Source organism: Atractosteus spatula, chromosome 13, assembly GCF_055471065.1.
Source record: "Atractosteus spatula isolate fAtrSpa1 chromosome 13, fAtrSpa1.hap1, whole genome shotgun sequence".
Lineage (NCBI taxonomy): Eukaryota > Metazoa > Chordata > Actinopteri > Semionotiformes > Lepisosteidae > Atractosteus > Atractosteus spatula.
This window is the reverse complement of record NC_142718.1, coordinates 25334198-25456093: the sequence shown is the minus strand read 5'-3', so window position 1 is coordinate 25456093 and position 121896 is coordinate 25334198. Positions and strand designations below refer to the sequence as shown.

Genomic DNA, 121896 nt, shown 5'->3' with positions numbered 1-121896 from the left:
CAATCAATGAGTCTCTATAAGACTCAATGAGGCCTCTCTAAGGGACATACAGTAACATATAGCACTGACTTTCAGAAAACTATGCCCTTTGCTTTTAAGCTGTCCTGGTCACAAATCACTGTTGATCAGCTTTTGCTGTTATTCATTTTCCAAATTGCTTTCAGTTAAATACCAGTCTTATATAATCTTTTATAAAATAATAGAACAGCTTCACCAACATTAAGAATGTGTTATGTTGTTAAAACTGTACTGGTATACTTTAAATGACAACAATTAGTTGTAACAAGTATTTTTGTATTATTTTATACATCCTTATATTTCTACTTTAGACCATTTTTAAGCATAGTTAGAATATAGAAATCATACTCCAGATGTCAGACTAACACCACTGTCAGAATAAATACGCTCCAAGACTAGAAATATTTTGTAATGTGGTTTTGTTTGAATGTTTTTTAAATGTTAAAGTTATTACTATTACTATCTTTAAAGAAGTTTGCTGAAACTCATTTTTCAAAAATGCCTGGAAATACTATCGGCCCACAAGTCTATTTTTTGACAGGAGTCATCAAAAGACCAGTCATACAATCTGTAATTCAATGACAGCTGAATCAATAAAGGAATCTAAGGGGACTATGAACACAACTTGAAACCACAGACATAAAAGCAATCTGTGGAACAGCTGTGGCATGGCAATTCAACTATATCATAAGATATTGAGAAGAATAAAAGAATGTTAAGAGTCTCTGACCCATACGATTTTTTTTCATGAAATAAATGGCAGTCAACTGGAAAGCAGTCAATGTCAGTAAGGCTTTTACACCTATTTGTAAAAAGCAATGCTATACTGAACATGGCTGTAATATGTATCAGACTTACAAAGTTTTAGGTTTTCAATTTAAAGGCTTGTATCACGTTTGAATTTTCTTATTTGACAGATTTGGATATAATGGAGGCAAGGCAAATTTGTAGGTTATTAAATCCTACTAATATGAAAAGTAGTAGTAAAAGTAGAACCTTAGAATACCAATGATAGCAGTGAATGGTAATAAGGGACCTATAATTTTTAGATAAATTCTAACTTCCAGTGTTCCCACCTCTGTGATTATGGAAGAGTAAATAGGAGCTGCACTGAAGGCTCCATTCCAATGATTATAAAAAAGCATTTTCAAAGATCATTGTGGAATCTATTCCCACAATATGTATGTACAGTAATTAAAGAGTTAGTGTAATACACAATACCTAAAATACTACTAAACTGTGGATTCATAAAACCAGCAAAGAACTGGGTGGCTGGGTGAGCTGTAGTATAATACATTCACTATTCAGTTTATTCAGCAGTACAACAAAGTTGGTAAAATTAGTTGTAGTTCATGATTTCACTATATTTGCTAAATGGAATTCCAGCTATTGAACATACTGAATACTGGTACAATTTCAGGATTATTTATGTAGAAATACTACAGTGTGTTATTTAAACATGGGTTTTAATACTTTTTCAAGGCTTATACTGTATAATAATGTTTTCCAATCCAAATCAGGAATAAGGACAAATTATAAGAGTTTGAGCCCCTGGGAAGCTTTCTGCAGAATCATATTGCAGCAGTCACAGCTGCTATTTTATTTGTTTTTTGCTTATTTGTATGTGTTATCAAAGATCCCAGAGAAAGGCTTCAGTTTTTTAGAATGAGGTTAAAATGGAAGAATTTTCGTTAACATGAAACAGATATCTAGTCAGAATTAGAATCACTAATTAGGCAAAACTGCTTACTTCTGAAAAGAGTGGGCACTATTTGTAGTTGAGGAAAAAAGAAAATCACTTGTTTTAACCTAGTCCAATCCCACAGGGTGTTTATGAACACCTGAACTGTTTGCCTTACTAAACTGTTAAACGTTTTTTAGTATCTTCTGCCCCCTCTCTCCAATCATTTGTTTTCCATGTATACATTTTCAGTCATTCTGTTGCATTTGTTAAGGTTCATTAAGACAGTCTAAATAACTACTGAAAATACAATTTTCCAAGACTGTACGTAAGAGAATGAGGTACATGAGCAGTGTACATCAGTGTTATGACTTTATCAAAATACTACAGTTTCATAATGGGCTTAAGCATAATAATGTTCTCAGAAGGTATGTTGGGTGAAAATTAAGAATATAACATTATTGTTTCTTACCTTACTGTTTTGACATACTGTACATTCATTTAACATTATTTTTATTACATATTATCAGAGATCAATTCCCTTTTTATGGTGTTTAGAAAAAATAAAAATAAAAAAATATTTAAAATTCAAGTAAATATTGGGGCTCAATTCAGTAGTTTCCTGTAGTTCCTTAATAAATAATTGCATTATGTAATAATGGTAATACCTGCAAAATTGTTAATATTTTGATTACAAAAATTGAATAACTTGATATCACAGCCCATATTTTAAAAGCACAGGGTTAGAAATTTGATATGTAATATCTCAGGTCTTGCTTGTTATAATATAATTCATGTATAGTATTCTAATTCTTCACAGCATCCTTAATTTTATGCTTCTGTGTTTGGAAAGCAATACATGGCTGTGGACATTTGGAACTTCTAAATTTATGACTGAATATGAGACTACTCACAGTTTCAAGTGACATCCAACACTAACAAATTTACTTAGTTCTTGTGATAATAGAGTATGAACAATCAAGTGAAGCGATGATACATGTACAGTAGGAAACATGCTTTTTTCCTCTGACATACAACACAAAAAGTTAAAGCACATACAGATCCAGCCACTCAGAATGTGTGCCAGATAATGCATCAATTCATGGTGCGCACACCTCAGCACATCATACCACACTGCACTTTTTTGTAAAATATTCTGTTGTCTTCCTGTACTCTTTTGTAAAACCACCAGGTGGCACAGTGCATGCTTAATGTGGTGTGTGGGAGAATTTGGGCTGTTGCCAGAAAATGCCTGGTTTCAAATCCCAGTATACTGAGCCCTCTGAGACAATCTTTTTCATTATGTTGTATACTTTTTAGACTTTTAATAATTTACAAAGATTTAATTAATTTACAAAGAAAGTAAAGCTATTTTACAACAACAAAATCAGTCAGTTGGATATATAAAAATAGTTTATCATTATACTTTAGCTTGTTGTGAACGCAATGTGCTTCTTTCAGGTTTACATCCACATTGAGATTATCTATATTTTGTCTTAATGCAAATTTTAGCAATGAGTAATCAGGAAACAATTTAACTTTAAATTTTCATCATGAAAAATATATTTTACATAATTGGCTTAAAGTCATATGTAATATACTGTATACCTAATGTACATACAGTAGATGGTAGTGGTAGCTAAATATAAAAAAGTACACAACAGAATTCCACTTTCTTCATAAACATTTTATGCATCAAAGTAACTTTCCAACATTTTTAATAACAATTATTATATCTATTTTTATTTTCTTTGTGATTCTACTTTGAAGGTAAATTGAAACCAATTGTAAATAAAATGACTCGTAGATCAGCTAAATTTATTTAAATTATTAAATTTAACGTTCTTTTTACTTGAAAGTGTCTAATACAGTATATTTTATAATCAAATCTTAAATACACTCATAACTCTAAATTATAGTTATTATGATATTTACATTGACATTGTTAGTAATTTTATATATCACAGTACATTAAATATTCACCTTACATTCATAATCATTTAAGCCAACAGTGGTAATGAGGAGTATTAGATATCAGGGAGATGACTCCATAACGTTTATTACGTTATACTTCTGTTGTTTTTATTTTCACTAAAATTTCTCTTTAGTTGCTAAATTCCATATTAATATTCCATATTAAGCAGATTTAAACATGCATAGTAGAGAAACAGATTAAATGAAGCAATCATTTCACTATCCTACCTATTGATTGTCTTTGGCCAGTGAATAACTAAAGCAGTGTGCTGCATTAGAGGTAACGCGTTTGGAAGAAATACCATGTGTTCTGAGTGGCTGCATGTGTACATACATTCAGTTCACTTTTCATTTTTGACATATACTGTACGATCACACTGCCAGATAAGTAACTTGGAAATATTTCATAAATAAACACATTATGATGAGAAGTGCAGTGTATATTAATTAAACTCCCTGCTAGCCTCCATGTAATTTTTTACCTGGATCCAATTAAGGGGCATGTCGGCATTTTGCCTCCTGCCAATGGATTGCTAGTGGATTGCTGTGTATTAAACATCAAGCTGTGAGGGTGAAGCTGCCTTGAGTAGCAGGGCAGGCCCAAAGTCCAGGAATGTAAGATTTAACAAACAACTATTGTATGACTTATCCTGCCTGAATAATATCTTTGTTGTTATGTTGCCCTGCAACTATTTGATGTATCATAATATTAAAGCACAAATGCCATCATTTTGTCTTTTTAATGTTTTCTGTGCCCTGCTAATACAAAATGACACCATACCAGTAGTCAGTAAATGTGTTCTCCAATTCTCTTTTTTTGCATTTGTGTGTTTATGAACTGAGATGACTTCTACAAAGCCTCTTAGAATGTATATGCTGCTATTTATTTTAGTTTTACTCAGGACAACATCCATTGACAATCCAATTTTTTTATTATCATGTTGATAAATTTGAGTATAAAACATAATTATTCTGTTTTATCTAAATATTCAGTACATACAAGGTACCCTACACAATAAAAACAGTAACATATTTTACAATAAATTTTACAGGGAGATTAAAAATACATCAGATGTACAACATGTACAACTTTTCATGTTACAGCAATTTCAGTTGAGTACATACATACATTAATGCTGAGTGTCTTTCAGTCTTTTATATCAAGTACATGGTCATGAATCCATAAACAGGGCTGGTAATTAATGTACAGTGTTGTTTTGAGGATTTATATTATAAAGCCACTTGGTCACTTCATGCTGTTTTTATAAAAATATCCTCCTTGTATATAGCAATGGAATTAGCACCCTGAGGTGCCAATCAGTGGGCAAACAACATTCCAAGAATACGAATATTTTGGCATATAGGCCTAATACATTGCAGTATCATTGCATAAAGCGCATAACTGCATTGAGCATTCCACAAACAACATAATCAGGAACAGAGCAGATCTGATTCTTAAACTATTGTCAGATAATATCCTGCAGTTTGGCATTTTGTTTTAACATTTCCAAAATAAAAAGCTGCCAGGTGACTGTACTGTTTAACAAGCAAGTTTTCAGATAGATGCATTTACAGAATTTGAAAATACGTGTCCATGTAATAAGGCAATATATTGTGTATGACTACATGTTTTTGTGAACTTAAAAACAGTAAAGTTAACAACCACTTACAAATGAAAACACCCTGTAAAATAACTGTGCACAGGTGGAAAATATTGATTTTTTCTGCCCTAAAAACATTTTATTGTAGATAAAGACAGAAATCATAGTATTCTAAAATTCACTTTTATTTACAAATACTCTAATATGACAATGTAACACTGTAATGGAGGACAATACCATACCACTATGTATGATAGAAACACGTCTGTTACTTGCTATTTTCATTGCACTTCATTCACCTCCAATTTCTATTTTAGTTCTTCATTAGTAAAAATATAATAATATAATGTCATTGTGCATAATGAAATCTGGTTACAAAAGAAACATTTTTTTAAATTATAGACCGTTTTAAAACATCTTTCTCTTTTGTTGCCCTAGTATTACCTCCATTAACTGCAGCAAAACAAAAACACATTAAATGTGACTAATACTTTAGGGCTTGGGATTAATCTGTAATACTAAATAGCATAGCAACTATTAAATCAATTTAAAAGAAAACAAATGTTAATACATTTTGAATAAGCTGAAACAATCTAGTAATGGTGTAGACAAACATTTCTAAAATCTAATATTAGAACAGAGATTGCAATGGAATGACAGCCGGGTGTGAAGGAAGCATTGGTGAAAACACTGCGGAGCGTGGTAAAGCGTGGATGGTCAGGGAGGTCGGATGCAGTGCAGCTGGTGCCACCACTGGCAGCTGAGAAGCTGGTATGAAGGGATGGTGGCTACCTGGGCACATTTCTGCTCCTAAAGGCAAATGAGGCAGAGGTGGTCGAGGCAACGGAAAGACCTGTCGAACGATCTGGGGTTGGGGCTGGAGGAAGGAACATGTCGCCGCTGCCATGGCAGCAGTGTGATGCTGGAAGATGGTGTGCTGGATCGTGATGGAGGCAGAGGACATGGGCTGGGGCAGGTGCACAGGATGTAGAACAGGAGGTGACACAGGAAGGGGGGGAGCTGCAAGGATTGGTTTCAACATGGCAGGAAACCTCTGTGCATGGAACGCTTGCCTGTGGGCTTGGACGTGCAGGGTTTTGTGTTTCTCCATGTCCTCCGAAGAAAGCAGTAAACTTTGGCAAGAATCTGGGAAAGACCCAGTCATCTGTGCTGACCTCACACTCTCATAGTTGATTTTTGCATCTTGACACTGAAAAGTCTGATGACATTTCTGATGGTGGCTGTTAGGCCTGAACTGACATGAATGGCTGCGAGCGACGGTTTCTAAATCTTGTCCTCTAAACTGCATCACTTCTTTGCACGACTGCTTTTCAAAACATGTTTTTTCAGAACCCTTCTCATTTCTCATTTCTGGTCTTATGTTTTGATTATAATTTGGACTTGTGTTTTTACTCTCAGTTACAAAGCTAGAGCTCTCTGTTTGATCAGCTTGCTTCACAAGCAACGATTCGCGTGAAGTGCTATCGTTGTTGGAGGAGCTCACAACCTGAGACGGTGTGGAATTACTAACACACTCAGTGTACATAACCACTTCTTGGATCACATTTTTTTCAAAATGATCAGTTAAGAGATTGCAGGAACTTTCAGAGCTTCCATTAACCTCTGGAAAAACAGTTGTCAATCCATTTTCAGACTCAGTTGTTTCCATTCCAGAATTTCTAGAAAGACTTTCCATACATACACTCTGATTCCCTGCATTAATTTTTCTCCTTCTTTTCCTTCTCCTACTCTGTTTATAAACACCAGGTCTCTTTAGAGCACAGGAACTTTTACCCAACGAAGTACATGTCATGCACAACCTTCGTTTCAAACATGGCTCTTCTAATTCATTTTGACACCCATGTCTTCTTTTTAAGAATTGGGTATGTTGTATGTTGTTTTCTTCTCCACATCTCAGAGGCACTTCATCTGACCTTCCATGGATAATGCATGTGTTTTCTTTGCAAGGCATATCACAGCAATATGTGCAGCGTCCCGTTGTGTTCATCTGCTCTGTTGATGGATTATATAGATTTTTTTCACTGCTCCTGAGTACCACTTCATGATCAGTGCAGCTTTCATTAAAAAATGTTTCAGTGCCTGCTGTGCTGTTTATGCTACCTGCTGCTTTCGTCTTCATTCTTGCTGTATCCATCGCTTTGTTACTGCCACTGCCATTTTGCTCTTGATTTTGATGTGATTGCTTTGACTCTTCTAATGGCTCAACTTCTGCTGAACTGTCACTTCCAAATTGGTCATTAAATCCGTCTATACTCTTTCCCTGTTTGGGGAAATGCTTATATTTCTCTGTATCAATCTCATTTTTGTTTCTTGCCTTTTGTGTTTCATTAAGATGATACATTGCTTTCCTCCTTCTCCTCCTTTGGCAAGTTCGGTAGTCTTGCCTGTCCCGTTTCCAAGATTTGTCTGAAATTTTTTTCCAATTTTTTGAAAACTTACTAGAGTGTTTGTGCTTTTTCTGTCTAGTATCTATGCTTGAGTGTCGTTCATGTGACTGATTGTTATTTCTTTGCAAAGATTCACCTGGCTCCTGAAAATTGATATTTTGCTTTGCAAAATCAATATCTTTTTGCATAGGATTGTAGCCACAGCCATCTGAAGGCTTTGTGCTGTGCTTATCACAATGTGAGAGCTTTTCTGTACCCCTAAGAGCTGTGCTAACGCAAGAATTATCATCTGTCAGGGGATCTTTTACTGCTGGCTTAACAGCATGTGATTCAGTTGCTTTTCCCTTGTTACTCTCTGATTCAGCTTTATACCTTGAAGATTTAAAGTCAAAATGAAGAGGATTACAGCTGTAGGATAAAGGGGGCTCTGTTTTTGTAAAAGTCAACATTTCTGAGGGCCACTGAAGTATAGTTGTCCCATCTTTACTCAAGACTGAGGAAAAAGGTTTATTTGGCTTCACAAATATACATGGGTTTTTATCTGTGGGGTTTGTAACTTTTTCAGTGGACTCTGAGCTATGCAGCTCTATGCTAGGAATCTTAGTACCATTCAGATGTGAAACACTCAGAACCCCAGTCCCATTTTCCTCTGAAATGTTTATGCCCATTTTTGATCTCTCTGCCAACTGTTCACTAGTTTCTGATTGAAATTCCCTGACACTGCTTTCAATAGAATCTGGTAAAGTTTCTGTATCTAGTTCAATCTCTTTGTTGCTTATATTTTCAAGAAAGGTGGGCAATTCAGATGAAGAGGAGATTTCTGTGTCCTCGGGATAAATCAGAAAGGTACATAAACTTGAATTGGGGTCTGTGCTGTTTGGTGTCACAGACACATCACATGGCCTTTGGACCTGTGAAGTGGCACTTTTGTTGCTGAAATTTTCTTGTTGATCGTCAGCGATGTGAATTTCTTCCCTGTAATTTTGTCCTTTTTCTGCTGTAGGGGTACTGGCTATATTGCAGTCACTCAGAACTACCCTGTTTTTCTGTCTAAAGCTTAGTTTCATTGATCCTTCCTCAGCGTTCTCACAGAAGACTGCTGCAGATGATTCAAGTTTGACAGGCGCTTTCTTTGGAAATGAAAAGGAAAACCCAATTTTTTGTCCATAGCCTTGTTTCTTTGTTGTGCTGTCATGTGGTCCTTCAAATTGTTCACTCTGGCAGGCAAGCTGGACAGGGGGTACGTCCTTAACTTCTCCTGCACCACATGGAGGAATCACTTTGATGTGTTCTGTTTTCCCATCACCAAATGAATGGGTTCCATTGTACATTTCCTTAAAGCTATCTTCCACGGCCACAGTAGTAGACTTAAACATTGGTCCACTTCCTGGAGCGCTGAGATACAGACAAAAAAGGCTTAATGTTAACATAAAACAGAAACATCCAGAAGAAAATGTCAAAACATTCATAAACCACAAGTTTTACTTTCTTAAAATTAGACAAATTTAATATTGCTTAAACACTAACGTAAAAAGTTTCCTATTTAAAAACTATACATTGACAAGTCTCTATTCATTAAAAAAGTCATTCTAAAGTATTTTCAGTAATCATCATAAAAGATCTGCACCCACCATCGAACCTCTTTCCGTTGTTCTGCCAGTTCATGTAAACGTTTAAGAGCTTTTTCCTGCTTCTTTTCGTCTTTTCTTGATTTAGAAGCAACATTTCTGGCAAACTCTCTGTGTTTCAGTTCTTTAAGTCGCTGTTGAAAAAAAAAAGAGATAATTTTTTTAGATCTCCAAATGTATAAAGAATTGTTAGTTTGTGTGCTTATTTTCCTTAAAATGTGTTTTAAAAGTCACTTTACAGAGAATCTTTTTTCAGAACCATCCATTATTCAGAGTAGTTATCTAGTTTTATGAGACATTCAGAAACACACCAGCTGCGATTCAGAATGTCTTCAGTATTAAAGAAGGTAATAAAGGTGTTTACATGCTAATGTTATGCTTCATCAAACCCATTTTCTACATAAATGAAAAGTAGTTTCAAATGAGATTGCTCAATTGCATGAAATTGCCCAATTTATTTAAAATAATACCATTAGATGAGCATTTACACTTGGCTTCCCAGTTCTATTTCTTATCTGTTTTGAATCTCAAAGTGGTATTATATGTCTTTTCCCTGTCATCTGTAAAGAAGTTGTTCATAAGTGGTACCCTCTGCATAACTCGTGTGAATTATACCATGTTTCCATGGATTATTTTTCTACACCTTACCAGCATGGTATGCAAACCATAGAGTGATAAAAGCATGCTAGGATTTCCCCACAAAAGCTGTATAATCACGTACTGTAGATAGCTGAAATGATGCAACATATCAAACTGTAACCGTGGCAACAGCTACAGTTACTTTTAGTGACCATTTCCACTTTCTGTTATTTTACACGAGACATCTAAAAGAGAAAACAAAGCAGCGGAAACCCCAACAGTATTTTTTTGTCTTGTGAGAAGCCTCATGGGTACAGAGGACACATGTATGGAAGGATGCTGACCATCACATATCTAATACACAAGAACTATCATTGAGCCCTGGAAAAAAAAAAACCTTGACACATTAAGACATACTGAGCTACTACATCACATAATGTCTTCTTTTTATAGGTATTTTCATACTGTATGTATCAACTCATTGTGGAATTGTTTAACTTGCTTTCTGTACTTCTGAATGAAACAATTAATATTTATATTTGTGTGAAAACTTACAGGTCCAGTATTTCTACTTATTTGACAGGTACAATATTTCTACTCATTATTTCCTGTAAAGGCGTGCTGGAATAACAGACATACTGTACTAACAGTTTTCTGTGTGATGACATCATACTAAACCTATCAAAAATTATCACAAAGTGCTTTAACAATAAAGATAATGGTTACATAAATACAAAAGTATATTCATTTATCTCTCTGCTGCTTGAAGTTGCCATTGACTCTATTTGCACTCAGTGTGCTGATGTTGCTTGTGTATTTTCATGTCTCAGGTTACAGCTGTGAGCCCTACAGACCCATGTGGGGTGAAATAAGAAGTGTAAGCAGACAATTTAGACTCACCCACCTTTGGACCACATTCAATTATTAAGATGTTGCAGACCACTCAAGCTCCTACAGGCATCTTGACACTGACTGGAAAAGAGGGGCATCCCTTGCTTATGGCACCACAATCTTGCAAGCATCCAGCAGGTCACAAGAGGTAATCTGGGGCTGGAGCTGACAGGACTCTGGTCAAATAATTCATCCCTACCCTTGATGAAACTTGGTAAAACCTGAAACCAGAATCCTGGATCACAGAACCCAATGACCACTCAAACGAGTGCCTTTAACGATTGAGTCACTTCGCAGACCCCCACTCCCCCCCATCCTGCACTAAGTTTGACCCATGATATCACAGCCATGTGATTTGTCTGCTGTTGTGCAGCTCCTACAGGGCTATCAATCAATGCCTTTTCCCATACCATTTCTCTGCATGCCACCAATTAACGGCTACTGCTGTGTCATTGGATTTTTCTCACTGGATATCAGAAACTCAAATAAGCAGTTTTATTGTCATGGTCACCAAAGAGTAAAAACGTTTAATCTTAAACATGTATTGGTCCCTAATAATGCAACAGTTTTATAATGATCTACAAAAAAATATAGATACAATATTAATACCAAAGGACAGCTAAAATACTATGACTCTGCCATTTAACTGTATTGGGATATGAAATTATAATTATGAAAAGATAGCCTTAGCTCCTTGCAAAAAACCTCTAAATAAACACCTAATAATCCTAAAAAAGAAACAAGAAAAAACAACGATTTGGGAAACTGAAAACAGTAATTTTGTATTTCATAGCAAGCAAAAACAATCATGAAATATTTTTAAAGATCAAATTTAAAAAACAACTAGTCAAGTTTAATTTAATAATCACAACTAGGCAACAGCTCAAAGTGTGAGTCACTAGCAACAGCCCAGAGACTGCAGCCCATGACATATTTCAGCTGTGATGTGGGGTACAATTTGGCATCAGAGTAAAATAGTGATTTTCTGAGAGGATAAGAACATCATAGAGGACACAAATAGAAGGAAGCCAAATAGCCCGTTTTGCCGATTTGGTTTCATGTTTCCTGCTTCTCCCAAGGCATGAAATCCCCTTGAGACTAGCCCAAGAAAAGGAACTATAGAGTGTAGCCAATCAAATATAATGTGCATCCCTTTACTTGTACTGTACCTGTAATGTACATATTGTACAGTGCCTTACATGCCTGTAAGAGGTCCTCAGAATACCTCAAAAACCAGGCAAACAAACGGGGTTGACATGCAAACTCTACAGACCCATGTGCCTCAAACTAAAATTGAATTCAGGCTCCAGTAGAGCTAAACAGTATGTCACTGTGGATGCATGATGAAATGTGTTTGTCCCAGTCTTTGCTGGAAAAAACATACCTTATCTTCACATTCTGGAATATTTGGGCTTGTGAGAATGCTCTTAAAATAGTCTTATTTCCATTCTTCTTGACAAATGTTTTCCAACTCTAAATTGTCATCATTATTGCTCAAGCTGTAGCATGCAGCACAAATTCGTGTAACAATAACAATTGAATATTTTCACCATGAGTGAAATGTGTAAACATTTAAAACATCTGGGATAGTTATACTATACTGTTTTAGACAAATATTATTTCTATGTATTAAGAGTAATAATTTGAATATTGAAACTGTTGGTTATTCCTGGCATAGAGTACTAGACCATCCCAGAATCTTATAGTTCCAAGTACACAGAGGTGGAGTGTGGGTTTTAAAGACAATTTGTGTTAATATTCTTCCTTACAGTCATTCTCGTTTTACTAAGCCTTCCTAATCTGTATATTGACAAATATTATAGGATTGTTCAAGACTCCTCTGACTATTCAGGAGTGGAACAAGGAATAGAGTGAAGAAAAATGAACAAAATCTCTCTCGGTTTCAGTTGCACTTTGCATCGCCTAGTGTTTTAAAAGTTTTCACCTGTGCTATATTTGTAAGCAGCCAAGGGAATTTCATGACCATTAAACATTCTGCTCAGGCAACCAGATGTTATATATAGTTCAGTGCTGCTGTAACCTTTCTTATTTGAAGCAGCTTCAATGATTGCATTTATAGTCATTTGGATTCATAGCTGAGAAAGTCATCCGGTCACATCAGATATAATTTTGTCATGTTAACTGGCTTCCGTTCTTACAATAGGCTCACAGGGGTAACCGATTTGATCCCTTCTGGATAACATTTACACACTGCTGATTTTGTGTGGGTTGTACAGATCAGAGTTTAATGTGCTTGTCTGAGAGAAACTGCCTTGCAGAAAATAGAAGCTGTTGGCTAATGCTAAAATTATGTTCCTATTGAGGTCTAGAAAGGGCACTTGTCCATCTTTCCTAATTGAATAATAATTGGAAAAAATATATAAGAAGTATAAAAGTTTTAAAATGAAATATAACTTTATTTAATACATTTATGAATATGTAACCTGTAATCTTTGCTGAAATGGTTATACAGTATTGGAAATACAGTACAGAAGAAATTATCACATACTGTACTCTACTGCTTGCTGTATTATTATAGGTTTGTCAAAGGGGAAGTTTGATGCTGTTTAATTCCATTTTCACATGATTGATAAACCAGTGTTTAATATTGCCATTAATACCTATTGACTGGAAAATTCCTTATGTAGCATTCATCCATGCAAAGGGTGACAAAACTTAATCTAGTAATTATAAACCTATAAGACTTGCTTCTATCACATGCAAGGCTGTAGAATCAATAATTAGAAATAAACTAGAGGATTATCTGTATGGAAATGGAATTCTAGGGAATAGTTAACACATGTTCAGAACATATGCAGCAGGTCTTGCCTGTTACAGTTTTTTGAACAGGTAACAGCAGTAAACAATGCAAACCAAGGATATGATATATGTTTGGACTTCAGAAGGTGCTTGTTCCTCATAAAATATTAAAGAACTGGATAAGAGCAGGAAACAGAGAGTACAGATAAAAAGTGATTGCTTAAAGCGGGGTGATGTAATTGTTGTTGTACCACAGGGATCCGTGTTAGGACCACTTCTTGATTTATACTTTATCTATGATTTGGATTCAGGCATAGTGAATTCAATTCATATCAATGATGTGGATTCAAGCATAGTTTACACTGGTTAGGTCTGCAGATAATACTAAATTAGTAGGATTAACAAACATTATAGAAATTGGAAAATTAATAAAGAAATTAGAAAAATGTTTAGATAAAATTAAAGACTGGGCACAGTTGGCAGATGATATACAGTAAGTTAACAGATGCAGAGTATTATGTACAGGTAGAAATAATAAACCTACAGTACAAATATGAAATGTGATACTTAAAATAAAACACAACATACAAGCAATTATTACTTTACTTTATAAAGTGCATAATTTAAATCAAAGAATGTAATACTTAAATTGTAAAATACACTTGTTGGAACACTGTGTGTAATCTTGATCAACACATTATACTGCATTATCCATGTTCAAAATAATCTTTTACTTTACTATATATTTGTCAAGCTAAAAGTCTTGAATGTTTTTAGTTTTGAACAGAGAGGACTATGAGGGGACTTGATTCAAGTATTCAGAATTCTGAGTCATTGGTAAAGCAAACTATGGTGAATTCTTCAAATTCAGCAGAGAAATACAACCCAGTCAAAACAAAATGAATCTGAATGCTTTTAAAAACTAAGAACACCTCTTCACATAAAGCTTTGTGGATGTCTAGAATAAGTTACCCAGCCATATCGTTGAAGCTGATACTACCATTTCTTTGAAAAAAATGGGTGGATGAAATCCTTGTTATCAATTTGTTTCCAGCAATCAAACAAGCAAGACATGTCAAATGACCTTCACTTATTTGTAAAGCATCTTGCGTTGTTTTAAACAATACATTAGGATTGTCCCTCGAGTGAACAAAAATAATATTAATTCCCATTTTCACTTATATTTTCCAAATCATATGAAGATGGCCATTACTATTTGGGTAAATATATTTTCTCTATTATTCAAATGATTTATGTCTTTTCTTCAAACCCTTCACTTGAGTAGAGAATTTTGTCTCTTTGTCTTTCTGTGATATTAATTTGAATTCCTCATCTGTGATCATAGCTCACTATATAGTAAGATTTAGACACTCATTGACAGTGGTTTTATAAATATGGTTAAAAGGTTAAAAAAAAGCTGTTAGTATCTTAATAGTGTGATTTGGACACAGTGTTCATTTTTCTGAATAATATCCAAAGTGTATTCTGTTATTCCTCGTAAAACACAATGTCGATTATTAAAATAAACAAAATGTGCAAACAATTTGTAGACAATTTGGCTAACATTTTTTAATGAACCCACTGGCATAATTGACGGTATTGTTATGTTTCATCCAAAATTATACAGTATATTATATAATGAGTAATATAGAAAAAACAAATTATTCTGCTATAATAAGTGTATTACATTGGCATATCCTATTTTTCATTTTTATAACTATGTACAAATTCTAATTAGGGTTTCCGAAACCTAATTATGAAGCTAAATGCATTCTACATTGAAAAGGACATTTAGTTCATTAAATTGTAATGGAGAATTAATATTTAATAAATTATAACCCACATAATGGCTGTAACTTTTAACTTTTAAGACTAACACAATTTACCATGGAAATTAAATAATTACAAATGTAACTTCAATTTTGTAAAACTCAGTGGTCATATTAATCCTTTTCACTAACTGAACTTTTCATAATTATTTTAATGGCTTTTTTCAAATTTCCCAGTAAAACTATGAAGAGGAACATGTTTCAGCCAAGAACACGGAACTGAGAGCAAAATTTCAAAGGGGGCAAAAGAACAGAATATTTGTCATAAGGAGAGAAGCAGCAAAAATATTGTTGCAAAAAAATTGCCTCTCAGTGTCCCATAAAAGAAAAAGAATCAAGAGGTGTGAATTTGTTTCCAACCCTTAGACTACTTATACATTAGGAAATTAAAAAATAAAAAAATGATTCTGTAATGAACTCTTATGTAACTTATGATCAGGTCTCACATGAGAATAAAGAACAGTAGGAAAAAGTCTTACTGTATGTTCCTCACACTTTTCGTTAACCCCTTTCAAATATCTAGCATTGTAATGAGAACTAACACTATTATTACTGATGTGACTAAGAGTTTATCAAAATCAAAAATTTAAGCTAAAGGCATTTTTCTGGATAACTAACACAGTAGCACTTAACATATCGGCAGCATCTGTCAGTACTAAGTAACCAATAAGCGGTGTTCGTGTATTTCTAGTAACTAGTGAAGAAATCCTTCTCTGGCACACAGCAACCTGTGTTTCAGTAATTTAGTGTGGTAACAATACATTCACTTATTAGTGATTCTAAGCTGAAGAGTCACCAGGCAGACAATTTTAATAAAGAAACCATGCACCTCGTTTTGGGAGATACAATCCACAGAATTAATGATATGGGACTACTTGAACATTAACTTATTTTTATCCCTCCAAATGTCCAAACACAAATGTATTGATACAAAGAATACAGTATGCAAACACAAAGATCATAGACATTTTTGTTTTCTTAATTGCTTTTTTCACCTAAGGAATATATACAGACTCCAAAAGAAAGTCAATTAAAGTAAGTAAAAGTAAGGAAGTAAGTAAAACAAAGTGATACGTTTTTGACACTTTTTGATAAAATAATTTTATATCGAAAACAGAGTATCTGATGCGAAAAGCTTCCTTTTCTGTATCAAAATATTCTCTAAACACAATAGATTATTTTGTAGTCAAAGAAGGTTCACAAATCATAAAGGGGCATTACCTGCTTGTGTGCATGATCATATGAATTAATGTGATTGTCGAACTCCTGGTGTTTGTAGTACTGCTTGTCGCACAGTTTGCAATAGAAGTTGGCCTTTAGGTCTTCTAAAGCTTTTGCCATAGTCTTTTCCTTCTCAGCATAATCCTAGGAAAAGTAAATAAAGATGTAATCTCCAAAAAATATAGTTACAAATTCAGGTCTTTTCTATAGAAGAGTAAAATATTGAACAAAATATAGCAACCCTTCGGAAAGCTTTTCAAATTGTATTGAATCAGTATATAACTTTATTCAAGCTTCAATTATAAGATGATAAAGAAACATAACAAAATACATTGAAAAAGAAAAAGCTACGTAAGAAAAGAACAACTGTGATTTGTTTTAAATATAATCATGTAAGCTTTTGTGGTTCACTTTTATTTTACATTCCTTACTCATATTTGGCAAACTTTTGTTTTTTGCTACCAACATTTTTACAATAGGAGTAGTTATTTGATAGCATGACTCTTATACTTGTGTACTTATATTATAAAATTACTACTAATAATTCAGTTCTATTAATGAGCACATTTCAAAACACTTTAAGTGCTGTAAAATAGCAAATATGTAATACACAACAGAAACAAAATGAAAAACCACCTTACAAATTCACATAGTAAAACCAAGAACAAAACTAAATGATGCATTAAAAGCTTTAGTAAAATTATGGGTCTTTAAGTCATTTGAAATTGTCGACACTAATGGAATTAGGGAGTAAATTCCACAGTGTTTTGGTGCTGCACATTGAAGGCTCTATTGCAATTGTGTGTAAGCTGGTCTTTGACAAAGTTAGAAAGTCTCATCGGATCTCAGATGCAAAGCTGTTTACAATACAAATACAACAACCCCCTAAAATAAAATGAAGCCAAAACAGTAAGATCAATCCACTCATTTTCTAACTGTTCTATCTAATACAGGGTCATTGGGGAGCTGGAGCCTATCACTGTGAGAAACGGACACAAGGTAGAATACATCCTGGATGGGATGCAAGTCCATTGCAGGGCACCACCATACATACACAGCTACTGTATGCACATACACCTGGGCTAATTATCTCAGAAGCCAATTAGCCTACCAGTACGTCCTTAGGCTGTGCGAGGAAACTACAGCACCTGGAGAAAACCCACTTGAACACAAGGAGAATATACAGTACATACTCCACGCAGACAGAACCCAGGGCCAGGTTTTGCTGTTCGTAGGACCTAGAACTTTCACTCCGAAATGTGCAAAAAGAATTACGTCAATTGACGTGATGCACTTTAAACTATTCTAATGCTAAACCACGTGATTGATGGAGCGAGTCGAGCGACCATCACTTTGATACTTCTAGTTTCTAGAACAGCCGCTAGATAGCTTTTGATTATTAATTTGGAGCACCTAGAGTCGATCGCAAGCATGTTGTTTCAGCTTGTTTTTCGTTAGTCCCTGGTGTTTCCCTCCTTCGTAGGCCCTACAAATTCTGTAGGCCCTAGGCACTGTGCCTAAGGTGACTAATGGGAAATCTGGCACTGACAGCATATCAAGAATTGAATCCAGGGCAAGAAATCAAATATCTTTCTTATATGTGACCAGGAGGGCTTTAATGCTATATAATTCTGGATAAACTGAAGTTTATTTAGTGCCCTAAGAGAGCAAGGTTACACAGGTGGAAGAAAGATACCGTTGTCTGTCTTCTGTCCTATTTAAATTTGTACTGTATATGTTGTATGTATGTCTCCTGTGTGTTTCTGCTGTACTGACTGTTGCGTGGCAATAAAGAATAATCTAATCTAATCTAATCTTGTGACATTTCTAACATTTGCTTCAGATGCTAGCAAAGTGTGAAAAGTAATGCCAGGGCTTCTTATTTGTGAATATTTCTAACTTGACTTGCTTTTCACATAAGCCTTAAAATATATGCAATATCATATACTGTACTGTAAATATTTAGAATATTTATTTAGAATTCTAGAAAATTCTGAAAAGCTCAAGTAGACAAAAATAGCAAGTACTATGGAAATATATTGAGACTCAGATTTTCCAATTATACTATTTAAGTTTTATAAAGCATTTGGTTAATACGTAAATTCCTCTTACAGTACAAACACAAATTGTATGGATGATGTTTTAAAATAAAGCAGGTTACATGTAGAAAAAAAAGCATAGTAGCAGGGCAGTGGTAGGGGGTTCCATCTACTAGAAAATGTAATTTTCATTTTCAAGAGGTGAAAAAAGTATTTGATCAGCAGAAAAAAAATGTATAAAATAAGTAGAAGTACAAAATTTGTAGGCTAAATTTTGTGTGATTTGTAGGTGAATAATAGGGATGGTGGAATTTTGGTGTTTTTCTTTTGTTGTTAGCTTTGGGATCAAAGCTATCAAAGTGATTACAAATGTTTCATAAAAACTACAATAAATATAGGACTGGTGCCTATGGCCTTTCTATCAATTTGGTTTGTTTCAGATTTAATAGTGGGCACATAATATTAATGTCATTTTGATTTATGTTTATAATCTGCTAGGAAAAAAAATCCTCTAGGATCTTTGGTGCAGAATGTGTGCTTTGACAGAACAGTCCCCTTCAGTCCATTCACTGGGCCTCTCATTTTCTCGTTTATTAAATATTGATTTACAACAAAATGTGTATGGGAGTTTTTCTACCAGGGGCAGAACATATTTCAAGTGTAATTTATTTCGTTCTTAAAAGGTATCAAATTAAAGATGTAGGGATTCATGCAGGTTTAAAAAACTGCATATTTACTCAAAGGGCTTACTCAAAATAGGCTCTTCCATGTTAGTGGGTTTATGTAAAGAGCAGCAGTTGCTCTGAGTTATGAGTATGAATCCTCTATTAGCTCATCATCCAGTCATCCAATCACAATACTAAAAGAGACAGAACAATCTAAAAATATAAATATAAAAAAAGGGCGGAGCGGTGGCTTTGTGGCTAAGGATCTGCGCCTGTGGTTGGAAAGTTGCCGGTTCAAATCCCGTGGCTAGTAGAGAAATCCTACTCCGTTGGGCCCCTGAGCAAGGCCCTTAACACCAACTGCTCCAGGGGCGCTGTACAATGGCTGACCCTGCACTCTGACCCCAAGCGACTCTCCCTGTCTATGTGTCTGTGTCTCATGGAGAACAAGCTGAGGTATGCGAAAAGACAAATTCCTAATGCAAGAAATTGTTTATAATAACGTGATCTTATCTTGCAGCCTCCCATTTCAAATTTTTGCACAAATACATTCTTACATGCATTATACATGGAAAAGACAGAATTAGAAATCATATGACCATTCTATCTCTTGTAGTGTTGTTTGTATGAAGAATTAATTAATATTCATATGGATAATTCATGGCACCTGCTGCTCTTAACTATTACTATAACCTGGAAAGGTGTTACTTCTGATAGATGAATTCATATTTATACAAGATCATTTCAGGTTAGGCAACTAATACTGCTAAACAATTCATTGTGATTGGCAAGCATGATGAAGAATTTTCTGCTGTGTATCAAGAAGTGGGAAATTAATACAGTGTGATTTTGCTTAATAAATGGATTTATCATGAATGGAGCAAACAATGTAAATCTTCTCCATATTATATCAAGCTATTTTAAAATTTGGCTAGCAGAAGAGCAACTTAAAAAGAGGTTTTAATGCACTGATATTACTCTCATTATGTGGATAAGCATCTTGTAGCATATAACATAATAGGCTACAGAAATTGCTAAAAAATGATATTGCTTTCTAAAGCCAGGAAGTAACAATGCTACACAAAACAACACTTATCTGTGAAGCAATATTTTTTCAGTATGGTTTTATCATTTTACCATGAAATAAAAAAATCTAAAAGCAAACGTAAAAGTCAAAGAAGAAATCTTGAAAGCAAAATAAGCAGCAAGACATGAAAACATGTAAAATAAAAATAAAAACATAAAAGATAACAGGAAATAGGTGGTTACAAAATATTGCACTTAAATCTTTTCAGCTCGAGCAGATCATCGACTGTGTACAAAAAAAAGTACAATTTTAACAGCCTTTTGAAACACCTGTATCCTATTTTGATTAACCTACAGTATCAATGTTAAGGGGGTTAGAATAAAAAAGGTGTCTGAAAAAAGAACCAGAAGATTTAAACAGAAGGCATTAATCTCTGATTACCAAGAAAAGTGGAAGAGTGACTCAATTATATCTTATCTAAGCTCTATTACAGCAATGAAAACACACAAGGAAACAACTAACATAGAGCTATTAAAATTACAAGACAAAATTAAGCTGTAGAAACTGTAAAGTCATTTTAGTGTATAAACACATCTTTAAATTCTGTGTATTAATGTATGTTTTGTATGAGACATAGTGGATATTTACATTTTTTTCTGTGTTGAAAATGTATTTCTTACTGTAACCTTATCCAGGTATCAGTACTCAAAAAGCCATTTGTTTTTGCCTGATTAAAAATCATAGTCATTTTTGTTGCTTTACCATCGCCAGTCATTCTGTCATGATAATTATACAGAAGTCACATTGCAGTGCTGTCGGAGTTCACTCCTGCATAGTCCTACCCTAAAGGACAGTGACTGGAGGCAATTGTAGAGAAATATATTAATCAACATAATTGCATCATTCCCATGCTAATAAAAAGTCTCTGTCACAGACTGAAGTACAATTAGGAAAACGTTCTAGTGGTATTTAACCCAGTCTCATTGATTATGAAAATAAGAGACAAAGAAAACCATTACTCATATGTGGTCAATGAAACATTTGTCTTTTGTTAATTTTATTAATACATTTGCAATATAGAATTATATTATTTCAGCTAAGTATTTTCAGGAAATGCATCCATTTTCAAGCTGAAATGGACCCTACTGACATCTGTGAATATATCCCAAGTGAAATCATGTTAGCGGTTGTAGTGCAGAATTTCAGAAATATTCCTTTAAAGAGACCTGGGGTGACTTTTAAGCCGAGGAACACCGAATAATTGAGTTTCCCAATACTTGAAACAGAAGTGGATTGTATCTGAACCTGTAAATCTTGTGTGCCATTGTATCCAGAGTAATAACTAAGACACAGAAATATATCTGAACAGATGTCTAGTGACATACTGTAGCTATCAGCTGCAAATAAAGAAAAAGCTGAAAATAACTGCAGTTCAAGGATAAAATATCATATACAGTAAAATAATAGTTGAATTTCAATAATAGTAGATTTTGACGCCCACTTTCCTTTTACAATTTTGAAGGAATTTAGACATTATATATTGTACAGTATATTCAGGTGATGGTTACAAACATTTTTCCACTTACTGTAGTTTTAAGTCTCATAGAATGATTCCACATTATGTAAAGCGAATACATACAGTACATACAGGGTATACCTCTACAGTATGTTTTATGGTATAAGCTATAAGTTCGTGAGTATTAAATTGCTCAATTTTCTGGATAAAGCTCAAAATGCATACAAACACAATTGTGGTAACAAAATATTATAAATATATAAATAACTTATAATTATTAAAATGTAATAATTGAGGGTGAAAATAAAGTGTTGTGATTATAAATCATTTAGTGTATTATATATACAGTACTCACAATGAAACCAAAAAACAAAACATATTTGCAATTATAAAAAAATGTAACAATATATTTGGACTATGTGAAATAAAAAAAACTCAATGATAATAATTGTTTTTTTCAATATGATGCATAACCTGCTTATCACATCTCTGTTCAACTCTTCGTATGAGGATTTATGTCATGTGTGTAATTACATTATTCCAACATTATTACAGTGTAATTACATTATTCCAAATTGCTGATGCAGCTTTCTTCCATTCTTGTCATAATTTTGTTCAGAAATAATGATATACATCACAAATAAAACATGCAATATGTTATATTTTTGCTGTTTTTTCTGCTTTCTATTAAATGTATAATTTTGATTTTTTTAATTCCACCTCCCAATTTGAAATCTTCAGCAAATCATCAGTGTGGCTTTACCTACTGTACATCAAATAACCCTCATATCATCATAGGGCATTGAGGACTCTGCACCATGTTCTCTATAACCTGCATTTGTCAGGGACATCTGTAACGTTAATGCTTTGAGACCCACATTACTTACAGAAGAATTAATAGCTGCTGGAAAGGGATGTGTCTTTGATTTCATGGGGATTTTAAAGGCCCAATTTTTGCATCATATCTTTTCCACTTTCAACCAATCATTTTTATACAGTAGCTTCTCCGGGTAAGCTTCAAAGAAAAATAACAGCTGTGTGTCACTGAGGTTGGTCTTGCAGGTTAGTGGTGAATTGAATATAAAGTAAATTGGAATCCTTTGGTATGAAAATAGCAACATAAATGCAGTTCATTAATATTGATTATAGGATGGTATTTTTCTTATTCTTATGATTTATTTTTGCTTGTTCTGAAATAAAAAACAAAAATCATGAGGTAGTATTAAACAACTAAAATCTATTTTTTTAATTTAAACTATAATTCATATGCCACAATGCTTATCATGAATGGTATTGTTCCCTCTTTACCTGAATTCAGGGTAACGAATACTGTACATAAAGTAAAGTTCAGGTAAAAATGTAGAAATCAACAAAAGATAAATGTATAAAAAAAAACCCAGGTAACACTTTAAATCTCGTTGAGGAAATAAAACAGGAACAAACGTCCCTCTTTACTCTTTACACAAAAACTTCCTAACATTGAAAATTGATTTATTTTCCTTAGTTTCAACAGCTTTCAGTCACTACTCAGCAAACAGATATCAAAAATATTTTTTATTGTACCCATTGCATGTTTGAGAGGATGTTCATAATTTACACAATGCAGTGTGACTGCAGGAATAATCTCTTGTAGAATAAAAAAAAAATGTTATGAAGATGCTAATCACACCATAAAGCCTTTCTTCCAGGAAAAGCCCTTGATGTTCCAATATTGGTCAGGATTTATTCAGTTCAACATACTGTAGTAATAAACAGGAAGCTGCGTAAGCAAGCAACTTTTGCTGCCTTGAATTCCCAGAATGAGCTTATTTACCCACTCACTTGCTTTTATTCATTAGAGCATTTCCAAATAGAGGTGCATTTTTAAACAGCTGCATGGTCCACTTTTTTAATATGGTGGTTTGTTCCTTCTGTGTATTTTCAGTAAATGTGAAGGCAGCACAGTTTATATTAATATTTCGAGACAATCTATGCAATGTAGTATTAAAACTACATGTGTGAGAGGTCACTCCATCCTATTGGATTAATCCACTGTGACATTGCCCATTTTGTTTTATTGGAAATATCCATTTATATATAAAATAGTCAGTTAAAGTGTCTTTAAAGCTTTTTGTGCAAGTCTAACTGTTGCAAAGAGTTCTGACAAAAAACAAAGAATATTTTAAAATAAAATATGCAAAAGGTAGCCATGAATTCAAAATGTAGTGACACAATTTAAAGATATTAGAATTTATTAGATTATGGACCACAGCTGGGATAAAAAACTAAGGTGCCCTGACAATAATACAACACTAAAATATTTTTTTTCTCCTCTATAGGTATGGGTTGCCATTCTGGATGTTGATGGCAGAAATAAAAGCTAATTTATATATATTGGAAAATAAAGAAACTCTTAGGATATGGAATAAATAAAAATATACATTGTTCTATAAAAAAAACCTATTTTTAAAATTAAAAATAACAAAAATAACAACGTGTATTAAAGATATTTAAACCTAAACTACTGCTACCGATGAAATGTTCTAATTTGAGAAACAACAAATATACCATTACGCTTTTTCTCATTACAAGCCTGTACAGCTTTTGATGAAAAAAATTGTGTCTCAGTAAACGGGAAGAGAATGTCTTCTGGCTCTAATGCTGCACACTGATGTCCTGGATGTTTTTAATGTTAATTGCCCATCTACTGTGAGAATTTCTTTTTTTCTGTTTTTAACTTGTTGACAAATGTGTAATACATTTTCTTTATATTGACTTTTGGAAGAGTTTCTATTGGGGAATCACTATTGTGAGCAGCATAGTATGTAATTCCTCTAGTTGACATATTACTGGTCTAAGGTGAATTGTTTAAATGCTTTAAGGCAATGTACATAGTACAGCTGGGCTACATACAGTATGTGCAGCTTGAAATGAAGTGAAGGCTTTATAAACAACTTACTTTCCCTCTAGGCAGACATGCTGAACAGAATTGCTTCTCTGATTCTATCATTCATCATTTTTTCTCAAATCCTTTTTCCCTAACAGCAAACTAAAATGCTTTCTCTTAATATGACCTCTCAATCTCACCAACAATTAAAAGCAATACAATATTATATATTTTATTGAACTAGTTTTATTAAAGCTATTGCATGTGGCATCAGTCAAGTCCAAATCACTCCACAGAAAACACAATGTTTTGTTATGTATTTTATTCAGGCTTCTTTTAATGTGACATTAGCTAAGCTTAACCAGTTATTATAAATGAAAAGCCAATAATTTTCTTATATGTGGTTTACTGCACACCAATTACCCTGAATATCAATGGAAAAATTATTTCTAGATTAGATTTTACAGGTCTGCCTGACTGATTACAATAAAATATTATCTGAAATACAAATGTGCAGGATTTGATATGAAAAGGCTTACCTTTTCAAAATACATACACGTACAGTAAGTAAACATAATGTTTCTAGAGTTAGTTACAGCTATTTAATAAAGAGCAATGAACCATACTCTGTCATTATGAATCAATGTAATCATTTATATTATCCATCAATTTTCTAACCACTTTATCAAATACACGAGGAAACTGGAGCCCATGCCAACAAACAATTGATGCAAGGTAGCATATACACTGGATGGAACATCAGTCCATCGGAGGGCACACAAAGACACAAACACACACTCACACTCACACCAGGGCCGGTTTTCTCAGAAGCCAAATGAGCTACTAGTACAGTATGTCTTTGGACTGTGAGAGGAAATGCTAACCACTGCACCACTGTGATGTCCAACCCTTGTATTATCAAAATCATAAATTCCTATACAAACAGTTCTTATTATATTATATATCCCTGATATATCCTCTACATTTCACCAAAAATTAAAAGGAATGCAATATTATATAATGCATCTGATATATAATATTGCATCTGACATCTGATGATAAGAGAGGCAGGAAAATGATGACATTCAAAACCATTACCAAATCAACAAGTGAATGTGGCAAACAACTTATCATCAGGTTTAGTCTCTTACTCTTTGAAGCAGATATTAATGACCTGGTGGTATAAGTGCTATGAGGGTTTTATGTGAATGGCTCTGGACTGTATACTCCTTGGCACCAAAGTCTGTAGGTTTGAGGATCAAAAGCAATGGTTTTCACCAAAACCAAACGATAAGCCGTTAATTAAAATGGTTGAGCTGATTGTACTCAAGAAAATATAAAATGTCCTGGTGATTTCCAGAGAGGATTATTTTGATCAATAATATAGCCTGGATATAAAGCGATCACATACTGCTGAACCTCTTAGGAGTGTCTCCCTTTATATGGTCCTCCACTTTGAACCATCATCCTGCAGTATCCTGCATTTTTTTTAATTAAAGGAGACTTCACTCATATACTTTGGACAAAAAGAAACAAATGTCAGTAGCATTTTCAACCTAAAAAAATTAAGTTAAATTAATTATTATGTAAATCAGTAAAGAATGCCAAGGTGACGTTAGGATGTTGAACATGTACAGTCGGTTAACATAAAAGGTATCGTTATTTTTTGAGCAATGCTATGAGTGTCACGATCCGGTTCTTTCCGGGCCCTATGCGGACGACACAATCCAGAATTGTGAAGACACAAGGGGAAAAATGGTCATGCAGGAAAAGGGTCTGGAGACAGGGGGCGTGTCCGGGGAGTGCTGGTGATCTGGGGAGGTGTGGCCGAGGCAAACAATCCATGTAAAGTCCAAACGGGGAATCCAACACAAAAGCAAGAGTCCTTAACCAGGCAATCCATCCGGGGGTTAAAACCATGAACCGGGTCGGGACCGGCAAAGAGAGGGGAATCAGGAACTGAAGGTTAAAAACATAACGGAGCCAGACGCAGCAGGACCCGGGCTCTCACGATGCGGAAATCAATGAGAAGCCCCGGATGACGTCTGCATCTGGCTTATAGAACAGAAGAGGGGCAGAACAGGTGTGGGTAATGGGACAGAACGAGGAAGGGCTTGAGCACCCTTAAGAGGAGGAGTAACGATCGTGACATGAGTCTTTAATATTTGGGGAGGGATGAATGAAGCTTGTTTGTATGCATCAAATGGAATGCATAGCAAATCTAATGATAGTACCTAAATGTGACAACAAGAGCTCTGTGTTGACTTTTATAAATGTGACATTTATATGACATGTAAATGTTCATTACATGCGTTGACAGTGCACAGTACAGTAATTTTGTGTTTTGTCTTTTAACATGGGCATACTGTTGGTTCCTTTCTGGCCTTTTCAAAGTATCCATCCATAAATGCTGTGTATGACCTAGTCTGACTGTTATCTGCAAATTTTTATGTCAGTATGCTCTAAAGCATCTTATTAGATTGTAATAAAAATAAGTGTATTTCCCATTGTGTATGTATTGATTTCTCTATGAGGCAGTGAGAAGTGGCTTTGTGAGAGAGCCACCTGGAAAATAAACTGTAGAAAATAAACTGTAGAATGAGGCACACCTGGTCAGACTGAGTAATTAGCACTCAGAAGGAATGAGATACCACATGATGGAAAGGAGCTGTCAGGATAGGCTCTGCATGGAATTTGCCACACTCTGGGCTAATTAAGAGATTTATAAGAACAGTTAGGAGGGAAAGGGTTTAAACTAGATCTAGCCTATAGCCTAGAATAAGAGAAACAGAGTTCCCTGGGAGTTCTCATTAGGAAAGAAGTGGACTTGCTCACAGGCCTGTGGGATTCAGTGAGCTAAGGATGATTAAAAAAATACAGTTTAGGCTGTAGTGTGAGGTGTCACAGGTGCTGGACAGGTGGGCTGTATGGCGGTTTGTCCGCCAAGCTCAGTGGGGTTGACGTGTGCTGCTGTGGAACAAGGTTAGCCAACTGAATCTGGGCTGACTAGAGGCATTGGTACCTGAAGGAGTGTGGCAATGATTGGCAATGTAGTAGCATATCTTCTCCCCACAGCTGAGAGAGAGATGGCCTAGATAGCACATACTGAGTCTCAAGTACTCCCTGAGCCTTACCATCAGCAGACCTACAGGGAGGTACCTGGAGAGTGTAAAGTGAGCAAAAAAAGAACAGCAAACCAGCTGCTGCTGTGTCAGGGACACAAGTGTTGATTACAGAGAGGTGTCCGTAACCAAACAGGATCACAGGGATAGTGATGAGAAGTTAGTTGCTGTTAGTGCAGATCTGGAGCTTGGTGAAGGGTTCAGTTGAAGTGAATATTAAATGTTCTAGTGCTTGGTGATTAATGAAGCTGGAAGGTGGAGAATTGATGAGTGTTCAATATGTGTGATAAGCATGACTAATGAAGACAGAGTAGAGAGCTGCTGAGGAGAAAATCTAGTGATGTTTTACTGAGTAAAACCATGTGAAAATTTGAGCATTTGAGACGGACACATCTCTGCCAGTGTCTCACCTTAGGACTTACAGTGCTGTAGATATCAGTGGTTGTCACAGTTGCCAACCAATTTAACTTTTGCCAAAGGCATTGAATATGTAAAATGCCCACCAAACATCTTGAAAATCCACATTTAGACTTCACTCACTATGTCCTCTAATCATATCTCTCATGGACTCATGGGAAAAAAAATATGACTATACTGTATGACTAAGACCAACTCCTAAGTGTTTAATTATCTCAATTAAAAAAAAGGATAAAGTATTTAATTTGAAAAACCAAAGTAGTAGAACAAATTGCTGACAGATGTATCTTATTGGTCAGGTGTTGTTGGGAAATCAGGTATGATTATAAAAGATGTGAACATCCTATTCTAACTGTCTCACTTTGACTTCAGTTTGGTGTTTGCAGTCAAAAGTTAGAATGAAAACCAAAGAACTCTGTTAATGAAAAGCATGTAAGCTCGTAGCTGATAGAGATAAGAGTATTAATCAGAACCATAGTAGAGAAATTGGGCATACCAAATTCAACAATCTGGAATATAAGGAAGAAAGAAAACATGGGTATAATTTGGGTATGGGTATAATTACTTATTAGCCAAGAAAAATCATGTGCAGAGGATGACTGCAGAGGATGCTAGAAATATTTTACCAAAGAAAACCCTAAAACAGCTGTCAGTGACATCAGCAACCACCTCCTTCATGAAGGTAACAAAATGCCCATTTAGTGGAAACTGAGACAGCAGAATTGCAGAGGCTACACCACAAAATGAAAACCTCTTGTTGGAACCAAGAATAGAAATTTAATTAAAATTTACTTAGAAGTTCAAATATGAAAAAGGTTCTTGAACAAAGTTTTATGGACAGATGATACCAATATAACCCTTTACCAAAGTGATGGTCTGTGTGTCCTGGTCTGGACATGCATGGTTGTCTCTAGAACTATTTCACTCATTTCTATTGGTGATGTAACCAATGCAGGCAGAAGCAGAATGAGCTTCTGTAAACTTTTGAACTTTTTTTACTTACAGTATGTACTTTAGCATACAGGTCTTCCATAATTAATGGGCAGTGCTCCGCCATGACTCATGACAATGTCCCAACCTGAAGAAGGCTCCACGACCGAAACATTGTTTTTTCTTTCTTCTTTTTTCAGCATGGAATAAACCTATTACTTGTTCCTTTGCAGCCAAAGCTACAAAGGATTTTTATCTGGAAAAAAAATCTTATGGTGGCCATGTCAACCTCCAGTTTTTAATGCAATTAAGTATGAATTTTAAGTACTTAAAAAAATGTTGAAGCCAGAACAACCAGAACACTCCAAGAATAACAAAGAATTCAGGCTAGGCAAAGCATCTCAAATGATTACACAAAGAGGGTGACAAACTCCATATAATTATTACCTAGAAAGAATATAGGCTTTGGTGCAAAATAAAATAAAAATCACCCAAAAAAATATTTTCTTATATTGACTTATATAGACTTATATTGATTTTTACACTCTGAAATGTACTCAAAGTGAATGTCCCAATACTTTTTTTTTTTAAATTACTGGTATCATGTCTGCTTGCACTGTAGGATTGCCGTCCTCACTGAAAACACCAAATGACACACTTGTTAACATAACAAAAAGGTATGGACGGAAATCAATCCCACCTGAAAGTACTGTACTTAATATTTTTCACTTGGTCTTGATGGTTTATCATGAGCTTCTTCTGACTTTTGTACTTGTTTGGTTTTTTCAACTTTCGCTTTTGGATTACCCAATGGCTTTGTCATGATCGCTAACCCCTCTTAAGGGCGCTCCAGCCCTTCCTTGTTCCCTCCCATTGTCTGCACCTGTTCCCTATTCCCGCTCCCCCTTAAAAGCCAGACGCGGACCTCACTCCTGTTTCCTCATTGATTTCCGCATCGTGAGAGCCCGGGGTTCAGCTGCGTCTGGCTCCGCTATGGTTTTAACTTTCTGTTCCTGATCCCCTGCCCCGCCGGTCCCGACCCGGCTCATGGTTTTAACCCTTGGATGGATCTCCTGGCTTTGGATTCTACTCTCCCGTTTGGATTCCCCGTTTGGACTTTGGCTTTGTTTGTTCGCCCGGACTCACTTCCCCAGGGCACCTGCTCACCTCGGACACGCCCCCCTGTATCCTGACCCTTTCCTGCATGACCTACTCCCTCGTGTATCTTCACTATTCCGGATCGCGTCGTCCGCATAGGGCCCGGAAGGAACTGCTACGTGACAGGCTTGTTACTTGTGCTTGCTATGGCATTCAAACTTTCCTTCCAACTCAGTTCTCTGGTGTTTGCATTGTCTTCGGCCTTGATTTTTGAGTTTTTAGAGATGTGATCCTTGCCTTCTTACTTCAACCCTGAACCATTGGATTCATCTTTTTTTGCAAACCACCCCCTTCTTGTAAGTACAGTGCATTACAACTGGATTGAATATAAAGTACGTTTTGAATACTACGGTCAAATGTATGCAAAGAAAAACCCAGAATAAAACAATACATTTATATTTCTTATGACTGCTTACATACTGCTTTTGGTACCACTGGACGTTGCAGGTTGAACATATAGTAAATGCCATTTATAAGGATTTTATAAATTGAATAATTTAATGTACTAATAGAAAATTGTAATTTGAATGACATGAATTACACATTAGTAATGAATCCATAATCATGACCATAGCAAGACCATACCCCTAGGGCTATTTAGAGAAGGTAATTTGTTCAATCTAAAACAATTTAGAAATGCATTAAAAGCTGGCTTATTATTCTTCTACAACAAAATGTAAAATATTACCAAAATGTTTTAGTAATTTATTTTAACTACCAGCCTTATTTTTGACAGCTGTGCTCTTTCACTCTTTTATTTTTACGGTGATTTCTCATTTTCTTGCACCAAAGTTTTATGTTCCTAGGATGAAAACAGCTACTGTAGGTGTATAATTCTATTTAAAGAAAGCAACTTCAATTTTATTTAAGTAATAACTACAGTCATTAAACTGTGTAAGAATTAAATAAATACACAGTACAGGAAAAACTGCTTGGTACTGTTCTGTTTCTCCATTTCACATTTCTGGTTAGTGGTTTTATGTGGATACTTTCATTTTTAACATATCTACACATTTTTCATACCTGCTTCACCTGCATAACACTTCACTGATTTCTCTTTTTTACGCTCCAGGTGTTATGACAGATCATTCTGTGCAGAAGTCAAGGAGGCAATTTAAGCTATAGTGACAAAGAGATAAACTTATCAATCTTTCACGTGCCTACAAACATACCATGCTGGATTGCAACAATTCTTCAAAGCAAATTCATTAACTTGACTTCATCTATCAACTTTCCTGTGGAGGCTGATACTCTTTTAAAGCAAAACTCACAGCTGAATTGTGTATTATTTACTAGCATCTACTGAGCTGCATTTCACAGGCTAAAAAAGTGTAACTCTAACTCTCTAAAGTAGTCCTGGAGAGCCCCAATCCAGAAGGTTTTATCAGTCACTAAATCACCAATTTCTACAGGCTTGAAACATTTTAATTGTAACTATTTAAGCAAGTGATTTGGTAAATTAAGTAATTAAAAGATCATTTGGAATCAAAAGATCATTTGGGACCAAAATCTGAGAACCAGTTTTGCTACTGGAAAATGAGGAAATTACATTTAAAGCTCAGCAGAGTTAGCTCCTCTGCAAATCATTCATGCTGCGAGTGGAGAATTTCATACATGGTAGAGTTTGAGTATGGAGAACGAGAACTCATAGAATTGAAAAATCAAGCAAGGAAGCACATTTATTTTCTTATGGAGAAGCAAGCTGAATTTGAATTGGGAAAATGTGTCCACATATTGAAGTCTGCGGTGATCTAAAAATGTTATTAAAATTGTTCACTGTGTAAGGAGGAATAAATCTCAGTGCTGGGAATTTAAATAGTTCAACCAGTTGCACAAGTTAAGATAAGCTGATTTACTTTATTGCACAAGATAGCCAAAGGGCAATAAAAGCAATTAGTAATATATTCTTACAAAGCTCCAAATTAATAAAAAAAATGTTAATAGAAGAGGCAGGACCTAAGATGTATTTTCTCCATACAATGAGAGATCATCAGTATAGAGTGATATGCAATGAAATCTCTTAAACACTGCCCTGTCCAAAAATTACCATATTTATTTCCTATGATATCTAAAAAACTTCTAAATTTCACATCCTTGTCAATGCTCTCTTATCTTAGTGTTAATCCCGCATCAGCAGGGTCCGCTTGTTGGCACACCAGTCTCCATTTGGTGGTTTGAACCAAATCTTTGAGCTGACGTTGCCATTAAATGCGACCGAGAATACTCCAACCGGCGTTGGAGGGGGATTATTAGGAGGCATGGGAAATTTGGCCAGGATTCCGGGGTTACACCCCTACTCTTTTCGAGAAACACCCTGGGATTTTTGATGACCACAGACAGTCAGGACCTCGGTTTTACGTCTTATCCAAAAGACGACGCTTGTTTTACAGTATAGTGTCCCCGTCACTATACTGGGGCATTAGGACCCACATGGACCGCAGGGTGAGCGCCCCCTGCTGGCCTCACTAACACCTCTTCCAGCAGCAACCTTAGTTTTTCCCAGGAGGTTTCCCATCCAGGTACTGACTAGGTTCACACCTGCTTAGCTTCAGTGGGCTGCCAATTGTAAGTTGCAGGGTGACATGGCTGCTGGCACATCCTTGTCAATGCTACTACAAAGAAATACATTTTCTTTCAATATGGCAGTGGATTTACTACTTTGTAAGTCTTGAGGTTAATGTTTCTTCAGTCTTAAAGTTAAGTAGAAGCAAATGAAGTTATTGCTACAGTTAAAACGAATCCAGGTTTGAAAAGAAAATATGCAAGGCATGCAGTGAACTGGACAATGACAAACTAGACTCAGAATTAGACAATGAGTTATTCAAACCATGCAGTGAAGCCAATCCATTCTCTGGACATCTCATAACAAAGAAGGTTAATTTTCCATTTTCTTGCAGGAAGAAAACTGGTCAGGAGGCATTTTAAAAGACAATAATAATAATGATAATTACTTACACTTATATAGCACTTTTCAGGACACTCCACTCAAAGTGCTTTAAGGTACTATCCTCCACCACCACCAATGTGCAGCTTTGCTGGATGATGCGACGGCAGCCATAGTGTGCCAGAGCACTCACCACACATCAGCTATCAGTGGGGAGGGAACAGAGTGATGAAGCCAATTCATAGATGGGGATTATTAGGAGGCCATGATTGGTAAAGGTTAGGGGGAAATGTGGCCTGGATGCCAGGGTAACACCTCTACTCTTTTCAAGAAACACCCTGGGATTTTTAATGACCACAGAGAGTCAGTACCTCGGTTTTACATCTCACTTGAAGGACGGCACCTTTTTACAGTATACTGTCCCTGTCACTATACTGGGGCACTTGGACCCACACAGACTGCAAAGTGAGCGCTCCCTACTGGCCCCACACCTCTTCCAGCAGCAACCATAGTTTTTCCCAGGATGTATTTCATCCAGGTACTGACCAGGCTCACCACACGCTGAGCTTCAGTGGGCTGCCAGTTGTGAGTTGTAGGGTGATATGGCTGCTGAGGTATCAAGAAGCAGAGGTGTCCAGTTGATGGACACTATCTGCTGTCTTAAGAAGGGAGCAGATCTTCTGAAATATGTTTTATCATAGGAAGATGGATTCAGCCATGGAACGTGTAGCTGTGGTTTTGAAAATTTGTTTTGGAACAGCTTTATTGGAAAGAGTTTTGGAGGGACAATTTGGTCTTAGGGAGACTTTGTGAAGCAATTTATAAGAATATTCCTTATTATTTGAAAGGTTTTTCAGGCACTGTTTCAATTTGCGATTATGGCACTCTACCCATGGGTGTGTCACAATATATATTTAAAAGCATAGACTGTATTTCAAGGAATAATACATCAAAATTGTACAATGCACTAGTAAGTCCTCAGTAACAGTTTTGGTCACCAAAACTGTATTACAGTTGTGTTACAAAAATATATTATGTTACATGTTCAAGTAGGTAGCTGCTTCAGCATGCATAGGCTGCAAAGGAACAAGTTAAAGGTTTATTCCATGCTGAATATATAGCCTTCACACCCGAAGAAGGCTCCACAGCCAAAACGTTGTTTCCTTTCTTCTGTTTTCAGCATGGAATAAACCTTTAACTTATTATGTTACATGTTACAAAAAAGATATTGTAGCTCTTGAATCAATCCAGTGAAAATGTATCTGGTTGCTCAAAAGAATCCTATTGCACTGACAGAATTAAAGACTTGATTTTGTTTTGTCTTGAGCAAGGAAAACTAATGATTATACAACTAGAAACTCTGATTCAAGTATTCAAATGTATTGCTGACAAAATCATAATGAAACACAAATCAGTGCACTGCAATGTAATCTGTACATGGTCTTCCATATACAGTAAATACCTTATACAATTAAGATAAAATAATTATTTTACTTGTACATAGGAAATCCATCCAGGTGGCAACCTTAGCCAGAAGGTTAATCTATATTAACACATTTTGGTCCAGTTTTATTAATTTTAGTCAGAATTTTTTTTAGCACAAAAAGGAAGTATTGTAGTGTGCACAGGATATAAAGTTATTTCAATAATTAAAGTAACAAGTCCCATGTTAATGCATCTTACAGCTACAGGCTGCAGTCAAAATTGAAATCTACACAAAGCAATAAAAGAAAAATATCTATTTACACAAGGATGTTTTTAGAATCATAATTTTGAATATGAAATGTTTTTGGTGTCATTTTGAGTAGTTGATCATCCATGACTGACTATGATATATTCAAGATATTTCGTTGGCATAATCACTAATTCATGTCATTAGCAAGTGGATTGGGCTGAGATGATGAGGTGATTTATGCTGTTGAATGTCAAGTTTGGTGAAAGGGAAGAAAGAAAAGATAGACAGTAACCAACATAACTAATTGCATTTATAATAGAAAGTTATGAATCTAAAGACTGTCTTTTCACTGCTTCAGAAAAGTGTTTTTGGTGTTTTTTTAACACATAATTAAAAATTATTAACCTGTACATTATAATGTAATACAATCTCTGCTACACACCTCAGTGGGTAAACTTGGCCAGTTCTTTTTGATAATCTTTATGATGCATTTTATGTATCTTTGCTGTTGCAAGACAAAACTTACAGTATGTGCATGAAATGTCACATTCCACTAACTGTGTATGTGTTCTTGTTTTCTGACCATGATGGCTTGAAATTGGAAATTGAATGTGTGCATTTAGCAATATTGTTTGACAGATGATGGATGGAATCCAAATACACCAGCTTCTACGAGCTGAAGTAGAAACCGAACTTGTCTGTCCTTAATTAACTCTAATACTAAGTCGATCCTTACAAAGCCCAAAACAGATGTCAACCAAACCTTTAGACCTCTAAAAAATATCGAAGCAATATCAGTTTTACAGGATAACGTATTTTCTGGTAGTCTTGCCATCTGTTCATTTTTATTTTATGTTGGGTTTTTGTACTCAGTCTTATTGTAATAGAATTCACAACCAGCAGGGGAGGTGTTTGAAAGGCTTTAAGATTGCATTATATCACCTTCATTGGTGAAAATATCAACATGGAATAAATAGGAGGTAGAGTCGCAAGCTGGGTGTAATGTATTACACATTTAATATGGTTTTCTATTACATTGAATTGGAATGTGTTTTCCATTAAAGGACGCAGAGACTGAAGTATGTTTCAGAGAAATGAAAGTCATCTGAACAACTGACAGATTTGTTGCTGTTATGCGAAAAGCACAGAGAACCCAGAAAATTATTTTCACCTGCATGAAAAGCAATATATTTTCAGTAGAATGGGTAAACAATACAGAACATTCTACTTCAGAGTATGGTATACTTACACAAGTAGCATTTTTCTGAAAACATTGACTAGTTATTTCAATTTTCTGATGATAATAATGCTTCTGATATTAAAAATAAAAGTAAAATGAAAAAAAGTTATGCGAGGTTTATAAATACAGTTGCTGGAGAATTAATCACCACATTAAAGTTGTCAATTATACTTATAGAATTATCTATCCATCCATTTTCTAAGCTGCTTTATTTAGTACAGTGTTTCAGGGGAGCTGGAGCCTCTCGGAAAACAACATGCTCAAGGTGGATGGGATGCCAGTCCAAAATCCAATTTACTTGCATGTCTTTGGACTGTGGCAGGACACCAAAGCTACATATATTTGTATTTTATATAAACTGAGAGTTGACATGGTTTTAATGATTAAATGCACAGAAAATGTTTGTGTATAAAAATAAAAGTTAGCAACTTCCATTACTACCAGTAGCATGGAAAGTGTAGAATAATAAAAAGAAACACTAATGGTTATACATTTTTTCCATACAAAGGCTTTAAGAAATATTGGAGCACACTAAACTCTTTAAGTTCTTTAAGTGGATTTTACATTCTTTTTCATAATGTTCAAGATACTCTCAGAATGTCATCTGGTCTCTGCAAAGTGAAATGTCCAGAGAGGGATCATGGTCACAGTGGAAATGTTGCCATATCAGAAATTCCCACTACTGTACCATTGGCAGTATCCCCTGAGCAGTCTGGAAACTATTCAAACTCTATTATATAAGTGTGAAAGAAGAGATACTATTGTTGAATTGTGTTAAAAAAAGGTCAGCTTACTGCATAAAAGAGAGATTTTGCTGAATCCCAATAAGGAATTGTAAATATAACTCTGATGAAAGGTGTTCAGAGTACTATTTAATTGGCTGCCTTGTGGATCTTTGACCAGAGGGACTTGAGCAATTGGCTCAGTACTACTTCTTTAGTGTCACAGAGCAAAGGATAAATGATACGAAACAGTGGTAGATGCAGCAAGGGAGAAATTCTGCAATAGGACTGACGACAAATACAGTGTTGTTCTTCAGTTATACGTTAGGGACCTGAACTTTTCTCATGCATTGAAGCATTCCCAAATAGGAATGTAATTCACTTTCTTGTTCTGCTACCTATGTCTTCTATAGCCTGAAGCCTACTTTCTGATAACAGTATGAAGTAGCTGTACTGCAATAGACGTACTATAATAAAGATTAGGATGGAGGTGAAATCACATAAAGGCACGTTTAATACTTGGCTTCACACAATTCAGTTATCGATTTAGGGCAAGGGACATTTTAAAAACGAGTAACATACAGGAATGAAAAATTAAGACTGCAGAATAAGAGGTTGATGGCATGTTGTACGAGCTCTTTTAGCACCATTCTAAGAAGCTTTAGCAAATTTTAACATCAGTTATCTCATCTGATTTAGGTCATACTGTATTTTTTTTTTAGTTTAAGATTCCCTAGCTCAGTTTAAATGAAACCCATGTCATTAACCATATTAATAAGGTGGTGACAGAAAGGAGGGCTGAAATCCGTATTTCATTTAAATATTTTAAGTTCCATTCAAGAAATTCCATTCCATTTCATGATTTGCAGCAAATTCACCTGAAGTTATAGAAATGACCATTTTCTATTTTTTTGCTGTTTCCAAATTAAATAAAAAATCATGCATATACAGTAGGTAGCTGTTCTTCAAGTAAGGGTAATGATGTAATGATGCCTTTTTTCACATGGATACATACAGTACACTCAATTTTTCCACATGGACTTTAGCTGCACTCTTGAGGACAGCCTTATGGGCCTACCTGAGCAGTATTTATATTAATATAATTACTTTTACCCAGTGCTTTTAAATATATTGGTAGAGTGGAAGAAGCAATATAAAAATGTGCATAACAAACTGTCATGGATTATTCAGTAGCTCTTTCTTTAAATTAAGATTAAGAAAACATAGGAAGCTCAGTAAATAATGTAGGAAATAGATAGAAACTATTGACACCCTGTAAATGAAGATTTGTCTTCATCTGACAGCTGGAACATTTTTTAGAAAATTAATTTTTCCTTCCAGCAGCAGCAAAAGCAGCACAGTGTGATAATTATTGTCTGCAATCAGTGGAAGTTGAGAAGTACAGCAGTTCGCTTTTTATTTTAGTCACTGCACAGTAGCTTTGCAAATCACAAATAACAAGCTGCAATTACAGAGGTTGTCTTTCTTTGTGATGAATCAGAGCTGACATTACTCATGCTGAATCTGAGTTTTCCCTGAATAAGAAATAAGGAAATAAAAACAAGGTTACATCTGCATTCTGCCCTGCCACACAGACAACAATATTAATTTTGATAAACAAATCATTACCTGATTCCTGACACTGAAAAATAGACCTCTATTAATGTACAAACTCTTAACACAAAAATACTGACACCAAAGTTCCAAAGCAAACTTTGGTACATTTGCTGTGGTCAATTGAATGTTCTGTAATATATGTCTTTTGTATGCTAATAATAATCTGTCTAAAAAAGAAGGTCTAAAGTTGCACAACACCTTAGCCGTTATGTAAAGTAAAAAAGAAAATTACCGCTGTTCTTGGGCCCAGTGAGTACTCTGAAAACAGTGTGAATGGTATCCTTCAATGATCCCTTTGAATGTCTCCCAGTAAAAACATTGAATAAGGCACCTCCTTCTTGATTATGTGCTAAACAAGCTTCAAAACCATAGACAGACATACTATAGCTTATAACCATATATACGGCTGACATACTATATATGATGTCCATGTATTATGGAAAAATACATGGAATTACATGGTATTACAAAATAAGCAATCATTGCACGTTATCCATGGTTTTAGTAATTGTTTTGTCATTGTAAGTCACTTTATTTTAACCTCGGAAATTCTTCTGAAAAAAAAAAATAATGAAAGAATCTTTACAGTTTGGAAGATTTTGAAGTTCAGGAAAGGATGTTGTTACAAAACCTGTAGGGTCAGGAAATGACCAAGGTGGTATGTAAAATCTGAGGCACATGTGAAATATTGCATGAGCTGTTTTTATTCTCCAGCGCAGCTCTGGTGATAGAGTAATAAATAAGAGTCAGACGTGACAATACAAACACATATTAACAATAACTATAACAATAAAAAGACAACACACAACACAATAACATGTACAAATCTAGGCATTCCAGAAGCCTACATCCTACTGACCCAGATAACCCAGTATTCTAGCCCTGTAACCCACAAAACACTATGCAATGCCTTAACAGGTCAAAAAGTGATAAACGTGTGTCCTAATAAACAAATCCTAAATAGAACTAAATCTCTCTTCCTACAACATATACTGTATGCCCAACAGTAAATGGAACAAAATGTTTTTAGTCAATACAGGAAATTAGAATTTCCAACAATAAATACGACAGCAAGATTTCTGTAATACTGTTCACATTCACGAAGTTTTAGAGATCAAAGGATAGAACTTTGGAGGATGGAGGAGGATATCCTAATATGAATGTTTCACAAAGACTTGTACTGTACATTTGGTAGGATTGTTTCCTGTACATTGTACCCCCAGGGTTGACAAACCTAGTCCCTACTGGGCTAGTTGTATTATTCTGGTTTATTAAGTTGTTAAACTGGTTTGTTTGCTTTCTTGTCTGTTTACACTCAAATCCAAAATGATTTTTTTTTCAACACGGTTAATCTTCACTGAAATTTCTGTAGCCAATACTTTGTCTCTACTATCATCCACATTAATGCACTCTACTATATTGATCTCAATTTCCATAACTGCATTTCTAATAACGCCAGTTATGAAATGATTGATTTCAATAAATGTATTAAGTTGGACTTAAAGCCCTAATTCAGTAGACACTATTTCATTACTTCTTGGCTAAGAGAATCCGTATTTCTTTGTTTCAAAGAGAGTTACAGCACACATGCTTATATAGAGTAATAAATACATTCAAAGGCTGGATAATAAAGTACAGTATGACATTGCAAAAACTTAACTTGTTTTAAAGATAAAATCAACAAGCATAGCATTGTGAATATAACATTTCAAAAACATGAAAATTTAGTTCTTTATTAAAACATCTGTTTGCATAGATGAAGCTAAACCAGCAAAATGACATAAACATGATACAAATTAATTTCTAAGAGTGCAGTTATTACTGCAAAATAGTCTTCCCTTATTGAAGTGTTCACATTTGTGCCTTTCTTTTCAGTCTGTAAATTGCTTGTTCTGTAGTATATGAAACTATTCAGCAATTTACTGATTGTCCACAAGGAAAATTAGTCTATAATTATTAACATACAGTATATAAAAAAGGTTAAAAACCCTGAGAACACTCTCTATATCTTCCTCATAGCTGGTCGATGACAGAATTGGTGAAAAAGAAACTCCACACACCTGTTGTAATCAATTAGGCTAGAGCTGTAAATCAGAGCTTTAGGTATTTAACCTCAGTAAAAGGCGTTATGACTTAAATATTTTATCTTCTGTATGTTTGCAGAAGTACTATTTGTGATATTTACAAAATAATATTTTTTCCACCACTTTCATGAACCCTCACCTTGTCATACATATATTTATATACTGAAAACTAATATAATAATTTAGACATAATAAATATTGTTTCCATTGTGGTACATGCCCCATTGCACAGTTTTGACAAACAGAAACAGTCTACTATGCAGCACCCATGCCACTGTTTCCCAGTCAGTACAAGGAGACTAAACATCTCAATTACAAATCAGACTGATGTGCTTTATCCCTTTGGTTTCAGACTAATAATACTTACAAATTTCCTGCCAAATGGAGCAGATTGTAATTAATCCATAGGATTTAGAGAACCTCTTCTGGCAATTCACAGCTGTCTACATACACCCTTTCTTCTTTTAGCTGACAATTAGGAAGGAAACATCTATCATTCCCTGACATGGAAAAGGGGTCAAAAATACAGATGACTATAGCAAAAGGGTAATTTCCTTGTCTAATATTAGTTGGGCTTTCTCTGGGATATGATGATCAGATGGCTCTAGGGAGGCATTTCTGCTCTGGCAGATTAAATTCAATTCCACTTTAGCAGATACCACAGAGAATCCTACTTCTTTGCACCACCACAGTTAAAAAGATACATATAGAGATTATGGGAAAAAATCTATAATTACGATTATTATCATTTACTGACAATTCAGTTTTATCCCAGAACCTTGATAACGAACTGTGGTAAGGTATTGTTTCTACAACAAAAGACGGCGTGAATACAAGTTATTTAACCTTGTGTTTCAGTGAAGGTCAACATTTGTTTCTCCAGACTCCAGTTCAGGCAGCATTTGTATATAAATTAACATTTATTAAAGTCGAAGTCAAATGGTCATGTCTGCAGTCCCCTACAGACTTCCTGAACAACTCCTCTTATTTGCATACACACATTTCTGAAGAAAAAACTAATTATTTGCTTTCTTAAATTTAAATGGCATGATAACACCATTAGTTTTTCACCTCCCTGAAAGCTGTCTGTGTTGGTGAATCAAAAAAAAGGAAAAACCCATTATTTTAATGACCTTTTTTTCTACCTTTTTCTGTGGTACACTGTTCTTTAGCTGGGAAGCAAATAAAAAAAGGTTTTAACAACAATCTGTTACGTTTTTAAATTGAGCAATTTCACAACTTGGGCTCCAAAATGATACCAAAGGACTCCTACCTTAGAGTCATGAAAAACAGAAAACAGACCTTGGAAAGAATTCTTACGCAAGAGAAATGACAGTATAGACAACCTTGGAAGCATATTTGAAAAGTAACACTCAGCAAAGAGAGAGCTACTGTATCACAAATGACCAAACAATAGCTTGCCATCATTACCACACAAAATTGATTGTAGTTGTGTAAATCATCCCAATAGCATTGTAGCTATTGGGCATAAAGGATGGAATACTTTAGGGTTACCTGAAATCTGATTCACTTAACTTTCTTGGGATTAATGGAGTTTATTTAATGAAAGTTCATGAGGGATAACAACAGCCACGCTCAATCATTCCCAGCTGTCAGTAATTAGCAATCACTCCCTTCATCCTTCCTCCACCGAACGATATAAATACCAAATGCGATATATCTCTTCCTTGCGTGCGACTTTTGCATATTCAGGTGTGTCTTTTCGCATTGCAGAAGCCCGTGCTTTTTCTCTTGCATTTCAATCGCCTTCAGACCTGTAACTTTTATGCTCCGACAAAGAACCTATGGCAGCACGGAGGATTCCCCTACACTCCTTGACCAGCCTGTTCCTCCTGCTTTTCATTCCACCGCCCCGTCGCCTCCATCCCCTGCCTTCCTACCAGCAGCGCCCATCTCTGGCCAGCTCCCTCAAGATTCAACTCCTCGCTGAAGTCCACATTCTACAAATATCGCCCCCGCCTCACCGCGAACCCAGCTCTCCTTCCTCCGTGGCGAATTCCTCAAGCAGCCCTTGCCTCATACATAAACATTATTACCACGGTCATGCATATCCGCTCCTCCATTTTCTCCAGTTTCTCCAACAATAACAGACCTGATGCAGTGATCTGAAGGCTTGCGACAGTCCAGTTAAAATAAACACTTTCAATTTTCTGGTGCCCTCTGCTGACGTAACCCGTGCAACCGTTCTCCAGCCCATGCTAGAACTTGCGCTGCAGTAGCTACAGAGTGGAGACAGCCAGTTGGTTTCTCATCATTTCCTGGACATTAAACAGCTTCATTAACCCAGTTTTCATGGGTTCCTCAACAAAAGGGTTCGCAGCCATTTAAAATGACCGCTTTCCCAAAAAAAAGGACAAAAGAGAATAGAGAACGAAATGTGAATACGCAAGAAAAGAAAAATGAAAAAGAAGATAAGCTACCTATGCCTCCACCCCTCGTCTTCCGTCATCTCGTCCCACTACACATTCGTCTGTGTCTCGCCTTCACCAGGCAGCGGCGGTCAGATCCTGCAAACCTGCTGTCAACGGCGTCCAAGTCCAAGCACACCCTTGGATAGCTATCCTCTTCGGATCCGTCGTCGGAAGCATATGAATCCAGGGAGAGGCGCTCCAGCTCATTGTCTCCCACCTGGCCACTGCCCTTGGCCTCCATCTTACACAGCTTCTCCAGGGTCCTTCCCCAGGACGAACACTGGGAGAGTGCTGATCAGGCCTGCACCCCACTCTATACCCAGCCTCCTCTCTAAACTCTGGCGCCGCCGCGCCATGTCTCCGCCATCTCCTCCGTCACTGCCATCCCTCACAGGCCCCCGCACGCCTTGCAGGCCCCCGCAGGCCTCGCATGCCCTCGCACGCCCTCGCAGGCCCCCGCAGGGCTTTCCCAAGACCAGGACCAGCTGTTCCCGACCCATCCATTCGAAACATCTAGCATCTGAACATCCAGATACTTCTCCTGCTAAAACAAAATGGGCTGCTCTCGACAAATGGATGCTCACTGCCATGTTTGCAAATCCCCGGCATTCAATTCAGCCCCAGGTTCCCATTTCTGCTGCTACTGCAACCACTTCCTCGGCCCTGGGTCTGTCCAGTGTCCTACCTCCGGCCCAGTCAGCAGTCATCTCGTGTCCCCATGCCCAGCGTTCAATTTAACCCCGGGTTCCCCTCTCCGCTGCTACTGCGGCCACCTCCTTGGCACCGTGTCTGTACGGCGTCCCATCTCTGGCCCAGTCAGCAGTCGTCCTGCATCTTGCGTCCCTGTCCTATTCGTGTTTCCATCCAACCCAACCCTTATGTCTTGTGTCCTCGTCTCGTTGTCTTGATCCCCCAGTGTTCCGTTTTATAAAAACAAAACACATTCCAGGCTGCCGCGCAACTGCAGTTCTACCAGGCTCAGATAGAACTGCTCACGGAGTCGGGTCTTTGCCTTTGGAAGCGTGCGTTTTCAAAATCCGCATCCCATTTTCCCTATCCCTGGCCTTTAACTTGGCCCCGGATCTATTCGTTTCTTTTCTGCTGCTACTGCGGCCATCTCCTTGGCCACAGGTCTGTACGGCATCCTACCTCTGGCCCAGTCCGTAGCTGTCACAAGTCTAGTCTGTTCAGCCCCGCCACTACCGGCACCACCTCTTTCATGTCCATACAGGTAAGTCCCACGTCTCGTGTCTCAGTCTCGACTTCGTGTTTTTTCTCTCGCCCTTTCCGCCACAGGTACCACCTCATCAACAGGTAAGTCCTTCATCCCATGTCTCCATTTCATCCCTGTCCTTTACTCCCCACCCCCCCACATGTCCAATCTGCTCCTCCTTCATTTGCTTCCCCATCCCCTGTATCCAGTTTGGGCTCCAAGTTCATTTCTCTTGCCAATCACCCTACGTCTCGTCGCCTCTTTATCCCTCTTCCCCTGTTCAGCCCCAGTCTCATCCCTTCCATCCTCTGTTGCTAGCAAAGCCACCCCCCTCGACCTCTACACAGGTAAGTCCCCCACCTCATTCCCGTCTCATGTGTGTTTTATCCCTGGCATCCGATCCGACCCCAGGCCCATTTCTCTTCCTCTCATCCTTCCCGGCTGCCACCACCGCCTCTCGGCCCTCGGTCCGCCTAGCCTCCTACCTCTGCCTACTCAACAATCGCCCCTCGACTCAAGTCCCTATCCCCGACATCCAATTCAGCACCAGGATCATTTCTCCCACTCTGCACTGCTACCTGTTGGATCCAGTACTGCTCTCACTTCACATAACATCCACACACGTAAATTCCATGAGCTACAGTACCACAGCCGAAGTCCGGAGCTATCCAAAATGCCTAGCTGCCCGGAGGGGGGCATGCGTTGGGCCGGGACCCCCAGAGGTTTATTTTCTCCCAACCGGAGTTTTTGTTTTCCTCTCCACCATGCCCACATGGATCTGTCATAAGGCTATCAATGCTCGCTATCCAGTTCCAAGAGTCCCAGCAGTTAGCTCCTTATACTTAATTTATCATCAGATAGCAAAAGCGTCACTTACCATAAGGTTTACAAGCCTCCACATTTCCTTCAAGCCAACCACTCCGTCCGTCCAGGAAACCCTCATCAAAGCTATAACAGCTATAAAAGGCCAAGTCGCTACTGTCTACCTCCATCTTTCCACCTGATCACCGTGTGAACCAAGTGCAGGAGTCTTCAATTTCCACTGCTGCTTTTGGGGGATACAATCGCAAACACGGCCGATCCAATAATAGCAGCGATATCCTTTCCCATCTACGAAGATCCTACACGGTTTCTCATCATTTAGACCCCGTGTTCGTTCGAATTCCCTTCCGTCAACACCTCAACGCGTACTCATAATAAGCGACTCACCTAGGCCAACAGAAGCCAACTTCCATACAGTAAACCTATACAGAACGCAGACAGGCACTCTGACTGCCCTACTGCCGCAACAACCCATGCGTCACAGATCACACCTTCTCTTCTTCTTCAGGCCCTTCCAAATTCTGCATTGGTGTTTCAAGGTCCCGCTTGGTTCTTTTTGGGGGTCCTGGCCTCCTCGTCCTATGGCCAGGAGGTTGGCCTTCAGCCTAGCAGGTTAAGCCAAATATTCGCTCCACTACAGTTCATTACACTTTGATCTTGAGCGTTGTCATTCCTCGTGAAATGAAGTTTATTTAATGAAAGTTCGGGAGGGATGACAACAACCACGCTCAATCATTCCCAGCTGTCAGTAATTAGTAATCACTCCCTTTATCCTTCCTCCACCGAATGCTGTAAATACCAAATGCGATATCTCTCTTCTTCGCATGTGACTTTTGCGTCCCAACTCCACCTCTGCAGCTACCCCTTGGTTACCTCGCGGGGGGGTCCTGGCCTCCTCATCCTATGGCCAGGAGGTCGGCCCTCAGCCATGCAGGTTAAGCCAAATATTCACTTCACTACAGTTTATTACGCTTTGATCTTTGATACGTTGTCATTCCTCGTAACCTTTAATTTGTCAAAGAAAAGTTGTATTGCAAACTGACCTGGAAAGGAGAAAATTGAGATCACCTTGTGAGAAAAAGATGAATAATTGACTTTTTAATGATCTTGTATTACATGATATTAGAACAGTGGCACACATTCAAATGCATTGGCTCATAAAATGTTATGATCTACTATATACAAACTGGGCTTAATGAAAATATTTAATATAACCTCTAATAATTACTGAAAGCTCCAAGTCACATAGTCATTTCAGTTAGTTTCCCTTTGAGCTATAAACTCAATGCTCCCTTTAAGGAGGCTTTCAAGAATCAAGAAAGCCAGTATTAAATGCAATTATTAGAAAAAAAAATATTCTTTTAAGTGGAGTCTTGACCAGAAAGTTTCAAATGAATGTTACCAGGCCACATTTATAGATTACATTTATAAGTAATGGTTTTGTAGGAATTAACTCTTTATTTGTTATTATATCTTTGTAAAATTTAAATGACTGCTACTCAATCTACAGTATGTATGGGAAGTAAATTTTATGTTATTACTAGAGTCTTATGGTTTAGGCAAACTAGCAAATCAATAAATTGGAAACTCTTCCAGGGACAGAGAGTGCTCTTATCTTTATTCTGCCACTAAATATCATTAAATTTAATTTAACTTCTTATTTGGTCAATGTCTTAATCAGCTATGTATTGAAAAGTGTGTGTAAAATATGCATCACTTTGACACTTTAGGACTGGAGCTGCCCATCTCTGCAATAAATATAAGCACTTTGTTATCACTTCAGCTTTGGATACAGAATGTATTTTCACATTTTCTTACTCTTCTATCAGGAAATGACAATTCATTCTCCTGTACTTATTCCTCAGTCCCAATCTTATAGTAAATATAAAGCAACAATCAAAAAAGACAGGTATGTTGAATGAATCAGCAATCATCATAACCACCTTTTTAAATTATGCTGCATAGCTAGGTAAAGTTTTTATGTTAATTTTGAAACACACTCTTAACTGCAATATTTCTCTGTCCAGCAGAGAGGCACTGTATGTCAATTCTCTTAGAAATGTGTCTTTTTTTTTGACAAAAGACATTTACTTGAAGGACAATAGCAATTAAACAAGTGGCTGCCTTTCAGAATTCACAGTTTGATGCAAATTGTTAAAGAATGGATAATTTATCCTTGTAATTAATGCTGCTATGCAGACTGTATCACTGATTATAGCCCATTGTAACTCCAGCTCTAATTGAGAGCAAATTATTCCTCATTATTTGTCTTTTCAAACTCTTCTATATTTTATCGAAAGAAGTGTTGTCTGTATTAACAGTTTGTGTCTAAAACACGCTATAGTAAAAGAATCATGTATTTAATACTAAGCTTGTGAAGTCCTGTGGCATTCAGCGATGAATCAGATTTACCATCTAACAGAATGATTGTGAATTATTATGAGGAATTGGTATGGGCATCCTAAAATTAATACACCTAAGAGTAAAAGATCACTAAAGTGATATAAAACATGGGGAATATTGATTATTATTAAACTGAAGATGGTGAAAATAAGCCAATAATATCATAGTTTTCAATGTGATATGATCCAATTTTTTGTATGCTATATGCTGCAACCAGATTGTGTATATTAGTATTAGTATAAACTACAACTACAGTTTGTATACAGACCTCAGGTCATCAGTTTTAATTTAAAAATTTTGTTTGGAAATTCATGTCTCAACAGCTCATTATTATGATGATCGAGAAACAAATGGATAACTTATTCTGAATTTAGTTTAAAGTCATTTGTGTGCAGAAGAACACTGTTGATAGCTCGACAGATACTCTTAAATTATTATACTGTAGCACATTGCCATATTAGCCAGTCCTTTAATTTGTAGGTTGGAGGATCCAGAAGTTCTTTTTCTGTGTGATGCTACCCCTACATGATTTTGTGAGCTGACTCCTAAGATGTCTAAAAAGGAAAAAGTAATGAGGCAGAATGGTTAATTGCTTGTAACAATGATTTCCCCTAAAGAGACTTCTGCAGGATTTTTTAGAAATCCAAAAATGCAATTATGACATGGTGACTAAGCAGTGAGCAGTGAATTGAGGAAGTGACAACAGAGTATTTTTGGCATCAAAATCCTGTTTTAATATTTTCATGTAATATAGCAGTCAAGAATGTATCCAACTAATTAAAAATCTTTGTTAAGCTAATGTGTTGCCCATTTTTGTTCATAGAAATTGTTTTTCAAAGAACTAGTAAGCACAAAGAATAGCTTCTGATCCACAAAAATTTGCATTTAATCTGCAACCAGTGTTTTTGTCACATTTGTTGCTGTGAAAAATCTCAGGAACATCAAAAACAAATGCATGAAAGGGTATTGCCAGCAAAAGGCAATAACTAAAGCTTGCTTTTGACATTGTAATTGTAAATGATATTGTAATTATTTGCTATCTTAAGTTTTCATTGAACAGTGAGAAATTATTATTATAAGCAACTTAAAATAGCCTGGCAAACTAGTAATACGTAATATGAATAAATACATATCTTCCCATTTTTCTCATTCATAATTCAGAATTTGCACTGTTAGAGAAAACTACAATCACATTACATTTACAACTACATTTACTGTATCTAATCTGCTTGTGACTGGAGTTGGTCATAGTCTTTAAAAATGTTAATTCACAAAAGAAGACATGCTCAAATTAACACAAAGGAGATGCATAAGCAACCAATTTGCTTTTTGGCATTTAATAATAATAGCCACATCATAATTGCAAACAAACAGATCATTTGAGAAAACACCCCACACTTCTGGCAGACAATACCAAATCTATGTTGGGATAATCTCCAAAGGTTCTAAAAATCTATTACAATCAAAATGATGTTCATTAGTGTTTACAACAATCATGTTCGCTTACAATAAATCCACTTGTTGAGGGTTCTGTTATCATCCTGATTAAATACCACTATGGGAAATTCAATTACTGTGACAGACATTTATATGGTAAGATCAAAGAAAATATTTGGAAAATACTTCCCTCTCAGAGGAAACTGTGCAACAGAACTACAAATAAGTATTTGCTGATAAATCCCAAGGACATCAGGAGTCAGGTGTCAAAAGCTATAAACATCCAACAGTGGCAGTTCAAAGGAGAAAGTGTGTTGTTAGGGATCCTGTCATGAATTATTATCAGCAGTGGGGCTCCTCTGTGTGGAAGCACAATCCAAGTGGCAGCTTGTTCAAGGTAGGTAAAGAAAGCACATCTGGGATAGAGATCTCTAGGGAGATTTGCAAGTGCATGCTTAACTACAACACATGGTGCTAATGCTGAGGGGCAAAGAAGCTACAATTGATGGAAGCAAGCTTCCACATACAAAAACATGTTGTGCACGTTTTGAAGAAATTGGAAGTACTGTATTGACAGGTGGCATACTGTCGCTGTGTTTAGCATTGCTGCTTCATGGTACTGGGACCCTACTGTATGTTCACGTCTGGAACTGGGATGCTATCTGCGTTGAGTTTTTAATGTTCTCCCCATGGGTGTGGTCTGTGGTCAGGGTACTCTGGTCTGGGAAAATAGAAAATTGTCCCTATTTGTGCGGCAGAGTTTGTGTCTCGGAGTCTATCCTGGAATGGACTTGTGTCCCGTCCAGGGAGTACCCTGTCTTGTGCCTGTTGCTTGGCAGATTAGGCTCCAGCTCCACTGAGATCCCGAATTGGAAGAAGCAGCTAGAAAATGGATGAATGAAATATTTACAGGTCAGGGTATTAATTGACTTCATTAAGATGGCACTGAGTTTTCTGGCAAAGTATCCAGTTGATTTCAATTTCACTTCATTGCCAACTTTTGGTTAAGGTATAAAATACAAATTTGTCATCTGGATTTTGTTTGTTTTGGTGGCCACAATTCTTTATTCCAACACAGGTCTTTCCCATTAAAAAAAGTTTAAAATATGTTGAGTGTGATACTCTATAATTTCTATTTGTAAGTGAACTATACAGAAGTCACAGTATTATTTGAGAAAGGGTAAAACGTGTGAGGGTGGTCAGTTTTTGAAGTATTACAAGAATCTGTACCATTTGTAAATATAATCAATTTTCAAAGTGACATCCACTTTATTTATTCTAAGAATGAATACAACATTCAGACTGCTCCAATGTATCAATATAACACCAGCTATAAATCAAATATATGAAGGAAACTACCTGTCTAGCTTAAACACTGCCAGAAGAATGAAAGCACAATTTTCACTTTCTTTGGCATCACAAAATCAAAATCACTATCAGTTCCATAAGTGATGCAGCTTTTTCTTATCCTTCCAGTAGATGTTCTCAGTACTGACACTGCATTAAAAATAAGTCACCAGGGAAAAAGACAAACAGTTTTTGAAAAAGAAGCTTTGGCTTCAAATTACTATTTTACAATAATACATTTTAAAAATCTGCACATATAAATTCAATGGGTATAATTTGTAAGATACTGAGGGAGGAATAGAAAAGTATACTTGGGATTTGTTATACCAAATGTACGTTTCTAAGAATGTAGTTTTTTTTCCCCAAGCCTTAAGCACTAGGCTCACAGACACCATTTAGCATTCATATTGTATTATGTAATTGTAATATTGGTAAGTGAGTCCAGAACTAGTGCTTTGTATAAACCAATTTTTATATTTTATAGATTTATATATACACGTTTAATTTTTAACATAAATCTATAAAATATGTCAATAATCCAGCAAGGGTATTAGTATTGTAGATTGCAAATGCAACCTTTTTATATAGCTGGTATTTTTTCATGCTAGTTCTACATAATATTGTACTTAAGAAAGTGATACTTTTGAGAAGACATAAATTGTATTAGAAATAGTTTAAAAAAATAGAATTTATAGAAGGTAATTGTCACAACCATATAAAACATGAACACCCCTTTGCCCTCCTGAAATAAGTTGTCTTGTCTGCTAAACGTGCTCAATGTTATTTTACTCTGCATTTCCAACTTTACTTGGAAAAGCAGTGAGAGAAACTTTTAAGAACATTATCTTTAAATGTTTTATCTTGGAACACATTTTACTCTTCTTGAAGGGTCATTAAAATTTCAACTAAAATATTATCCTTTGCAAACTCAACATACTTTAATTACAGCTACTACTTGTTTGCATCTTCTTGAGAATACACGGCCATTGCAAAATTCAATTACAGTTTTCCCCATTTATTTTTTCCATTTTCATCTATTGCATTAAATCACAGGATCATTAAATCATAACAGAAAAAAATAACTTTCACGATATCTATAAAGAAACACCATTTAATTTCATTAAGTACCGACACACAAATGTTTTAGTCACAAATGCACAGTCAAAATGTGAATATATCCAATGACTGATTCTGATCTGCTCATTTGATGTAAAAGATGTATCATCTCTTTCATTTCTAAAGCAATTTACATGCTCATTTCCTACTCTTTTATTTAATTTAGCAAGGGATTTGGAGATGAAAGGGAAACATAATATTCAGTTACAATTACTGTTCTCTCTTTAGCTGGGGATTTGCTTAAATAACTCTTCTGCGCTGAGAACAATTCATTGGATATATTATATATCTAATCCCAATGAAAGATGTAACAGTTTTATTGATTTTTGAGATCTGTCTTGATTAAACAAAATGTTACATTCTTTTCAAAATGTTAAAACAATTTAAAGCGCTTATTTTAAAGCTTTGCAAATGTAAGGGGTAAGAATTTGAGTAATTGCATATATTTTATAGGTGAACATTTGGTGAGATTTTCACTGTTGTCTGCTTAAAATCTACTGTATCACTGTAACCTTCTTCCTCAGTTTCACAGTTTAAACTTTGATCACATGTGATAACAGAAGTAATAGGGTGAAAGTCAATAATCAATATGAATTATTGGTTCTATTTCAGAAAGATAAGCCTATCAGTAATGAGAATAGTGCTGAGAAGTTTGTGCTACTTTGTGCCAGATACATTTAAAAATATCCTATCAAAAATGGAGTACTCTTCAGAGGAATTTCTTCAGAGGTAACACTGACTCTTTCATCTATCACGGCAGGGATAAGTGGTAAAGAAATAAGACACTAAAATCTGTAAATCTAAAAGTTTTTTTTCTAAAAATCTGAATGACCCTGAAGGAAAATTTTGGTTTTGTTGCTGTTGTTTACTTTTAGTGTATATAGTGGTTAATTTATAAATTACTATGCTAATATACAGTATATTGTAGTTTTTTTTTCAATGGGTTGTTTATTTTGTGAAGCTTGATGAAAAGTGACTTGCATTATTTGTTCAAAGATAATTTAAACGTGATTTACCAAAGCCCTGATTACAATTTGATGTCACAACAACTATTTATAACTTGACATTTTAAACAGTAATTGAGAAAACTGCCAGATTTAAAATTCTGATAATTAATCATTTGTGTGCTACTTCATTATGTATCCTAAATTAGAATTATGCAGATCTGCATTTCCATTTACAGGTTGATAATGAATAGCACGCTACCCTTTAGTACAGAATAAACACTTCAAAATCAAACTTATCATTAGCCATCCCCCAGTTCAGGGTCACAGGGGAGATGGGCCCTATCTCAGCAACAGGGCTTAAAGTAAAAGTACATCCTGGATGGGACACCAGTCCATCGCAGGGCAGCCACATAGACAAATATACTGTAGACTCATGCCTGCAACCAATTCTCTCAGCAAATAACTTGCCAGTAGATTTGTGGACTGTGGGATGAAACCAGAGCACAGAGAGGAAGCCCATGTGAACATGAGGAGAACATGGGGAATACAAACTCCATGTACCCCAGGTCTGGAATTGAACCCAGGGCCTTAGCACAGCAAGGAAGCAATACTTACTACTTTGTCACCATGCTGGCCACTTCTTATTATAAATGTAACAGTGTATAGCAAAACCTAATGTATAGTAAAACTAGCAAACATCCACACAGACTTCTCCAAGAACTGCAGTGGGAAATTGAAGAGTTATTTTGTATTCTTGAACATTTCTCGTTGGATAGAATTTGTATTACAAATATTGCCCACTTAACAAATATTCATCACAATATTTTAAAATAGAAATTTGTTTTCTTTGCAGTGAAATATTTGCATGGTGTTACCTAATGTACTGTACTTCATGTTTTCTCGGTCTCATTTTTCCTTACATCCATGCATTTATCCAAAGTGATCAAACCTTGTTTTTCACACCTCATTTAATTTGAATTTTTCAGTTTCTCCCAAGCTGGGAAAGGCTGTGTTTGCAACCCCACTATAATGCTCAAATCGCTGGATCGTCTGGCATTTGCTTAAAAGGTCACAGAAAGTGAAGTTATAGAAATTCATTTAGTCATGCTGTTACGTTCCACTAACATGCCTCTCAGATTGTGTAGTGAGTTGAGATAATGATTTCTACTTTCTTTTAATGTCCTGAAACCTGGGTGTATAAGTGTAATTATTTACATTTGTAAGATATATCCATGTTGTCCCTGTCACTGTGCAAAAGCCTACCATAGAACCATTTGAAGCAATTACATTGACACAGTGATAAAGAGGAATTTCCTTGTTGTCACTGACATTTTGCTCTCAAGCACTTTTGTGATTTAGCATAAAGAGGGTTCTTGAGCTTTAAGGAAGTGAAGGATTCTTAAACTCAATTATGTTATATTTTTACCATAGTTCCTAATCTGAAGGTAGGAGAGACCATCATGTTGTAATCACATACTGAGACATGTGTTGCAAAAGTCTTGTTGTGTGACAGAAGCAGTTAATGACTCCTCTGCACTGCATCAAAGCAATGCATATTGAGAATGAGAATTATTTCTCTTTTGTTGCTTTATCTTAAAACCTATTAAGCAGTTATTAACATCAAGACTTGAGGTTCACAACCAAAAAGTGCTGTTTCAGAATAATACACTATTATAACCTACAGTACCATATTTAAAATATTCTAATAGCCAGGTCTGCAATAAATTTCCAAATATTTAGATTATTTTAGAAAAATTCAACAAGTCAAATAGACTTACTAAATTAATAGAAAACCATAGGGTTTGAAAAAATAATTTCCTACATGCCAACCTTAATAAACCAATTTATAAATTGTATAAAAGATAATCTAACTTGAAATGAATGTGAAACAGACAAAGCTATTGTAAATCTAGTAACTGTTTAAATTTAATGTGCTTATTTGCTCCACCTTTTCATGTAAAAGTATTTTACAGCCTCTAAAAAGAGAAATAGCTACTGTAACAGCTACTTTTAAATGAAACTGTAAATATTCAGAAGTATACAAAATCCATAAAAATAAAATTTTAACAAAAGAGCCTAGCTTTCTCAGGATTAGTACAGTCATTATGAATTTCCTATGTGAGTGAGTTGTGTGAGTCCTGAACTGCAGTATTTTTTTCTGGATTTCATTCTGTCAGTCAAATTAATCTACTCTTTCAGTTTTGTATTTCTTTTCAGATCTCCCCGTCTTTCAAAAAGCTCAAATAGGTTTGATCGCTTTTATTTTTCCTTGGCTTCAGCATTTCTACCTCAGACACTTCTTTTTTTGCTACTCATATTTTCATGTTTCTCTCTATATTTCCTAAGGTTGAACCTAAACTGTTTTTTGCTGACTTTTCCAATTAAGAATAAAGACGTTTCAGGGAAGTACACTTTATCCCCTTAAATCTGAAGTTGTATTGTGAAGGAAGAGAGAAAAAGAGGGTAAAGATACTTTAAACACACTGTACACTGTACAGTATATACACTTTTCAGTCAGTCTCATAATAACAGTTTTTGGCATTTTTCAAAGCAATTTTCACAGTCTAGGTTGAACTACTGTATACAGGATGTGAACAGCAACCTCTGCAGTGTCACTTACAAAAGGTCTTATTTTTTTATTTTAACTATACATAAGAAAGAGTTTAAGTAACACATTATCACATGTAAAGTCAAAACCAGAGGGGGAGGTTGAACCTAGAACTTCCTAGGAACAACTCCTAAACCCTAACTTTAAACCCTTAACACGTATTAATCCAAAATAAATCAGAACGACTCAGAACCATTACATCATTTTCATCCTAAAAGGGCTTTACTCTTATAATAAATAATTAACAGTTACTGTAGGTGTACATAACTATAAAGAAAGATACAGGTGGCTTCAAGCTGCTTAGCCTTTTATCATTCCACATAAATGTGTCAGGCCAAGCTATTTCCAGTTGTTCAAATTCTAAAAATGCGGAATCAAGACAGTGTGCTTACTACTTTAGTCTTTAACTCGTCTGATTGAGGAAATGTCAGTGCTGGTTGGAAATCAGCGCTCACACATCACCCCTCACTTATGACGTACTGTATGCCAGGGAAGACTGATGTAGCGGTGAAGTTGGATGGGTGCAACAAAACGTGTACAGCACCTTGTACAGCCAGGGGCAAATTCGGTCAAATCCTAATAATGACTAAAAGAGCCAATGAATATAAAGCAATTATGTTTCTAGCGCTTTGGCTTTAACTCGCTTAGCTGAAGAAATTAAAGTACTGGTCAGACAGTAATTAAAGTACTGGTCAGACATTGGCGCTGTCACATCCAGACAAGAGAAGCCCCAGAACACCGACACAAATTTAGAACACTGAGCTAAGAGCAAGTCTGTTCGGCTTTGGTTTTGCCTGAACCGAGCAGAATGTGCGTATAACGAATGAAATGCGAGGATGCTCTTGATATAAGAGGGGGCCCGTTTCATCCTCTACTGTGAGGGGAGTGTGGCACCCAAGCACCTACTGTACTTAGATCCCTAGCAGTCACACCACACAGAAAATAAATAACAGAATTGGAAAAAAAAGGGCCTCACCTTCTGAATTAAGTGGGGACTTTAGCTAGATCTCAAATATTTGTTTGTTTTTCATTTTATTTTGCAGACCAAGAAAGGGGGTTAGCCAGGACACTGTTCTTAAAACTCCCTATACTTATAAACAGTGCTATGTGACGTTTAATGACCAAAAAGCCAGGACCTTGGTCAAATATTCAAGTATGGTGGTTACCATATGGGTATGTTGTTTTTTTGGAAATTCTGGTTCAGAGGGAAGAGTGCCTCCTAGGTATACCAAAACAACTAAAAATTTCAACCTACTGTATGTTTTCCTTGGATAAACTGGTTTCCCATCCAAGTCCTTACAGTCTTATTGGAGTACTGGGATTGAGGTCCCTCGATCTGACAAGAAGTTGGAAATGCTTCCATCAAACCTGAGCACTCCCACAGATACAATACGTTTTCCAATGTCTGAGGTGATAACATGTAATGTGGAAAAATTAATCGAATAACAGAGAGATAACTGGATGAAATCTGGTTTCATAATGCACTTTTCATCCCCTTTAGATCACAAGTCTGCAGTGGGGGCGTGCTATGTTCTCTAAAGCCGTCAGTTTGTGATTGAAAAGCTTAATGTGTTACACGATTGTGTTACACTGTGAATAAATGGCAGCTTGCTTGAGAAGGATGTGCAGTAATGATTTAAAAATGTAATAAATATAATAAACAATAAAGCATTACATATTATTATAAAATTAACATATTTGTTTGATTTTCATTTTATTTTTACATTTTACAAACAAGATCAGTTTAACTATTTTTAACTATTTGCTAAGTTGAATGTTTGAGTTGAGTGTCTTGATACCAGCAAGCAGCAATCTTTTGCCATGGTCTTGCTTTTACCTTTGCTCAGTATTAAAAAAGGACATCACTGACACAGAGAGCTAAGTTTTGTCATCTCCCCACTTATTATTTTTAATTCTCATTATTCCCATTGCTTGGAATCTGCATAGTGATGCTTTCTCAGTCATGTGCACATTTTGCTGAAATGGAAAAAAAAGACAAATTCTTTTTACAGTGCAATTGACTACAATAGAACCCTGTAAATGTGATACAAGAAGGAATAACAGTGTTGATGCAATACAATCGCTTAAAACCCTAAAACATAGTAAAAAAATATAGGACCTGTGCATGAGAAGAATGGAAACAAGGACTTTTTCAGGTCAAATTTAAATAAAGAGGAACAATGTACAATTGTTCTGGAAAAAAACATCTGTACTGTGAATTATACAAGAAGACTCCCTAGGATCCTGCAAAGAAACAGCTGGATGAAATCATCTGATAAGAAAAGATACACATACCCAATAAAGGAATATATGCTAAACATTCTTGTGTTCTTAAAACAGCAGATGTGAGTGGTAGAAGACGAAAGTGGGACTAGATTTAAAGATATCCACATAAACACTAACCTAAAGCTCATCCCAACTAAGAATGAACCTGAGGTCTGATTTGTAGCAGGTAAACCTCCGACAGAACACATTAATGAAGATGGTGCCCCAACATAGAAATTATGTGAATTCACTTGGTTTTATTTTCCCCATTTAAAATTTGTGCAGGTCTTGAAGAGGTTGTGCTAGCAATACATAACTCTCTAAAAGGATGAACAAGAAACCAAAGGGCACACAAGGTGATTCTTAATGGAAAGTCAACTCATGGAGACAATGCACAATCTGTTACTAGTGTAGCAAAATGAATTCCCTTCACAAAAGAAATCAATACTCATTGTAGCCTCCTTCCTGTTACACAGTAATTTGTCTTTTAAACAGAATACTGTCACTTCTACTAGGACTCAGAAAATTCTTTGCTCTTAACTCCAGAGAATACTATTTTAAGTATAAAACAGCTTCAAGTTATATTTAAACAGTAAATTATACCTTCACAGTAGACCTTGGAAGACAGCGATATAGTGTTATTTTCTGTAAATCTATCAGCTAGAAGTGGATTGTTTTTCCTGCTTACGAAAGGCAGAAAACATAATACACATTATCTCGATTCAGTATTGTATGCCCAGGATAAAAATGACCACACTGTTTGAAAATAAGCATCACTATATGCAGCAAAAATATTGCTTACTAAAATCACTTCTGCAATGGCAGAAAAATGATAGGAAAGTCGAGCTGTTAATGTTGTAAGCCTACTCTATTATATTTCAATGTGGCTATGGTAACAAGTAGGCATATCTTCACCCTTAATAAATTATTGCCTTCTCTGTCAATCTCAAACCACATCTTTCTTTTCAGTTTGTTATTTCAGTTCTCAAGTGATCTCTGTTGTATATAGTTGCATCCATTAAAGAAATGTATAATTTTAAACAAATTGCAATTAAATCCATGACTTAAAGATGATCCTGGAAAAGGACCTCTGTATTTTAAATTAGAAGCTCATTCTGAAGTTGGTCCTTAGGAATATAAGTTCTAGAAATAGTACCAAACATTTATTCTTTTAGATACTTTAAACTATATTTATAGTAAATGTGCACATATATCTCACAACCTTCCAGACATCCAATATGAGGATGAAATCAAACCACCTTGTCTCTTTTCTTCCTGAATAATACTACATAGAGCATAAATACAAATGCATCTGCTGTCTGTATGAAACATTACAGTATTCTGATTCTTGTCTTCTAATAGCTTTTATTTTACGATTGCAGTTTAATGTTATCTTAGGTCAATCAAATTGTGCTAATGTCATCGAAAACATTGTATTTTGGTCAAGGCATCAGAATTAAAAAAACATGGCTAAATGTTCTCTAATAACACCTAATTTATTATTAATATTTAATTTTAAAAAAAATTAACAACTCATTGAAGAAAATGGTCCCCAATTAAGTTTTATAGTTCATCTTTTTACTTTATCCTTTTAAATACATTATTTACAGAACCTTTTAAAAACTATCTTTATTAAAATGGATGAAGTAAATAATGGTAAAGGTGGTCATTGGATGAGTTGGTTGAACAACTTGTTTTGTTTTTTGAGTCAAACTGTTCTTGGAGAATTAAATTAATCTCCTTCAAGACATTTGTGAAACATCCTGCCTTGTTGAAAATAGCCCATTAATCAGCAATCAGCTAAGAGCTTTTCCTTCAAAACTAAGAACAAAATGTCACAGATTTCAGCTGAGAAAAAGAACTCCAGTTGTAAATGTCACAAGACCCAAAATCAACAGTAATAACCACTTTGATCAATAATGTATCATGCTGTCAGGTACAGATGCATGCAGCATTAATTAACTCCCCCATGTGAGACATTGTCTAAGACAGGCTTAAATGTTAACCCACCTTTACTGTGAGCCAACAGAGCAACTGTATTAATCTTAGTATAATTTTAATAACAATGTAATATAGGTCTCTTTATGTGAAAATGAGATGTACGTAGAATTATTCTTGGTGTACAGTGTCTAACTTTCCACCTTTAAGATAATATTCCACCACTGGTATGTCCATTTATGGTATATACAGAATTAATATACATATAACTTATGTACCCATGGTGAATATTTTGTCAAAACTGTTTCAGAGAAGAAGTAAAAATTCATATCGAACTAAAAAAACATATCGAATTACATTAACCTCTCCCTCAGCTCCCTTTGCTGCTGTCATTTTAAAAAATGACAAAAAAGCAATTTTATCATTTTTTACATGTATGACTATATCGTCCTTTAAAAAAATTACAATTGTTGCACAAAAATTACAAAAAGTATTGCAAAAGTTCTTTAAATACAAAATGTTTGGTAAAAGTCCTGTTGTCTAGGACAGTGGTTCTCAAACTTTTTGGACCAAGTACCACCCCTAATCCAACCAAAGCATCCAAGTACCACCTACAAGTCATCATCTCATAGGAACCCCAGAAATTCTCAATGACCAACATGAGCGCGCGTGCACACACACTCACACATACATATAATAAATATTATAATTATAAACTTTATTTCATATAGCGCCTTTAAAGGTGGCTTCTCAAAGTGTTTTACAGAAAAAAAACCAGTAACAACAACTTATAAAAAAGCACCATTTCAGTGAGAGGGGTGAGCCTGTTTAGTCGAGCAAAGCAGATGTGAATTAATTTTTCGAGCCTTGATACAATTCACAACAGAGTCCAACAGATTTTAAATCGTCAGGCATTTTCTTGACGGCAAAGGTCTCGCGGTGGATGTTGCGATGCGTCCATTAATTTCTGGAGCAACCTCTCTAATTCGTGCAACTACACCGTTATGTCGGCTTGTCATTGCTCTAGCACCGTCTGTACAAACTCCGACACATTTTATCCAGTCGATGCCATTCTCTTCGATAAATTTATTCAGAAGCTGAAATATGTGCTCTCCTGTAGTTCCTGTTGGTAGCGGCTTACAGAACAGAAAGTCCTCATGGGACGTACCCTCAAACTCGTATCTAACGTTAACGACCAAATTGGCCAAATTGACTACAGACTCATCTAATTGCAGTGAAAAACATCTGCTCATCTTAACGCGCTCTATCAGTGTACTTTTGATATAATCCTTCATTTCAATAATTCTATGAGTGACAGTGTCTTTCAGGGGGAGGGGGGCAGCAGGTCGAGCTGTTTAGCAGCTTTTTCTCCACACATAATATGTGTCAGCTCTTTTGCCAACGGTAAATACGGTTCTTCAAAAATAGTGTGGCTTACCTGCTTTAGCAATCCGCAAGCTTGCATTTTTCCGCGTTTCCGTTTTTATTTCCGTGTTTATTTAAAGTTTTTATTTCATGCGCATGGGAGCGAAACACAGAGACGCTCGGTGTATTTTTCTCAAATTAACTAAGAACAGTTCTTAAATATTTTTCTGTTATCTATCACGCTTTCCTGTGCTCACAAGATTACCAGCGTTCGTAGCACGTATTTCTATGCATTCCTGTGTTTACAACTTGGCATTGTTCCAAAATCACACACATTCTCCTTCCTCCCTATTTGCTGGAGATACAGTAGCTTTTTTAAATACAATTGGTCACTTGCGTCCGTAGCACGCATTCCTATAGAGTGGTATAGAATTACAGAGTATCTCTTGTGTCCACTGAAGTATTAGCGCGCACTGTATCGCAGTACGTAGGCTGCGTATTCGACACGTTTAAAATACAAAATACAAAATATGAAAACCCGTCCCGATTTTTCAGCGCACGCGACACAGTTCCAGGGTCTTTTGGCGTACCACCTGGTGGCACTCCACGTACCACTGCCGGTACGCGTACCACAGTTTGAGAACCACTGGTCTAGGAGTTTTCCCTGATTGTCTGCATTAGCTACAATATGAAGGTACTGCTACGTAAAGTTGTCCATGAGCAGAAACTGGTTCCGGTAGGAAAACGCCAACATTGTTGAAAGTCTGACCCTGGTATTTGTTGATTGTGATGACAAAAGCTAAGATTAGAGGAAATTGTCTTCTCTTCAAAGTAAACCCCAAGTTTTCACTGAGAGATAAATCGATTCTCGGGATGAAAACTCTTTCTTCTCTGTTGCTTCCAATTAAAATCCCAGCATCAGTGAAATGTAGATGTAGTGTCTTCACAACCAATCTGGTTCCATAAAGCAGTTCTTTTTTTGGATTAAGATTTCTGATAAGCATCACAATAGCTCCGACATTTAAGTTTAGCTTATGAGCAGGCATACCTGAAGGTGTTTGCTCATTCAAAAACTCAGTTGGGAAGTTTAATAGTGTTTCCTCATCATCTGTTACGATGGTATCCACACTTCGTTATTGCTTAGATTCTCCAGGAATAAGCTGTAAGACCTTATGATTTAGCAATGAGGCATCTTTGTTCTTGGAAGTTAAAATGATTTTGCTGGAGGGCTCTGAAATTGATTCTGTTGTTGCTAAATTCTCTGCCATAGACTGTATCAATTATGTTGTTTTCCTCCAAAAAATTCTCAGGGATTTTAATCAAAGTTTCATCAAGGCCAGCATTGTTGCTTATTTGACCATCTCCAGTCGAAAGAATCCAATTATTGAAAGCTTGTTGTCCTACAGATTGCGTGTTTGATGTGAGGCATATTACTTGTACATACTATACCTCCATAATTGCTCTTAATGCATGCTTCAATGACATCAGTATTTGATCCTCTTGGCACTACATTTGTTGTCTGTCAGAAGTCTCCTCCCAGCAGTAATACCTTTCCACCAAATAGTTGATCATCTGTCATGACTTTTAACAGGAGACTGATGCATCTCAGGGCATTTGTTTATAACATGGATGCCTCATCAATGATAAATAAGCAAGCATTCTCTAATTTTTGAGCTTCCAAGGAGTTCATCTTCATTCTGGATACAGACGTTTCGAGAATCGGAACAGATTTGAATCCACTATGTGCTATTTTTCCTGCTGGGAATTCATAATTGGTCCTGGATCTGGTAAACCAAGGGATGCACAACTGGAGGAATGAATTTTCCAAATTTCCTCAATGTCTTGTGATGCTCTGTTTCTGGATATTTGTTCATTGAAATCTTGGCTGTAATCTTCCGTCATATCATCCGAAAACTCTTCCCATAAAATCAAAGGATCTCTTGGTTGATTAAAAACGCAGATCAGGGCAAAAGTGTGTCAAAGTTGAGCTGGCATCTGAACAGTAGCTGTTTCTTGCAAACGCTTGAGCGTCATCATCGGGAAAATTTAATCGGCAAGCCTCTTCTTGAAACAAACAACTCCATCAATTGTTCTGGCAAAAACTTGAACTTCTTTGACATTTAGAAGCAGTAGACGAAAGTAAAAATGCTCAGCATCTTTCGGACTTACCGAATACATTCTTGAAATGATCTTATCTGCTGTTGTTGTTGTTTTTTGGAAACATTTTTTGGAACATTTTACAGAGAGTTGTGTTTTCTCTATTTTTCTGGTAAATTAAACCTATTGCAAATGGAATCAGGTCAAAAGCTTGTTTAGTCTTTGAGTTATTCAAGTTCAAAGAGTGTTCCAGACAGAGGGACATAAGGAAATTATTGTATAGATTGTATGAAGTGGGGCAGCAGTTGTTTTTATTGGTTTTAGCATCTGGGAAAGCTTTTTAGTCCAGTAAGTACTGTTTTAAAGATTTATTTAAATAGATGGATTCAGCAGTATGCATGCAGGTTAAGTGCACATATTTATCCGTGGTTGCCGCAAAGCACTTGACTGCTGCTTTTGCTGATTGTGTATCATACTGAATCATAGAGAATTGTCTGGTTAATGTCAAACTCTATGTTTGACACAAACCAGTTGCAAAGATTTGGATACAACAGGGATGGTTAGGCCAGATGGTTGAACTGAGAAGCAAGGCTGGCTCTTGCGATTGATATGTGTAGCCACCAGCTGAGGAGCCAGTATTCTCTGTCATGATTATGAAAGGGAAGAATGGGAGAGGTGGAGAATGGATAGCTCTCTACCTTGGGTTAACTCCATAGGTCTGGAATTCCTGCCTTGCCTTATTGTTACAATTGAAGTGTAGCTCTTGGGCGGAAGTCATTTTGGCAACCATTTGGTCAGATGGAAAGGTATCCCATCAGCAATCAAAGAAAACTTGGTGAAGTAGTAGCAGACCTGACTGCTGCTGTGTTAGGAGCTCAGGTTTGGATTTTGGTTAGTGTCCCTGGCCAAAGAGGATCAGCTGAGTCAGTCTTCTACTGGTAAAGAATATCACTAGTTAACGTTAACCGATGGGTTAAGACTGAGGGTGAAATAAAGCTATATTTTCTCTCCTCCAGAAGGGGGATGGTTTCAGTTACAGATCCCAGGGGGAGTCTTGGTTGTCAGGGTTTCCAGATCCTGTGCCTGATTGTGGGAGTAAGACAACACCAGTTTGGTATAATTCCATGATATGTAATAGAGGCAGTTACAAGGGATCCCTTGAAGTCTGCTGATTTTAGCTGATTGAGAACCCTGCAGTTTATAACTCCTCAAGTTGCATGAAGGAGGTAACCCTGTAACACTCCTGGTGATTGGTCACAGGGGAAAAGAAGACCCTTTTCAGTGCTGAAAGGCCCTATTTCAGTTTCCTGAGAGGGGAAACAAGAGAAGATTACTGTTTGGTTTAAGGTTACATATAGAACAGGTTTATATGTGCTGGGCGGTATGGTGGTTTATATGTAAGGGGTGGTGCGGTGGCTCTGTGGCTAAGGATCTGTGCCTGTGGCTGGAAGGTTGCCGGTTCGTATCCCATGGCTGTCAGAGGAATCCTACTCCGTTGAGCCCCTGAGCAAGGCCCTTAGCCCCAACTGCCCCAGGGGCACCGTATAAATGGCTGACCCTGCGGTCTGACCCCAAGCTTCTCTTCCTGTCTGTGTGTCTCATGGAGAGCAAGTTGGGGTATGTGAAAAGACAAATTCCTAACGCAAGAAATTGTATACGGCCAATAAAGGGATCTTATCTTATCTTATATAAAGTAGGTTATAGTTTACTGGTTTGGGTTAGGAGACCATCTCCTTCTAAGATCCAGTGAAGCCTGGGATGTCACCAAAAGCTTAGATTCTGGTCTTGGAGTTAGCAGGGCTCTGGGTTTTGGCTAGAAGACTTTGAGTTACAGTCTCCCAGAATAGCAAAACTCAGAATCAAAGAAGTAAAATCCAATTGCAATTAGTTCTGGACTGTGAGTGGCAGGGGGAAAGTTTGCCAAGCAAAGTAATGATGTAATTTAATTTAGATTTATAAAAAACGTTTAATATTATTTCAATTGTGTGCTAGATGTAGAAAATTTTACAGAAGTATACAGGAAAAAATGGTACATCATTAAAAAATGAACTTTCCACTTTCTAATTACATGTATATCAAGATAATTTCAGAGATTCCAACTATAGCGAAAGCTCACTTTAGTACAGATAATAACAATACATGATTTCAAATGATTCAAATAGCAAAAAATCTGTACAGAAGTGCTTCTCAACCTAAATTGTGTCTGTACCCACAGTGTACATCCTTTATAGATTAAAAAAGTGCTAATGAGTGAGCAAAGCAGTACATGCCTTAACTATAACTTTTTGATTCTTTGAACGAGCAGTGGTCGAAGTTACCTCTTCAGCACTTTTTTTGAAGTCAGGGGTGTCTTTCATGTAATAAACTGCTTACAGTGATTGCTTGTGTGGTCTCTGTTTAATTCTTTGTAAAGTGATCCCATGAAACAGGGGAGCACTGCTTCCCAGTTAGGAATTAAACATTAACATTAAATAATTAATTAAACATTAAGGCTAGTTAGAGCTGCAAATGTTCTGTATTTACAATAGGTGAAGTTCTTTTAGGGTATGCAGATATTCTGTTATTCCATTATATTAGCGAATCCTGTATCTTTCATATACTGTATATATGGATACTGTAACATTAAAAATAGTTTGCATGAAGCTCAGAACGTAAATTGGAATTAAAAATGACCCACATGTTGATAATATATTACAGCAATAGTCACAACACCTTCCTCTGGTTTTAAATTGGTCATGCAGATATTAAAATGTAATCAACCAGCCAATTTCCTGTTGTTCTTATGTGAATGGTTTGCAGCTGTTTCAGTCTCCAACTGTAGGTTCATTCAACCTACAGTACAACTTAACAAATTAAGTATTCCTGAAATACAAAGTGCACATGAATGCTTTTTCCCCCTGTTTTGTTTGGAGTTTTTATTGAATCCATACTCAACTATTTGAAGTTGATTTTAGTATGTGTATTATGAAAAATGGTGTCTTCCATACACAGTAAGTTTTATAAAATTAATTTTTATTTGGGAGTCCTCTCATCCCCCCAAAGTCATGAGTTTTGCCCAAACTCATTGGGCATTGGGCATTGGTCATTGGGCAAAATTATTTGCCCAATAATTTGCCCAATAATTTCTTAGGATTTGCACCACTGCTTATCATTCCAAACCTAGAAAAAACAACTGAATATGTGTTAGTTCATAATTCTTTATTAGGGCTGACTTGTATCAGATTATGTTTCTTACAGTATATGTTGAATAAAACCACAAGTTGTAATTTACCATTCAGCACCACAGCCAATAAGCCCTGTTATTTAAAACTAATATAGCCTGTATACTGTACACTACTGTTTCAAAATTGCTTCTTTATTGCACAGTATCTATTTATCTGTTAGTTTAAGTTACATACAAGTTCATACCCTTACTCTTGCTGTTTATTGTTACTATCCTTTGAAGATGAATTACATTATTGCAGGCTTCTCAATACACCACACTACACTCATCCAATACTATATCAAGACAGATCTGGCAGCAAGCCAGTTTCTACAGAAAAACATTTTGACATTTGCTTGGGTTTCCATCTGTCAGACTTACTGTGTGATTGCCTGGCCACTCCAGTACTGATTGAGGTAATCCCAAGAAGCAAATCAAATCACTCTGTACTCTCCCCTACTAATGCTTCAGGTACACTGACTACACATAAATTATTTATCCTGAGCAGCACTGAAACATAAATTAAACTACAAATAATAATAGAAAAACAGCCCAGCACAGGAATATAGAGATTATATCATATATAGCCTATTTTATCCCAGCTTAAAGGGGAGGTTTGGCGGTGTTCAAAAAAATTCACCTTTCAAGGCTAACAATAAAAGGATTTCCCTTGGGAGTTTCATAGATGCCATATGAAGGTATTAATTTTGACCGCAGTGCAAAGTTATCAAAGGCGCGCCTGACCTTAAAGTGTCGCAAAACTACACTTGGGGCAATAATAGCAAATGCTTCACCATACTTAATTTGACAAGCACTTTATAAGGCATAATTAATTTTCCTGAATGTAAGAAGAGTATGCTAATGATTTTTGTCAAGTAGTTAAACATCCAGATATTTTAATGATTCCATCACAATATCACTTAAAACAACAAAACAAATGCAATTAAGGCAAAGAGTGGAAATAGAAAAAAATCAAATAAAAGCAGCAGCTGCAATCAAAACAAAGGGTGGCTAAGGATTATTGTTTTACTTTGCTTTTCCCGAGTATTTTTAGTTTTATGTACTGTACCTCTGCAGAGAGTAGTCGTGTCTATTAAAAAACGTAAGTTTTTTAATGAAACAAATGTGTATAATTAAGAAATAAATGTAACTGCATATGCAAATATGATAGAACTGCCTTGAAAAATGAAAAAAAAAAACTTCAGATCGAGGCTTCATAATCTTAGTCCTAAGGACTGACAGTGTCTGCTATTTTTCCAATCAGGCTTTTGGTTGCTTAATTGAATTTATCATTTAAGAAATTAACTTTTCAAATTTTATTTTATTCTTCTGAAAATATGTTTTTGATAATTTTACTTAGACAGAATTTTTCTAAGTAAAATTAAATCTTTGACTTACTGGACTGATTGGCAATTGTTTGTTATTGGCTTTTAAAATTGTAATGACGTTTTTGGGAAAACCTGAAAGTTAGTATAAATGAAGGAACATAATCATTGGTTGATGTATGAAAAAAGGAAAAAAATAGTTTTTTAGCAGTTATAACTGACAAAAAGCACAGTCATCTGGGATCAATAAAGACATGGGACCAACATTTGGTAGATAGAACACTGTCAATGAAATGGACATGAAGATCCACTTATGTTGCTGGTTTCCTGTATCTGATAAAATGGGTTATTCCATTCCTTTGAAGACATTAACTGTGAAGATCATATTGCTATTTGTAGCACTGTCGTTGTTTAGTTTGTAATTGAGTCAACAAAGCTAAACAAAAAGTCACAAAGTTAAATTCACAAACCAGACAATCTCATTTGTCTGTGTAAACTCAATTAGAAACACCACCTTTCTTTCAAAATGCAATTCTCTGCTCACAAGTCTTAAAAATGAGTTTTCTCTGCACTGCCATCTTATTTTGGAAGGAAATATCCGATGGTAATTACCCTGAATAAAGGTGCAACAAAATTTATTAATATGAAAGCTATACAAGTGCAAGCATATATGGTATATATGAAATATATTTGTTAATCATTCTATATATGGAAATATTTATCCCTTATTTTTATCCTGAAAGAATAATTGCAAAAGTGATTACATAATAAGACTTCAGAAGAGGTCCTATACCATTAAACTGTTTGCTTTACACAGTGGGGTTAAATTAAAAACCAAGTGAAGCAGAGATCTTCTCAGGCTGACCCTCCATTTTGGTGTTTTACTTTTCTCTGTTGTTTTTTTAAGCTTGAGATAAGGAGTAGATGAATAAGAAATATACTCCTCAGTAGAATCACAAATAAAAAAGATACATTCAGCACCTGTGCTTTGCTGGAGAAAATCAATCGTTAAATCTCATTGAGCAAGCTAATACATTTACAGCAAAGTTAGTCTTACAAATCAGCATTTGGTGCATTAATTTAGATATATAATATCTAAATAATACATTATCTAATATATAGAACTTTTAGTCATTTTTTGTAAGTAATTCTTTTTGTAGAAGAACTGTACTAATAATTACAGATGAATTTAATTACTGTACTTAAAATGTGAGTATTTTGAATTCAAAAGTTAAGACAGTAATACAGTATAAATACATAAAAAGAATTTAGAACCTGTAATTCTGACCCAAATCATGTGCAACTCTGTCATTTCCCCTCAAAAATTAATCTTTTTGAAGCTTTCAGTTCCAGCCAAAGAGGGAGAAAACAGGGAATTTAAAAATTAAATTAAAAAAAAAACAATATTTAAGAATTTAAGAGACCATAAGGGAATGTAATAATTAATACAAAATATTATTGTGTATATGTATCTTTAATCTACTGTACATTTAGAAGGTCACTATACAGGTCATTGTAAACCCCAGTACATCCATCAGAAAACCTTTGCCTTACAATGCAGAGGCTTGTTTTCTCAATAAAAACTATAGATCACTGAGGCACTGTTAAGCTTCAGACACTAATCACTCCAAGCAACTTTGTTGAGTGTGGTATGCTGAATGGAGATAGAAGTCTATATGCAAATAGGCATTAGTACAGCAATAGAAAAAAAAAATAAAAAGAACATGGTAAATGATACCCCATGTACAGAATAAATAGCTATTCAGTTACTTCAAAAAGAACACTGGAAGTCCAGTTTTTCAATAGTTTAGTATTCCACACAGATTGGAAAACAGTGCTAGCTTTGAGGCAAAGAACCATAAAAGCATGAAATAATTTGTCTGCAATCACACTTATTCCTAATAGTTTCAAGATGAAACACCAAAGGCTCTCTGCATTCAAGAAAATGTAACACATTTATGTATTTCATAATGTAACGTAGCAAAACCAGTCAATAATTAGCTTTTTTATTGTCCTATTGGCACTCCTTCTGTGGCTCAAAAAATACTGGGAAGTTATTAGTTTAAAAGGTATGCTTCAACAAAGATTAATGTTTAAGAAATTGATGTCTCAGATGAATACTATTACAATTTTATATCATTGTGTACTTATCATTGTGTATTATTCTTAAAGGCTAATAAAGGCTTAAAGAGCATGTACAGTAGTTTGCAAGGTGAATTTCTATGAGGGGAGAACTACAATAAACAAATTCACATCACAATCTTAAAATTGAAGTAAAATATTGAAATCGGTACATTTCAGATTGCTGTATATAAACTATCCCTTTAACACTGCAGCATTGAGTTTTATTACAAAATCAGAAGGCAATAAGAGAAGTCTATTTAAACGCATTTTATATGGCCTTTACTGTAAAAATATTCTAACCCGGAGATTTTCATTCAACAAGACTAATTATGGCTGCTGCAAGCAAGGTGTATTTTAAAATGACTGTTATACCAAAAAACTGTGAGCATCACTTTCAGTGACAATGGTGAAGTGTCAGGTGATTCTAAATGATTGTGTCCACAATCTGGCCCTGCTTTGCAGTGCAGGAGCTGTCTGCACTAGCTGGAGCTCAGCTGTAAACACCAGCACCTCTTGTGGTCTTCCTGAGCTAACTGTTCCTATTCTAAACACAATGATCTCAACTATCCTAAATATGCTTACATTTCAGAGGGAATTTATGGCACAACTACAGCCGAAGGGGTTCCCTGATTGCAGCTTTTCCAACCCCATGATCTGCTCAGGGACTGATTGTCTTGGAGGAAACTCTCCAAGTATTTCATTGCACATACAGTACTATATGTACAATGCTCAAAATATTTCAGTCTATTGTCAAATACATATTCTCGATGTCACACCTTGGAAAAGTTTATTGATATGCTCTTCTAATTAAGAAAATACATCTCGCTGCTTCCTACTCTTTAACTGGCCTAGCACCTTAATGGAAATTTGCCTTCATGAGTTCAGTGTATTCTTGAGTAAGAAGTGCTTTCATATGCTCATTATTTGTTTTAGAAACGGCATGATGTGTCACGACACTCCACGCAACAGAAGCACATTTATATGATCTGGGATTAAGAGTTCTCTAACTTTAATATGGTAATTGCATTGCATCATGCCAAGAAATTGAATGTGATGAGACATGGATAATTAACAACTTTGAATGAACATTTCCATTGCATTTCTCATGGGTTTTGTATAACCTGTTCTGAAATGATGTCTAATGTGAAAAGACCTACAGTTTCAGATTTCACATCTTCCAGCCTTTTTTTCAGGAGTTCTACCCTGTGCACAATTAAAGTAAAGTCAGAACTTTGGCATTTGCTTTTAGAAACTGCTGTACTATAAAGCTATAGTATATAGTATATAGCTTTATATACCTACAAAATGAAAATATTTTTTGAACCTGATTACGGAAGCATATGGCAGGAACACCAATGTACATAAAACCCCAATATCTCAGATTCTCTACAGCCTATTTTTATATTATGCCACATACAGTACTAACTGTTAATTTGACCTGTAGTGCAGTTATATATGATGAAAGCAAATAGTTGCACTATATGCATGTATTTTTTCTTCATGGTTCTTTTGCCTTCACAAAGACTACATTCTTACAATTGTTTCTATATAAAACACACATTGTTTTTTAGACATCTTATATAATATAATTTGATTTGTCTTTTCTAACTCATGAAAAGCCACACAGAAATGTATATACTGTAAAATACCACAGTAATCAACATGAAGAACATATGAATGTTGGGCAAATTATCTCACCAGCAAGAGCCCTCTTGTAAATATTCAGGTAAGAATAATTTCTTATGCAATTATTTTGTTTAAATACATTTCTTCTTCAAATATAAAATATGTCATCTTTGATTAGCCTCACAAAGGTTGAGGTAAAAGGTTTGGGTCAAAGAATCTAATCTGTCTTTAAAGTCATGTCAAATATTCTACATTATAATATTATCCTCATCGGTCAATTATTAATCAAGCAGACTAGTTAAATTCCAGTCAAGAATTCAATATCTGCTCTTCTTTTTATGTAGAACAATGTTTGTATGAATGTAATAATATATATGTATAACATTATATTTTCACGTTTGTTTGTTGCAATTAATTAATAAAACAAGAATGCTGAAACTACAATTACGGTAGTTGTACCCTTAATTCTTTCAAGATTAAAAAGGATTTAAGAAAACTACCATGGCAAAGTAAACAATTGCTTCTGGCAGAAATCAAAGTCAAATTTAGTCTCTTCAGGAATATGGTGAGTGAAAGCAAATAAATAATTGAAAAATAAAACCTCGGAAGATCTATTAAAAATATACTTCAATTAAAGGTATCGTGTCAACCAGTTACAAGCTACTGATGTACTGCACACAATTGCAATAAGGATATTCTCTATCAAGATTCATTTTGGGCTGTCTACATGAAGAATAAAATGAAGGTGATAGGAGACTTCCCAAATATTTTGTTACAATGCCTATTTTGTGTTACGCCTGCTATGAAGGATTTAATGCACAAAAAGCTCAAACAGTAAACAAATATTTTTAACAAGTTTGTGGTTTATGCTTATGCCACATAAAACCAAAACATTAACCTAAAAAGATGCAGTATCCAATATTCTTTAAAATATGTTAAATACAAAAAGGAGTAAAAAAAAAATTCTTGCAACTTAAAATGCATTATACAGTCAATTCTATTCACTTATGCTCTGAAATACAATTTTAATTTCATGCTTTGTACAAGACCAAAAATCCAAGAGCTGGAAACAGTAAAGCTGTAGCTTTGTGACTCATAAATACACTGTTTATTTAGATGAATGTTTTCATGGAAAGAATAGTGTGAATGAGACATACCCTTTGGGTTTTCACTACTGTGTGAACACTAAGCCACATCTTAAAACATATTATTTTCTGTCTGATTTTAAATACAGTGGCTATTTTTATTCTTTTCAAGAACTGACCATTATGATGCAAAATAAATATTACTGTATATATGTACATTAAGGGACATTAATGAAATAACATCAAATAACTCAAAATCATAAACGTTTTACCCAGCTAACAGTTTTCACTTAAGCATAGTGCCCTCAAAAACGTGAAAAATGCGAACACAAACAATGTGGTCCATTGTGGAAACACCTTCAAACCTCACTCGGTGTAACAAGTCTGTCTTTAACTGATATTACAATTCTGTTTGCAAGATGTTATTTTTCAAGTTTCTTCCAAAATAACTTTGCTTTGATTATAATATATAGGAATAATTGTATAATGTCAAATTCATGCAACATTCCTGAAACAACATGCAGGGTTATGCAAATTAAACAGTGATATTCTAACAGCTAAGAGAGGCTGGCAGGCACTGACAGCTTTAAATTAGCATGTGCAACATTTATCCTGAGTGAATAGAGTGAAAAGGTTCTCCAGGTTGAAATGAGTGATTGGAACTAGGAGCTATTTTCTTTACCTGGTCATAGTGCATACTGTATGTGTGCAAAAAAAGTATGTCTGAAGTACTGACCTGTCTCGTTTGTAATATGGTAAAATACTACAAATAAATAAAAACACTTTACTGTATATCATTGATTACATTTGTGAAGGGTAGGGGTGTTGAGAGAAATTGCAATTCACTGCCTTTTCAACACATTTGAATGACTTTGTAGTCAAATAATTAATATGGACAGAATTCAAAACGGTGGTTTCGTATACCTCAGCTGTTAAACTCTGAATCTATAAAATGGTATCTGTTTGATTGGGGCATAACAGCTGTATAATCACACACTTCTTCTTCAAAAAGCAATAAACCCCTGACTATGGCAGTTAGAAAATCATTGCAGTAAAGCAGAAGGCTGACTTTATCAAATTTCTCTGTGATCAGTCTGCATTCACACATTGCGAGGCACTCTTCGCTCGCCCCTTCATCCCTTCGCAGCACAGCTCGCAATTAGTAGAAAATAAATTCTGAGGAAGAAACAGCCATTTAAACAGACAAGATGTTAGTGATTCAGATGTGTGCTACTCTACTACTCCTGACAGCCAGACCATTGAGAATACAGCATGTTGTAAATTATGCAAAGGTTTGTATTCAGGCTAAAAAGCCCTTGCACTGCGTTAACTGAAAAATACTAGGGAGGTGTTGGAGTTTTACACTCCTATGTATCTAACTGTAGAGCTCATAAATCAAAGCATGTCTTTTTCTTTGTGTGTCTCTTGTCATAAAGTCAGGAATGCATGTACTCTGTGCAGGAGTACAGTCTGAAGATTAATGACAAGTGTATCCTTTCCAGATGAAATGAAAAAGAGCAGCCAATAAGGGGAGTTGATCAGTTTCACTAACACAACAGTTGAGATGTTTGTTTTTTTGAGAATAGTAAATAGGTTGCGCTGAACTGGTCTTCAGAGATTGGTATAAAACCTTTGCAATCATCGCTGTTCTTGTTCTGAATAAGACAACTGGTTTAAACAATTGCATCACCGAATTTGAAATTTCAAAGTATTGTATGCTTAAGGTGAAATTCTGGTTTTTCTTCTATTCCTGAAACATCTGTTATTGTATTTTGTCAAAGGAACAAGTAATAGGTTTATTCCATGCTGAAAAAAAGCATGGAATTTTCTACTAGGACAATTCTCATTCCAGACTTTTATAATTGCTATTCAAACAGCTACTCTAGTAAGAAAAAATGTATTTGGGTGAATGCATTACAAGATATTGTAACTGATCAGTTACAATAGGTCACTGAAGTTACTGAAAACTTTCCAGTGTAACAAAACTCTTTAGAAATCCTTTGCCAGCAGTGTTCTATTTTCATGCTCAATTGATCCTTTCACATTTACACACTGACAAGCAAGCAAACTCTAGAGGAGTTAAATCAAAGATACTTATACTGTCTTTACAAGTTAATTCATGTAGTGTTGAAGCTGGGTTTTGAAGGAGGCAGGATACTCTTTGTATTACAAATTAGCTGTGCATATGATGATTCTGGCTTTAGCCCTACAATGTATATGCAGTAGATGCAGGTGACAATGATGAATTGTTCCAATACATCATCATAATAATATACTTTGACAAGAAACAGAATTAAATCAACAATGGAAAAAAAATCAAATGATATGTAAAAGTGACACAAGAAAATCAAAACTGATGAGAAAAAATGTGGGGTCAGACTGAACCAAAATTAGATGTACTGAATGGGCACCTCTTGTTTCAAACTTCTTATGTTCTTATGTTATTATTCAAAGCAACATGAAACATCTCTAGAATGCAGAGAAACCTATAACAGTATATTAAACTTATGTTACTGTATATTGAAAATATAGCTTTTTACAAATGCAAACATTAAGCACTTCAAAAAGAGAATTATTACAATGTGATGCCATAACTAATTCTTTCATTAAATTTCATGGAATTCTGTCATGAACATTTTAAATGATTAATTAAACATTACAATTTAACCATTAACCATTGTTGTGAGACAGCATAAGATGTTAACAGATACAAAATTGTACTGGAGTAATCACAATTTGCTTAAGAAAACAAAGTGTGCTCTATATAGTCTTGTATAGTCTTTAAGCGTGACATACAGTAATGGATAATTTCTTTACAGTCATATTTTCTACATGTAACAAATTTCTTTAAAAACGAAGCTTGTAAAGACACTGTATTTTCTGTGCTGGCTGCCTTTGCATTTTCAGCTGCTTAGTACAACAACTCCCTAGTTGTTTGGGGTCTGCTTTGAGTCTTGCAAGCTCAGCAGCCACACTGCATGAAATTAAATCTTTTGCTAATGATAACAGTTTGAAACCTTTCATGTGATGCTGCGCTAAGCTGGGAAGGCTTAGTTCCCCTTTAAGGTGCCAGTAGATTTCCTTTTGTTTTCCTTTCACTGAACCACAATGAACATTGCCTGAGAAAATAAAAACCTTCATCAGATTTAAGAACAATATTGCTATAATCCAATATGTTCACAATCCAGGCTAAAAATAATTTAACACTAAGAATAATTACAAAAATACATAGAATGTTTAATTGAAAAAGATGACTATTTGTCTGAGACAACATATTTGTTTTTTAATTGTTTGCGCAAGTGAGAATTTCGGTTGTTACCTTTTGGAGTGCAAAAACAAAGGTTAGTATGTTTTTATTCAACAGGTGATTCCAGGCTGTATTTTTTGACATAACAATTATCAGAGTACAAGTGTCTTTAATTATGGGAATAAATGGACATTGACTATTTAGCTTATGTGAAGAATAGGATTGCTGTTATGCTTGATAATATCAATATAGCATACTGCTGCTATCTTGTTTCTCACAATTGTCTTTTTTCAAATTATTATACTGTACTGTATATTGATAAGATTTCTAAGTTGATGTTAAAGGTTAGAACTTACACTCAGGTGTCAGTTTATCAGTTTTTATGTAAAGATTTTCTGTAACCGAAGCTTTTTAAAAGAAATATTTCTGAACCTGAAAGGCTTCCTCTGCTTATACTCAAACTAAAGCTCTTTAAATGTTACATTCTGCTGTTCTGTACAGCACACTCTACGGACAAAAGATTTACAACCGCAATATACAACTTGAAGCCAGGCACATATATTTATTATGGATCTCTGTGAAATTGGAAGTAACAACCACTCTCATGCCTGCTAGCCTCCTTAATTTTAGGTTAAATGACATCAGGGTTACAGCAATAATAATAAAATAACTTGGAGTTATTTCAGTAAGAGCTGGACTGATTCACATAATTATTCTTAGCTAGTTGCTACGTGGATTTTAGGCATTTTGTTTCTATTGACTGGAAACGATTTGTTGCTTTTTAACCACCATACTGTCAAATGCTTGAGATACAGTGTGTTAATCTTTAACCACAGATTTTAGATTTATAAAGTGCACTCAGGATTTGTTCCACTCAGGAGAACATACATTTTTCATGCAAAACAAATATTTAATTCTTATAAGGGCACATTCATCTAGAAAGAAATTATGATGCTCAGAATGAGGTGTAATAAGCAAAAAAGCAATACATTTTCAATAACACTTTAAAAGGTTTTGAGAAGGAGTACTATGAAGTTTCTTCAGGTTCATAAATCTATTGGGAAACATAAATTGAACATTAGATTAAGACTTTTCTTCCCAAACCAAAAAACAACAAAATTACATTTAAACTCATTCTTTAAGGAAACAAAGAACTTAAAAAATGAACATTATATTCTATCTCATTCCTTTGCTTTCATCTTGTGCCAGATATGTGTTCACCAGTTAAAAAGGGTAAATGTTAGATTTATGGTATAGTGACAGAGAATCCATGCTTATCTGCTCCAGAGTTCTCAACAGAAGCATAATAAGATATCCTAGGGGTTAAACCCTTATAAGCATGATTACTGTGGATCTGAGAACATTGGGGAAAAAATTCAAATCAGATTTTGTATATGTGGATTATAATCTCCCAAATCCATCTGTCCTAGATTGACCTACAGTCACTGGTTGGAACACTTCTTATTCTTCCCATCTGTGATAATATCATCATACATTTAGTATGACAAAGTAGCACTGCAACTGTGTATAAAGTGAATTTCTAACTCTTTTATACAGTTTCAAAACAGGCAGTTTTCAGTGTTTGAGTTAAATCTGTAATAACTAACAGCTTTTGCATCTAGCTTTGTAAGACTTTTTTACATACATCATTGGAATAGAATGTACTGTAAATAATGTGCACATAAGTAAAAATACTAATAATTACCAAGGTCTTGTTTCCATTCTTGCTGAGCGGGCCCCTGAAAACTCCCTTGATGTTTCGAAAGTGACCATTGCTGAGGTGTGTGGAGCTGATGACAATATAATAACAAGCCATATGGGACCCACAGCTTCCATGCACAGAGTGCACACAGTTCAGCCAGACAAGAAGCAAACGAAAAGGAAAAAGTATGTCCCAAATTCTAGGCTGTGTAAACTCCAGTGATCAGAAGAACTGCATTACCCTTTTGTTTTGTAAGGGTATTGATAAGTGCTTTACTCAAGAATCAAGTGGGAAAATCTTTATTTTTGTCCCCAAGAACTCTTCTCATTTCCAAAGTGGTCAGGCATCATTAGGTAGCAGCTGAGCTGAGCCATTCACGGCTTTTGTTGATTTCCTCATTCAGTCCACTATGAAAACAGCTCTGGCTTTCCTCCACTGGCTTCGGCAGCAGAACGTTCAGCTTGCCTCACTCAGCTCTGCCTGAAGTGCAGCTCCGCTCGCTGCTAGCTTCTCCTGCTGAAAGAATTCTGATGTTCACTGTGGCACAAACAGGCATAGCATTATAGAGTACACTGTTGCTGGTCCAATGCACTGAGCCAATGGCAAGAAGCCACTAGTCTGACAGCAAGGGCTGTAGGAGAAGTACATCTGTCACACACTGCCTCTCCAGATCTACTGAGTCAGCCCCACTCACGAGCCAACCAGGATGCAGCAGGCTACTGCAAGTAGCTGTGGTAGCAGCAGCCATATGAACTGCTAGAAATCAGAGGATCAGGTAAGGAGCCTGCAGCTGACAGGCATATGCATGCATAACGGGAGTCATGGGTATTATTACAAAGATATACTGTATGCTGCTTTACCTCCAATTATTTTAATTGTCTTAATCTGAGTAAGATGTATGCCTGATAAAACAAAATATATTTTCTCTTCCTAAGACTGCTACCTTCTATAATAAAAGTCATTTCAGTGTGAACAGCAGTATGCCAGTGTTAACAGCATTTGCCACCTGTCTTAATAGAAATGTCTTAATTAAAGGTTAAGCTCTTCTATAAATAGTTGTCTTTGAATGTGTTGATTAAGGGCATTAATCTTAAAGCTTGATAATTACTTTTGTGTAAATTGCTGTTAACATAACTTAGTAGTTTAACAGGCACATCTCGTATTTGTTATATTTTAAAATACTGCCAGAAACAAAGTGTTGTATAATACATTAACTACAGTAAAATAAAAGGAAGTAAAAGAGAACTCTGAGCAAATATCAGAATCAAGTATTTTTAAAATGTCATTTAAAACTATTGATTACCTCTGATTGATTTGGTGTAAAATTATTCTGTAAGTATGCAGCGTGAATTTTGGCTCAAAGTACCTGAAGAGCGGCCAGGGATGTAAGTATAGACCAAATCCCTGATGTAGAAAGGAGGCACACCATTTAATTCCTTGTAACTAAGCAACAAAATGTCAAAATCAACCCTGAATTTCACAGGCAGCCAATGAAGAGATGCTAGAACAGAGAATGGTTATAGATTAAGTTAAGACTCTCAATGCAGAATTTTGAATACATTGAAGTTTGTCTAGTATATTGGAGAAAATAGAAGGAGGAAAGCATGATAGAAATTGATTGTGGAGGAGATAAAGGCTGAAACAAACCTTCTGGCATAATATACAATAATGCAGGATTTCAGACATGTAACCACTATGGAGTAAAAAAAGAATCTTAAAAACATCCAGAACAACTACAGAAAGTGAAGTTTCTGACCTCAGAACTTCTTTTGACCTGAGCTCCATCAATAACCAGATAAACATTTTCATTCTGCTCAGCTGGTGTCTAGATTCAAGAACCATTTCTTCAGTCTTAAGGCGGTTTAGTCAAGAATTCAAAATTTTGCTGAATCCAAAACCTGCTGTGAGACATACTGTACAGCTAGGTCAGTGTCAGATGGAGCACATATTTAAATTTCTGTTGAAATGGAAACAATTTAATTTACTGTAAGTACAGTACACTGCTGCAGTGGCTGTACAGTATGTAATGACTGAATAATAAGGCCCCCAAATGAAACCCTGGTGAACACCAGAGGTTAACCATTTTGTATTTATATTTAAAGTTTAAAAAATATCATTCATAATCTACTGAAAAAATAATAAAGCTGTCTGAAAATCCCTGAAATCGTAATAATTTAATATTGTTTTATGAGAACTGCTGCAAGCTGCTATAATTTACTTGCAAATTATTTTTATATCGTTGTAATACCACTCTCATTCCTCATTCTCATTCATCTAACACGCTGAACATATGTATATACAGAGTTAACTTGCTTTTATTGAAAATTCACTACATTGTGATATAGTTATTTTATTTAGAGTAATTAATATGCTAAATTGCAGTACACTATTATTAACACTTCAGTTAATGACACAGGACGGGAGAGAAATTGTTCACAAATAATTGAGTTTCCTGTCATCAACATAAATGAATCTAACACCACATAAATGGTGCTATTTATGTTTTGTTAGAATGACTCAATTAAAGATCAAGGGTTAAGGCTGTTTTTCAGATGAACATATATAGAGAGTTAAAAGATAATGGTTGTTATTAGCTAAATACAGTTAAATAAACAACATTAATTGAAATTAGAATTGTAATAACTATTAACTAATAACTAATAACTCTTGGCAAAGGTCAGGTTTAATTATTAAATAAAGCAAAATTAGGGAGGGGATACAATTTATAAACAAGTCACAGAATGGATTATGACATTATAGCAAAAAAAATAAAACAAAGAAAAAGATATAGTGTCAAAACATACTGTATACTGTATATATACATATGTATTAGCCAATTCTAAAGTACATGCTGATAACCTAAAGCAATCATTTACTTAAGGGTCTTCTTTGTCCTTTTGGCCCTATGAAAAAAATTGAGAGTTTCCTATAACCAAAATTAGGATTATATTATTAAAAAGAGGCTTTTGCAAATTTGGTGGAGGATTGAAAGCAGTACTACTCAGTTATTAATGTCTAAAATTACAATTACAAATATGAAGTAACACATTCACATTGTCATGTTTCACTATTATTTGGATTATCTTTCACATTATGCTAATTTAAATGCCATATTTGGAAGAGGAGTAGGTTGAGAAATCCAGAATACTTTTAAACCACATGAAAATATTAAAATTGACATAGAACTACTGTATATACAGTACATTGCTTTTTTGTACTTTGTTATAAAAATGAAAGAAGCTGAATTATAAGTTATAAATGACTATTTATGAGATTTATAGTAAGCACTATAATAAAGCAGTATTTAATAAAGCAGTATTTAGACATTGGTATCCATAAATCTCAATTGAACGTAGTGTGTAGTTTTAAACAGCAGAAATGTTAAAGAAAATGTCATATTTGACAACTTGATAATGACTTATTGTTTTTTCCAATACAATCAGTAGCTTCAACTTCTATTATTTATGTTTGTTCAGCTCTGCAAAAATACAACAATACTAAATTTAAAATACACTGTCTAAAAAAACAAAAGGTACTGCATATAGTACTACAGTATATGTTGGTCATTTTCTTTCTTTTTCCAAATCCTAGAAAAAATTACTACACAAAAGTAAAGGAGGGTGGGGAGTTGTGGGTTGAAAAGTTTCATGCATGATAAAACAAAAAGGACAGAGAATAGTCATTAAAGAGTATACCAACGGAAAGAGAATGAAAATGAAGCTGCACAGAATCACCGCAGGTTTACACTTCAGACAGCTTCCAGTATTTGGAAACCAGTCTGCTTAAGCAATGCTGAGGCATCTTGCAGTCAGTAAAAGCTATGGAGGAATTACTGCAACAGATGTGAATTTGTTGTTAGTAATAAAACACAATTCAGATACTGTATACAGTGAAAACCCTGAAGCCTTCGACAGATGAAAGGCAATCAAAAACATTCCCTATTCCCTGCAACTCAGCCTTGAAAAGAAGTTGAGTGGAAGTAAAAATTCAAAGAAAGAAACAGTCAGGGAAGTAAGGCTTAAACATTTTATAGAATTCGGTGAATCTGCTAGGTAGAAAAAATAGTAAAGATGAAATCACAGTGTTGGAGAAATATTTGCAAGATACAGTAGAACTTCATTTAACTCCTCTGTATGCAGTTTTGCAAGGAAAAACATCAGGCTCCCATTGCCTAGCATTTTGATCTTTGTAGGTTTTAAACCATGGAAGCTCCAGTGTAGATTGTACCAGAGAAGTACAATTTAGCAGCAGAAGATACTGTAGGAGCAGTGATGATTTTGTCCCTAATACTGTACATTTCCCAGAAACCACACCATACCTGAGATACTGCTGTTGTGGAATCAGTCAGGAGAAGAGCAACCAGATGCATTTCAGAACTTAAAGGAAAGTCCAACTCTGACAGGCTGAAAGAACCAAACATTTTTAGTCTTGAACAGGGAAGACAAAGACAGGATCTGCTCCAAGTATTCAGAATCCTCCAAAGCACTGACAAAGTCAACGCAGTGTAGTTCTTCAACATAAACAATGAAATATCAATCAGAGGACATGGCTCAGTGGCGCAATGGTTAGGATTGATGGCTTTCAGTGCTTGAGCACTGGACAGGACACCATCCTAATGCAAAGCCCATGCAAGCACGATCTAGAAGCCAAGTAAAACAGCTAGCCATTGGAAAGGCAGGAGGAAACTGTAGCACACAGAGAAAATCCATGTAGACATGAGTAGAAACTCCATACAGATGGAGAACTGACCCAGAACTGAATCCGGGATCTAAGAGTTGTGTGTGAGTAGTATTAGTAGTATGAGCTGCACAATTTGATAGTGCTTATAATTAACTTGTATACTTGTAATCTATTAAATCATTGAATGTATAAGAGTATTACACTGTATATACAGTACACTACAGAATTATTTTTCTTTGGACACATAACAAGTGGTTCAGTGGTTAGCATTGCTGTCTTGCAGGGCTGTTGTCCTGGGTTCAGTGTCTTAGGCTGCTATCTGTGTAGAGTTTGTATGTTCTCCCTATGTTCATGTAGGTTTCCTCTTGGTGCTCCACTTTCCTCACACAGTCCAAAATCGTACTGCTAGGTTTATTGGCTTCTGGGAAAATTGGTCTTGGTGTGTGTTTGTCTTTGTGTTTGTGTCTGTGTGTGTCCTGCGATGGACTGGTGTCCCATCCAGGGTGTATCTTGCCTTGTGCCAGTTGCTTGCCAGGATAGGCTCTGGCTCACCTGCAGCCCTGAATTGGACAAAGCTGTTAGAAAATGGATGAATACGTTTGGGAAATGGAATTTTTTTTCTTCAATGTATTAGTGAAAATATTTGATGGGCATTTATCATTGCATTCATTCTTACAGACCGAAGAACTTTTAGCATTTATCTAAAGTGAGTCAAAAACTGCAAAATGTTGTTGCCTTAACAAATTTTTTCAGTGATATACAGTAGAATTACTTTTTTAAACACATGGTTATTATGTGATACACTTTTTCACCAATACAGGATTTTTTAAATAGCAGCATTTTAATAAAATCTGAATCGAAATGCCGTGAATAATTGCTTTCAGCAAGGTGTACAGTATATTATTGATGACCCTGGTTAACTGCTATGAGTGAAATAAAAAATGATTTTTTTTTATAAAGCTGAGTTTTTTTTTACACTAGCCATATGTACTGTATGTATCGTATGGAAACAAATAACAAAAAATATTATTTTTACTGTAGTTTCTGAATAACTGGTATGAAATTCAATACAGAACGTTTGTCATTCCATTTCTTCATTTTTAGACTTTCAACTGTTGAGGGTAAAGAATAGTGAGATTGGTGCTCACAGATAATAATGAGGGGGCGGATGTGCTGGAGGGTTCTGTGTGCTTTATGTGTTGTGTCAATGGGCTTTCACTCCTCTCTTTATACTGTATAACTCCACTGAACTTACACCCCAAATCAACAGAGTCCTGGCCATACCAGACACTTAGGTACTATTTTAATGGGTTTGTCTGTAACAGACTCAGATCTAATTTAATTCATCCTTCTGTAAGAGATTCAAGTACCGGCTCATGAACCATTAATCTGTTGCTTTCTCAAATCTGCTGTGTTCATAGACTTCAGTACACTCATCTCTATTTTAATGTTATAATTCACCAGACTGGGTTCACATTCTGTTTAGAGCTCAGCTTTGTATCATGGAAGGACGGTAGATAAACTTATAATCTGCCACTGCCACTACCATGTTTCACTGTTTTAGTGCATTTGTGATATTGCTTGGCATTTATTCCAAAATGAGAAACTGTCATTCCTTGGTATTAATCAGAGACATATCTTGTTGTGACCATGTACTGGATAAAGCAGTTCACAAAATGGATGGATGGTAGTGTTATTACTTTTCTATGGACTGACTGCAGAGCAGTAGAATTTTTTTTTAAAGTGGTAGCAGAACCACATTATAAAATTGTTGCAATATTCTAAATTGGATAGTATACATTGCACAACTTTAACATAACATTCTATAAGCTAAAGTATGCAATTTTAATTAATCTAATGTTCAGTTTCTCATTTTTATTGGAAGAAGATGTAAAACATCTAAGGGTTTTTCATTTTAGTAGTTTTCTGTCAGAGAAAAAATTAAGAAAATGAATCTCTGCTAGATTAGTGCTTTGGAATCTAGTCAGGTTTATTGCAGTTGGCAAATGAGCACAAAGTTCCTGCTGGTTCTTAGAAGCTCAATTTCAGAACATCAGTTTAGGGACCTTAAAAAAGACCTTAAAACGGCTGATTAATTACTTGATTGAATGGGTGATTGGCTTCCTGATAGAAAGTCAGCCAGGTGAACAAACAAGCATTCGCATGGGGCCAGCCAGAGGCTTCCTGTCTCCTGAGCTGTGCTGCTCTCACCCCTGATGTAACATTAAGCATATTCATATTCCAATTACCTTCCTACTTCCTGTAGCAACTTTTTAAAATCTTCTGAAAATGTTAATATACTATAACTTACAGTAGTTCAAGTAGGTAGATGCGTCAGCATGTGTAGGCTGCAAAGGAACAAGTAAAGGTTTATTCCAGGCTGAAAAGAGAAGAAAAGAAACACAATGTTTTGGCTGTGGTGCCTTCTTGGGGTGTGTGAAGAAGAAGGAGCCCAAAGAAGGCTCCACAGGCACAACAAGGTTAATATATATACTGTATATAAGGTTTATACGTGTTAAGAGTTACAGGCTGTGGAGTCATGGATTGTGCTCCTGCAGTCTGAGTCATGGTGCTTCCTTGGTAAAAACCTAAATGAAATGTTAATTTAATGCATTGGCCATTTCCCTATCCTTGTCTAAAGGTGTTCTATTATTATCTTCAAGATACCTCTTACTTTACTTTTCTTTTGCTTCATGACCAGTTCTCTGAATGGTATCCGAACTCTATGATCACAGGTTCCAATGTGGGTCATGTTACTAGTGATGTACAGTATTTGTATATATTTACTACATAATTGGTTGAGTATAGTCAGGGGGTTACTCAACGTTTGTCCAGCACAAAAATCTATCAACTGCTCCCCCTTTCAACCTTTTCACATTTTACAGCCTGGAGGCAAGCTTTTCTTATTTTCTTTGCTGTTATAACACAGGAAGCAACATGTTATAGGAATACAGTTTAAAATAAAGAGTGTGGTCTATGATAAAAATAATTGTAAGCAAAACAGCTATAAAAGGAAACACCTTTGCTGTAGTGAAAATGACTTTGAATGGTGAAAAACCATCCATTCATCATTTGTCACACTTGTAAACCCCTCCTCTTAAGGACGCTCCAGCCCTTCCTAGTTTTGTACTCTCCTGCACCTGCCTCCAGTTCCTGCCCCCCGTCCTATAAAAGCCAGACATTCCTGCCAATCTGGGCTCAGCTTTGGAAGATGGACGCCCGGAAGCCCGCCTTCCAACGAGTCCAGGGGCGGCTCGATGGCATCGGCTTCACAATGGCGTCCTGACCATCTGGGTGCGGTACTGGAACGTCTGGTCCCGTTACCTCCTTTTATTCCCCCGACCCTCTGCCGGATCCCGCTCCGGCTTTTAACTCTGTTTGTTTGTCAGGATGGATCTCCCGGTTTTGGACATTGGAACATTCTTGGATTTGCTACGGACTCCCTTGGACTTGTTTGTCTCAGACACACCCCCCAGCACACCTTGAACACGCCCCCCAGTTTTCCTTCCAGTCCCTATACTCGACTTTTTCCCCGTGTTTTCTCACTCCTCTCCGGATTGTGCTGTCTGCATAGGGTCCTGAAAGAACGTTTCGTGACCTCATTGTAGCAAAAATGTATGTAGATTTATACAGTGAGTGGTGGGTGTATAAAGATTCTCATTTATTTTCTTCAGTTACACTATAGAACAACATATCCTGACGATATTCTTTTAAACAAAATAAAGATTTACATAATGTATAATAATCACAATTATGATATTTGAAATAGGTATGGTTGATAATATTCTTATACTAATGTGTAAGTTTTACTCTAATAGCATCTAGGAAAGATTTAATGGCTGTTAATTGTATTTTAAAGTGAATTATTTGTTTCCAACATTTACATACTGGTTTAACCAACAAGAGGGCACGTTTGGACTCTCTAGAGAGAAGAAACTGGAGCATTTTAACTACAAAGCGGTTAGAAGAATAGAATCCAGCTGATGGTCATCAGATTCTTTTGAAAAAAGGCTCAACACACAGGAGAGGTTGTCTGCCTTTGCTAAAGGAATAGATTGGTAAAGTCTTGTAGTGAGAAAAAGTGTCTGTGGTCAAAGGGTTGAGGATTCAAATGAGACAAAATAAGAGGTTAAGAGACCGAAACAGTAAACTAACTGCTTCTGTGTCAGAGATGTTGGTATTGGTTTTTGAGATCCTTGGCAAAACAGGATAAGCCAGTTAGGTTAGGTTTCAGAGTGGAAGGGAAATGGAAAGACCAGTATGACACAGACCTTATGTGGGTCAGAAAGGTTTATTAAACCAAGGTTGGGCTGGCATCAGTTAATTTGTTCCTTATAGAAAAGGGTGTTATTCTGTGTAGGTCCTTTGATGACCAGTTACTGATTTAAGGGCTGTAGCCGTTTCAGATGATTAACTTGATTGTTAACCAGTTATTGGATCTTGTTAATATGTTGCCTTGTATTTCTATTGCTTTGAATGTTAACCTTTTAAGAGTTAAGAGACCAAAAGCGAAGACCCTGAAAAGACTTATGTAAATCCATGTCAGATTGTTTAGTGTTATCAATTACTTGTTTAACATACTTGAATTCTTCATACAAACAACATGACCTTCCCCTTCTGAATCCACATATTTTTAAACCACATTGTTGTGTAAATATTCTGTGTTTAATTTTCACTATTGTTTTCACAATTGTATCAGAAAGAGAAGCTAGACTGATTGGTCTAGTGTTTCTTGGGTTAGTTTTGTCACACTTTTTAAGAATTGATGTGTATTTACAATTTCCTAATTGTGGGTACCACTCCCATCCTATTTGAGAAAAAGAATGTCCTTGTTTCAAAATTGATCAACTGGATCTACATTGGAACTGTCCAGGAGTCTGTCCATTTAGTCAGCAAGGTCAGCAGTCTAGGGACTAGGCAGGAAAAACATTATACAGTTATATAGTCATCCACCCATCTTACCCTCTCTTGTCTAAAACTGCCTCCAGCTTGTGGCACTCACACAATCTCCCTAAAGGGCATGCTAACTAGGTCCTGATAAATTTGTGCTGCAATAGAGATCAGCAAGATTATTTGATGTATGCAAAAAGAAATCCTGCTAGGATTTTAAAAATGGAAGAGATAAAGAGAGAAAAGAAACAAATTTGCAGGACCAAATTGTAAACTGTAGATTTTCTTATTTCTAATTTCCTGTTGATTCATTCATGTACAGTATGATGTGTTATACGTTTCCTTACCAAGTGGTAACAAGATAGAGATATTATGTGTACTTAAATAACAATGTGAAGAATTGAATCTTTCTCTCCCTCTGCTAGTGAAAAGATACAAGTCCAAGGAACAAATGCTATTTATCCATCCATGCATTTTCTGACCACTTTATTTAATACAGGGTTGTGGGGAGCTGGAGCCTATCCCGGCAAGCAATGGCCACAAGGCAGGACACAAACATACACACACAGGGCCAATTTTACCAGAAGCCAATTAACCTATTGGCTTCTGGTAAAATCCTGGTAAAACAGATGCACTGGTATCTATTGGTACTGTTTGAAACCCACACAAACATTGAGAAAACATACAAACACCACAAAGTGTCCCAGGTATGGAATTGAACCCAGCATCCCAGTACTGTGAGGCTGTAATTCTAACCACCGTGACACCATGACACCCTTCCAAATCATATTTATTTTGAACTGAAATCGACAATTGATCATTACAAACCTAAAAAGGTTTAAACACTTCCTTCTGCTACACAGGACGCCAGGACACTTTCCGGGGCTGTTTTGTTTCTTAACATAGTCACTCTACACAACAAAACACTACTGCAACCAATTCACGAGATTATGGATGTGTCACAGAGTGAAATGGATGGTCGTTTGGAATACCAAGGGCTGTATGGATGTTACTTGCATTAATGGGCATTGACACCCCAGTGTTGATGCAGTTTCATGCCTTATCCTGTGCATTTCCTGCCCTGATCAAAGGCCCTCTCAGCACAATGGTAACCATAACATTCAGGGGTAATGTGTGGAGTTGTCAACACGTTTGACTGCATCTGTGATCGAGAGGGGGGGTGCTAAATAGAGGATATGAATGAACAATGCATCATTACACCTGACCATCTGTATTCAGCCATTTTCTCAATGAACCCTAGGCAGTTAGGTCTGCACACACCCAAAACATCGCAGGGATGCTTCCACCCACTGGGTGATGAGTGAAGAGTCCTTGTTGTGAGGGCTTCAAACAAAGCCCCAGTCAGCAGAGAACTTGTAACTTTAGGCAAAATGGAAGGATTGCAGGAGTCTGCAGCAGCTGGACCCAGGAAGACTCACTTGGACGCCAGGGAATGGAAGCAGTGGAGGACCCCAGCATCATCTTTCTTCTACTGGACTTGGAGACAAATAGGTTAGAGGGGGAACACTAGAGACACATTGTTCAGGATGCCGGGACTTAGAAAAATGCCAGGAAATGTACTGTTTCCTCACTGTAGCATAAGGAGGCATGCTAGGTTACCGACTGGAGCTGGTTCTGGAGAATAATGCTGCTGGACTTCTTCTCTGTGAGACTGGGTTCTGATAACCAGGGACCTTGGACTGCTCTATGAGTAAGTCGGGTCATGTGTTCTGTGCGTGCAGTGAGCAGTCATAGAAATGGCTGTGTTACGGGGAATGCCTTTATGGGAAGGGAAGGCTGATTACTACAAATAAATGTTATATTAAAACTGTCTTGTCTGGTCTGCGGATGCACTGGTATCTCTGTGCAATGAATAAAAGCTGTGACAAGGGAAAAAGTGTCCTAGCATCCCTCATAGTTAGGTGATGTAGTTGTCTACAAAGTAAAGTAATTCCTGAATTTAGAGTTCACACAATCCACGACAGGATGGCTTTGTAATTAAATTATATAGGTTGGTCCCTGACCCTTTCCTGCACCTCCATTGTCATCACTAAAGTTGCAACCTGAGATTTTGCTTTATCAGCATCAGAGATAATAACCCAATAATGTGAAATCTTTTTGCATTAAAAGTTCTTAAGTGATCATTTTCAGTGGAATGCATATTTTGACTACTACAAATGGAACACTTAATTTGATATTCCTGGAATGGCTTTGTCTTGGTGGTTTTAATTTCATTTTAATACAGTATATAGCTTCTAGAGAGGTGGCTTAAATCTTGTTCAATAGCGTATCTTGATTGACTAATGCTGACTAACTCTCTACCAGATGTTAAATGTAGCATGCTGACTTGTAGCTGTTTCTATTTTATTTTTACCAGATATCATTAAATATAAACTCAACTTTTGATTACATTGTTTAAAGTTGACATAAAAATAAAGCATATTGCTTTCAATATTGTTTTCAATTAATTGTGCTGCAATGGTTTCTTTGTTTAATCTACTGACAAAACCTGCAACAACTGAATAGACTCCTGAGTCACTAAATGTCTCTTATTACAGAAAAACATGGTAGTGTTCCAATTCATTCAACTTCAATTCAAAGCAGCACACTTTTGTTCATCCTTTGTGTGATTTTTCTCAAGTATCAAGTATCTTGTATCACAACTTCAGTATAATCTTATTTTACAATTCGCTACTTTTATTTTAAAGCAATATTACATTTAAAAAATGGTTTTGTAGCAATACTGCTTGTCTGTTGCTAGGAAGGTCTGCAATTCCTTACTTCTTGCTTACTTCTGCAGATGCTCCAATAATGAATAAAGACATTACATTCAAACTGCTGCAGTTTAAGAATTTTTTTGGGAAAATGTATAATCCCTAAACCCTTTCTACTGATTAATATACCAGCCAATGTAGGGCTACCTTTTGCAGGGACAGTATATTGCTAATTACATGTTATTTCATAATCAGGATTAGGGGCAATTTAAAACTTTTATTTTTATAAGGTTCCCCCCAGATCATATTCTGTACTTTAAAGGTTTAAAGGCCCTTTTCTTAGTTTAGTAGCTACACGCTGTTGTCCTTCTCCTTCTCCTCTTTTTCTTTCTCTGTCAGGGGAGGTCAGGCAGCTCCTCATACTCCTCGATTGTGTTCACCTCCAGTATCTCTTCTTTTCCTAGTTTAAGAAAATCTAACATGTCTATGTCAGGCAACTAATTGAGGAAGAACAAGAGTTGGGAAGAAAAGGTTTCAGAATATATTTATGTTTAAATAAACTCTCACTACACAATCACACTCCAACATATTGTACAGACCACATCCAAACATTCTATAGACCTTCTACAGATGATTTCAATGATGGGAAATGTGCAGTTTACATGCATTGTCAAATGAATTTTTGGTGATAACAAATAAACTGCATTCTTACTTATTATTACTATTGTTAAAATGTGTAGCAGTGTTGTGCAGTACTGTGTGTTTCAATGCGAAAAATGCCAATGGAATCCTCAAGAAGTCAATCTGGAAATTCCCCCCAGAAACACCATATGTTCTTCACTCACTAAAGCTTTCAAGCTCAAACACCATCTGAATGAATAATTGCTTTGATAAATCATTTTTGGAAAGGAGACCTTCTTGCTAATTTGACTTCCTGAGGTAAGTACTCTCTGTAAACCAACACTTTCATTTAACAAACATGTTCTCTGTGGTGAAAGAACCAAAAATGCATTTGTAGCTAAAAGGCTAGCTAATTACTAAGTAGAACTTGCTGGAAGTACCAAATCAGGATAATTGAAAACTGTGGTATTGATTCTAATGAGGTGGTTTGCAAGAAGAATCCTATGTCCAAAAATCGCATGCTTTCTCATACCCAGTTAAGTACAAAGATCTGTCTTCTTAAGAGTATTGCAATTTGTGCTGAAAAATCAAGAATAAGTTTGATCTGTAAAATACATAATTTAATACTGTTCAATGCAGCACAGTCTCCCTTTTCAGCTTATGTCTTGAAACCCCTTCACACATATTCCAATTCCTCTATATCTTAATGCATTATTGAGAAATAACTACCTTTAAAATAAAATGCATCATTCGCTCTACCTTTAACATAAAATGTATCATTCAATAATCTAGCAAGTATGAGCTATAAATATGCAACAGCACTTTAGAACACCAAATTTGATTGCAGTCTGGAATGTTCTGCTGGTACTTAACCTTTAATGTTCCCTGTATAGCGATGCTACATTAATACCAGGTGTTATATTTTTAGAAAAATATGTTCTTTATGTAAAGATTTATTTTTGTAATTTATTATTGCTGTCCATACTAAGATTTTTACAAACAAATTAGAAACCTAACTTTTTCACATTTAAAATGTGACTGAAGCTGGAAAATACTCTGTAGAAAGCCATTTAATTCAATTTAACTAGAAAGGGGACCAGCACCAGGGGACCAGACTGAACACTGTAGTAGTTTATTCATTACATTTTCTTCACCCACATAATGTGTAAAAGCAAGTTTTGTATACACAAGGGTGTATAAGAAAAAGTCTTGGAGTAATGGGAGGAAAAAAAACTTGGTAAATAATACTGTCTAAAATAGTAAGTTCAGGGATCAGTGTATGAAAAGTACATGACCTGTCTGGACTAAGATCAAAGAATAAAGAAACCAACAAGAAATACTAACTAAGAAACCCACAGCTATTAGACAGGATAAAGTACTTTCATTTTATTTTTTTTATCAAGTGAAGATCAAACAAAGAAAGTCCAGCAATGGTCCAAAGTTATTGCTTTACCTAAGAAATGTTTTCCAATTCAGGGTGGAGCAGTCATATACTCTGGGTCTCTCCATGACACCTATACATAAAAATATCATTTTTAATAACTCTCACTAGGATAAGCATCTTTGTTAAGATGGATGACTGAAAGTTTGTTTGAACCTGAATTAAGCCCATAACTCAACATCTAACTTCAATCTTATTAATTAAATGTATTTGTTTCCTTATCAAGTTTGTTTAACCACTTTAATTTAATGTTTAGAAAGATTTTGAAACATCATACGCATTATAATCTTTTCATTCCTAATCCAATTTTACAGGAAAACGGTAAATAGACTCCAATGCAATTGTAGCAGAAAACGTGTATTTTTATTAAGTGGGGGACATACCACTGTATTTCTGGTTGTGAAAATGATTATTTGGTTGTATTATTGTAGTTAGCCATTTTAGGAAAATATTGAATTTTCTTTTGTTTGCTGTGGAGTATACAGTACATCCAGAATAACCAATGTGCACTTTGAACTTGGGCAACCAAGTTCAAAGGGTGCCCCCTATTACTGATCCAGAGAGAGAACAAAAAGCAATGAAAAATGCATCTAAGCAGCTTTTCAGTTGGCCTACTGAGGCTTCTGTAGTCTAACTGGGAAAAAAAGCACACTTTCAGTACAGAAAGGACTATTTTATCTTCAAATATCTATAGTTATTGAAAATACATAAGGGGTTTCACCAAAGAAAAAATTAGTTAAGGAAAGGGAAAAATGAGCATTTTTTCCTTCATTGATTTCATTCAGCAAGCTCCTTGGTTGCACAGTTCAGCCTTTACAGCCTATACAGTGTGTATAATCCAGCTGACAAATCAGTTTAACAAACTGGAAACATGACAAAGACAATTAAAAAGTGCAGCACAGGTTGATTACACAGAGACATTAAAAATCAAATCCAAAATAAATACTGTCTGCAAGGTCCAGAACAAATCAGTGCTGAAACGTTGAATGGCATCTTGACAGCTGTAATATACACTTTCAAAATAACCAGTAGAAGTACAATTAAATTGGCTAGCTAAAATATGATGCATAATAATCTATTGTCAGATTTCTCTGAATTTCCTTTTGCATCCAAACAGCTATGTTTTATACACACACAGACTTACAAAACCATACAAATAGTTCACATAAGCATTACATTAAATATATATATACAGATGCAGCCATTCAAAATGCGTGGCAAAACCCTGTACTGCGTGAAATTATCTACAGTTTCGCGTGATTGGCTGGCCAAAATGACTGACAGGCGGGACTCATGGTGCATTGGTTGTTAGTGAAACAATTGCTTCGTTTAATCTCTTTACTGTGCTTGTTTAAATCCACTTAATATTGAATATTAATATGGAATTTTACAACTAAAGGGAACTTTTAGTAGTTAAGTATAAAAAGAAGAGGAGCATAATGTGTCTTAAGGTCATAAATGCTATTAATTTGGGAATATAAGCATATTATGTAAACTGTATAGGGCTAGTATTGGTAGTTTGAATAAAAAATACATACCAGTATTCCACTTTCTTCATAACATTTTAAGCATCAAAGTCTTTCATTGGGTTGCATACTGTGGTTATTTTGGAAAAGTTTTTACATGCTCCTTCTGACTATATGAAGTTTATACTGTATACGTCATAAAAAGTTATAATGTTTTAACCTGTTCTATGAATACTTGCGATCATTATCACAGTAAAAGAAATGCATGCTTTTTAGAATTTGATTAATAGGGAATATAATATGGAATCGTGTATCTAAAGAAATTAATAGATATATAATTATATTCATATAGCTCAAATTATCACAGTAGTACACTTCCTTTGTAAACATCTGCATCAATTTGACTCATGATTCACCCATGAACTTTTTGCCTGCCCTCTTCATCTATAGCTTAGGTTGTCAAGCGGTGCGTTGGAGTAATGGCTTAGGCATGTGACTTGTATGCTGGAGGTGGGGGGTTTGAACCCAGCTCTCGCCATGAGTTTTTTTTAACAAATAAACATTTCTTTGACAAACTAAAATAGTAACTATTATCGACATCCTATTGAATTTGTTGGTATTTCTAAATATCACAACACGTTCAAAGTTAAGTGATTTATTAATAACAACTAATAATTTTAAACTGCTTGTATTTTAAAATTGTATTTTGTTCGGGGTGATTTGTCACTGTTTTCACACACTTCAATTTATTAAACGTCTTTTTTTAAGACAGGGTTTTCCAGACCACTGTTTAATTTCTGAAACTCCCTCTGTATTCCATATTTTAACCTTTTCTATGAATACTTACGCTCGTTATCACAGTTAAAAAACTCATACTTTTTAGAATCCGCTAAATAGGGAATATAATATGGATTTGCTTATCTAAAGAAATTAATACCAATATTAATTCAAGGATCTAAATATATGTATTTATATAGCTGGTAGTATGAGGTAGTTCAGGTGGGTAGCTACATCAACATGCGCAGGCTGCAAAGGAACAAGTAATACGTTTATTCCATGCTGAAAAGAGAAGAAAGAAAAGACAATGTTTCGGCCATGAAGCCTTCTTCAGGTGTAGCTGGTAGTATTACTGTAATCCACTTTCTTTGTAAACATGTTTTATTTTTAATTTTTAATCAATAATTAGTATTAAAATTCGCACTGTGATAAATTGTTGCACTTCCACATCTTGTAAAAACATTAATTTGCAAGACTGTGTTCAAACATACAGTATGTTAACTCTGACTATCAAAAAACAAGGGCTCACTTTTTTTCTGTCTCTCCCTACTCTAACTCACCCGCTGCGATTCAGACACAGAATGGTTAAAAATGGGAACAGGTCAGGCAGTCAGAGGGAAGGGGGAGGGGTGAAACCATTACAGTACCTGTCCTGGATAAAGCAGTTAGAAAATAGGTGGATTTACACCTGTGAACGGCGTTCCAATTTTAATGCGATATGGAAGGTATTATTAATAATAAATTACCTTGGACGGTCTGTAAACTTTTTTTAGATTGAACTTTTTATGATGTATAGAGGAGACACGTTGTGTCTTTTCTTTCCAACTTGGAAATAACTTTTACCTACAGTACTAGTATATTCCATTGCAGCCACTTTATGTAACGCAGCTCCCTACTTCTCACAAAGGCTAGGAGTGTTAACACCCCGCAGTGTTTGTGTAGAATGCAGTACTGCTCGGGGGATGGGAAGTAAATGTCAGTAGCATGCTCTGTTGTCATTGTTGCTGTTTAACATAAGGCAACCAGCAATCAAATGTCCTGTTTTTTCTAAACACTTGTTTTACACAGGTGCCATTCGCACTTCGCGCTATAGAAACCTCAGGCTGTGCTGCCTCCCCCCCTGATGGAGCGCAATATTTCCACACCCTCTGATTGGGAAAAAAGACCAGCGGATCTGTCCTACATAACAGGAAGAGAATTAGTATTACAGTGCCCACAGAAAGTTCTCAGGGATGGCTTTAGGAGCACCTGGTTGGACCCTATGTGGCACTGAGACTGCAGGTAGTAGCTAGTGATTGGCGTCCAAATCCCAAGGCAAAAGGCAAAAGTCATAGTCAAGGTACAAGAACTAGGTCAGGTATCACAAGAGAGTCAGGTCAAGAGTATCCAAATCCAAAACAAGAGGCGAGACGAAGTCGAAGCAAGAGGAAACAAGGTCGGGTAGCCAGAAATCAGGTCGAGAGTAGTTTATGTGCCCAAGAGAAAGCCTAGGGTTATTCTCAATAGTGAGAGTGGAGTGAGAGGATATAAATAGGGAAGGGCATGAGGAATGACAATTGATTAATTAATGCACTGGTGTTGGCGGTGAGAGGTGCTCGTAGGAATGCGGTTCGTGACAAAAGTATTCAGTTCCTTGAATTTTACTTACAAACTCACATAGAAATATATGTGATTATTTTGTCACTGATCTACACAAATTCCTCTATAAAGTCAAAGTGGACTGAAAGTTCTGGAAATGTGTTACATATTACAAATTGTAAAGAAAAAGCTGAAAGGTCTTGATTTGGTAAGTATTCACATTTTGCTATGATATTTCCGACTGAGTCCAGGTGCATCAAATGCCCCTGTGAGATCACTCTAAATCTTTAATGGATCCACTTGTACCATAACCATAGGATTAACATTCTACAACTCTGATAAAATTGTGAAAAGGCATAGATCTGGAGAGTGGTAAAAAAGCATATCTAGAGTGCTGAAAGTTCCTAGGAGCACAGTCAGGTCAACAGGAAATGGAAAGAATACAGAACCACCCCATAGCTTATCCTCCCACACTGAACAACCAACCAAAAAGAACTGTGGTCAGAGAAGTGTCTTGATGGAAACAAATGAGCACACCCATTGAAAATATGTGGAAGGTTTGTAGTTCAGCACTGCCCCTACAACTTGACAGAGCTTCAGTAAATCTGAAAGGAAGAATGGATGAAAATTATCGATGTGCAAAGCTGATACAAACTCAAAAATGTAATTTCTATGAAAGGCGATTCTACAAAGTATTGACCCAGGGGGTGAATACTTCACTAAATAAGATATTTACATTTTTCATTTTTACATAAATATTTGTTACACAATATAAATATTTTGCCTCTATAAATTGTTGTGTATGTTGCATAGGGTAAATATAATTTCAGTACATTCAAAATTCTGCTCATAACACAACTATATTTGCAATTGTTTGGGAGGGATGAATATTTACGAAAGATACGGTATAACGAACTAGCACCACTCAATTTTGGGGAATCCCAAAATACAAGGTTCTATAATTGGTTGAGCAACACAGGGGTCAATTGCATAGAAGGAATGCAGGATTCAAACCCACCAGGTTTATTATATATCAACAATAAAACTGTGTACAGAGAATTTTGCAAAGGAAGAAGAGACTTTACATATGAATAAACCTGTGTCTCCTCATTATTAAAAATATGCATTACAATATCTCTGACACTGGTAAAAAATTAGCCAACATATGAAACATTGCTATAAACACACTCTGATCAGCTAAAATAGAGACAAACAAGTATAAAAAAAAAACAATCCTCATCTAAGAGGAACACAGCCTTTCATTCCATAATTGACACTTTGCAGAACTAACACACAATAATTTTAATAGTACCTCAGGCTTAGCACAATAAGGCCCAAACTGGTCAACAAAAAGATCTCTTCCTCTTGGATCCTTTGCTACTCAACTGAAGTCTGTTAAGCACAAACTTGTCGCAGAGAAAAAAAGAAGAGTGCTCACATTTCAGTCTGCTATGTTTATACAAGAAAATCTCTCTGCTTGCTTTACACAACTGCTCCCCCTTTTCTTCCATGTCCATTTCTCTCCTATTTTCAAGATCATCTTGCAGCATGGTAGGAAAAATTCTATATGAACAGACTCATGCTGTCTGCCTGTATGTTGTTAATGACATAGAGTCAGGGGTGATAGGTGGGTTGTGGACGGGACCTGGAACAGATAAATTAAACAAAAGAGAAAGTAAAGAGGTGGCATGATAGCACATTGGTTAGCATTTTTGCCGTGCAGTGCTTGCCCCCTGGGTTCAGTTCCTGGGTTGCTCTCTGCATGGAGTTTTACTTTTCCCTCTGTTCACGTGGGTTTCCTCCAGGTGCTCCAGTTTCCACACACAGTCCAAAGACATACTGGGAAGTGAATTGGTTTCTGGGGAAAATTGGCCCTGGTGTGAGTGTGTGCTCCTCTGTGTCTGTGTGCTCCCTGCAATGGACTGCCATCCCATCCAGGGTGTACCCCGTCCAGCACCCTTGCTTGCCAAGATAGTCTCTGGCTCCCCCCCCCAACTCTGACATGGAATAAGCAGTTAGAACATGGATGGAAAGAGGAAGGAAAGAAAAGACAGCACAACACAACACTTGCCAATTAACATGTAAAAATAGTCTTATAAGTCACCATGCAACAAGTACTGTATAGTCACATACCTATACTAAATAATCAATACAGTATGATTTGGGTGCTTCCAAAGTAAAATTGCTTTCCATCTTTCTTCTTCTGTTTGACCATACCAAGGTACTTCCCCTTGTCTCTATGTGCTGAATTCTCAGATGAAAAACATTTATTTTGTTCAGTGTGGTAACACATGATTATGGTGTGGTAGGATGAAAAAGTTAAGATATGATTAAAATAATAACTACAGCATATGAAGCTGCAGAGTATATTATAATAGCATGTAAGGAAATGCATCACATATTCTCAAGGTGTCCAGCCTGAGTAGCCTGTGTCTGAATCATCCAGGCCGTTCTTGAAGTTGTATTGAATGAATGTAAAAGATGATGTGCTCCACATATACAGCACATAAAAACTGACCACTGTATGAGAGGAGGATTTACTATTTTCATTTTTATGTCTGTCTGTAAGACTTAATGTGGGAGTAGATTCTGCATCCTTATTTTTATTTTCATTTTCAATTTCAATTTTAGGTGGATGTAAATGCAGAGTTCCTCTAATGCATTTTCTGTTTCCCTTTTCAAATGCTAGGTACTGTATGTATTGTTCATCCCATATCAAAACTGAAATGTAAAGCCTAATTGGCAGGTCTAATGCACATAGAATCCACAGCAGTGAATTAGATGATTTGATGCAGTATGTACAGTATGTTATGTATTTTAATGGAATATGTAATGATTTGTGGTTTATGTTTAATGTGCAAAATCCATCTGTGGCATTATTTATATGTGACCGGCAGGTTGTTGTTAATGCAGAAATCCTCTGATGCATTTCCTGTTCTTTCCCTTTTTATGTACTATTGAATAAACCAAGACAGAAGATAAGATCCAATCATTGCTTCATCCTTAATTCCATCATCCATCAAACACAATGCAAGCAGATGCATGTTATACTATATTCACTTCTACAATTTAATAAAATAACAGCAATCCATTTACCCTTTGGAAATCTATTGATCTTCATACACAGCTCCCAGTTTAACTTGATTTCAGAAAGGTTCTTACTGGATCTCAAACCACACTAAGGGTATTTTTCTGTCTGGAAGTAACTTTAGAAAGAGAAAGAACTATTTACATCCTAATTGTGTTTAGACTGAAACATATCCAGAGAAGCTACAATTTCAGATACTAAAATGAAACAGGAAGATAACATTATCTATAAATTCCCTTGATGCATGTATGAAATCAACCACAACCTTATGTAAACAAATACAATTTCTGTGAGCTGAAAAGTCATGGATTTGTTAGCATGGATTTGTGGCAGAAACTTCTTCAACTTTAAATTATAGGTTTTACAACAATTCCCATTTAAACTGCTACTGATGCTAGGACAGACTTTAAGCAGTGATTTTGTAAAACGCCATCTTATAAGAATATTAATAAAAAGATGAATATGTAAAAACAAAATAAATTGGTGGCTTTGGCGGTTTAATGTAAGTAAAACTAGCATTAGTTATGTAGGAAATGTGTTACAAAATATATTAGCAGCAAGTAGAATAGTGGAATGTGTGAGGATAGTGATCTGCAGGTAGTACTGAGAGAATTTAAAAAAAGGATCACATAGAGTTCTATCATGGACAGGGTTTCTAAGATCTGTCCACAAATACTCTGATGCCGTGAGGGGCAGAATCCTCAAGCAGTGTTACTTATCTGAGACCTCTTATAATTTTTGGAAGTTTCCCCTTACCCAAGATGGATTAGCAGACATGCAGCTCCCAGGAGACTAGATACTGTACCCCTCTCCAGCACACACAAATAGAGCACCGAACCAGGAAGTGGGAGAGAATGCACAGGAGAAGAAGCCAGAGTGAAACAGTGACATGAATTCATTGCGCCAGCCTCCAATACTTACTCCAATACTAATATTAGTGCTGCTGCACTAATAAGCCAGCCTCAGGGCTGACTTGAGCCACATAGTTATATCACATGGTTTCAATCCAAAGACAACCTGTGTGCTACCACACCAGCCACGGTATCGTAGCATAAACTGCTGATGTACTTTTATACCCACATGAGCTGAAGATAGTAGCTGCTTGGCTATATTAGAAGCCCTGTGTGTAGGGTACGTCTTTGGTCAGGGACTCACCTACAACCTGTGCCCCTGCTTTGAGTCACCCTGTGTGGCTTCACAATATTAAGAAAGTGCAGGTAAATGGTATAATTACATCAAAGTATTTTTAACTCTTTGCTGCGGTGTTGATGGCTCTACATTGTGGCGCTGGATTCTGTTTAATACTGTATATACTGTATTCTATAATTCTGTATATATTCTATAATTCATATTAATGTCTCCATTACAATTCTAATCAACTCTCATTCAGAATTCTATATAAAATGTTTTTCTAATTTCCTTTTCTCTAACTTGCAAATATCACTGTTATTTTATTACAAAATAAACACTTTGTATCATAATATGATTCACTAAAAAAAAGGTGTAAAGGTGCCAAAATGACAAAGACAGTAAACAGGCAGCAAAAGAAATAATGAACAATGGAGAAGAAAAATAGCTAGACACTCCCTCAAAATTGTAAGCTTTACTTTAAAAGCAAAAGAAATAACAGGAATGAGACATTTGGAGTAGAAATATCTTCTGTTTATTAGTAATAAATGCAGGTGTTTTATACACTCTTTACATATAATCAGTAGTTTAGATATACAGAACTTTTTAAATGTACTGTATCTTTTTAAAATAAACATTATATTACTAAAAACAAGGCAAAGGCAGTACTGGAATCCATTTCCAAATTTAAACCCTAAAATACTAATATTTCAATAATCTAATCTGATTGTAAATCATGGTAAATCTAATATGATTAAAAAGAAGTTTTGGATATTGGCTTAATTCTGCTATTTTTCTTCTTTGGTTATGTTTTTTTTCACTGTCATCCTTGGCAGAGATATGCAGTACATGAATGTTTATTGCACACTGTGAAGCACACTGTGTAATTGTGCTTGCAAATGCAAATAAGCCATATTATGAATATATAAATCATACTGCTAAAGAATGTTTGGAACATTATTTTAAATTATATTTACAGTGCATTACGAGTGATTTAAAATCTTCAAATTTTATTGAGAAACATACAGTAAGTATGGTATATACAGGAAGCTTAAAATGATTTTATACATTTCACTCATTCAAAAATAAGTTTTCAACTAAAGATCTATATATTATTAGTATAACTATTGTGCCACACTTTCTTTCATAGGAGACAGAATATATACAGTATATATTTGTAAAATGCTGGAAAGAGAAGAAAAGAAACACTATTTAGGCTGTGGAGCCTTCTTTGGGTGACAAACAATAAAATATTAAGTATTCTATCCCTTTATACAGAACCAACCATTAAGAATGCTAGAAGAATACTGCGCAAAACTGCAAATAGCATACTTCATTTTACAGGACTACACTACTTTGTAAAACTGCCAGGTGGTGCAGTGAATGTTTTAACATAGTGTGTGGAGGAATTCTGAGCCCTTAAATGAAACACTTTAGGTTCGAATCCCAGTCAATGCCTAGTCTTGTGGGGAAAATGTTTGCCCCATAATAAAATTTATTTTACATACTATGTTGAAAATTGTATTAATTTTATCTATCACAGTATGTTAAATATTAAATTAATATAAAAAATAAAAGTAGGGCTATTTTACAAAGTAAGATTATGCAACTGGATATATACAGTTCCCAGTTCCTGTCTTTATTTGGATGGATCTCCCGGCTATGGACTTCTGGACTGCTTCCTGGTTTCCCCTTTTTAGATTGCTTTGGACTTGTTCGCTTGTGCACGCCCCCCAAGTACAGGAACACTGCAGTCATGACCCCCTGTCAGTCATCCCGTCCTGATCCTGCCATGTTTCCCCGTTGCCCTTCTCCAGTCTCTTCCGGATTTTACCGTCTGCATAGGGTCCTAAATACACACTACACGGAAGTCTGGACCGGCTCTCGAGACAGTAAGGGTCACTCAGAAACAACGTTCAGCACAATAAATTAAATAAGAAAAAACTTGATAAATTTGGGCAATTAATTGTCTAGTAACAACCACTAACTTAATCTGCACTTGGATTTATGAAAGATTACTGGAATGTGAAATTTAACTTACAGCAGCCTCCCTGGTTCATTCCTCACAAATTAGGGGGGTTAATTAGCTTTGACCTTAGTGTCAAGGCTGTCTTTTCTTCGGCCAGGCAAGTTAATGACAAACATTAAAATATTAAGTACGCTATCCCTTTATATTAGTCGTCTTGTTGCATTCAAATTAGAACAAAATTACTAAAATATTGGTTATGAAATGTACCCTGAAAAGAATGACAACTAAAAAAATCTCATATGCTGTGTAATCCTTTTTCTGATTTCAAGTCTTCTGCCCCCTTTTTGAGTGTTTTACATAAGAAATGCCACAAAGCAAATGTGAGCAACACACAAGGGAAGGGACACAAAACTGTGAAATGTTATACTGATATTCAGTACAATATAGAAACTTTATTGAGGACTGACTATTATCATTTTAAGTACAGAATATTGATATACAGTACTGTATTAGGCCTGGATTGATCAAAATGTTATCTCACCAAGCTCACTTGTTAACTGCTAATTACACATTATAGTATGTACAGTATTTGATGGCTGGCCTCCCTTTTGAAGGGAAAAAAAACAATGGAATGGAAAAACCGAACATCAAATACCAGGTTTAAAATTTTCTGAAGTTGTTGGTTGATTTCTTTTGATCTGAAGAATTTCTTATCTTATATTTCACAGAGCAAGAATAATGAAGGAAGGAAGGAACTTATTTACTTACCAGGGAATTTTGCCAGGACTCTATGATTAACATGTTCTCTCACATGCGGCTGTGGGGATCTTTATTGTCCTTGTAACATACAGTGCCTTGTTATAATAACTCATCTGGATATAGCTTATCCATTTTAAATCTTTATTATTGTTTCAAGGATCATTTCTCCTCTCGTTCTCAGATTTGCACAGCTGTGAGTGGCAAGGTAGCCTTGCATTTCAAAGACATGCTAAACAATTTAGTTAAATCAAAATTAAACAACAGATTTACATGAAGGTTCTTTACATCTGTGTATTCTCTGAATAAGCTGAGCTAGATACAAAATATGAATTTAATGATCATACTTAAAAAAAACTGTTACATCTTAATATGAAAGTGGAAAACAAGTTTTGTGAATAGAGCAGTCAATGATACTTACAATATATGGTCCAATAAAGAAATCTAGATACCAGTGCCATATTATTACTAAAAGTCCATTCATATAATTGAATCTATGCATTACTGTTAAGATGTGCTGAATATGGTTTGTGTTGTAGATATTATGGAAAAGAGCATGCCTGACCAGCCATCTCGGGGTATATACAGTATTATATCTCTTGCTGAGAAATATAGTAATTGTACATCTAGATTAGAAAGTAATTTTATTCGCATCTATAGATTAAATTTCTCATACAGATTCTCTTTTTCTTACTGGATGATAGACACTTTATTTGGTGTAATATGAACTGCTATTTTTTCACAAAATAAGTCAATAAAATAAATTGACTAAAGAATAAAACCACTTAAAGAAATTGGTTTTGTGAGACAATCACTTATTTTTTATTGCTTAATTCATTGGTCTATTGATGTAGGAATTCATTAACTAATATTGAGTTGGGAGACTAACTGTTCAGGTAATTCCTTGGTCTTCCATGCTTAACTGTTGTCGTTACAGATTAAAACTACACATGTCATGTTCCTTTTCTCTTACTGCAATTAAAAATGACCTCTGTCAAATTTTGATCGATTCTTAATCTTTTTATCTTTCTGACATTTTATTTTAATAGGTGGTTAAGGACTAACAAATTAATAACAAATCATAATATGCATAATCAAATGAGGATATTTAGCTTTAATATTCTTTCTTATCTATTTTTTTCGGATTAATCTTTAATGTAGATTATTAATCTATACTAGGTTATCTAGATTTATACTTGGACAGATCAATTGGGTTACTAATGACTACTAACAAATAATTACCTATAACTTGTGGTTTCACAGACTCAGATTATCACTTAACCTTGACCAACTAAATGATAATTCAGATAATTTAGATAAGCAAGTCAAGGGATGTTGTTAATTGAGACAGCAAAACAGCTCCCTCACCTTAGATAGAACCATTACAATGAACTGCAGATCATTTTAATGAACAGCAGACTTGCAGTCTATATAACAAATTAATTTTTATATACTGTACATGATGCATTGTTTAAAATTTTAATGATTACTATGGAATAACCTATGCTAGAATAATTGCAACCATCACCAACTATCACAAAAAAATAAGAGCACAATACAATAACTTAACCTGAATATAATTTTAATTTCAATGGCTAAAAAATAGAATAAAGATTAATTTTAGACACAAACGTGCTATAACCATGATAATAGCATTAAAATGAAATTCTCAGATTTGTATTTTTGATGCATACAGTATATAATGATATGCTTTACAAATCATATTTATCATGTCTTTGCCTACAAAAATAAAAAAGCAGGGAACTCATTGTAAATTGTTTGAAACAATCACTTGCTGTGTATCTGTAATGGTAAATATTATTTTTCTCATAGTTCCTATTGCTGAAATTGTGTTGACATAAATATTTCAAAGCCCATATCTATTCATTATTGTGTACAGTATATTCCTCTATCTCCATTCTTATTAATAAACAGATCAACACAGTAAGATTTCAAGATCAGGAAATTTATTAAAATCAGAAAGGCTGTAATACTAGTAGAACTCATAGACTATGCTTATTGTTAATCTTAAGCATTGTCAGTGTATGAGAAAAGATAAGTTAATTGCCATAAGCGCCACGGGTGCAAAATCTATTTCTGTCCCATCTTCATACACAGTAGAAGGAAAGGAAAAAATAAATTAATATAACAGCAGCTGCTTTTCCCGGGACATAATTATATTTTACTCATATTTTCATAATAAAGAGACAAAGCCATGGTATGCCAACATAAGGCAGCATTTGGACATGAGTGCCTGCAGAGACAAAAATAAGGGAGATCTCTCAAACTAAAAAAAGGGCAAAAATCGATGAATACATCTCAGACAAAAAGCAGGTGATTCACTCGAGACTCTGAAACTGATACCTTAAGTGATTGCAACAGCCTGGGCTGAAATCCCAGAAAAAAAGAAATGATTGATCAATAAATCCAAGCTTATACAGGAAGCCTTTAACTCCAGGCCTTGGACTCCTCCTTTCATTGTAAATCAGAAGACATGCAGCTGAAAGCAACAGCAGTGATTATGCAAGTAGTCACACCCTAATATCTTGTTTTTTTGAGCTGAGGCTTCCAAATTGGCATACTTTTACAACTGGCTTCAGCTGACAAGTGGACCTAATTGTCATAAATAAACTGTGGAATAACAGCAGTATTTTTCTACCCTAGAATAAGTGTGTAAATAATGAGATGTTTGCTCTCTGCACCCACTTACTACAAAGCATAAGTTGCATTGCAAAATGCATCAAATAGCAACACGTCTGAATGTTACAGGACGTTTTACACAGTAAGGGAAGCAGCAAGCGCAGCTTCCCACAGTATCATCCCTTATCTAGATAAGATCCAGTTGGTTGTTTATGGCTCCGGTGGGAAATTTTTACACTTCAGAGAAAAAATAATATTAACTGAGGTTATACAGTATACTGCCATATTGCGCTGGTTTTCCACTAGAAAGCACAAAGACATGCTGAACCTTTACAACCCAATAAACCCCAAAATGGTAAACTGAGTCTTTTGCTCAGACCCTTTTTTTAAAGACTGCCACAATAACCACAGACATGCTTCCATTGTTCAGCAATGTTCAGCTTGGTGGAATAAGTGGCTTGTAGACTGCTGAAGTATATTATCATAATCATAATTACGCATATCGCTTTGGAATAATATTTAATATCATAGCATGAAAGGTAGATTAAAATGACTTTTAAATGTTTTTCCTTACCAGCAAAGATCCTTTCAACATGATGCACTGTACCTTTTTAAGGCATCACATTTACATTTACTGTATGAGTTTAAAATATCCATTTAGTTCCTTCTTTTTATGCTTAATCTTTTTAGCTGATTCTTAACACTATTTATTGAGAAGATTAAAGAAAGGGAGTAGACAAAATCATTCATTGTTCTGTTTCAGAACTCAAATGTGAATATGAAAACACCATACTATAGTGGACTGCGGTGTTTTACACAAGCAATTTCATAGCTATTAGATTGACCTTGAACTTAACTTTTTAATGATGATTTGTAGTTGCTGAGAAAACAGATATTTCATTTGGTTCCCATAGGATGATGCAGTTACATTTTCTCCTTTTTGTTTTCCTTGTTTTCTGAATTTTAATGCCGATTCAGCAGTAAACGATTTTCCTTTCTTGACAGATACTATAATGAATCAATATTGTTTCTTTTGTTGTTGGGCTACAGTACATAAGATAAAATCTGCTTCACATAAAAAATCTTCTTTAAATACCTCTCTTGATGCAATGTTAGTCAACTTTCATTATGGTAGGTACACTACAGTATGATTATTCTACCTTTTCACTTTATCAGTAATGGTAAGATGGTCAATATAAATCTAGATATTACACATCTTAGTGCTTATACTGCTACTGTCATCACATTCTATTATTGATAATGATAGATAATAATAGGTACTTGATATTGAGGCTTACATAAGTAAGTGGCTCTTCATCCACTTGTCTCCTTTAAAAGAAAATGAGGTTCAAAGAATTTTCTTCACAAGTATCCTCATTTATTACAAAAATGTAATGTTTGTTTTTTCCCATTAGTAATGCATCTAGCTTCACTGAAAGTAGCCTATGATAGCACTGAGAAGTGTAGATGAGTGCTATGCACTGCACAGCACTAAAAACAAAAAGCTTGTGAAACATTTTTTTAGTATTCCCAATTCCTCTTTATGCACTTAGCTAGAGAAACAAATGAAACTACCACAGATCTTTAAACATTAGGAAATCATTCACAGTACCTCTTGGTTACAATAGAAACTGTGCTCTCAATGCGCTGAAAACATAAAAGACATAATAGAAAAACACTAAAGAAAAGTAGTTGTTATTTCTTACATTTGTTTTGATGTGGGCATTCAATATCGATTTTTACTGCAGTGTTGTCTTGTGAGTATGATTTAATATAACTAAACACGATATTATGTTATTTACTGGATAAATCTATTCTAAATTTCTGTACTGTACAATTTCCCAGCCCTTCATTCTCACCATAAAACCAAGGCAATGACTAATTTAGAGTCAGTATCAACACCGTAAAATAATGAAGGACTTCTTCAATCCTGGGGTTGCTTTGATTACCATGAAGACCTTTTTTAGGATGTCTGCATTCTCCACATTCAGCAAATGTGGTTCAGGCCATAAATTACACAATGGCAGAACAAACAGAAAAAGATGTCTCTCTCCTCAACTATTTAGTTATCTCAACTATTGTTCTGGAAGATGAAAACTGTAGAAGAATTACTCCTTCAATTAACGTGATCTCCATTTCATTGGATCACGTTTACATTTTGTGAAGACACTTGTGGAAGCTGAGGTGCCATGTGCAATAAATGATGTCATGATTAGGCATCTTCTATCACCAGCACATTCTCTAAGTACTTTGGCAATCTGCTAAAAGGTGACAGAAGCAGGATGGTGATGTATGGTAACTCCAAGTTATGGCCTGACATGGAGGCAGCTGTTACAAAAGGTTTGTCAAGCACCTGAATTGAGGCAGAATTTTATTTTGGCAGGTGTAACTGACAGAGTCATGATTTTTAGTATTTTTTCCACTCTCTCGTTCTGGGGAAGTCACAAGAAAAAGTGCCTTAATCATAATCTGCCTGATCAATTTGATGCACCCACAAAGATCAAAGATTAGCCAGAAAGTGGACAAGGAAGGCTGAATGGCCTCCTCTTGTTTGTACCCTTTCTTATATTCTAATAGAGCTTCTGACATGAATAAGAGAGGGTGGATAACCAAGGCAAAGGATATTGAACATTTTTTAAACAAAGGATATCCTTTGATTCTTTATTGTCACAGGGACTGTTTACAGTCAGAGTGCAGAAGGACTCCAATCCCTTTCAGACCTAAAGAGAAACAAATAAAACAGTGAGGCAGTTAATGCCGTTTGAAGGTGCATTTTGAAGATGTATTCCATGAGAAAGGCTACAAACAAGAGGAGACCACGCAACCCACCTAGCCCATTTGGTAGTTAGTAGTTAATTGATCACAAGGATCTCATCCATCCAGTCTTGAAAGAAGTCAGAAGCTTCAACAACATGGTTGGATAGCTTGTTCCAAACTCCCATAACTTTTTGTCTAAAGAACTGCCTGTTCTTTATTTTAAGAGCACTAACACCAGGTTTCCACATGCGCCCTCTGGTTAATGTTTGAATAATCTTCTGTGTATGATAATGTATTAATTTCCATCACATAGCACTCAATTAGGGATGAAATTAGAATTCTACTTATTTCTGAGGTGATGAATGCCATCTCTCAGACTGACAACAATAAAACAGGAGGTAACTGAATTATTGCAGAGATTTCTAAGCATGGTAGACAGGAATTATTACTATATCCAGCCAAAATACTGGAGTGAAAAAAACAGGAATGAAGAAGCAGTCATAGATTATTTCAAGAATGCCATGATTGTGACAATCTTCAAGAAAGGGGTCAATTCAATTCTGGAAATTACAAAGAAAATTACTGGAAATTGCAGTAGTAAATACAGGAAATCACAGGTATGTTAAGTATAAAAAATATCCAGAACTGATAACATTCTGAAGTTCTCCATTAGCAAGCTCCAAAATATACACAGCTTAATTCAATTTCATGGTGAGTGTCTAAAGAATGTAGAGATTTACTTTCCTTACCTTAGCAGTTACCTTTACAGAAGGCAGATATTGATGAAGAAATCCAGCATCACTAGAAATCTGCAAGTGCTGACATTGACTATCCTCATATCAGACTCTGGGCTCCCAAAGAAGGTTCTTTTTCCCAGTTTAACCAAAGCAATCACACTAAAGAAGGAATGATAAAGAATTTGACAAAAAGACGCCCATACAAATAAGTGAGCTGCACAGCACTGGGGGGAAGAAAAACCTCATTTAACTGAAAGGAAACCTCCGGGAGTCCATGGCTGAGAGCTGCCCTCTCCACCAGGGTATAAACCTTTATTGGGTAGAGGAAGGGGGGGTCAGATAGAGCTCCGGAGACTTAAAACAAAAAAAAGACAAGTACACAAGCACAAACCACAACAAACATAAACCTGGGAGACCAGGGAAACAAACCACAAAAAACAGATAGGAACCAAAAGTTCCAAGACACATGGGACAGGGAGACCATAGAGAAGGGGAAACCAGGAAGTGAAAAATCAAAACACCAAGCAAAAACAAGAATAAAAACACAAAAACCCAGGAAAAATACAGCAGACTGGGCAAAACACGTTCAACATTCTATCACTGATATCGGAATGAATAAGGAGAGCCAGGCACAAAGCCCACTCACAGACACGGATGTCCGTGTCCGGAGTGATATCCAGCAATAAGAATAGAGGAACGGAAAAAAGCTTACCATTCTATCACTGATATCGGAGTGAACAACCCGAGGAGAGCTAGGCACAAAGCCCGCTCACAGGCATGGATGTCCGGAGTGATATCCAGCAATAAGAATAGGAAAGCCAGCTCAACATTCAATCACAGATGCCAGGAGAGACAACCCGAAGAAAGCCAGGTATTCGTAAGTGTATATCAGAACGGCATAACACAGAATGACCCGCTCACAGGCACGGAAGTCAGGAGTAGCATCCCGCGATTAGAATAGATTAGAATAGAAGAACTGAAAAAAAAAGGCCCAGCGAGAAAAAGGAAAAAACTGCGGAAAGACAAAAGGCGCCACTCGTGGGGTCGGAGATGGCTCAGCATTCTGTCACGGATGTTGGAAGGGATGAACCGTGGAATGGCAGAAGAGCGGAAAAAGACCCTATGCGAAGCGGCGGAATGGGGAGTTAGCCCGGGCTCAGCAGTGCAAAGAGTTCTGGAGTGCTGTATAGAAACCTATGCCCTCAGACCATGGACAGAGCGGCGACCTGGTGCTAGGCAGGTCTCAGGACATCCGAACGTCAATGCTGAGCGAAGGTGAATGAGAGACCCAGAAATATATAGCCCCAGAGAGAGAGACCGGAAGGACAGCAAAGCACAGGAAACTAGGGACAGGACAGAGTAGGAGCGCCCTCTGGCTGCAGAGGGCGTGACAGTAGAATGAAGGAGCAAAATGATCACAATGAAATCATACAGTACACATCCAAATACATGTATCTCCCAAGGTGCAGTCTCAACTGTGCAGATCCTGTATTGGTCATATCAGTAACCTCTGAGTTTGTGTAAAACAATCATCCTTGACAGGAAAGGACAGCCAATGAATGATAGAAATCCATATTTAAGCTACAGTTAAAACTATTAATGGCATTCTTCTGAAAAACTGCGAGCTATCCACATTGGCATGAAATCAGATAAGCAACTAATTTAATTATTTACATCCTCTGTTGGCCACATTTATTCAATGGCACAATCAATTAACAAACATCTAGAGGACTTAACTACAGATAGCCCATTCCGTGAGGTCAAGTAAATATTTTTTTAATTATTTAGTTTATTCATAATGTTATCATGAACTTTTTAAAATAATGGCTCTTAAACTTGTTTGGGTGTTTACATTTTTAATAATTCTCAACTTCTCAATAAAAATGCAAAATCAACGTTTGCAGTAGTCAAAACACAATCATTTCTTTTTTTTTTACCGTTTCTCATAACAGATGTAATATCAACTGCCATTTGTACTACTGATGGATTAGACACTGGCTTCAATACATTGTAGAAGAATTAAAAGGTCCCTAGTTTCAAGACAAACAACAGACTGTAAAATCAAACAGTAACAAATAGAAAAATAACTCAATATATGAGTTATATTATTTATCCATATTTAAAGTTTCTGCTAATTATTAATAATATTATGGTAAGCTTCTAATTATTTGAAACAGAAATTTTGCTAGACATGAAATGCTATACAAGTACAGTACATAACATCTATCAATCCATCAATCCATTTATTTTTAGTAACCACTTTATCCTTGGATATTCATGGTGACTCAGATTCTGGCAGACATAGGGAACAAGGCAGAACTACACCCTGTTTGGGATGCCTGTTCATCACAGTTATATATAACATTTCCAGAAAATATAATATTTTCTTTTAAAGTATGTTTTAAACATTTTTTCTTAATCGGACTTACAGTAAATGCCAAATCTGTATACAGTATGAGCTAATTAGCCAAATTTGTATTTAACAGGAATGGTTCATTATAAGAGAGAAAGACATCTGAGTGACATTAAATACAATTCTAAATGTCCCTTTGATAGCTTTGCTAAGATGCATCAATAAAAAATATAATTTTAATTATGAGGTTTATTGATTATTAAGGAAAATATATTTCCTTCAATTTCTTATATGCAGGTGTTATAGATATATATTGATTGGTGTATATTTTAGAGTGTATGGAAAAAATCTTTTCGGATACTGTACTGAAAGGAATTTTGTTTCAGGCATTAAACTGTATGATACAATTATTATTAATTTTTGCAAATAAATATTATTCTGCCTCATCTGTTTTATTAATTGTTGTATGATATTTTGCCTTGAGATTACTGTTTTGAATGGGCAATTGTTTTCAAGTGCACTTGGTATGTGCAGACTATAGTTTATTCCCAAAAGGTTTACTGGAACAACAAAGCTTAATTTGACATACAGCACTCTCTAGTTCTCTAGTAAGTAGTCAATATTATAAATCCTGTCTTTACAGTGATTGTAAAGCTTTGTACCGTAAGTGAATACGGATGTTCAGCAATGTTCAGAACCTAACATTTTATTTCCAAACATTAATGTTGCAAACCATTTGGATAAGCTAATGGCATTGTATAATCTCAAAGCTTTGTGGGCATGGGCTTCTAAAGTGTGAAACTTGTCAAAACAGCATCTGTGCTGCATGGCATTGTGTTGATTTCACTAAATACAGTGCTTCGTTTAAATAGCTTTTTTATAAATAGATAATATCTCACAATAAGAAGCTATTCATAGTAATTGCCATATAGCACTCAAGACAAGACCTACTCCTCAACTTTTGTCATTTCATTTATCACACTTCAGCTGTCTTAACCTCCAAGTGAAACACAACAGAAAAAAAATATATTGAGCTTCAAGAGGAACATTACTTTATTTCTAAACATAACATAAAAGTATATGGATTTTGGATATTGATTAAATCTCATTATTTAGTGCCTGGTGGCACATGCATTAGCGTTGAGCAATGCTACCTCACAGTATGGGGGTCCTGGGTTCAATTGTTGGGAGGGTTATCTGCATGGAGTTTTTTGTTCTCCCTGTGTTCACATGGGTTACTGCCAGGTGCTATGGTTTCCTCCTACAGTCCAAAGACATACTGGTACGAAAATCAACTCTTGTGTGAGTGTGTATGTTTGTATCTGTCTGGTGCCTTGTGATCAACTGGCGTCCCATCCAGGGTGTATCCTGCCTGTTGCGTGCCAAGATAGGGTCCAGCCTCCCTGTTTGTCTGTATTAGACATCACTAGAAGAAGGTTGGATGGATGTCTGCACAATTAAAAGTATTTGCACCTGTTACACAATGGATTATTTTCTTGATAATGTTGTGAACGTGTTGCATTTAAAAGTGATATGTTTCCATTTAAATAAAAAAATAAGTAAAAAAAAATTTTTGCTTCAGTAATGTGGGAATAAATGTGTATTTGTGTAGTTGTTATTCACTTAGAGACATTTCAATAGTATTACGGTTTATGTAGTCTGCCAAGAGGATTTAAAAGCTCCCATGATAATGTTCTAAAAGTCAAGGGGTGTTTCATATTTATTTTTTGCAGACAGACTTCTGCTTTTGCCAATAAAACTAATCAATTTACCATGAAAAATTAAACAGCTCTATTTCGGTCCATCTGCTTATTAATACAAAGAGAAACTCAAGATCCTGAGGGTTTAAGAAGAGTCAAAGGTCACAATTACTCTGGATGTCTGGACTCATTAAAAAAAAAACACCTGAATCATTACAATCTACATTATTTTATATATAAACATTTCTTTTTATTTGATTGATTTTGCAGTACTATAACATGACTTGTGATTATACTTTACATTTCCCTTACATAATTGTGAAAATAAATGTTTTAAAGCTTTTTAAAATATTCAGGTAGTACAAGGTACATTTGCAGTGATACACTTCATAATAGCTATAGTAATTATATTATTTTTTATATATGTATAGCCATAACAGCCCTCAAAATTACAGGTATATTTATTTTCCACTATTAAAATGTAGAATAGTTAACATTGACCTACACTGTGGCCTTAGGACAAGGAATAGCATCACCAACAATTACGTGATTTTAGTTTCAGAAATCATGAAACGCTGACCTCTTTTTATTCTGTCACTGACTGTAAAATATTTTGGTATTCATATAGCTGGCGACATGGAAAAAAAAAGAAAGCAACTTTGTTAACACTCGGTACTTCAGGATTTCAGAAAATATCGACACATATTTTGCTTTATGTAATATTCTTTTAGAACTATTGTTTCCAGCATTTTATATCTCTTTTCCAGCTTATGTGCTGTACCTCTGTGGCACATGGGAAAAAACTGAGAGGCTGAGTGGGTGGCAAAATAAGATCACGGCTGGAGATGTGCCAGATTTTCTTTTAAGCAAGACATTTTGAAAACATAAAAAACAAGCCTTCATGAAAAAAGGAAAACTTGCATCAGTGAACATAGTCTTCTTGTTTCAACTGCTTTTCTCAGGTGTGCCTCCCTTAGTTGTCCTGTTTTGTTTTTTCTAAAAGAATGAATTCTGATCGTGGTTGCCGAGAAGATCACAATTTAACGTTCCTTATCATTTAAAAACCAACTGGTTTTAATTGGGCAACAAGATCATAATCTCCGTTGATTCAGAAAACTGCCATGAACCAATCAACAGACAAAACTTGAAGTTATACAGTTCTGGGAATAAGAACGTACCATACACCCATCTATTCATTTTACTATATCCTTATGGAATGGGTTAACTTCTATTTCAGTTAATTTTTTTCTGATATACAGGATGTACTGTAGCAGGCTTGCACTATAGTTTGGCAATACAGGGTTGACCTAAGCACATGCTGCTTTTATTATTTAGAAGTTGTGGATACTGTTACATGTACAGCAGTCCAATGGATAATCTGCAGAGCCACATTTGCAGCAGATTTAAAACCCAGAGTGCTGTACTATACTATTTCTGTTATTTTCAGAATAAAATCCTTCTGCACGAGCTCTATTAAAATAAAACAATTCGAGGTTAGCCCGCAGCATCAACACACAATGTGCCAAGAATACCTTGAAACAGCTGAAGTACTTACCAACATTGCACTTAGCGGGTCAAGGGGAGCCTAACTAAGAAGGCACAATGCAGGGGACAGTACTACACCCTGTTTGGATCCCTTGAGTCCAGAATACAAACACATATTGACTCACACAGGAAATTAATATTTGTGTGTGGGCTGCAATTTAGGGACACCAATTCATCTGAATAATGTCTTTAGACTGTGGAAGTAAACCACGAGAACCCATTAAAACTCAGGAACCAAGAGCAATGAAGCGATGTCACAATCCATTGCATCACGGTTCTGCCCTGGAATAGGAACTTTAAAGATGAAAAACATAGAAATACTTTTTATTGTGTTTCCTCATGTGGGTGGCTCAATCCAACAACATGCAGTACTGGTAAGCTAATTGGCCCTGGTGTGAGTGAATGCCTGTTGTGTTTGTGTGTGCTCTGCAGTGGACTACCTTCCCATTCAGGGTGTGTCCTGCCTTGTATCCATTACTTGGAAGGATAGGCTGCAGCTCCCCTGTGACCCTGTGGTGGATAAAACATTTTAAAATGGACGGATGGATTTTTTCTCATGTCAAATGTGAAACAAATCTTTCTAAATGAGATTCGTCCTGCTGCCCTTACAAAGTCAATATACCACTGATCACTTTTTTATTTGATTTTATTCACAGAACAGCTTTTCTAAAACTGGAGTTGAGTATACTACTGGAACACTGCCACTAGCATTTTTGGTGCACCTATTGTCAAGTGTTATTTGAAATATTTGCAGTCTCAATAGACATTAAAGAAATGTTGGTTGCAATAATGCAGAACTTTAAAACAAAATTACCAGTAATAGAAGTTCTTGAACTAGATGGTGTTCTGAAAATATTTTCTGCTTGCAAGGAATCTCTCTGGGACAGATTTGTGAATACATTTTTTGTTTAATGAATGTAGTAATATTAGCACCATTGTAAAACTGAGGTTGTGAGATTTCGGATTCAATTTTTAAAACATAGAGTAGTATATACATGCAATTTTGGTACAATTTGCAGGGGTTATGTTAAATTTGCACTTGGGTCGTTATGTCTATTTAAATTGTTGGTGAAGCTATGCTAAATTTGGAAGAGGTTATGTAAATGTGGTTGTGATTTAGCAAGCTGAGGCTTAGTTAAAGCCTCTTCCTTCTTTGGAGTAAATTGGACACACCTGCCTTGATTGACTGATTTGCCTCCATTCCACAGATAGAAACGGGTTCAGCTGACTGACGCTGTGCATAACTGGACATTTCTCAGCAGTCAGGTGCAGAAGAGCTGGACTGTGTCTAAGCTCCTGCAGTTCAGAAAAGGAGAGTGTGTTAGTGGTATCCTGAATCATAGTGTGATTACAGGACAGGAGGGTTTATTCAGCTCCTGTGTTTTAATATCAGCAGCCAACTAGCAGGCCTAATGCCAGTTTAGATTTGAAAAGTTAGAAAGGGGTAAAGATGACTAACAAGGATTTTGTTATGGATTGGATTGGATTTAGAAAAGATAGATGGATCTAGGGAGAATTAAGTATTTGTTTTTCTAGTATGAATTGTATTCCTGGATTGCCTTGAATTCTCTTTAGTATTTATACAGTAGTAGATTAGTGTTGTTTATAGTTGGAAACTGGATGCCAGTGGGTAGGCTTGCCAGTAAGTCTTGGAGGAGACAGAGAACGTGTAGTGCCTGTGGAAGGGTGAGTCTAGTTGAGTATGCCATAGGTCCCAGAGTAGGAATGAGGGGTTCCAGGGAATAAAAGTGAAGAGTTCTTATTTTGTGAGGAAGAGAAATGGAGATCTAAGAGGAGTTTGACAGGAATTTGTATGTTTTGGCTCTTCCAGTGGAATAGACGACTGAAGAGTTGTTGCACAGAAGAGGAACTGAAGATCTTTCACTGATTACTACCTCTGTGATGGACTGGACTGTTTTTTTAGAGCTGATCACACTAATCCAAAAGGGGACAATCTGTACATACTGTATTAGTAGCCCAGAAGCGTTCCACAAGCCAACAGAGACAGAATACACAAATGCCAATGTGTAATCTGGTGACATGCTGGCTCAGGGCTACAGTGCATTTCCTCAAGGGTTAGTCCTCCCACAGTACTTTAATAACTGAGAAAAGCAGATGCTATCTTAATTTAAATAAAACGCTCAACCTGAGGGTCCACAACCTAGTGTGCATGAGAATAGGAGATGAGTACAAGATGGCTTTCAACACTAGCTTGGGTCTTTATGAGTACTTCCTCATGTCCTTTGTACTCTGTAATGTCCCAGCCATCTTCCAAAACTTGTAAAACTAATAAAACTTACAAAACTAGTAAGTAACATCTTCAGGGAATACGTGGATGTAGTTGTGTGGCATTCTTATTTATTCCAATTCTCTCAGAGAATATACAGTACCAGCTGAGCCAGTTGTTGCAATGCTTGTAACAGCATTACCTTTATGCAAAATTAGAAAAGTGTTAGTTCTACCAAATAGAGGTGACCCACCTGGGGTACAAAAGCTCCTCAGCTGGCCTACAGATGGACCCAGGCAAGATAGCAGCAGTGGAGGACTGGCCCATTCCCTCCTCGCTTAAGCAGGTGCAGCCCAAAATACTACCGTCACCTCAACATCAGCATGGTAGTAGTGCCCATCACCGCCCTTAGCAGGAAGACTCCCAAACAAGGCAGGTGGAGTGCCAAAGCACAGAGGGCCTTCAATAAGCTGAAACAGTACTTCACCTGGGTTCCAATCCTCAGACACCCAAACCCTTCTTTGCTATTTCACATTAAGGTAGATACATCTGTTGTGAGAAAGGAGCTGTTCTGTTGCAAAGATTTAGGGTCGCCACCTAAACTAATCTCTGAGCTTTCTTTACCAGGAAATTGTCAGCAGCAGAACAAAATTATGATGTGGGCAACAGAGAGTTTCTGGTGATCTCTCTGGTGATCAAATCGGTGCTGGAGGAATGGCTGCATTTTCTGGTGAGAGCCTCTCACCTGCACCTTGTATTCATTGACCACAAAAACTTTGTCTACATTGAAAAGGCCAAAAGATTAAAGATCACGCAGGTAAGGTGAACCCTACTTTTCTCCAGGTTCGGTTTCTCCATTTCCTACTGACCTGGATCAAAAAATGGAAAGGTCAATATCCTGTTTTGGATCTATTCCAATGACAAGGATCCCTCAGATCCAGGACCCATCATATCCATTTCAAGCTCCTAGATCCGTTTTAAGCTCCAACTCTACTGGGATTGAAAGAGTTAGTGGCAGTACCACTGGCTTCCAAATCCACTCCTTTCGAAGCTCTACCAGAGAGATTGTACTGTCATGTACTGTCATGTACTGGAGGTACTGTCATGTGGCCTCCAGGCCTTTGGGTCCTCAGGGTATCCAAAGCTTGCTGGAGTTAATCTGATGGTACTTTTGGTGGCCTTTGATGAGGTCAACATTGTGGGCACTTAATCCTATTAGCCTAGCTACTGTTATCTCCCCAGATGGCAGACATCTTCACTAAGGAGATATTTTGGCTCCATGGATCCATATTTGTCTCTCCAATATGATCCTTCGACCAAGGCTCTGTCCTAGCTAAAGACATCAGTGTAGTCTTGATATTCTGCAAGCAATTGAGAAGCATTGACGTAGAAGTGGAGAGGGACAGAGACACAACAATCCTGATAGTCTTGCCCACGGGCTAATAGTTCTAGCACTAAGGGATAATATGACCATGGAATGCAGAGGAGAACTATTGTTTGGATTATTTTTTCTATATGTTTGGCCTTTTTTCTATATGGCTGGTGTCTAAAGGTTTTTCATTCAGTGTTTGTGCCGAGGGAGAGATTTGTTGAAAGGTTGCGGTGCACCTTCTGCAAACCAAAAACCTTCTGCAAAAATCTAGAAAACCATGTCAACCTATCCTTGGGTATGATCTGGAAACCAAAGGACAGACAGAGCTGATGAATAAAGATCTGGAGACCTTGTCTCCAACATCCTGCTCAACACCTCCACAGCCTAGAGAGTGAATTCACCCTTCAGCTCTGAGACCACTGCCCTCTCCAGGTGAGTATGAACATTTACAACAATGCATTTCAAGTCTGGTTTATTATTCTAAAAAATATTGAATAGATACATTCTGTCTTATTCAAATAGCTTTGTAAACTTTCAAGAAATTCTGTGAAAGTCCTCCATGTGAAAAACAGGCACACAGCAATAGTATGTTGAAGATAAAAAAGAAAAACAGGAAATTACATAATGATGACCAGATGGCTGTCTACTAAAATTCCTATTAAAAGGAAGAATAAATGCAATTGAAAATGTAATGCTACAGATGCCAGAGTTTTAGCCTTTAGATTTAGTCTTTGACATTTTGTTTGAATAACTTATGTGTTTCTTTTGTTTTATTCAATTTTAAAACTGCATTAGATTATTAGAAGTTGACTACTGAATACAGTGTTGCTGTATTCACAATATTTTTTAGTTATACCAGATTTGGGATAACATGTCTGTTACTGTAAGAAGCCCTATTTCATTTTGTTTTTCAGAGCACTGTATGTAATGTCATGCAACTTTTCAACAGATCTGTCTAGCATAAATATATGTCTTCCTAGCTGCATTGTGGAAATTACTGAATTGGTACATTTAGGTGACAATTTTGTAAGGAATGGCCCAAAGCCAGTTGGATCGCTACATCTCATGGAGCCAATCTGTCAGCATTCACGTCTCAGGCTGTGCAAGTCTTTCTTTTTTTCTCTTCTAGACACCCTGCTGGTAACAAAATTGTCAGCTCAGGTTTTTATTTTAGTATTTATTGCACTACCATGTGCTTGCCATGGTATTGTACAATACTCTGTACATTCTGTCCCCTATTCTTTATCTCTTGTCCTGTGAAATGGGGGTCACAGAAGAAAAAAAAAGATAACAAAAAGTTGTGCTGAAGAAGTCATTACAAACGAAATGATACTTCGTCAGTAGAAATCATTGGAACTATATTACTGTAAAAGTCTTTTCAGGGTTACTAATGAGCTGCCTGACTGACAGATGGACTAGTTTTCCAGAGTGTCAAAATAAAGTCATAAATGAAAACTATGACAATATAAAATTTGCTGTGCTGCAATAAATAAGACATATAAACACCCTTATCTGTTGATACAATGACACCCCCTCACTATTCTCACCATTCATTGAGATGCTTCTAAAATTTGAGATAATCTGAAACTATAGCAAAAATGAAATTACGGTATAACACATTTATAACACAAATCTGCAAAGAAGATACATCACAAACTTTTGTTCGCCTGTGTATATAGGTCTCACCTCGGTCCTGGGACCTGGTTTACATGCTGACGTGTCTTTCAGTCGGTGTTTCCAAGATCTTACCTTCATCACACTCACCCAGGCCTGGATTCAATCTCAAGACTTCAGCCTCAGTGCTTCACTCAAAGACAGCAGCTCTGTGCCCTCTATACTGGCTGTGTTATTGTTTTTTTTGGTCTCCTGATGTCATCAAGCCTCCAGAATCTCCTGGTAACTTTCCCTGCAGTAGTTTTTTCTCCCCCCTATCTCTCTTACTACTCTTGCTCCTTTCTCCTCCCTTTCCTCTTATCTTCTGGTTTCCAGTCAAATTTTAAACCTACAGCACCTCTGACTCCAGCCTAAATATGTTGTCTTGTTTTTCCCATCTCCCACATCCTTCTTCCTCTGTCTATTGCAGGAGCCCCACTTCCACTGACTCCCACTCTGCCCCACTAGCACATTAGCACATGCAATTTGCACTGGGTCCAGGTTTCCTCTTCCACCCTCACGCTGCCCCTAGTGCTCGGGCCTGGGCAGCTGCACCGATGGGCTCCCTATACCAGGGGCACCAGGGGTTCCCAACCTTTTTAAAGTAACAATCCCTTTTAACATACACTCCAAAATCTGTGACCCCCTGCCCCCTACAAATGCACCTATTCACCCAAACACAACCCGTAATGCTAGCAATACCATTTTAAGACTCTCTCTCATAATTACAATAATGTTTAGTAGGCCTTTTGCTTGCATTAAATAAAAAGCAACATTTAAGCTGTTTTACCTCAGTCCCACTGACAAGCATCACTTATAATAGGATTTGGGCCTTTCAGTATCCTTTGATAATGATGGAATATTTGGTGTCAGATTGATGACTGATATTCAGAAATCACTGCAAACATCTTGTCTGTTGAGTATCTTTGTTTTCTCTGTAAAGCATGTTGTCATGAATGGCAGAGTGATCTTTGTTGTTTCATGCAGGGTCAAACACAGAGCAATGCCCTTTTACTAGCCAAAATTGCAAGTATCCCTTATCCTGGAAGAATTTGCAAGATAATTCCACTAGAGATCTGCAAGCTCACATTCACATGCAAGCTATTCAACATCACTCAGTTATTCAAAAAAAGGATCCAAAAACCCACATGTCTCTTGAAAACTTGTCGATATCTGAAAATCATGATTTAAGGTTCTGTTGAAGTGTCTTCATGTGACAGACAAACTCACCGACATAAGGGACAACGGGTACATTCCATTGTGATTGTTTTGACAGCATGGGAAGTTGTTGAAGCTCATTTTTCTCTAGTTTGCAAACTCTTTACTGAAATGTGCAAGCAAATATCATTTCCTTGCACAATAGGATGTTGGTCTCTAGTCTTGATGGTATTTATTGAACTCGTATAAATTGAATACAGTATGTCCACCAAATATGCAGTTTTGATTTAAAAAGTGTCTGTGACTTGAACTGCCAAGAAGGGATTGTGTATTTCCAAAAAATCCTTAATTTTGTCCTGCATTTCAACAAAGCGTGCCAACACTTGGCCACACAACAGCATGAAAAATACTTTTGTAAAAGCAGTGTCTGATGCTGCTTATCTTCATATCGCTAAACAAAAAAAAGGTGCTTGTTGGTGGAATGACCTTTTATGAAGTTAAGAATGTTGATAATTGTGGACAGCATATCTTTCAATTCTTCTGACAATTTTTTGCTGGCCAGTGTATTCGAATTATTCAATGAATTATTTGACAATAAGCCTTTTCTTTTAAGCGGAGATTGAAGCTGCCCCATCAATGCAAAAGGCAAAAATATTGTCATTCAAAAGTTGCTGTGCTGTATTGTAGGATTCAAATTATTTTACTTAGAAGAGGACTTTTTGTTAAGATCTTCCAAGATGATCACAGACCAGGATGTTTTAAAGCTTTTTGTCCTAAAACACACTACGGATATACTGTATGATGCTGACTGGCTCCATTATGTCTGGCTGCTCTAACCTGGCTGATCTTTACTGAACATAAAACTGCAAGTGGTCTGAGTCAAACCTCCAAGACACAAAGCTGAGAAATGAGTTGGTAAAAAGCAAATTCTGCCCAAGATATTCTTTCTGTCACAGAAGAAATCTTGTGTTCACAAACCAATTGTTATTTTCACATGATCATCATAATAAGAGTTAGAACTCTTTTTGTCAACATCCTGAATATCCAGTTATCCAGCAAAAAGCTATAGCCAAGATGAACCTAGTCTCTCTCAACTGTCTTACTTGTAGCCGGACCCAAGCAGACGACTATGCATAAATTGTTATAAAGAGCAAAGGTCACAGACACTAAATTCTGTCAGATCTGTCATTAACAATGTTAGGCAAAGCTCTAACTCTTCTAACTGCACTGGGACACTCCCAGCAAAGAGCAAGCTGCTGCCAAGTTGGAACACAGACCAATCCAGGCCAGCTCTGCCTCAGTGGGAAGTTTAAACTCATCAAGGACATTTGACCAACTGCTCTTTGAGTATAAAACATCATTATTCACATTATAATTCTTGAGAGTTGAAATATTATTCCAAATATGTTCTTGGTCCTGTTGCAAGTGGGACATGTTGCCACTAAGCTCTCATCGTTGACCCTCATCAAAGGCCACCTTTAATGGCCGTCAAAAGACAAGAGAGACTATATTAGATCTAGATGCAGAAACAAAATCCCCCAAAACACAGATATAGAATTCAAAATGCTGAAATAAGAGCAAGACAGTTCAACTGTGGAATCACTGGAACTGAGCTGATTTTTAGATTAAATATGAGTGTGTAACAGAATGAATAAGAGTCAGTATGCTGTGAGTGCCAAAACACGACTTGATAAACTGGTGAAACAGGAACCAATTGCTGACATGCAGTTGAGAAGGATGTTATTTTTTGGGGGGTTTCCAGCTATGCCGTATGACTGAAGTATGACAATGCC

The 121896-nt window shown here is 36.0% G+C and overlaps 1 protein-coding gene across 2 annotated transcripts; it reads right to left on the bottom strand.

Moving 5' to 3' along the window:
• Window positions 1–4586: 4586 nt before the first annotated feature.
• Window positions 4587–77268, bottom strand: znf804a (zinc finger protein 804A). 2 transcript variants are annotated; one of them, XM_088930545.1, is made up of 5 exons: window positions 76857–77268; window positions 55077–55088; window positions 16591–16683; window positions 9314–9444; window positions 4587–9077 (listed from the first exon to the last, which is right to left on the bottom strand). In XM_088930545.1, the coding sequence occupies exons 1-5, from the start codon at window positions 76965–76967 to the stop codon at window positions 5906–5908; spliced, it is 3519 nt and encodes a 1172-aa protein (XP_088786671.1). In that variant the 5' UTR covers window positions 76968–77268; the 3' UTR covers window positions 4587–5905. The 2 variants fall into 2 exon arrangements, with proteins under 2 accessions (XP_088786671.1, XP_088786670.1); XM_088930544.1 differs by lacking the exon at window positions 55077–55088 and having other exon boundaries at window positions 16591–16734.
• Window positions 77269–121896: the final 44628 nt, after the last annotated feature.

Coding starts and splice junctions, on each gene's coding strand:
- znf804a (XM_088930544.1), bottom strand. CDS start 76,967: ATGGCTTGTTATTATATTGTCATCAGCTCCACACACCTCAGCAATGGT. Junction 16,735..76,856: donor AGAATGGAAACAAGACCTTG/GTAATTATTAGT, acceptor TACTTTTCCTAG/GATTATGCTGAGAAGGAAAA. Junction 9,078..9,313: donor CAACGGAAAGAGGTTCGATG/GTGGGTGCAGAT, acceptor TCTGTATCTCAG/CGCTCCAGGAAGTGGACCAA.